This window comes from Macaca thibetana, chromosome 11 (genome assembly GCF_024542745.1).
Source record: "Macaca thibetana thibetana isolate TM-01 chromosome 11, ASM2454274v1, whole genome shotgun sequence".
Lineage (NCBI taxonomy): Eukaryota > Metazoa > Chordata > Mammalia > Primates > Cercopithecidae > Macaca > Macaca thibetana.
In genome coordinates, this window is record NC_065588.1 from 44,976,685 (window position 1) to 45,120,016 (window position 143,332).

At 44.1% G+C, this 143,332-nt stretch overlaps 4 protein-coding genes and 3 non-coding genes across 11 annotated transcripts in view; 1 reads left to right on the forward strand and 6 right to left on the reverse strand.

Annotated features, from left to right (window-relative positions):
* Positions 1-16,081: 16,081 nt before the first annotated feature.
* Positions 16,082-45,409, reverse strand: KANSL2 (KAT8 regulatory NSL complex subunit 2). Of its 3 annotated transcripts, none has more exons than XM_050746898.1 (11): positions 45,320-45,386; positions 45,023-45,198; positions 44,509-44,768; positions 42,775-42,953; positions 42,153-42,267; positions 35,137-35,304; positions 32,726-32,888; positions 31,307-31,403; positions 23,341-23,594; positions 17,622-17,741; positions 16,082-16,852 (listed from the first exon to the last, which is right to left on the reverse strand). In XM_050746898.1, the coding sequence occupies exons 2-11, from the start codon at positions 45,143-45,145 to the stop codon at positions 16,721-16,723; spliced, it is 1,611 nt and encodes a 536-aa protein (XP_050602855.1). In that variant the 5' UTR covers positions 45,146-45,198; positions 45,320-45,386; the 3' UTR covers positions 16,082-16,720. The 3 variants fall into 3 exon arrangements, with proteins under 3 accessions (XP_050602855.1, XP_050602858.1, XP_050602857.1); XM_050746900.1 differs by lacking the exon at positions 16,082-16,852 and adding an exon at positions 21,616-21,713 and having other exon boundaries at positions 17,623-17,741; positions 45,320-45,387; XM_050746901.1 differs by lacking the exon at positions 45,023-45,198 and having other exon boundaries at positions 45,320-45,409.
* On the reverse strand, positions 17,064-17,200 carry LOC126931901 (small nucleolar RNA SNORA2/SNORA34 family). The gene has a single exon (XR_007718009.1). It is a non-coding gene; the product is annotated as a small nucleolar RNA SNORA2/SNORA34 family (small nucleolar RNA).
* LOC126931900 (small nucleolar RNA SNORA2/SNORA34 family) lies at positions 19,643-19,777 on the reverse strand. The gene has a single exon (XR_007718008.1). It is a non-coding gene; the product is annotated as a small nucleolar RNA SNORA2/SNORA34 family (small nucleolar RNA).
* On the reverse strand, positions 31,073-31,209 carry LOC126931899 (small nucleolar RNA SNORA2/SNORA34 family). The gene has a single exon (XR_007718007.1). It is a non-coding gene; the product is annotated as a small nucleolar RNA SNORA2/SNORA34 family (small nucleolar RNA).
* Positions 45,410-52,383: 6,974 nt separating the features above from the next.
* CCNT1 (cyclin T1) lies at positions 52,384-86,764 on the reverse strand. 2 transcript variants are annotated; one of them, XM_050746885.1, is made up of 9 exons: positions 86,225-86,764; positions 83,080-83,161; positions 73,535-73,663; positions 65,345-65,405; positions 64,428-64,490; positions 62,442-62,487; positions 60,274-60,437; positions 60,034-60,104; positions 52,384-58,393 (listed from the first exon to the last, which is right to left on the reverse strand). In XM_050746885.1, the coding sequence occupies exons 1-9, from the start codon at positions 86,383-86,385 to the stop codon at positions 56,984-56,986; spliced, it is 2,187 nt and encodes a 728-aa protein (XP_050602842.1). In that variant the 5' UTR covers positions 86,386-86,764; the 3' UTR covers positions 52,384-56,983. The 2 variants fall into 2 exon arrangements, 1 of the variants encoding a protein (XP_050602842.1); XR_007717471.1 differs by lacking the exon at positions 60,274-60,437 and having other exon boundaries at positions 58,365-58,393.
* An 8,945-nt stretch (positions 86,765-95,709) lies between these two features.
* Positions 95,710-128,113, forward strand: TEX49 (testis expressed 49). Its single transcript, XM_050746975.1, has 4 exons — positions 95,710-95,834; positions 120,628-120,750; positions 127,035-127,179; positions 127,928-128,113. Exons 1-4 carry the CDS (start codon positions 95,756-95,758, stop codon positions 127,974-127,976), a joined length of 396 nt encoding a protein of 131 aa, XP_050602932.1. The 5' UTR covers positions 95,710-95,755; the 3' UTR covers positions 127,977-128,113.
* A 404-nt stretch (positions 128,114-128,517) lies between these two features.
* The window catches only part of ADCY6 (adenylate cyclase 6), a 23,868-nt gene continuing 9,053 nt past the window's right edge, over positions 128,518-143,332 (reverse strand). For both annotated transcript variants that reach the window (XM_050746855.1, XM_050746854.1), the window contains exons 3-22: positions 140,977-141,126; positions 140,491-140,612; positions 140,285-140,396; positions 139,979-140,106; positions 139,301-139,459; positions 139,081-139,222; positions 138,816-138,944; positions 138,526-138,551; positions 138,160-138,307; positions 137,814-137,911; positions 137,545-137,632; positions 137,254-137,370; positions 136,792-136,950; positions 136,320-136,498; positions 135,359-135,394; positions 135,146-135,275; positions 134,561-134,824; positions 133,296-133,500; positions 131,258-131,382; positions 128,518-131,038 (exon numbers count right to left, since the gene is read on the reverse strand). In XM_050746855.1, coding sequence (XP_050602812.1) covers positions 130,913-131,038; positions 131,258-131,382; positions 133,296-133,500; positions 134,561-134,824; positions 135,146-135,275; positions 135,359-135,394; positions 136,320-136,498; positions 136,792-136,950; positions 137,254-137,370; positions 137,545-137,632; positions 137,814-137,911; positions 138,160-138,307; positions 138,526-138,551; positions 138,816-138,944; positions 139,081-139,222; positions 139,301-139,459; positions 139,979-140,106; positions 140,285-140,396; positions 140,491-140,612; positions 140,977-141,126 — 2,643 coding nt within the window. In that variant the 3' untranslated portion in view covers positions 128,518-130,912. The remainder of the gene's footprint in view (positions 131,039-131,257; positions 131,383-133,295; positions 133,501-134,560; positions 134,825-135,145; positions 135,276-135,358; positions 135,395-136,319; positions 136,499-136,791; positions 136,951-137,253; positions 137,371-137,544; positions 137,633-137,813; positions 137,912-138,159; positions 138,308-138,525; positions 138,552-138,815; positions 138,945-139,080; positions 139,223-139,300; positions 139,460-139,978; positions 140,107-140,284; positions 140,397-140,490; positions 140,613-140,976; positions 141,127-143,332) is intronic.

Genomic DNA, 143,332 nt, shown 5'->3' on the forward strand with positions numbered 1-143,332 from the left:
CCCATTAGAATTGTTAAAAATTTAAAAAGGCTGACCATACATGTGTCCCTCCAAAATTCACATGTTGGGGCCGGGCGTGGTGGCTCACACCTGTAATCCCAGCACTTTGGGAGGCCAAGGTGGGCGGATCACAAGGTCAGGAGATCGAGACCATGGTGAAACCCCGTCTCTACTAAAAATAGAAAAAATTAGCCGGGCGCAGGGGCGGGCGCCTGTAGTCCCAGCTACTCGGGAGGCTGAGGCAGGAGAATGGCGTGAACCCGGGAGGCGGAGCTTGCAGTGAGCCGAGATTGCGCCACTGCACTCCAGCCTGGGCGACAGAGCAAGACTCCGTCTCAAAAAAAAAAAAAAAAAAAAAAAAAAAAAAATTCACATGTTGGAACCTAATATCTAATGTGATATTACTAAGAGGAGGGCCTTTGGGGAAGTGATTAAGTCTTGAGGGCTCCACCCTCATAAAGCACTTAGTGCCTTTATAAAAGAGGCTTGAGAGAGCTGTCTGGGCCTTCCTTCTCTTCCATGTGAGGACACAGCATTAGTCCCCTCTTGCCCTTCCACCTTCTGCTATGTGCTGATGCAACAAAAAGGCACCAACTTGGAAGCAGAGAGCAGCCCTCAACAGACATTGAACCTGCCATCATCTTGATCTTGGACTTCCCAGTCTCCAGAACTGTGACAAATAATTTCTTTTATTTATAAATTACCCTGGGTGACAGAGCGAGACTCCGTCTCAAAAAAATAAATAAATAAATAAATAAATAAATAAATTACCCTATCTGGCTGGGCACGGTGGCTCACGCCTGTAATCCCAGCACTTTGGGAGTCTGAGGTGGGCATATCACGAGATCAGGAGTTCGAGACCAGCCTGGCCAGCATGGTGAAACCTTGTCTCTATTAAAAATACAAAAAATTAGCTGGGCATGGTGGCGCATGCCTGTGGTCCCAGCTACTCAGGAGACTGAGGCAGGAGAATTGCTTGAACCCGGCAGGCGGAGGTAGCAGTGAGCCGAGATCATGACATTGCACTCCAGCCTGGGTGACAGAGTGAGACTCCATCTCAAATAAATAAATAAATAAATTACCCTAAAGGTATTTTGTTATATAGCAGCACACTAGACTGAGACAAGACCAAAAAAAAAAATACATATGATATAATTCCATTTATATAAAACTCAGAAGATGTAAACTAATCTACAGTGACAAAAAGCAGAGTAGTGATTACTTTGGGATGAGGAATAGGAATGGGAGAGAGGAACTCAAGGAAAGTTTTGGAGTGATGGATATCTTTACTATCTTTATTGTGGCGATGGTTTCATAAGTGTATATATGTGCCAAAATTTATCAAGTTGTACACTTTAAATAGGTGCAATTTACTGTTTGACAATTATGACTCAATAAAGCTGTTAAAAAATAAAATTGATAACAGTCAACCACAAATAAGACAATAAAATATAAATCTCAAAATTGCTCTATGGCTAAAAAGAGGTTTGACTAAAACTTTGAGTTATATCCAATGAATGAGGAATAAATACATTACAAGAATATGAACTCATATGGGGCACAATGTAAAAATTATCTCATCGACAAATCTATTTGGATTCTTATGCCAGCTCTTCCATTACTTACTTAGTGCTATGAGTTGAATTGTGTCCCCCAAAGAATGATATGTTGAAGTCCTAACCCCCAGTATCTCAAGAATACGACCTTCTGGAAATAGTGTCATTACAGATGTATTAGGTTGGCGCAAAAGTAATTATGGTTTTTGCCATTTTTAATTAGTTAAGATGAAGTCATACTGAAGTAGGGTGGGCCCCTAATCCAATATAACTAGTGTCCTTATAAGATGGCCACGTGAGGCCGGGCGCGGTGGCTCAAGCCTGTAATCCCAGCACTTTGGGAGGCCGAGACGGGTGGATCACGAGGTCAGGAGATCGAGATCATCCTGGCTAACACGGTGAAACCCCGTCTCTACTAAAAAAAAATACAAAAAACTAGCCGGGCGATGTGGCGGACGCCTGTAGTCCCAGCTACTCGGGAGGCTGAGGCAGGAGAATGGCATGAACCCGGGAGGCAGAGCTTGCAGTGAGCTGAGATCCGGCCACTGCACTCCAGCCTGGGCGACAGAGCGAGACTCCGTCTCAAAAAAAAAAAAAAAAAAAAAGATGGCCATGTGAAGACAGACAAACAAAGATAACTCCTTGTGACAATGAAGACAGAAATTGAAGTTATGAAGCTTCAAGCCAAGGAATATCAAAAACAGCCCACAAACCACCAGAAGCTAGGAATAGGCAAAGAAGGATTTTTTCTTTCCTACAGTTTTCAGAAAACATGGCCCTGCCAATACTTTCAGCCATCTAGTTTCCAGAACTGAGACAAATTTCTGTTGTTTTAAGCCATCCAGTTTGCTGTTTGTTATGGAAGCCTTGGGAAACTAATACACTTGGTGTTACTGGTAAGTCGTTAATATTTCTAGGCCTCAATTTCCTCACTTTTACATAAGAGGGTTGGACCAGATTATATATAAAATTCCTTGGGAAAATTCATTAGTCTCTTACGACTTGACTGCCTCATCTGTAAAATGGAGATAATTATATAATAATGCCTGGCACAGGCAAGCACTAAATGTAAGCTGATACTTACACATACCAGTAATAGCAGTAGTGACTCTTTCAGTTTTGGCAATCTATAGTCTAGAACCAATCCCAAAGGATATGAAGTTTATATGTCCAGTGAATTCTAGAAACAATAACTCAACAGGAAGAAAAATACCCTACAGTTTTTGAATGAGGGCAAAATAAGGAGTCGAACAACCAGAAAGGAGTCCTAAATAGCTGTGACAAAGGGTGAGACACAGGAAGGAAGGCATTCTCATAGCAGTCGGTCCTCCCACTTCCTCCACTGCTTTACATTTCATGGTAAGCCCATCCCAACTTTTACCTGAGTCCCTCCAGGAGTGAGAACACTCTCTCCCATACAGGTTCCTGCTGCTAAGTGGCTCACCCGGGCTGATCATGGTACCACTTTTAGTAGGTTTTTCCACTAATTATTCAATGCAAATATATATACCAGGTACTACATAGGAGAAGGGATACAGCAGGGAGTAAAACAGTAAGTCCCTTATTACAGTTCTAGAGTCTAAAAGGGGAAACAAACATTAAACAAATAATTTTACAAATACTCACATATTACAAACGTGAGGGTACTATGAAGACAAAGGACAGAGAGCACATCCATGTCAGGGGTCAGAGGACGCTTCCCTGAGAAAATGAATTTTAAGATGAAACCTGTAGGATAAGTAGAAGTTAACCAGGAATAAGTGTCAAAGATAAGTTGGAGGAAACAGGCAGAGGGAAGAAGGTATGTGCAAAAGCTCTAAAGCAAAGCTTTCCACATTTGTGGTACATAAACAAGTCATGAGAGATGAGGCTGGAGAGGTAGGCTGCAGAAAGATTGCATGGCCATCATAGCCCATAGCAAGGAGTTTGATCTTCACCCTAAGTTCAAGGGGGAGTTACTGAAGGGTTTTTAAGCAAAGGAGTAATATAAGACTTGCATTTTCCAAAGATCACTCTGGCAGCAGTGTAAAAAACAGGTAAGAGGGGTAGGTGTGGCTATAAGGATATAACGGAGTGCTACTGTAGGCTTTCAGATGAGACAATTCAATGTCATAGATTAGGATGGTTGTAGACTTGGAAAGAAATGGTTAGAGAAATGCATTGGTAAAATTTGATTGGTGTCAGGGACCTTGGGATGCTGCTTCCAGCAGCTCAAAACCCCACCACTGAAATTCTGCTGAACAGAATTAGTCTGGAGAACAAGAGCCAGACATGTTAGCCAGGAGAACCTGGAGCAGAAGGCTGCTTCACAATCTGTGTCATCTAGAGGGAACCTGAGTTTCTGTACTTCATGATGCTTTTTTGAGCAGATCTAAAGGCTACAGACACCCCTAACAATAGACGATGTGTCACTGATAAATGACTAGGGACTGGGAGCAGGGCAAGATAGAAAATAGGTTCTTCGAAAGGTATGTGATTATTCTCCAGTCTTCTTTTTGTCACTTTTCCTTCTTCAGCAGGTTATTGGGGCCCAACTGAGCTGGGTGAGGAGTAACCCCTGCCCTTTTACCGTGCCTCATCCATCACAGGTTGTTTCTCTTCCACCTTTCCACCTCTTTGCTTTCCTTCCCTCTCATCTCCCCTTTCTACTCTCACTTCACTTCCCCTGCTTCTCATCTTCCCCCCACTGTTTCCCTCAGTGTGGAGAGATTTCCTCAACCTTAGAGGTCCCCTCAATATTGACAAGATGGGCACTGTCTCCCTAGTCCCATCTTGTGGTCATAACTACTCACTGCAGCCATGGTGGCCTACGCAGACTTGGGCCAGAGGGGACAGACAGATCCTGGTCTGAAGGCAGACTTTTCCCCAGACTATAGTTAAACTGACGGTTGCACCATTCTTCAGCTTTGTGTCCAGCATTTTTTCTGCAGGTGAAAAGACAGTGACAACAAGCTAATAGTGCTAAAAATTTAACTCAACAAATATTTATGAGCATTGGCAATATATAGCTACCAGGAATTCATTATTTACTAAGGATAAGACTAATGCCATCACAGTTCTGGCACACCATAGGCAATAATACCTAGCATACTTAGAACACTACTAGCTTAATACATTCATTCATATCAGGTTCATCTATATGTCAATAAATGCTCAAATACAAGGCAAGTGAGAAGCAAGTGGTGGACTAAAGAAAGAAAAGTCATGAATAGGATATACGCTTAACAGGAATACCTTCTTAAGACATACATCATTAGGCAATTTCATCATTGTGCAAACATCATAGAGTACACCTATACAAACCTAGATGGTATAGCCTACCACCCACCTACAATCTATGGTATAGCATATTGCTCCTAATTTACAAATTTGTACAGCATGTGACTCTACTGAATACTATAGGCAACTGTAACACAATGGTAAGTATTTGTGTATGTAAACATAGCAAAACATAGAAAAGGTACAGTAAAAATACCATATTATAATCTTATGGCACCACCATCACATATGTAGTCCATCCGTGACCACAATGTTATGTGGTGCATGACTATATGCTTTAGGTAGCATGTGGAAAAGCAAAATGAGTTACTCCACACTAAGACTTGTAAAAAACACATGCAAAGTTACTTTAAAAATATAAAACAGCCCTAGGCCAAGATTTGACTGAAACATTTATTGATATTAACATTTTGTTTTGGTTTGTGTGTTTTTTTCTTTTTTAAGAGGCAGGGCCTCGCTCTGTGGCCCAGGCTGGAGTATAGTGGCATGATCATGCATGGCTCACTGCAACCTCAAAACTTCTGGGCTCAGGCAATCCTCCCACCTCGGCCTCTTGAGTAGCTAGCACTACAGGTGCACACCACCATACCAGGATAATTTTTTTTTCTTTTTTTTTGTTTTAAGAGATGGGGGTCTCTCTATGATGCCCAACCTGGTTCTGAACTCCTGGCCTCAAGTGATACTCTGGCCTCCCACAGTGCTGTGATTATAGGTGTGAGCCTCCACACCCAAAAATCCACAGCCAGTTTGTGTATTTTTGATAGCCCTAGCATAACCTTTTGGTTTCCTAGAGTAATGCAGCTAAGAGTCAGACAATTCTGGCTCACAAAATCTCAGGATAGTATATTGGTGTATAATAGCTGCTGGACACCATGAAAAATAGGACACGGTCCAAAGTGCCCCCTACTGCCGCCCTTTTTTTTTTTTTTTTTTTTTTTTTTTTTTGAGATGGAGTCTGGCTCTGTCACCCAGGCTGGATTGCAGTGGCATGAGCTTGGCTCACTGCAACCTCTGACTCCCAGGTTTAAGCAATTATCATGCCTAAGCCTCCCAAGTAGCTGAGATTACAGGTGCACACCACCACACCCAGCTAATTTTTGTATTATTAGTAGAGACAAGGTTTCACCATGTTAGCCAGGCTGGTCTCGAACTCTTGACCTCAAGTGATCTGCCTGCCTTGGCATTCCAAAGTGCTGGGATTACAAGTGTGAGCCACCACACCTGGCCCCAAAGGATCCATTTTTTAAGACACTGGTTGCATAAAACAACATTCCCATTACATCATTTCCACCCTTTTGCTATTACCATGACATTCAAGGGTAATAAGGGAAGAAGCCTGACACTGCAACCTTATACCTCATTCAGAGACTCTTGCCAAAGTCACTTCCCTACCTGTTTCTTGTCACCTGGGCATCCTAAGACATTTTGCTCCACAAGTTCGCATGTGGGAATTCCCTCCATGCCTGTCATCAACAAATCAAAAGAATATCATAGAGATGACCTATCAACAAGTGAAAGGTAAGGGGATGAGCATTCTAAAACAAAGGAGTACAAACTGTTACTAGGTAAAATGTTTGAGATAATGAAAATCTATAGGCTTATATTTTTGTAAATAGAAGAATAAATCATAAAATTTATATAAATGGCTACCTACAAGGTAAGGGAGAGAACAGACTATAAACACAAGGGATAGAAGTTATTCTTTAAAACAAATGAGTACTGAGGTTATATTTTAATTCCATCATCCTACTGTTCTTGAGAATGGAGATGGTCAGCATGAAAAAAATGATGTAAAGATATAAGACAGAAGAGGTTATGTTAAGGTCCCTACTTCTGAATGTGAAGTGTCATTATGAAATTATGAGGCATTATATCTATCTCTGTTCACTGAAAAAGTGTAGAAACAATGACGATTATATCTGCAATGGACATCCCTAGCACTGAGATTGTAAACCATCATTTCCTATTAAAAAGAAACCAGAGCTCTTGGCTGGGCATGGTGGCTCACGCCTGTAATTCCAGCCCTTTGGGAGGCTGAGGCAGGTGGATCACAAGGTCAGGAGATTGAGACTATCCTGGCTAACACAGTGAAACTCAGTCTCTACTAAAAATACAAAAAATTTGCCAGGTGGGGTGGCGGGCGCCTGTAGTCGCAGCAACTTGGGAGGCTGAGGCAGGAGAATGGCATGAACCCAGGAGGCAGAGCTTGCAGTGAGCCAAGAGCACACCACCGCACTCCCAGCTACTCGGGAGGCTGAGGCAGGAGAAGAAAGCGAGACTCCATCTCAAATCAAAAAAAAAAAAAAAAAAAAAAGGAAACCACAACTCCTTGTAGAAATGGGTGATTCTGGCTTTGGAGTAGGAAATGAACAAGCCTAAAACATATTGACATATAAATAGCAAAGCCTACTGAGGCCACATCAAAAGGACTCAGAAGCCAACTGAAGAACATCTCCTTGGGCAAAAATAGGACAACGTAGGTACCCGTAAGTTTTTTGGTTTTTTGGTTTTTTGTTTTGAGATGGAGTTTCGCTCTTGTCACCCAGGCTGGAGTGCAATGGTGCAATCTCGGCTCACTGTAACTTCCGCCTCCTGGGTTCAAGCGATTCTCCTGCCTCAGCTTCCCAAGTAACTGGGACTACAGGCGCGTGCCAGCACATCCAGCTAATTTTTGTATTTTTAGTAGAGACGGGGTTTCACCACGTTGGCCAGGCTAGTCTCAAACTCCTGACCTCAGGTGATCCACCCGCCTCAGCCTCCCGAAGTGCTAGGATTATAGGCGTGAGCCACCATGCCCAGCCAGGATTTTTTAACTGTAAGAGACTAAAAATCAAATATGCTTAAATCCCTAAGTTCCTCATTATAATTTTTTTTTTTTTGAGACTAAGTCTTGCTGCAGCTAAGTCTTGCTGCGACACCCAGGTTGGAGTGTAATGGCATGATCTCAGTTCACTGCAACCTCCGCTTCCCAGGTTCAAGCGATTCTCCTGCTTCAGACTCCCAAGTAGCTAGGATTACAGGCATACACCACCATGCCCAGCTAATTTTTGTATTTTTAGTAGAGATGGGGTTTCACCATATTGGCCAGGCTGGTCTCGAACTCCTAACCTCAGGTAATCTGCCCACCTCAGCCTCCCAAAGTGCTGGGATTACAGGCGTGAGCCATCGCGCCTGGCCTTTCATTATAATTTTTAAAACTCTGATTAGCCGGGCGCGGTGGCAGGCGCCTGTAGTCCCAACTACTCGGGAGGCTGAGGCAGGAGAATGGCGTGAACCCGGGAGGCAGAGCTTGCAGTGAGCTGAGATCCGGCCACTGCACTCCAGCCTGGGCGGCAGAGCGAGACTCCGTCTCAAAAAAAAAAAAAAAAAAAAAAAAAACTCTGATTACTTTTGAAGGTTGCTAATGACCCAATTCATTATTTTGAAAAATAGTAAATAAAGAAAAAGAGTTAAGTATTATTATGGTTTGAATGTTTGTGACCCCAGAAATTCCTTAATCTTTTTAAAAATTAATTTGTTTGCTAATGTTCTCTTTATCATTCCAATTTCAGTACATGTGCTGCCAAAGCAAGCACCCAAAATTCTTATGTTGAAATCCTAACCCACAAGGCGACAGTACTAAGAGGTGGGGCGTTTGAGGTGATTAGTCATGAAGGCTTTGCCCTCATGAATGGGATTAGTTGCCATTATAGAGACCCCAGAGAGCTAGCTAACTAGCCTCTTCCACCATGTGAGGACAGAGTAAGAAGATGCTGCTGGCGAGGCTCGGTGGCTCAAGCCTATAATCCCAGCACTGTGGAAGGCTGAGGCAGGTGGATCATGAGGTCAGGAGTTCAAGACTGGCCTGGTCAACATAGTGAAACCCCGTCTCTACTAAAAATTAGCCAGACATGGTGGCGGGTGCCTGTAATCCCAGCTACTTGGGACGCTGAGGCAGGAGAATCGTTGAACCCAGGAGGCGGAGGTTGCAGTGAGCAGAGATCGTACCACTACACTCCAGCCTGGGCAACGGTGCAAGACACTGTTACAAAAAAAAAAAAAAGAAGATGCTGCCTTAAGAAAGTAGACCCCCTTGCCAGACACCAAATCTGCTAACGCCTTGATCTTGGATTTCCCAGTCTTAAGAACTGTGAGAAATAAACTTCTGCTGTTTGTAAACCACCTAGTTTATATCATTTTGTTACAGCAGCCTGAACAGAGTAAGACAAGTATTTATCCTGCTTTTCCTATGCAAACTATACCACTGGGTGTCCAAATAATAGATAAAGAGAAACTTCTTCAGTTTTCCAAATAATAGATGAAAAAGAAAGAAATTCACAATATCACCATTTTACAACACCTAATTAATCAATAGATCTCAGCAATGAGCATCAAAAGGTTGCTACCAGCAAAAAAAGAGACAACCAGACATTACATGCCTCCTGATACAAGACACCACCACCTATGAAGACCACACCTCTCGACCCAACTGCCAACTTGCAGGAAACACCAACAGAATAACATGTTAAACTACAGTACGGAGATGCAATCTGCTAAATCCAGACTATGAAAACTACACAGGAACAACCACCCATTTTCTCCAAAACAAAATTAGGAGAAAGAGAGTAACCTATAGATTAAAAGAAACTTATAAGACATTATCATCAAGTCACCATACTGTGTGAACTTCATTTGAATTATAACTTAAATCATCAACCTACATACATACTTACATATATACACACAAAAATATGACAACTAGAAATTGGAAAACTGACTCAATACTTGATATTAAAGAACTATTGCTAATTTTTAAAAGTATGATATTTGTGTATCTTTTAAAGATACATAACAAAATATTTACAGATTAAATGATACATCTGAGATTTGCTTCAAAATTATACATACAGGAAGAAAATGGATGGCCATGAGTTGATGTCAGAAGAAACCATCCAAGAAGGCAATTTTTTATCTTTTTGATGAAAACTTTCAATGCAAGAGGTATAGAGTGAGAAGATTTTTAGCACAGATTTAATCGGAATCTCAGAGGGAGACAGAAGATTCTGGCTTGGACCTCCAGAACAATACTAAATAGAAATGTAATAGTGGGCAAACTTCTCTTAATCCTAATTTCGAAGAGAATGTCAAAAAAACTTGCTGGAGTATTTTTTGTAAATACTATCAAGCTAACAAACCTTTTCTACTCCTAGCTTCTCTAAGTTAAAAAAAAAATCACATATGGTTATTAAATATTATTTTTAAAACCCTGCATCTATTATTTTTCTTCTTTAATCGCTAATGTGTTGAAACACAGCTATATAAAATGTTTATTTAATATAAAGAATTGCTATACTGTATTAGAGATCTGAAAAATTACAAAAGGAACACTGCAGTATCACAGATTAACTAAAGGAAGCAGCTACCACCCTAGGGCAGGGGAAACAAAAGGAAAAGTTTGAAAGAAAGGGCCCTGCAGACCTGAGACTCAAATTTTGAGAAACGGTTGCTGCTCCGCTGCTAAAGGTACCTCAGGATCTCAGAAGAGGAGCTGGAAGGAGAGACCCCACACATGTGGGACTCTGACCTGAGAAGGGAATGCTGGTTGGCCAGTACTGTACATCTGAAGAGGCACAATGAGGGTGGTTATGGGAGTGCAGAAAAAAACTGCAAACTGGAACCAAGTGATATTGTCAGAATGAGGAGTTGTTACTGAGAGAATGTTGACAGAGACAGAAAGCAAAGAGAAGAAAAGTGTCCCAGGCCAGGTGCAGTGGCTCACGCCTGTAATCCCAGCACTTTGGGAGGTCAAGGCGGGTGGATCACTTGAGGCCAGGAATTCAAGACCAGCCTAGCCAACATGGTGAAACCCATTCTCTACTAAAATGACAAAAATTAGCTGGTGTGATGGCAGACACCGTAATCCCAGCTACTCGGGAGGCTGAGGCAGGACAGTTGCTTGAACCTGGGAGGCAGAGGTTGTAGTGATGCCGAGATGACACCACTGCACTCCAGCCTGGGCAACAAAGTGGGACCCATCTTGAAGAGAAAAAAAAGAAAAAGGAAAATGTCTCTTCTAGCCCTAGAACCTGCCTTTAGTAGTCCCTACAGGCCAGCCAGCTGGCAAAGGAGAAATGTGATTTGCAGAGTTCTAGCCCCAGCAAACAGTGTAAAAACCAGCACAACATTCCTCTAAAAGAACCACGTAGGATAATCTGCTATACCAGACAGAAATCATTACTTATTATAAAACAAAAGTAATTCTAACAGTGTAATGTTAACAGAGATACAAAAACAGACCAATGGAACCCAACAGAGCCCAAAATCAGACCATTTGACAAAACTGGCACGGCATGGGAGCAGAGAAAACCCACATGACAGTCACATGGAAAAAAAAGAATTGAATCGCTACCTCCCTTATACACAAAAACAAACTCCAACTGGGCATCAAGGCACACAAGAAGCTGTATTCCCAGCTTCTTGGGAGGTTGAGGCAGAAGGATCACTTGCGCCCAGGAGTTCCAGGTCAGCCTAGAAGCAAGATTCCCCACCTCAAAAAATAAAATAAATTGGTTAAACCACTATGGAGAACTAGCTTTACATTATCTAGTAAAGCCATAAATACGTCTACTCTATGACCCAAATTACACTGCTGGGCATACCACAGAGATATGTAGGCACATGTGCAACAGCTATATACATGTTCGGTTTTTTTTTAAGAGACAGGGTGTTGCTATCACCCAAGCTGGAGTGTAAGATCACAGCTCATTGTAACCTCAAACTCCTGGGCTCAAGAGATCCCCTCATCTCCTAAGTAGCTGGGACTACAGGCACACACCACCATGTCCAGCTTATTTCTTATTTTTATAGAGACAGGGTCTCACTATGTTGCCTGAGCTAATCTGGAACTCCTGGACTCAAGCAATCTTCCCACCTCAGCTTCTCAAAGCACTGGGATTATAGGTGTAAGCCACTGTGCCCGGCCCTTAATATACAAAAATATTAATGACTAATTTTTGAAATATCCAAAACTGGAAACAATTATCTCTCAACATTACAGTGAATAGTGATGGAGTCATGTAGTAAAATTCTATCCATAGTAGAATAATAATAGTGTAGTAAATCCCAGCTACTCGGGAGGCTGAGGCAGGGGAATCACTTGAACCCAGGAGGCGGACGTTGCAGTGAGCCAAGATTGCACCATTGCACTCCAGCCTGGCGACACAGCGAGACTCTGTCTCAATTAAAAAAAAAAAAAAAAAGTAGGAAATTTCTATATATAGTAATGAAAATAAATGAAAACATCTTGATGTAGACAAACAGGATGAATCTTACAACTTCGCTGAGAGGGGAGCAAGGCAAAATAATACAAGCAGTATAAGCACTGCTACTTGTAAGTCAGATTAAATATTTAACTGTAAACATGAAGACTGAGTTACTATCTTGAATACAGATTTGTACTTTTCCCTTACAAATGAATGAACCTATAGACATGGCTGGATTTGCTATTTTGCTTGTATTTATTCAATGTCAGCATTAACTAATCATTGAAAAACTTGGATGAAGTGATGCCTGAGCTGAAGAGAACTTACACTTTTAAAATAATAAGTTACCATTTTCTGAGGGTTTACATGTTTCTGAGAGCTTCTAATTCTGTGTTTTCCACTTTATCTCACAACACTTCTAGGTCAGTGTCACCCTATTTACACAGTCGAGAAAACTGAAGTTCAGAGAGATAGTGATTATCTTAAAGTCACAAAGTTCTCAAAGTGGCAAAACCAGGATTCAATCCAGGTCCTTCTGAATTCAAATCCCATGTACTTGGCTACATTTCAATGTTTCCTTTTCAAATAAATCCAAGAATGGCTGGAGAATAGCCTGTAAGAGAAAGAACATTTCAAGATGACTGTCTATAGATAAATAAGATCAGATTATGAAGTCTTAAATGCTATGTTAAAGCAGCTGGTTGTTTTTTTTCCTGACAACAATGAGGTGTAACTGAAGGCTAGGGGGTTGCCATAAGCAGTGAAGAGACAGGATAGGCCGGGCGCGGTGGCTCAAGCCTGTAATCCCAGCACTTTGGGAGGCCGAGACGGGTGGATCACGAGGTCAGAAGATCGAGACCATCCTGGCTAACACGGTGAAACCCCATCTCTACTAAAAAATACAAAAAACTAGCCGGGCGAGGTGGCGGGCGCCTGTAGTCCCAGCTACTCGGGAGGCTGAGGCAGGAGAATGGCGTGAACCCGGGAGGCGGGGCTTGCAGTGAGCTGAGATCCGGCCACTGCACTCCAGCCTGGGCAACAGAGCAAGACTCCATCTCAAAAAAAAAAAAAAAGAGACAGGATAAAGTTTTTAAGATCATTCTGGCTGCAGTATGGATTGAAAGATTATAAGACTTGAGGCTGAGAGACCAACTAGGAGACGACTGCCTTTCTCAAGAGAAAGGATGAGGGCCTAAACCAGGAGTCACACATGAAGCATAAAGGAGTGAAGCAGGCAGGTTTTCTAAGACAGTTCCTTGCTGGCTGTCAGTTTTGGTAGAGGGGTCATCCTTAACAACTAGAGACCTCTCCCCAGTCTTTGCACACATCCAGAACAAACAGGTCATTGAAACCTTCTCACACTATAGCTTCTCATCACAGCTGGGAAAGGTTCTCTGCTTTTAAAGATTCATGATTATATTGGGCCCACCCAGATAATCCAGGCTATTCTCCATCTCAAAACCCTTAACCTTGACCACATCTAAAGTTCTTTTTGCCATTTTACAATAGCATATTCACAGATCCCAGGGATTAGGATGTGGACATCTTTGGGATGATTATTCTGCCTATACAGTTGGTACTCCCTCACACAACTGTAACTAAATTAACACATGCAGCAACCCTGGCCTGAGAAGGGTATGATTACCAAAGGCTCAAGACTTTCCAGGAAAGAAGGTAGGTTCATACCACCAGGCAAACCAAGACCTACCATCATAATAACTGAGGGAATTTAGAATGTATAGTAGAGAGGGGAGATTACCAGTTGCAGCCCCAAGACAAACTGTAGCTATGAGGGTTCTAATTTGTACCCCTAAGTTTCTCCTTTAAAAGGCCCCCAGGAATCATGAACATGCACGGGAGAAGTGGATCTGTCTGACAAAAAGCTGTAGCCATGGAGGTATGCCGCCCAGATTTCAAGAGTGCAGTTAACTGAGAGCCTCCAGTATCCTCACCTTTGGATTGACCAAGATATCACACTTCCCTCAGGTTGCTGCTAGTGACTGAGCACAGCAAGGGTATTAAGCCATTTCTTCTAACAGACCTTTGTTTAGAGACTCCATTACCAAGGCCAAAACTTTCTCAGTAATATGTTGCAGCCTGAGGCCCCTCCTACCCCATCTTCCTGTTTTCTCTGCACCTAATGAGAGCCAGAACCTTGGAGAATGGTAGCCAAACATAGCCTTCCCAAAACTTACCACAGCTGAGTCTGCAAGCATGCGTAGCTATCAGAATTTCTGAGGTTCTAAGAGTAGATTCCCCGGCCCTCATTCCCCAGAAAGTGTTGATGGGCCTATTAATTTACTTTTTAGCAATCATGCTGGGTGATATATATGCTAGTGGTCTGTAAATTACATTTTTTTAACCAGGAGGAGGATATCTGAGCAGTCATGTTCAAGCTCATAGCCGTGTAAGTAACGTTTGTCTTAGCTAGGCATGATGGCACACAAGTCCCAGATTTAAGAGGCTGAGAGGCAGGGGAATGGCTTGAGCCCAGTTCAAGACCGTAATGAACTATAACCATGACACTGTTCTCCAGGCCAGGTGACATAGTGAGATCCCATCTCAAATATAAACAAACACATAAATAAAATGTTTGTCTTTGTGGATAAAGTATAAAATGCACTACACTAGGCTGGGCATGGTGGCTCACACCTATAATTCTAGCACTTTGGGAGGCTGAGGCAGGCAGATCACCTGAGGTGAGGAGTTCGAGACCAGCCCAGCCAACATAGCAAAACCCCATCTCTACTAAAAATACAAAATTTAACCAGGCACGGTGGCGCATGCCTGTAATCCCAGCTACTCAGGAGGCTGAGGCAGGAGGATCATTTGAATGTAGGAGATGGAGGTTGCAGTGAGCCAAGATTGAGCCACTGCACTCCCGCCTAGGCGACAGAGCCAGACTCTGTCTCAAAAAAAAAAAAAAAAATACTAAACTAGGGAATCAAAAAAGCAGTGGGAACTACAAACTTAAAAACAGTATCACTGGAAGACCTAGTAAAGGCAATCTCCCTAGGGGTTCATCTGATGGACCTTTTATGAGTTACTTCTGACCATTCTCTGAATGTAAATGATTAAAGTTAAGATGATGGTGTAACTGTAAGCCATTCTGTGCCCATTTCAGTTCTTAGAGAAAGTAATTTTTTGCCCTCTTTGTCATAATGCAGTACAGAAATAGACAATTTCTAGTGTAGGTACCTCAACCCCAACTGAACTTCTATTTTAACCCTGCTCTAAGATTCAGTGTCAAAACAATCTTGACAATACCTTACTATCTTAGTGATCCAGCATCAGGCCCAATTTCTCTTATGTTTTAAGTATATTCCTACCATTAGAGAATTTTGAGATGGCATGAGCATTATTGTTTTTTTTTTTTTTTTTTGAAATAAGTTATTTCAAAATCCCGGGTTGCCAAAATATAGACACAGGGTCTCACCGGCTAATTTTTTGTATTTTTAGTAGAGACGGGGTTTCCCCGTGGTCTCGATCTCCTGACCTTGTGATCCGCCCGCCTCGGCCTCCCAAAGCGCTGGGATTACAGGCGTGAGCCACCGCGCCCAGCCGAGCATTATTGTTTTTTTAAATAATTATTTAAAATTTGAAAATATAGACACAGGGTCTCACCATGTTGCCCAGACTGGTCTGGAAGTACTGAGCTCAAGTGATCCACCTATCTCAGCCTCCCAAAGTGCTGGGATTACAGGTGTAAGCCACCACACCTAGCAGAGATGACACTGGCATTAATCGTGAGAAATGGGAGTGGGAGTAGGGGACACAGAGTGGAAGGGTAGAAAGAAGATATTTGGAACTGATTGGCTTTAATAAGTCCTGCCCCTTTTCATTTACTTCTTCCTTAAAAGCAAAACCAAAATGAGCTACTGAAGATTTATTTTTTCCTGGGATGGAAGTATTATCTGCCCCAACTTCCCTTTCCCATCAGAGACAGGTCCCTAAAACCGCGGAAGAGAGACTATATTCTCAAACAAAACATGCATTCAATTCAGGTGACTGTTTGATATTTTCATAACATTTTCTTTAACATTTAATAGAAACTATATACAATAAATTTGTACTATATTTTACATAAGATAGCAACCACAGAAATTTACATAGGTTAAAAGCAAGATGGATAAGGAGGACCCAGTCCTGTGGGCTGTTTTAACAGAGGATAAAAGCCAGAGTTCACCACGGAAACAGGTTAAAGATTGCCCAATTAAGTAGAGGTGAAGAAAAGTTAAACTGCAGGTCTTTAGATAGAGATAACCAGATATTAGGGCCATCAGTATCTAAAAGACACTACTCACAAAGACAGCTCCCACCTAGCTACTTAAGTGGATTTCTATCCATGACTTTGGAAATCCCATCACAAAGATGTCACTTTCCTTTTAGGTATAGTACCAAATAATCCCAGAAGCTTTGATAGGGATTCTCTCTCTCCCTTGCCCTGAGTGGGAAGAAACCCACAACTTTTAAGAAGTATTGGTCCATGTCCTCAAAATTTGGCTTTACTTTTGACTATAATACTCAATCCAGAAGAAAAACAAGATAGTCTGGGTTGCCTGTGTTTTGCGAGAGATGATCAGAAATATTTCTTTGAAGAATGAGAAATTTAAATCCACCAAAGTAAAATGGTTCGCCAAACTATCAACTAATAGAAGTGGGTTCTGGCTTCCCATTTGCAGTAGCCAATCCACTCTGAGACAATGGTGCAGAGGCTTTCTCAGAATTTCGAGATCCCTGGGATCTGCACCCATCTCCAGCCATCTGCATCTGGCCCTGTTAAAAGAAATAAAGGCACTTCAGTTAGAAATTCATTCACTGTGGTCTGAAGTATGAATCTGACTTATCAGTGGCCATTTATACTAGCAATAAGAAAAATACAACAGAAATTAATTAATTCTGGACAGATGCTCCTCCCTATATTAGCTATCCCTGTCCCTTGGAAGAGCCTACTCCTGAGCCTCTTCCAATGGGTTGGAGAGCTGTAGGTTGTTTCTTCCAAATGAAACAGCCATTCCCTGCTGAGGTCCCAGAACAGCCAACAGACCATAGGAAGACAGTCCTTTAGGCCTCTGCTTGAAACCAACAGCTACAGTACAACTGCTGGTTTTCAGTCAGGGCCACTGGAATTCTACCCAAGGCTCACAGACAGAACTCAAATCACACTACTTTACTGGTCATTCTATAATGAGAACAATTTCAGTGCTGAACTCTCCCTCAGAAGGTACAGTTTACCTAGATTCCTTATCTCAAGCTTTTATTTAAATAAATTTATGTCCTACTCTGGGATATGAGGATCGGGGCCATTAGGTGTTCTAAGAGTCTATCTGGAGAACTACAGCACCAAGGGTATACAGGAGCAAAGTAGGGCATTTTTAAAAGTGCTTTGCTTATATGGTATTCAATGAGCGAGAGACATGTGGAGCATCTTTATACTAGTGATGACACCCCACTCCCCTCCAGGAGTACATGCTATCCAGCAGGGAACCCTCTGCCTGGCCAGGTCTCTACATGCGGCAAACAGGTGGGATTGTTCTTCACTTGCCAAAATATCCACTGGGTCTTCAGCAATTTCTTTGACTAAATGATCTTCAAGGGTTAGTGAAGGATCAAAAAGCAAAGGTGAAGGAGGACACTGCATACCATCACCCACAACATCCAAGTCCTAGAAAACAAGAGAGAAAAGCCCATCAGCAATACCAAGGGAAACAATAATAAAGGTGGTATGTTTTTCAGCAAACTTTAAAGCAATACTCTGCTGTATCCCTCAACCCTAGCCTACCTTTGATCAAAAAAAAATTTTACCAGAACGTCCAACAAATGAAACAAGATCCAAGAGCACTGAGAGCTTTTGCTGCCAAGTGTAAAACATAGACCAATATAGTGGATTAAAAAACACAATTCTGGCCACCACACCTGTAATCCCAGCACTTTGGGAGGCCGAGGTAGGCAGATCGCTTGAGCCCAGGAGTTCAAGACCAGCCTGGGCAACATGGTGAAATCCTGTCTCTACAAAAACTGCAAAAATCAGCCAGGCGCAGCAGCACACACCTGTAGTCCCAGCTACTCCAGAGGCTGCTGAGGTGGGAAGATCCCTTGAGCCCGGAACACAGTGGCTGCAGTGAGCCGAGATTGAGCCTCTGCACTCCAACCTGGGTGGCAGAGTCAGACCCTGTCTCGGAAAGAAAAAAAATGTCCAGGAAAATTCATAGAAACACGAAGTAGGAACGGAGAATAGTAGGGAACAGGGGAAAGGGAAAGGAGAGAGTTACTGTTTAAAAAATACAAAGTTTCTGTTTGGATTGATGAAAAAGTTCTGAAACAGAAAACATTGATAGCTGTATAACATGGTAAATGTTCGTACCACCACTGACTTGTACACTTAAAAATGGCCAGGTACAGTGGCTCATGCCTGTGATCCCAACACTTTGGGAAGCCGAAGTGGGAGGATCACTCGAGGCCAGGAATTCAAGACCAGCCTGGGTGATACAGCAAGACCCCATCTCTAGTTACCCACCTACATACACACATACATACATAGGTTAAAAGAGTAAAATTTTGTTATGTATGTTTTACTACAATTAAAAAAATATTTTTTAAAAAAGCATATTCTCTCTGAGGCTACCTGTAATCAACATGCAAGTTCACCAGTGATTAATTTAAATATGAACAATGCTATATTAAAATTAAATACTGCTGGACAATACAAGATTGCCTGATTAACATCCTAACAGCCACGAAACAAGCAAACAAGCCCCAACAGGGGAAAGGGAGAAGGTAGGAAGAAAGGAAGGATGACAGAAAACTCACAGTTCCTCTGAATGGCTAGGAAATATTATTTTGGTTAAGTCCCTATCCCCACAGAGCAACAACCTGTTTTTTTTTTCTTGTTTTTTTGTTTGTTGAGACAGAGTCTCGCTCTGTCACCCAGGCTGGAGTGCAGCAACGTGATCTCGGCTCACTGCAACCTCTGCCTCCTGGGTTCAAGCGATTCTCCTGCCTCAGCCCTCTCGAGTAGCTGGGGCTACTGGCATGTGCCACCATGCCCAGCTAATTTTTTTTTTTTTTTTTGAGACGGAGTCTCGCTCTGTCGCCCAGGCTGGAGTGCAGTGGCGCTATCTCGGCTCACTGCAAGCTCCGCCTCCCGGGTTTACGCCATTCTCCTGCCTCAGCCTCCTGAGTAGCTGGGACTACAGGCGCCCGCCACCTCGCCCTGCTAATTTTTTTTTGTATTTTTAGTAGAGACGGGGTTTCATTGTGTTAGCCAGGATGGTCTCGATCTCCTGACCTCGTGATCCGCCCGTCTCGGCCTCCCAAAGTGCTGGGATTACAGGCTTGAGCCACCGCGCCCGGCCGCCCAGCTAATTTTTTGTATTTTTAGTAGAGACGGGGTTTCACCATGTTAGCCAGGATGGCCTTCAATCTCCTGATCCAGTGATCCACCCGCCTCAGCCTCCCAAAGTGCTGGGATTACAGGCATGAGCCACCACGTCCAGCCAACTCCCTGGTTCTTAAGGCTAACACAGTTTTGCTTTGTTAAAAAAAAAAATGACATTACATTCTAGACTATGTTTCTTCCAACTGAATTGGCACTTCGCACTGGAATACTGAATAGCCAACAGACCACAAGGAAAACATCACTCTTAGCTCCTGTTTGAAACCAACAGCTACAGCAAACCATTGGTCTTGATTCAGGGCCTAAGGCATTACAAAGGCTCAAACAATATATCAAACTAACTTTCATGCCACTGCTTTTCAAGAGTCTGGTGCTAAACTCCTCTTTCCTAAGAGTTAAAAATATCCAGGAGGTTTGTACCCCTCTATACCTAATCCAGTTTATAGACGCTCTACGTTTCTATTCATCTAGCTTCACGAGAAGCTTAGTTCTACGCTTTTAAATAAATCTAAGAATTTGCAATCCTTTCTCATTTTTTGGTGTGCTAATCACCAAAAATGAGAATCACAACATCTTCACATTAAAGAATTTATGTAATTTAAAAATCTACTTAAAAGTTGCTCAGGCCGGGCACAGTGGCTCAGGCCTGTAATCCCAACACTTTGGGAGGCCGAGGCGGGAGGATCACGAGGTCAAGAAACCATCCTGGCTAATATGGTGAAACCCCGTCTCCAATAAAATACAAAAAATTACCAGCCTGGCCAACATGGTGAAACCCCATCTCTACTAAAAATACAAAAATTAGCCAGGCGTCGTGGCACGCACCTGTAGTCCTAGCTACTCAGCAGGCTGAGGCAGGAGAATTGCTTAAACCCAGGAGGCAGAGGTTGCAGTGAGCCGAGACTGCGCCGCTGCACTCCAGCCTGGGTGACAGAGCAAGACTGTCTCAAAAAAAACAATAAAATAAAGCTGCTCAATTTAAGCAGAAACATAGGGTATAGGATACACTAACCTACCATCCATTTCAGGTGAGTTGGAAACTTCTGTAGTACCCACAGAAACCAGTGTTCTCACACCATGAAGACTATAAATCTGTTTTCTCCCATTCTTTTACCATGTGCAATTTTTGTGTGTATATGTGTGTGGTGAGACAGAGTTTCGCTCTTGTTACCCAGGCTGGAGTGCAATGGCAAGATCTTGGCTCACTGCAACCTCCATCTCCCGGGTTCAAGCAATTCTCCTGCCTCAGCCTCCCCAGTAGCTGGGATTACAGGTGTGTGCCACCACATCCAGCTAATTTTTGTATTTTTTGTAGAGGGAGTTTCACCATGTTTGCCAGGCTAGTCTCAAACTCCTGACCTCAGGTGATCCACCTGCCTCGGACTCCCAAAGTGCTGGTATTACAAGCGTGAGTCACCACGCCTGGCCCACGTGCAATTCTTATATAAATAATTAGCTTGGAATGGGTGTGGTGGCTCATGCCTATAATCCTAGCACTTTAGGAGGCCAAGGTGGGAGAATCACTTGAGGCCCGGAGTTTGAGACCAGCCTGGCCAACATGGCAAAACCCTGTCTCTACTAAAAATACAAAAATTAGCCAGGCATGGTGGTGCGCGCCTGTAATCCCAACTACTTGGAAGGCTTAGACCGGATCACTTGAACCCAGGAGGCAGAGGTTGCAGTGAGCCAAGATCACGCCACTGCACTCCAGCCTGGGTAGCAGAGACAGACTCTGTCAAAAAAAAAAAAAATAATTAGCTTGGAATTATTTAAATACTGAAGCAAAAGACATCCAAGTCTCAAGATAATAATGGAATGGATAAGTTTTCAGAAAAAGCTTTTCTCATATATACAAAGTGTTGTCTTTTATAAGATTATAAATTGGGAAAAGGAACCTAAAATAAGAAAATCAGCAAAAATGCCTATTAAAACAGGAGTGTTTTAAAAACTGAAGTATCAGGATATAAAGAGAATCCATGTTTTCGGCCGGGCACGGCGTCTCATGTCTGTAATCCCAGCACTTTGGGGAGGCTGAGGCGAGTGGATCACCTGAGGTCAGGAGATCGAGACCAGCCTGGCCAACATGGCAAAATCCCATCTCTACTGAAAAATAAAAAAATAAGGCAGACATGGTGGCACACACCTGTAATCCCAGCTACTAGGGAGGCAGGAACAGGAGAATTGCTTGAACCCAGGAGGTGAAGGTTGCAGTGAGCCAAGATCGTGCCACTGCACTCCAGTCTAGGCGACAGACCAAGATTCCATCTCAAAAAACACATAAATCAATAATGATAAAATAAGAGAATCCACATTTTGTTACTATCTCCAAAACCACCAATAGACAATGAGAGAGAAGGAACTCAAAAGTAGTAAGATTAAGGTGTTAAGTTACTACTTGCCAACCACCCTTGCATCAAAGCACAGAAAGCAAGCAAATATCCAGAATGAACAGCTGTGTTTTTACTCATATTAATATCTGATGCCTGGTCTTCCCACAAGTAAAATCACCAAAGTTATCATTAACAGTTATAGGCCAGGAATGGTGAATCATGCCTATAATCCCAGCACTTTGGGAGGCCAAGGTGGGCGGATCACTTGAGGCCAGGAGTTAAGAGACCAGCCTGGCCAACATGGCGAAACCCTGTCTCTACAAAAAATACAAAAATTAGCAAGTCCTGCTGGCACACACCCATAGTCCCAGCTACTCGAGAGGGTGAAGCACAAGAATCACTTGAATCTTGGCGGCAGAGGTTGCAGTGAGCTGAGATCACACCACTGCACTCCAGCTTGAACAACAGAACAAGATTCAGTCTTTAAAAAAAAAAAGCCAAGTTATAGTGGCCGGGCACAGTGATTCACGCTTGTAATCCCAGCACTTTGGGAGGCCAAGGTAAGAGGATCACTTGAGCCCAGGAGTTGAAAACCAGTCTAGGCAACATAGGGAGACCTCATCTATGCAAAAAATAAAAAACTGGCTGGGCATGGTGGCATAAACCTATAGTCCCAGCTACTTGGGAGGCTGAGGCAGGAGGATCACTTAAGCCCAGGAGTTCGAGGCTGCAGTGAGCCATGATCATGCCACTGCACTCCAGCCTGAGCAACAGAGCAAGACCCCAATTTAAAAAAAAAAAAAAAATTACAAAAATGATACCTAAGCTGGGCGTGGTGGTTCATGCCGACAGAAACCCTATCTCAAAAGTTCTTAACAGTATATTCCATAACAGCCAGAAAGTAGAAACAGCACAAATATATCCATCAACTGATAGATTTTCAAAGGATGGTATTTCCAAACAATGGAATATTAATTCAGTCACAAAAAGGAATGAAGTATTGATACATACCATAGTATGGGTAAACCTTGAAAACATTAGAAAACATTATGCTAAGTGAAACAAGCCAGACACAAAAGGATACATATACTATTACATTGATATGAAATGTCCCAAATAAGCAAATTTAGAGACAAAAAGTAGATTCGTGGTGGCCAGGGGCTGGGGGGAGAAAAAAATGAAGAGTGTCATAATAGGTACTGAGTTTCTTTTGGAGACAGTGAAAACCTTCTGAAATTAGATAGTGGTGATAATTGCATTAACTTTGTGAATATGCTAAAAATCACTCAATTATACACTTTCAAAGAGTGCAATTTATAGCATGTAAATTGTATCCCTAAAAAGGTATGGGAAAAGAGTCTGGAAAAAAAATTAGGTAGGGTAGATTTCTCCAAATGAATACACTAACATACAAACACAACCATACATATATATCACTTTGTCGATCTTCCTAACCACAAAGACTAACCTATTCTCACCATTAATAAATAAGGCTTTGTCTCAAGGGCCTGACCCAGAGCAGAGCTTCTCTAACTTACATCACTGAACTCCAGAGGTAAACTCTCAGTGGGCTGAAGCTCAGCAGCACTCAAGTACAGATCCATGGGGCCGGCTTCCAGATCGTCTGGCACAGACAGTACCTGCTCGGGCTTATACATCTGAGGAGGCAACTGGAAATGCAGTGGGCAGCAGGGATCCTCAGAGAGGCTTACAGGAACAGGTTTGTTGCAGGGTACCTCTTCAGATCCCTGGCAGCACTTGAAGAGAACCTGATTCGTATCCTGACAAATATCTGTAGAAAAATGGTCAAGGGAAATAAAACACAATCTATCGAAAGCATAAAATACAAATAACATTGTCTGCCACATAAAACTCAAGGTCTGGACTATACAAGATAAATTACAATTACATTTGATACAGAATATCAAATGCAGTTAGCAATTTTTAAAGTTACTTCTCAAAATAAATGTCATTTACTAGCATCAAATTCTAGCTCTACCAGTAATTTAAAACTTGTCCCCAACCTCCTTTTCAGGATCCTGGTCATTTAAACTAGACACTAATCCCATTCTCCCTTAAGTAAGTAGCAGTAACACTCCCAGGAACACATACCTATTCAGAAGAAATATGTAGTGGCAAATGCAAATAGCCTTGAAAATGCCCCTAAACAGCCCTTCCAGGAGATACAATGTGTCTGCTCCCTTAGCAGACTGGCAAAGTTTGCAACAATTTCTTGGACCTTGTTTCCAAAGATGATTACATGATAAATTCATTTAAAGCACCACTGGAATAGGGGGAAACAGAGCTCTAGTAAAAGTCACTAGGAATCATATTCTGACAAGAAATTAAATATTCACGCTTTTTTTTTTTTTTTAGGGGAGTGTGGTAGTACAGAAGAATCCTTTTATGATCCTAAAGAAGAAAATGTTGCTTATGAAGGCCCATTGAAAAAAACAAAAAAAAAGTATTCCAGAAACACTCCAAGGACTCTATTAACAACTTTTGTTAAAGGTAGAAGGGCTATATTTCCAAGTTAGCAAAGAAGCACTGTAGAATGAATCAAAATCGAGATGATTAGATACAATAAAATTCAAGTTACTCTACAAAACACATTTTATGCAAGTGCTACCATTTCTTGAAATCTTAACTACCTGGTTATTTTCCTAGATTAATAAATGTTATTTTAAAATTTGACTTATTTTTAACCAGAAAACACAATTTTTCTATAAACTGATAGTACCTGAATTATGGAATTATAATTTTCAACTCAAAACTTTCATGGTAATTTTTTAAATTAAAAAAAAAATCTAACATACTTTGTAATTTTTTAAACCATATAAACTTCCTTGAATAAAGCTATTTCTAGGCCGGGCGCGGTGGCTCAAGCCTGTAATCCCAGCACTTTGGGAGGCCAAGACGGGCGGATCACGAGGTCAGGAGATCGAGACCATCCCAACATGGGCTAACATGGTGAAACCCCATCTCCACTAAAAAATACAAAAAACTAGCCGGGCGAGGTGGCGGGCGCCTGTAGTCCCAGCTACTCGGGAGGCTGAGGCAGGAGAATGGCGTGAACCCGGGAGGCGGAGCTTGCAGTGAGCTGAGATCCGGCCACTGCACTCCAGCCTGGGCGACAGAGCGAGACTCCGTCTCAAAAAAAAAAAAAAAAAAAAAAAAAAAAAAAAAAGAATAAAGCTATTTCTTTCAATGCATACTTGGAAATAACTAAACTCTCAAGCAGGGTGTGACAACTGTGGCACTACCAACATTGTAGGCCAGGTACATCTTTGTTGGACGAGGATGTATAGCAGCATTCCTGGCCTCTAACCACTAGCTGTCAGCAGCACCTCCATCTCTGAATTATAACAACCAAAAATTTCTCCACACATTGCCAACTGGAAAACAAAATGGCCCCCAGCTGAAAACCACTACTCTAAAGAAACAGAAGATAGTACAAGGCAAACGAGTATTTATTGAATGATCAAATGAATAAACACATGAATCTAATGGGAATCATCAGATCTGCACTATGCGCTTAAGAAAATCTAAGCAATATCTAATGTGCTTAAGAAGCCCACTCTTATTTAAATTATTAATATTTAAAATGTTACCATTAAATATTTCAACCAAACTTTTTTTAGAAGTCTCGCTCTGTCACCCAGGCTAGAATGCAGTGGCGCGATCTTGGCTCACTGCAACCTCTGCCTCCTGGGTTCGAGATTTTCCTGCCGCAGACTCCCAAGTAGCTGGGATTACAGGCACCCAGCTAATTTTTATACTTCTAGTAGAGACAGGGTTTTGCCATGTTGGCCAGGCTCGTCTTGAACTCCTGACCTCAGGTGATCCGCCTGCCTCAGCCTCCCAAAGTGCTAGTATTACAGGCGTAAGCTACCATGACCAGCCAAGAACTTTTTTTCATTTGAATTCAAAGGACTTTCACAAGTCTCTTATGTATTTAATACCACAATATCCTTAAAAAGGACTCCCCCCGTCATCTTCCACCCGCTTTCCTTTCACATGGGGCAAAAGAGGTAAAAAGAAGGGAATGGTTAACCTACAACTAGAGTCTGGGTCCTTCACTTTCAGTCGAGTGCTGTCTCCATTAGACCACAGTAAAGAGTTAACAGGTCACCAATGGCAGTCGCATCTTTCTCTGGGATAAGGACTTAAGGAAGGGTAAGTGACTTAGGCAACTATGGAGTGGAAAGGAAAGAGCATAAAAGGAAAAGAAAATACTTCCCTTCTCTTTTCAAATACATTTTCAATTTTGCTTTATATTTATATTTTAATAAGCTATTTGAGTACAGTATTATAAGAAATATCTAAAATAGTCCTTAGTATCTGTAAACTGAGTTTTTTCCCTTATAAAAGTAATTCAAGCTCGCTTTAAAAAAACAAAAAATAAAAGAACAGTGAAAAAAGGGCATTCATAACCACACCATGCACAAACCATCACATTTCTGTATTGTTCCCTCCCAGTATTTGGTTTCATGCAATTTAGACACAGTACAGAATTCCATATCCTGGAATGTCACTATCATTTTGCTGTCATTCACAAATTTTGTTAAATATATTTAATGCCTGAAAATATTCCACACTATGTTGTGCCATAATTTATCTCCCTATTCTCCGGCTCTAAAAATTTTAAGGCTGTCTCAAGTTGGAAGAATATTTCATGTAAAAATATTGGTCTGCATTTGATTATCTCCTTAAAATAAATTCCCAGAAGTAAAAATCTTCATATGAGGAAATATGAATTATTGTCAAACTGCTTTCCAAAAAGCTTATATCAATTTATATTCCCACTAGCAATATTTAGAAAGGTCCATCCATTTCACCATACTCTCACCTACTTTTGAAATTCACCGACTCATTTTTGAAAAACTGCATATTTTTAATTTTAAAACAAATATATGTACAAATAACAATTTTATAGACTTTAAATTTTCCTTGTTTTATTTCCTATTTAGAGTTAACCTTTGAACAACACAAGTTTGAATTGCACGGGTCCACTTCCACGTGCATTTTCTTCTGCCTCTGCCATCCCACAGACAATAACACCTCCCCCTCCATTTAACAAAAAGACCACAAGAATAAGGACCTCTATGATAATCCACTTCCATTTAATAAACAGTAAATGTATTTTCTCTTCCTTATGATTTTCTTAGTAACACTTTTTCCTAGATTATTTTAAGAATACAATATATAAGACATATAAAATATGTCTTAGGCAGCTATGTTGTTACGGCTTCTGATCAACAGTAAGCCATAAGGCTACCAGCAGTTAAATTTTGGAGGAATCAAAAATTATACACAAATTTTCAACTGTGTAGGGGGTCAGCACCCCAACCCTCTGAATTGTTCAAAGGCCAGCTGTATTTATAGTGAAGATACACACTTGTCAACTATTAGTGTTTTTTTTTGTTTTTGTTTTTGTTTTTTTGCGTGAGACGGAGTCTCGCTCTGTCGCCCAGGCTGGAGTGCAATGGCGCAAACTCAGCTCACCACAACTTCTGCCTCCCGGGTTCAAGGGATTCCCCTGCCTCAGCCTCCCGAGTAGCTGGAATTACAGGCGCCCATCACCACGCCTAGCTAATTTTTGTATATTTAGTAGAGACAGGGTTTCACCATATTGGCAAAGCTGGTCTCAAACCCCTGACCTCAGGTGATCCACCCACCTCAGCCTCCCAAAGTGCTGGGATTACAGGTGAGAGCCACTCTGCCCAGCCCTATTAGCCTTTTCTATCTTCTTTTAAATCTGTCCATAGCATTTGCCCAATTATGTTTTAGGCAAAATTTTTTTTTTGAAACACAGTCTCACTCTGTCGCCCAGGCTGGAGTGCAGTGGCGCAAAATCTCAGCTCACTGCAAGCTCCACCTCCCGGGTTCATGTCATTCTCCTGCCTCAGCCTCCTGAGTAGCTGGGACTACAGGCGCCCGCCACCACATCCGGCTAATTTTTGTATTCTCCGTAGAGGCGGGGTTTCACCATGTTAGCCAGGATGGTCTCGACCTCCTGACCTCATGATCTGCCCACCTCAGCCTCCCAAAGTGCTGGGATTACAGGCGTGAGCCACTGTACCCAGCCTATTTTTTTTTTTTGAGACAGAGTCTCACTCTGTCGCCCAGACGAGTGCAGTGGCGCGATCTCCACTCACTGCAACCTCCGCCTCCTGGGTTCAAGCAATTCTCTGCCTCAGCCTCCCAAGTAGCTGGGATTACAGGCACCTGTCACCATGCCTGGCTAATTTTGTTTTGTATTTTTAGTAGAGATGGGGTTTCACCATCTTGGCCAGGCTGGTCTTGAACTCCTGACATCGGTGATCCACCCGTCTCGGCCTCCCAAAGTGCTGGAATTACAGGCGTGAGTCACCTCGCCCAGCCTTTTTTTTCTTTTTTTAAGAGACAGGGTCTTGCTCTGTCACCCAGGGTAGAATGCAGTGGCATGATCCTAACTCACTGCAGCTTCAAACTCCTAGGCTCAAAAAATCCTCCCAAGTAGCCAGAACTACAGATACATGCCATCATGCCCAGATAATTTTTCTTTCTTCCTTTTTATCTTTAGAGATGAGGTCTCACTGTGTTGTCCAGGATGTAAGTATTTATCTTTAGAGTTTTTCATTACTTTGCACAAGCATTCTATATATTAAGAACAATAATATCTTATCAGACATCTGTTGTAATTAATAAATTAGTAAAATATGGCCGGGCGCGGTGGCTCAAGCCTGTAATCCCAGCACTTTGGGAGGCCGAGGCAGGTGGATCACGAGGTCAGGAGATCGAGACTATCCTGGCTAACATGGTGAAACCCCGTCTCTACTAAAAATACAAAAAACTAGCCGGGCGTGGTGGCGGGCGCCTGTAGTCTCAGCTACTTGGGAGGCTGAGGCCGGAGAATGGCGTGAACCCGGGAGGCGGAGCTTGCAGTGAGCCGAGATCAGGCCACTGTACTCCAGCCTGGGAGACACAGCGAGACTCCGTCTCAAAAAAAAAAAAAAAATAAATAAATAAATAAATAAATAAATTAGTAAAATATTTAATAAGCAAAATAAAAACTCAGCTTCCTGTCAAAAGACTAAGAGGAGGTTCTCCTTCTCCTCTTCCTATTAAAGAAAATAAGTTTTAATTTCCAAATATTTGGCATTTCTTGCCAAGCAAATGAAATCCAGCAATCCTATTTAATTAACAAGTGCTTTTACTGTGAAATTTTTCTCAATGTCAATAACAAGCATTTTCACAAATCAATCAACAACTCAAAAAGGTTTGAAGGCCCAATGCCAAATGTAGTCCTTTAACAGAATCAAGAGACATTTACGATGGTTCAAAGGCAAATTAATTGAAAAAAGAAAAAAAAGCATCTCATTTTTGGAAATAGCAAACTTCTAATTTGAAGTATGCAAGTTAGAGGCCAGGCACAGTGACTAAGTGTTATTACAAAAGAGTCAAGAGACTGGGCATGGTGGCTCACACCTGTAATCCTAGCACTTTGGGAGGCTGAGGCGGGAAGATCACATGAGCTCAGAAGTTCGAGACCCACCTGGGCAACATAGTGACACATCCCCTCTACAAAAATTAAACAAAATTAGCTGGACATAGTAGCACATGCCCATAATCCCAGCTACTCTGGTGAATGAGTTCGTGGGAAGATTGCTTAAGTCCAGCAGATCATGGCAGTGAGCCATCATCATGCCACTGCACCCCAACCAGGGAAACAGACTGAGAATCTGTCTCAAAAAAAATTTTTTTTTTAATTTTTTAAAGAGTCGGGTATTTTTTTTTAAGTTTCTAAAGGCCAGGAACAGTGGCTTATGCCTGTAAGCCCAGCATTTGGGGAGGACAAGACTGGAGGATTGCTTAAGCCCAGCCTGGGCAACATAAAATTGTCTCTACAAAAAATTTTTTTAAAAAATAGGCCAGGTGCAGTGGCTCACGCCTGTAATCCCAACACTTTGGGAGGCCAAAGAAGGCAGATCACTTGAGGTCAAGAATTTGAGATCAACCTGGCCAACATGGTGAAACCCCATCTCTACTAAAAATACAAAAATCAGCTGGGCACGGTGGCACACACCTGTAATCCCAGCTACTCAGGAGGCTGACGCACAAGAATTGCTTGAACCTGGGAGGCGGAGGCTGCAGCGAGCCGAGATCACACTACAGCCTGGGCAACAGAGTGAGACTCTGTCTCAAAAAAAAACAATTAATAATAAAATAAAATAAATAATTAGCCAGGCATGGTGGCACACATACATAGTCCTAGCTATTCAGAAGGCTGAGGTGAGAGAATTGCTTGACCTAGGAGTTCAAGGCTGCAGTGAGCTAGGACTGAGCCACTGCACTCCAATCTGGGTAAGAGTGCAAAATCCTGTCTCAAAAAAACAAAAATAAAAAGATAAAAGCTGGACACGGTGGCTCACTGCTGTAATCCCAGCATTTTGGGAAGCCAAGGCTGGTGGATTGACTGAGGTCAGGAGTTCGAAACCAGCCTGGCCAACATGGTGAAACCCCAACTCTACTAATAATACAAAAATCAGGCCGGGCGCGGTGGCTCAAGCCTGTAATCCCAGCACTTTGGGAGGCCGAGGCGGGCGGATCACAAGGTCAGGAGATCGAGACCACAGTGAAACCCCGTCTCTACTAAAAATACAAAAAATTAGCCGGGCGCGGTGGCGGGCGCCTGTAGTCCTAGCTACTCAGGAGGCTGAGGCAGGAGAATGGCGTGAACCCAGGAGGCGGAGCTTGCAGTGAGCCGAGATCGCGCCACTGCACTCCAGCCTGGGCAACAGCGTGAGACTCCGTCTCAAAAAAAAAAAAAAAAAAAAAAAAAAAAAAAATGAGCTGGTTGCAGTGGCACGTGTCTATAATCCCAGCTACTCGGGACACTGAGGCAGGAGAATCACTTGAACTTGGGAGGCAGAAGTTGCAGTGAGGCGGAGGTTGCAGTGAGCCGAGATCACGCCATTGTACTCCAGCCTGGGAGACAAGAGCAAAACTCCATCTCCAAAAAATAAAAAATAAAATAAAATATAGAAGTGAGGGCCCTAACCACACAAAAGGATAATACTAGAAGTTCACAGTGCAAAATCATCCTTTCAATTGGGGTGGAAAACCCACACAAATTTTTTAAGTTTATAATTAGATTTAACAGTATTACGATTCTAATAAGCAAGTTAAATCAGAAACCTTGAGATAATTATAAATATTTTACAGATATTTTGGAACCCAAGTATTAAGACTATAAATAAATATTAGCCCACATCTATGAAAAATGACTCATGTTTCTTTCTAATGAATTGACCATTACATTTCCGAACTTATGAAATGGCCAACAGACCACAGAAAGACAATTCTTTAGGCTCCTGCTTGAAACCAACAGCTTCAGCAAACTGCTGGCCTTGATTCAGGGCCAAAGGAAAACAAAATCCTTCAATTAAGCAAAGTAGCAGAGATTCCCACTAGTCTTCAAACTAGCAAATCACAGCCTTAACAGGCAGAGTAAAAAGATACGGGTAAGGCAGTGTCTGGTCATTGGAAGAGACTGATTGGAACAACGAACATCATCCACAAAGGCCAAGCACCTCTGACTGGAACGAGTGGTATGGGCCTAAAATGGAAAAAGACAGATAAAATACACCCACGAAAGAACATAAAACTATGATGAAAATAGTTATATAAGAAAAGCGCATCCTAAAGGCTAGAAAATTCAACATTTAACAAAAACAGATTTACCAATATTATGCAAAAGACAAAAAACTTTAAAACCTAGTGTATAAAGAAGGAGTCAACCTTAATACCAAATACACCTCTCCATATTCTAAAAGTGTGATACAGCCTAATTAAGATAAATTTTGTCTTTTACCAACAGAACTCTTTGAAATTGTAGCCTTAAGTGGAATCTCAACAAATGAAACAAATAAAATTACTCTTACCGAAACGGAGACCAAGGGTTTGAAAAACAAATTTAAGAATGATCACTTAACCCTTCTTCCTATTAACCTTACTTCCTACATTCAATTGCTCCTACTCTACCTTCCCACCTTTTAAAACAAGATTCCTAAGCAATTTAGGCTTAACCTGTGCTTATTTCTGAACTGAAGAATATCTGAACCAAAGGACTTAGAAACTCTTCCCAACTACTCAATATGCAAATGAGAATACTGAGGCCCATAAAAGTTAACTGTGCAGACAAAGAGCTGGTCAGTGGGGACTCAGACTAGAATCCATGTCTCCTGACTTCAAGCTAAGTGCTTTTACTACAACCCAAGTGCAAAAAGTCAGATTTCAGATCCAGGACTGGACATAGGGAATTCGAGACCAGCCTGACAAACATGGAGAAACCTCGTATCTACTAAAAATACAAAATTGCCAGACATGGTGGCGCCTGCCTGTAATCCCAGCTACTCGGGAAGCTGAGGCAGCAGAATCACTTGAACCCGGGAGGTGGATGCTGCGGTGAGCCAAGATCTCGCCACTGCACTCCAGCCTGGGCAACAAGAGTGAAACTCTGTCTCAAAAAAAAAAAAAAAAAACTGGACATAATGTTTTGACAATTACGCTAACTTTGTAAATAAAGCGAACGTGGCCAGGCACAGTGGCTCATGTCTGCAATTCCAACACTTTGGGAGGCCAAGGTGGGTAGATCACGAGATCAAGGATTAGGAGACCAGCCTGGCCAACATAGTGAAACCCTGTCTCTACTAAAAATACAAAAAATTAGCCAGGCGTGTGGTGGCGGGCACCTGTAATCCCAGCTGCTCGGGAGGCTGAGGCAGGAGAATCGCTTGAAACTGGGAGGTAGAGGTTGCGGTGAGCCGAGATTGCACCACTGCACTCCAGTTCAGGTGACAGTGCGAGACTCCATCTCAAAAACATAAAAACAATAAATAAAGTGAACATATATACCTTAAAGGTATACACACAAATTACCTGTTGGGCGGCACCATCTGTGGCCAGCATTCTCCGTTCCTTCAACTGCCTATGCAGTAAGGCTTCCACTCCATAGCGCTGGCGGTATCGACGCAGACATTTTAATCGCTTTAAGTTCTCTCGTTCTTTGGCCAAAAGTCCCTCTGGGCCAGTCAGGAGACTACTGCCTAGAGTTACAAGAGTCAAGATGTTATTTGCCAAGCAATCCATCAAATTTACTTCTCCAAGTAAACAAGTAAACAGGAAAATCTTTGGGCATAAGATAGGCAGTTTCAAAAGCAAATTAGCCCCCACCCCAGGTACCAAGACAGAAATAAATCTAATTATAGTCATGTACTACATAAACCACTTTTTAATCAATCATGGACTATATATACTACAGTGGTCCCATAAGATTATAACAAAACTGAAAAATTCTTATTGCCTAGTGACATCATAGTTCAACCCACACATTTGTGGCGATGCTGGTAGCCAAACCTACTGTACTGCCAGTTGTATAAAAGTCTAGCACAGTTTGGACATGGTGGCTCACACCTGTAATCCCAGGACTTTGGGAGCCCAAGGCAGGTGGATCACCAGATGAGGAGATTGAGACTATCCTGGCCAACATGGTGAAACCCCATCTCTACTAAAAACACAAAAATTAGCTGGGCGTGGTAGCATAAGCCTGTAGTCCCAGTTACTCGGAAGGCTGAGGTAGGAGAATTGCTTGAACCCAGGAGGTGGAGGTTGCAGTGAGCTGAGATCACACCACTGCACTCCAGCCCCGTGACACAGTAAGACTACATCACACACACACAAAAAAATCTAGCACATATAATTATGCACAGTACATAATACTTGATAATAAACAACTATGTTACTGGTTTATGTATTTACTGTATTTATCCTTAGAATGTACTCCACTCTATTTATTTTTTTAAAAAAAATTTAAATGTAAAACAGCCTCAGGCAGGTCTCTCAGAAAGTATTGCAGAAGACACTGTTATCATGAGATGACAGCTCGCTGCATGAGACTGTCCCTGAAGACCTTTCGCTGGGACAAGATGTGGAAGCAAAAGACAGTGACACTAGGCCCGTGTAGGCCTAGGCTAATGTACGTGTTTGCATCTTAGTTTTTAACAAAAGTTTAAAAGGTTTTTTTTTTTTTAATTAAACTAGAAAAGCTTATAGGGATATAAAAAAATATTTTCGTACAGCTATACAGTGTGTTTGTGTTTTAAGCTAAGTGTTATTACAGAGTCCAGAAGTTTTTCTAAAAAAAATTTTTAAGTTTATAAAGGCCAGGTGCAGTGGTTCATGCCTGTAATCAATCCCAGCACTTTGGAAAACCGAGGTAGGAAGATCACTTGAGCCCAGGAGTTCAAGACTAACCTGGGCAACATAGCGAGACCCTGTCTCTACAAAAATTTAAAAATTAGCTGAGTGTGCTGGTGCATCTGTAGTCCTAGCTACTCAGGAGGCTGAGGCAGGATAGCTTGAGTCCAGGAGTTGAAGGCTGCAGTGAGTAAGGACCACGCTACTGCACTCCAGCCTGAGTGACACAGCAAGATTCTGTCTCTCCAAAAAAAAAAAAAGCTTATAGGCCAGGCGCGGTGGCTCATGCCTGTAATCCTAGCACTCTGGGAGGCCAAGGTAGGCGGATCACTTGAGGTCAGGAGTTCTGAGACTAGCCTGGCCAACATGGCAAAACCCAATCTCTACTAAAAATAAAAAAATTAGCCGGGCATGGTGGAATGTGCCTGTAATCCCAGCTACTCGGGAGGCTGAGGTGGGAGAATTGCTTGAACCTAGGAGGCAGAGGTTGCAGTGAGCTGAGATCATACCACTTGCACTCCAGCCTGGGCAACAGAGTAAGACTCCGTATCTGTCTCAATTTAAAAAAAAAAAAAAAAAAAAGAGTTTATAAACTAAAAAAGTTACAATAAGCTAAGGTTAATTTATTATTGAAGAAAAAAATTTTTTTATAAATTTAGTACATCTTAAGTGTACAGGACTTACAACGTCTACAGTAGTAAATAATAATGTGCTAGGCCTTCCCGTTGACTCACGACTCACCACTCACTCGCCCAAAATAACTTCCGGTCCCACAAGCTCCATTCATGCTAAGTTCCCATTTTTAAAATCTTTTATGCCATAATTTAACTGTACCTTTTCTATGTTTAGATGTGTTTAGGTACACAAATACCACTATTACAACTGCTCACAGTATTCAGTACAGTAACATGCTTGTACAGGTTTGCAGCCTAGGTACATTGTAGGCTATACCACCTATGTTAGCGTTACTCTATGAAGTTTGAATGACAAAAATCGCCTAACAACGTATGTATCCCCGTCATTAAGCGACACATGACTGTACTACCAAATTCACAAGTTAAACCCACAACAGCTTATTGGAACTGGCATAAAACTTGCCTAGAGCTTCATGTTCCACTTTGCGATTATGTAAGTACCGGCGCTTCTTCTCCTTGAGCAGATGCTGAAGTCGTTTAAACTGATCAATATACAAAGACTGCAAACGAATTAGCTTCTCACGCATAATCAGGGCCACTTCTTCTGCCGTGTAGACACCAGCATGTCTGGAATAAAACAGAATTCAGCAAAGCATAAGAAAACAATAATAATAAAACCCAAGTTTAAAAGAGTAGTAGAGATGTCAGACTAAGTTTGTTATTTAACAAGTGGTGAGATAATCACCTTAATAGTAATGTTTTCACAAAACATCGTACCATTCAAGTTGTTCCTAAATAAAACAAGGGAGAAAATCTCCAAGAAAGAACACTAATCTGTGATTTCCCAAAATGGGGGAAGGAGAAATGTCTTATTTTTTTCCAGCTATTTGCATTACATTGAAAAGAAAGTGAACATGTGGAACACTTTAAACTTTTATTAACCTACATTCTTAATGTTTTGATATGAAATCACTTAACCAGTCAGGACAGCTTTAAAGTGTTAAATTCATTAACGTGTATCTCTCACATATACATATTCTCATATATATATATATATACACACACACACACATTTTTTTTTTTTTTTCGAGATAGGGTCTCACTCTTGTCATCCAGGATGGAGTGCAGTGGTACAATCGATCACAGCTCACTACAACCTCTGCTTGCTGGGCTCAAGCGATCCTCCCATGTCAGCCTGCCAAGTAGCTGGGATTACAGGTGTGCACCACCCCACTTGGCTAATTTTTGTATTTTCTGTAGAGATGGGATTACACCATGTCGTCCAGGCTTGAACCCCTGGGTTTAAGCGAACCTCCCACCTCAGCCTCACAAAGTGCTGGAATTAAAGGCATAAGCTACTGCATCTGGCAATATATTTTAATTAAAACACTAAAGATACCAACATCAAATAATTTTTTTTTTTTGAGACAGAGTCTTGCTGTGTCTCCCAGGCTGCAGTGCAGTGGCACAACAACCTTAGCTCACTGCAATCTCCGCTTCCCAGGTTCAAGCAATTCTCCTGTCTCAGCCTCCCAAGTAGCTGGCATTACAGGCACCTACCACCACACCCAGCTAATTTTTGTATTTTAAGTAGAGACAGGGTTTCTCCATGTTGGTCAGGCTGGTCTTAACTCCTGACCTCAGATCGATCTTCCAGCCTCAGCCTTCCAAAGCGCTGGGATTACAGGCATGAGCCACTGTGCGCGGCCAAAACTTGTGATTTTTTAAAAAATATAGTCCTATATTGGAGCTCATATGGACCCTCAAATAACTAGTCAAAATGGGCTACACACTGTCTTCAGCTAATTTTCTTGACAATATTCTCAAAATTCAGTACCCTAGGTTAACCCTTAATTGCCAAAGATCTGGCACGTATCCATGTCAACTTGATTAAGCTTTGCTGTCAATTATAAACTAAAAGAACTTTCGGATTGCGCCACTGCATTCCAGCCTGGTTGACAGTGAGACTCCATCTCAAAAAAAGGAAAAAAAAAAAAAAAAAACTTCTAAAAATTATGCTAGTGATTAATGTGTGGAACACTGTTCCCTGGCTCTGATTTATGCAACCAAAATTAAGAGATGCGGGCAGGTGTGGTAGCTCACGCCTGTAATCATAGCACTTTGGGAGGCTGAGGCAGGCAGATTGCTTGAGCCTGGGGGTTCAAGACCAGCCTGGGCTGTAATATGGTAAAACCCTGACAATACAAAAAATATAAAAGTTAGCTTGGCACCGTGGTGTATAGCTGTAATCCCAGATACTCAGGAGGCTGAGGTGAAAGGATCATTTGAGCTTGGGAGTGGGAGGCTGCAGTGAGCTGAAATCGCGCCACTGCACTCCAACCTGGGTGACAGAGCAAGACCATGTCTCAAAAAATAAATAAATAAGAGAATAACTTTGAATTTTAAAAATTTTGTTTCATTCATCTTGTCTGATCATTACATAAATACAAAGAACAAGCTACATACCTTAAGTTTCATAGAGTAAAAATTTTATTGAAAAGGCAAAACACATACACTAATTTTAAGTCTAAAATTATATTTTATTACTTTTATTTATTTTTTTTTTTTTTTTTTTTTTTTTAAGTCACCCAAAGAGTCAGTTGCTCTGTTTCCCAGGCTTCACTGAAGTGGCACAATGTTGGCTCACTGCAACCTCCACCTCCCAGGTTCAAGCTTTTTTTAAGAAAAGTCTCTCATGCTTCCTCAAGCAACCTCCACCTCCCGTTCAAGTAGCCTTCGTTGTTGGGATTGCAGGCGTGTGCTGCCACGCTCGGCTAATTTTTTTATTTTTTGTATTTTTAGTAGAGATGGGGTTTCACCATGTTGCGCAGGCTGGTCTCAAACTCCTCCTGAGTTCAGGCAATCCACCTGACAAGGCCTCCCAAAGTGCTAGGATTACAGGTGTGAGCCACTGTGACCAGCCTATGCTTTATTTTTAAAAACTAGCTTGTTAAGTCACTGAAAAACATAGAATAAACATATAAAATTAACCTTAGGACTGAAAGCAAGTAATTTCTGCCAAAATTTCTTCTAAATATAAACAAGAGCCAATATTACCTGTGTGTAAGAGGTACTTAACTATATTCTGAAGTAAAAGTGAACAGAAATTAAGAAAAATCAAAACATGGTTAATAAAACCAGCAAAGGGGCGGGAGTGGAAGCTCACGCCTGTAATCCCAGCACTTTACGAGGCCAAGGTGGGTGGATCACTTGAGGTCAGGAGTTCGAGACCAGCCTGGCCAAGAGGGCGAAACCCCCTCTCTACTAAAAATACAAAAATTAATCGGGTATGGCGGCAAGCGCCTATAATCCCAGCTACTCAGGAGGCTGAGGCATGAGAATCACTTAAACCTGGAAGGCGGAGACTACAGTGAGCCAAGATCGCTGCACTCCAGCCTGGGCGACAGAACAAGACTCTGTCTCCAAAATTAAAAAATTAAATAAATAAAATAAATAAACAAATTAAATAAATAAAAATAATACATTAAAAATTAAAAATAAAATAAAATAAAAAATAAACCAGCAAATAACAGAAATTACAAAAGCTAACAGACTATCAGAAAATGTGAAAAGGCTTTAAAAATACATAACGGTTGGCTGGGCGTGGTGGCTCAAGCCTGTAATTCTAGCACTTTGGGAGACCGAGGCGGGCATACTGCCTGAGCTCAGGAGTTTGAGACCAGCCTGGGAAACATGGTGAAATCCCGTCTCTACTAAAATACAAAAAAAAAAAAAAAAAATCAGCTGGGCGTGGCGGCATGTGCCTGTAGTTCCAGCTACTAGGGAGGCTGAGGCAGAAGAATTGCTTGAACCCAGGAGGCAGAGGTTGCAGTGAGCTGAGATCGTGCCACTGTGCTCCAGCCTGGCAACAGAGCAAGAATCCGTCTCAAGAATAAATACATAACAGTTTCACAATGTGACTAAGTTATATCTTCAGAAAAATGGGTTATGCCTGCATTAACCTGTCTCTAACCTAAAATACTGAGGCCTTAACTTAATGTAGAGTTTGTTAAAATGAAATTCACTTTTTGAATACTGAAAATGAGAAAAATAAAAATTGTTTTAAAAAATTAATTTCACTGCACCCTGTCAGAAGAGAATTTAACCAATAGCCTGCGACTGAAATGTATTAATCTGAAGTCATTACTATTAGAAATCATTTGGTGGGGGCAGTAAACAACCTACTAAATGAATGCCTGCTGGTTCATGTAACAGATGGCTCATTTACTTAAAGATGAATGCGCCAGACTTTCAGAGCTAGACATTAAAATTATGTACTAATTCCCCTTGCTCTGGTATGTGCAAATGAAAGTCAAGGTTTTATTATTAAAATTCATCTTCAAAAAACAGGGTCTCACCTTACATTCTACCAAACAGTCTCTCTTATAAAGGGCATTTTCCGAATTTCTTTATTTGGAAAACAATGATGAAGATTCAATAATGTGAAATAACCTTCAGCCAAACAAGTTTTGGATGTTTATAGAGGTCATATGATACAATTATTATTAAAAAAGGGAAATGAAGACTTAACAATTACCTTTAGGATAAAACTTCGTTAAGTATTAGATGTTGTAGATAAGCTTTTATTTATTTTTTCTGTGTGCGTGAGATAGGGTCTCCCTCTGCTGCCCAGGCTGGAATGCAGTGGCACGATCACAGAGCCTCGACCTCCCAGGCTCAAGTGATCCTCCCACCTGAGCCTCTTGAGTAGCTAAGACTACAGACCACGTGCACTACCATGTATGGCTAATTTTTAAATATTTTGTAGAGACGGGGTCTCCCTATGTTGTCGAGGCTGATCTCGAACTCCTGGGCTCAGGCAATCCTACCACCTCGACCTCCCAAAGTGGGCGGATCACCTCAGGTCAGGAGTTCAAGACCAGCCTGCCAACATGGAGAAACCCTGTCTCTACTAAAAAACACAAAAATCAGCTGGGCATAGTGGCAGGCACCTGAAATCCCAGCTACTCAGGAGGCTGAGGCAGGAAAATAATTTGAACCCGGGAGGCAGAGGTTGCAGTGAGCTGAGAACGCACCATTGCACTCCAGCCTGGGCGACAAGAGTGAAACTCTTATATCAAAAAAAAAAAAAAAAAGTGCCGGGATTACATGCGTAAGTCACTGTGCCTGGCCATAAACAAGCTTTTAAAGATTACTTTTAACAAAACAATTAAGTAAGTGGTTACTTTTGAGAGAAATCACATATATACTAACAGGAAGTTTAAAAAATCTATGCCAAGAATATTCTAGTTAGAATAAAGTCTCTAGCAACATCATAAACAATACAAAAGGTGTCTTTTCTGTAACAAGCAATTCAAGATAAATGTGGTTAAATTATTAGATGATTCAAAAAGTGATACTATGAATGACAAAGACACCGGTGCCCTAAGATGAAAATTCTTAATGAAAAGCATTTCACTCAGTGGACATACTACTAAATTACTATATTATTAAATATAACAAGATAGTAATATGTAATCATATTATAAGAAAACATTGAACATCTCTATTTACACGCCTAAAAATGCATAAATTTAGTGGGCCTAAATTATTTTTAAAAAATAATCTCATTGGGAAAATTAACAAAAGCCTTATACTTAGTTGCCTAATAGTTGGCCATATTTGGGGCTTTATTTTCTCTTCTGAACATGTTTCTTCTAGGAGAGAGTGACATCAACTGCCTAGTCCTTTCCACATTTATATCTCTCATAAAACTACCTGGTATTTTGGTTTATACAGCAGTCTCCTGCACGTTAAATCAGCATGGATGTGCCTCCTAGAGACTGATCCACTCTAGATTATTACCAACATAATCAAGTTTCTCGACCTTAAGCTGAGTGTTTACCACACCAAATGACACTCCCTTTGTAACCCTAGAGAGCATACATCTCTTCAAAGCAGCAAGTTTGATCATCTAGAACCACAATGGAAAAAAAAGGAATGAAGCTGGGCCTGATGGCTCATGCCTGTAATCCCAGCACTTTGGGAGGCTGAGGCAGGTGAATCACAAGGTCAGGGGTTCAAGACCAGCCTGGCCAACATGTGAAACCCCATCTCTACTAAAATTACAAAAAATGAGCTGAGTGTGGTGGTGGGTGCCTATAATCCCAGCTACTTGGGAGGCTGAGGCAGGAGAATCACTTGAACCTGGAAGGCAGAAGTTGTAGTGAGCTGAGATCGTGCCACTGCACTCCAGCCTGGGTGACAGTGCAAGGCTCCATCTCAAAAAAAAAAAAAAAAAAATGAATATGTTGGTTTAGGTTACTATTTGTGAGAGAATCCTGCAAGAGAACAGACATTCCCTTTCAAACTACTTAGATGGGCTTTCTAAACTAGTACTTCCTGAATAGTTGACCACAGTGAGATTACTCAATAGAAATGGATGAAATTATTCTACTCAGAAAACTTAATATATGGCCATACTATCCTGAATATGCCCAACCTCCTCTGATATCAGAAGCTAAGCAGGGTCAGGCCTGGTTAGTAGTTGGACAGGACAAAATGTAACCCTAAATGACTTCTTATAAACCAAAGAATCTAAAGTAATGAAGAAAATACTATTCCAAGAACAAAAGCCCAATAGTCAACCTAGAAATTACCCCTTCCACTATTTACAGTCCCTCTACATAAACTATCAGTACTAAGTGTTAAGACACAGAAGTCAGCAGGCAAAAATTTTAAAACACTAAACCCAGACCTTGAGACACAGAAATAAGAGACTTCAGAGTGGTAATGTTTTTATGCTTCTATAACTCCTACGGTGATGATGGGTTAAGAGAAGAGCAGAAGCTTACTAAGATATAAAACTGACTAAGACATAATCACTTTTGGGTTTCTAAATCGGTTTCTCTTTCTTAGGCACAAAACCAAACTCTTGAATACCTTTTCCTTCTTCTTTTTAAAAAAATCCACACACTAAAAACACTAAATGTTTGAGGTGATGAATATGCTAATTACCCTGATTTGATCATGACACAAGGTTTACAAGTATCCAAACATCACACTGTACCCCATAAATATGTAAAATTGTCAATTTAAAACAATATAAAACTTTTAAAAACTTGTAAATCCATAAATACGACATTTTACAGAAGTATTCAACTACAATCACATTATTTCTGAGTTTTAAGCCAAGTACCCATTCACAACCATTTTCTCTTCTCTAAACTGGTGTGACCGTTTCTCAATCCACCTCCCACACTCCCATATCTAAATTTCCTGTTTTCTCCCCTATACTTTCTCATATGTAGAATGTGGTGTTCAAACTTTTTCTAAATTACAAGACTTCTAAAAAAGAATCATCCTGCCTTGAAGCAAGATGACAACGAACCATGCCACTTTTATATACAGAATCTCTTACTGCTGACAAATGGCTGTCTTCAACCCTCCTAGGTTATTAATTTATTAACAGCATGCAGCGCCACATTCCACATACTAACTACATTTCAAATGCCTTATGTGGAGTTACAACTTACTTTAAGGGATCTTCTTGATCACTGTCTATGCTATCAGCTTCACTGTCAGGGTCACCTCTCCATGTCTGATCCACAGTAATGGGTTCCTGCTCCCCATCACTCCAGCTGTCTTCATCTGAGGCAAGGAAGGGAGAGCAGCCATTAAGACTTCCCACCTCTGTAACTCCACCACACAAAACTAGATTACTTATCAACCCAAACCTTGAAAAAAAAAAAAAAAAAAAAAAAAAAAAAAAAAAAAACTTTGTACAAAGGCACTGGGAAATAAAAACGCTTTAACAAAATACAACCCAGTATGATTACTTACAACACAAATGAGTACACCATGCCCTCTTAAACAGAAAAATCAACTTAAAATTATTGTTTCCTGAAATTACCTAACAAAGCTGCTGAGCATTAAAAAAGCAATGAAAGAAATGGTCACCAACTCAGGAGAGTAAACCTAGGCAAACACTACTTCAAATTCAAAAGAATTGGTAAACAACAAAGCAATCCCGGAATTCTCAACAAATTCCTGATGAATTAACAATATTGCCAAATAGTTCAAGGCATTGTGCTAACCCAAAACAGTTCCCCCTTAACTTTCTTCCTCCTTTTTCATTCCAGGAGAGAAGATCCTTACCTAGTATTCGGCTGGCTTCACTGCGACTACTTTCTGGAGTCTGAGACCCCAGCTCTGTCTTAGCATATGAGCTGAGCTGGCACAGGAGTGTTTCACCCATAGGCCCTGGGTTGGTCTTCTTCATTTGAGCATGAAGTGCCAGGGCATTCCTACGGACATGTTCAGCACAGAAGGACACCCTAAAGAGACAAAACATTAATATTTTATAAGTCCCTTCTTGAAAGCATTCAATAATTTTCATAGTCCCTAATCTTTAAATCATTTTCAGGGAATTAAAATGATTATTACATTCATTTCTAAAAATGCAAGTCAGAGGAATTTAACTGGCCCAAGGTCAACTCATTGACTTTTTATTAAAGGAAAGTAACAGGCCGGATGAAGCGGTTCACCCCTGTAATCCCAGCACTTTAGGAGGCTGAGGCAAGGGATTGGGTCTTGCTCTGTTGCCCAGACTAAAGTGCAGTCATGCAATCATAGCTCACTGTAGCCTTAAACTGCTTGGTTCAAGTGATCCTCCTGCCTCAGCTTCAAAATAGCTAGAACTATAGGCATGCACCACTGTACCGGCAAATTTTTTTTAGTTTTTTGTAGAAACAAAGTCTATGTTGCCAAGTCTGGTCTGGAACTCCCAGGCTCAAGTGATCCTCCCATCTCTTGATACACCCAAGAAGCTGGGACTACATGCCCAAGACATTATGCCCAGCGAATTTTTTAATCTTTTGTAGAGATGTGGTCTCACTATACTGCTCGGGTTGGTCTCCAACTCCTGGCCTCAAGTGATCCTCCTGCTGTGGCCTCCCAAAGTACTGGGACTACAGGCATGAGCCACTGCGACCAGCCAGGGACACAATTTTAAAACTACAAGATATGTACAAAATTATCTAGTCAGGTTATGTTTTTGCATAGATACCTTTGCATACATGATGAAAACTATGAACCCTCTTACAGAAGAATTCACACATATACAACTTTGCATGTTATTTAACAAAATTCATGGACAGCCAAATACACATCCCTCCATTAAGAATAATTTTAGGGGCTGGGTGCCGTGGCTCACGCCAGTAATCCCAACACTCTGGAGGGCCGAAGCGGATGGATCACCTGAGGTCAGGAGTTCAAAATCAGCCTGGCCAACATGGTGAAAACCCGTCTCTATTAAAAAGTACAAAAATTAGCCAGGCGTGGTGGCGCACGCCTTAAGTCCCAGCTACTTGGGAGGCAGGAGAATCGCTTGAACCTGGGAGGCGGAGGTTGCAGTGAGCCGAGATCACCACCGCACTCCAGCCTGGGGAATAAAGGGAGACTGTCTCAAAAAAAAAAAAAAAAAAAAAAGAAAGAAAAAAAGATTAATTTTAGGGTCGGGCACGGTGGTTCACGCCTGTAATCCCAGCACTCTGGGAGACCGAGATGGGAGGACACCTTGAGGCCAGGAGTTTGAGACCAGCCTGGTTAAAACAGCAAGACTCCATCTCTCTTAAAAAAAAAAAAAAAAAGTAATTTAGAATATGCCTTTATTTTACTACAGATAAGGGAAAAGAACCAAAGAGGTGAACTAAGTAATCCAATTCAAGGGTCCTTCCAGTCTTCACCGTTTTTTCAATTTTCCAAGGATACAACCATAACCCCAAATTTACAAGGACGTGATCTCAAACGCGGCAGCTATGCTGAAGCCCACATCATATCACACACCCCCTCGCTTTAAGACAAACGACATATATATCTATACATACATACCCATCTTTCTTCTCTGGCTTTGGGGCAGCACTGGGACATCTTTTTCCATTCTTCGTCGATATATAACTACACTGCTTGAAGGGTGCATTCTTGTCTTCAAGGATATGCTTAATGCAAAACTCCTGCCCCTCCAGACGAGGCTGAGAGCATGGACGATGAGTGAATGCACAAGACAGAGGTTCCTGCGACCTGGACACTGGAGTGATCCTCCCCCGATTGGTTGGCAGGACGTGAATCCGAATCCTGTTCATAACCAAAACCTGCGGGGTCAAAATAAAAATCAGAAAGCCTTTACCCTTCCCGAAAATTCCTGCTCCACCGTATCTGGACAGATGGCGCGGGCAGTTTCCAAAAGAGAGGCAGAAGTCGGCCCCGTAAGGTACGCTCCCTAACTGCCCGCCGCCCTCCCCAGGTCTCCACAGGCATTTGTGGCTTTCCCTCTCTTTAGCTTGTCCCTCCATGCCCGGCCCCACCCCGAACCCCACCACGCTGAATGTATCTTCAGGACTCGCACAGCTGCAGCATGAAGGGAAGCGACAACGCCAGGCCCACGCGACGGCCACGCTGCCACCCTGCACGCCGCCTTTGTCCCGGCCTGCCTCAGAGCACACGACTGGGCCCGGCCTCGGAAGTCCATGCGAGCGCCATTTTGTCCTACTCCGGTCACCAGAGATCCTGGCTCCTTGAAGCCTGTAGGAAGAAGACTGACTCCGACACTGCTTTGAGGCGAAACAGCAGCTCTGAGTTGACAAAAAGGGCGAAATAGCAGCCCAACTGCAAGAGCTTAGAGCAAGGAACGCCGCCATCTTACCTCAGGCGCTGCGCCGCGCTGCGCCGCGCTCTGCCGCGCCGCTAGCCCTACTCTGGTGGCGGCCGCGGCTCCTAGATTGGCCTCGCTCCTTTCCGGACTCCTGGCTACTGATTGGCTACCGCGCCTATGACGGGGTGTCGCCATTGGCCGAGGCCCACTACCTATCGTGTCTGGAAGGGCGGAGCGCTGAGAAAATGCGCGGTTGGGGTGGCTATGACTGTCAGCAACTCCGCCCCGAGGAGAGTGAGCTGGGGAAGGGGGCGGAGAGCGGGCTGCGGGGCGGGTTGCCAGCTAGTCATATTTTTCCAACTTGCAGCGTGGCTCGTTTTCCGGCTACTTTTGAACCCTCAGTCTGTGGTCCTAGGCTGCTGTTCCCTCACCACTGTACACAGCTAGCATAAAATCAGACAAGCCGGGCGCGGTGGCTCACGCCTGTAATCCCAGCACTTTGGGAGGCTGAGGCGGGCGGATCACCGGAGGTCGGGAGCTCGAGACCAGCCTGACCAACATGGAGAAACCCCGTCTCTACTAAAAATACGAAATTAGCAGGGCGTGGTGGTGCATGCCTGTAATCCCAGCTACTCGGGAGGCTGAGGCAGGAGAATCGCTTGAATCCGGGAGGCGGAGATTGCGGTGAGCCGAGATCGCGCCATTGCACTCCAGCGTGGGCAACAAGAGCGAAACTCCGTCTCGAAAAAAATAAAATTTTTTTTATAAATCAGACATAGACAGAGGCTGGAGGATCACTGTTTTTGTTTTTTGTTTTGTTTTTGAGATGGAGTTTCACTCTTTTTGCCCAGGCTGGAGTGCAATGGCACAATCTCGGCTCACTGCAACCTCCGCCTCCCAGGTTCAAGCGATTCTCCTGCCTCAGCCTCCCTAGTGGCTGGGATTATAGGCATGTGCCACCACGTCCGGCTAATTTTGTATTTTTTAGTAGAGACGGGGTTTCTCCATGTTGGTCAGGCTGGTCTCGAACTCCCGACCTCAGGTGATCCGCCCGCCTCGGCCTCCCAAAGTGCTGGAATTACAGGCGTGAGCCACCGCGCCCGGCCAGGATCACTGTTTGCACATAAAACGTCTTTAGTTTTCTTTTGTGAACAGTTCAATACATGTACTGAACATTTGGTGTCGAGAACCCTGAGAAACATTTTTTGGGTGTTTACTGACTCTGGGAATTACATATATAAATTCATTGAATTTTTCAAAGCAACCCTAAGAGGTAGAGGTTAGTATTATGTCAATTTTACAGATAAGAGGACTGAGGAACAGAATGGGACATAGCTAGTAAATGGGAAAAGAAGACGAATTTGAACTCAACATCCTTCATCCCTTATTGCCGCTTATATAGTAAAGAGCATTGGACTGAGAATAAGGAAATATTTGTTCTAGTTTAGGGCTGCTTCTCATAACTGTGTACCCTGTCTTTAAAATTCCATGCTAAATAATGCAGGTATCATAACGACAGACACAATACCAATCATACCATCCTTTAAGGATTTTTAGTTTCAAAGCATCTTTCTGTCATCTCTGCCACTTGTAGAAATGATTCCTCGCTTTCTTCCCATAACCCTTCTAGACATTTTTTGCCTTCCAGCATCCCTTATCTGCTGTCAGTTTAAGAAAGATGTTTTATCCATGCCTAATAAGCAAGTGAGCATAAGTCACAGTGGAAGTGAGCATAAAGATTCTACAGCCCTCAAGAAAAACACTCAGGCTGAGCGTCATGGTTCACCCCTGTAATCCCAGCACTTCGAGAAGCTGAGGTGGGAAGATCGCCTGAGCTCAGGAGTTCGATCTCAGAAGGCCTGAAATTCATTCATTCAACAAATATTTATTGAGCACCTAAGTGCCAGGAGAGAACAAGGAAGATAACCCTGCTCTCTTGGAGTGAACATTCTAGGATAGTTTGGGATTATGGATGCAATACAAACATAATATTAACAACAATGATTTATATACATAAGCAAACAGACCAACCCTCAGGAGTACAAAAAAGATGTTTTGTTACAAACACCCTATAATTAAAAAATAGCCAGAGGCAATCATGTCACAGAAAACTTGGGAATCCGAATCTGCAACCAAATGTAGTAATATCAAAAAGCAACATTAAAACTACCGTAGTGAACAATATGAAGAGACACAGGAATAGATGGGGAAGAAACAAAGACTTTCTTTTAATGAATTTACTGAAGGTCTTAGTTGAAAAAAGAATCCTTCTTGTAAGTCCAAGACAGACAAAATATTACTATTTAGAACCACTTCCTTTTTTTTTTTTTTTTTTTTTTTTTTTTTTTCTTGTGACCGAGTCTTGCTCTGTCGCCCAGGCTGGGGTGCAGTGGCATAATCTCCGCTCGCTGCAACCTCCGCCTCCCGGGTTCAAGTGATTCTTCTTCCTCAGCCTCCCCCCAGTAACTGGGACAACAGGTGTGCGCCACCGCGCTCGGCTAATTTTTTTATATTTTTAGTGGAGACGGGGTTTCACCATATTGGCCAGGCTGGTCTTGAACTCCTGACCTCGTGATCTGCCCACCTCGGGCTCCCAAAGTGCTGGGATTACAGGCGTGAGCCACCACGCCCGGCCTAGAACCACTTCTAAGTGAAAGGAGGGAGCAGATTTTTTTTTTTTTTTTTTTTTTTTTTTTTGGGGACGGAGTCTCGCTCTGTCGCCCAGGCTGGAGTGCAGTGGCCGGATCTCAGCTCACTGCAAGCTCCGCCTCCCAGGTTTATGCCATTCTCCTGCCTCAGCCTTCCGAGTAGCTGGGACTACAGGCGCCCGCCACCTCGCCCGGCTAGTTTTTTGTATTTTTTAGTAGAGATGGGGTTTCACCGTGCTAGCCAGGATGGTCTCGATCTCCTGACCTCGTGATCCGCCCGTCTCGGCCTCCCAAAGTGCTGGGATTACAGGCTTGAGCCACAGCGCCCGGCCGGGAGCAGATATTAAAAGCTCAAGATGTCAGCAAATTCTTTGTTCTGTTTAACAAAGTAGATGGCTTTTTTCTTCTTTTTGAGATGGAGTCTCCTCTGTGGCCCAGGCTGGAGGTAGATGGTTTTTTTTTTTTTTTTTTTTTTTTTTTTGAGACGGAGTCTTGCTCTGTAGCCCGGGCTGGAGTGCAGTGGCCAGATCTCAGCTCACTGCAAGCTCCGCCTCCCGGGTTTAGGCCATTCTCCTGCCTCAGCCTCCGGAGTAGCTGGGACTACAGGCGCCCGCCACCTCGCCCGGCTAGTTTTTTGTATTTTTTAGTAGAGATGGGGTTTCACCGTGCTAGCCAGGATGGTCTCGATCTCCTGACCTCGTGATCCGCCCGTCTCGGCCTCCCAAAGTGCTGGGATTACAGGCTTGAGCCACAGCGCCCGGCCTTGATGGTTATTTTTAATTCACCAAACACTTTGTAGCTATTGAAGAGGTGAAAGTAGACCAGAAGCTATTTATAAATAGGGATTAGGAAACGAGTTTGGGGGGCTAATCCTAGAGAAGAGAAAAAAAAAAAAAAAAAAAGATGAAAGCGGCTGGGCACGGTGGCTCACGCCTATAATCACAGCACTTTGAGAGTCCGAGGCAGGTGGATCACCTGAGGCCAGGAGTTCAAGACCAGCCTGGCCAACATGGTGAAACCCCATCTCTGCTAAAAGTACAAAAACTAGCCAGGTGTGGTGGCACGTGCCTTAATCCCAGCTACTTGGGAGGCTGAGCAGGAGAATCGCTTGAACCCAGGAGGCAGAGGGTGCAGTGAGCCAAGATCGTGCCACTGCACTCCAGTCTAGGTGACAGAGCAAGACTGTCCCAAAAAAAAAAGTTATCAAAGACCTTCTCCTTGCTAATTCTAATGAAGTTTTCAGGCCTCATCTTATTAGACCACTTTGCAATATTTAACACACTTGGCCACTCCTCCTCCTTAGAACCCCATACTCTTTCTAGATCTCCATACTCTTCCTAGTTTCCCATCTACATCATAGTCACCCACTCTCTGTCTCTTGTTTCTCTCTTTTCCCCAATTCTAAACACTGAACATTTCTATTTTCTACTACTACTCCTTTACTTATCTCACTCTGTTTCATCCCATTCATAAGCTGATATCTCCCAAATGTGTATATCCAGCCTGGACCCCTCCTTTGAACTTGACTCTCTAGTCATCTGTCCAGTAGGCATCTCCACTTGGATGTCTAATTGGCATTTCAAATTTAATGTTAAAGCCAACCTCCCGCTACTCCTGTAGTCATCTCTACCTCAGTATATGACAACCCCAACCATCCTTGACTTCTTTCTCTTCTAATAGCAAATCCTATTAGCTCCATCTTCAAGATATATCACTTCTCGGCCGAGCGAGGTGGCTCACACCTGTAATCCCAGTACTTTGGGAGGCTGCGGCGAGTGGATCACCTGAGGTCAGGAGCTCAGGATCAGCCTGGCCAACATGGTGAAACCCTGTGTCTACTAAAAATACAAAATTAGCTGGGTGTGGTGGTGCATGCCTGTAATCCCAGCTACTTGGGAGGCTGAGGCAGGAGAATCGCTTGAATCTGGGAGGCAGAGGTTGCAGTGAGCCGAGATCGCGCCATTCCATTCCAGCCTGGGCAACAAGAGCAAAACTCCATCTCAAAATCTCAAAGAAAAAAAAAAAAGATGTATCACTTCTCATTACCTTGGGTACTTCTAACCTGTCCAAGCCACCCTCATCTCTTAAATTGTTGTGAGAGCTCCTTGCCCTTGACTCCTATAATCTATTTTCAACACAGCAGCCCAAATGAACATTTTAAAACCTAAGTTGGATGTCACTTCCCTTCTCAAAACTTTCCAATAGTGTCTGTTCCATTCACTCAGTCTTCATACAAGGTCCTGTTGTATTTGGCTTTCTATTGCCTCTCTAACCTCATATCCTGCTACTCTCCCCTCTCCAATACCCCCTCCCTACTCATTCCTATACCAGCTACACTGGCTTCCTTGCTATTTCTCAAACATATCAGCATATTCTCACCTCAGAACCTTTGATGCCTCACATTTCCTGGAATGATCTTATCCTAGTTATTCCCATGACTTGCTGTCACCTCCTTCAGGTCTTCTCTAAAGGTCATGAGGCTTCTGGTCATGAAGCCTTCCCTAGCCACCTTTTTTCCAATTCCGACAGCCCTACTTACCTACACACACACATGCACACACACATCCCTAGGTCCTATTTTCTGCTTTAGTCCCAAAGTGCTTATTATGGCCAGGTGCAGTGGCTCACACCTAAAATCCCAACAAGAGTGAAGGAGGCCCAGGTGGGCAGATCATTTAAGCTCAGGAGTTCAAGACCAGCCTGGGCAACATTGGATGACCCCATCTCTTAAAAAAATAGCCAGATGTGGTGGTGCACACCTGTAGTCTTAGTTACTCAGGAGGCTGAGATGGGAGGATCACTTGAGCCTAGGGAGGTCAAGGATGCAGTGAGCCGTTATCTTGCCACTGCACTCTGGCCTGGGAGACAGTGAGACTGTTTCAAATAGAAAAAAAAATTTTAAGTGCTTATCACCACCTGACATACTGTTTTACTTATTTGTAAATTCTTTGACGGCAGAATGTCTGCTTACTGCCATATTCCCATTAGTAAACAGTCCACAGCAGTTAGTAGGAAGTTTTTTTTTTTTCTTTTTTTCCCGAGACTGGGTATAGATCTATAGCCCCACAGGAGTGCAATGGTGCAATCATGGCTCACTGCAGCCTTCAACTGCTGGGCTCAAACACTGCAGCCTTCAACTGCTGGGCTCAAACAATCTTCCCTCCTCAGCCTCCCTAGTAGCTGGGACTATACACTACTGTGCCTGGCTAATTTGTGTGTGCAGAGATGAGGTCTCACTTTGTTGCTCAGGTTGGTCTTGAACTCCTGGCCTCAAGCAATCCTCCCACCTCAGCCTCCAAAGTGCTGGGAAGTAGGTAGTATTTTCTACAGGAATGAATGAAAAGCAGGGGAGTGCTTCAAACCACACCAGAATTCCTAAACTGTTGGCATCTTCCTAAACTGTCAGCAAATTCTGCAAAGATTTCTGATTTCATAGTTTTTTCAGGAGAGGTATACATACTGTTTGTAAAATTAGCTACTTTATTTTAGAAAATTAGAGAAGAAATGACTCAAGTGACTTTTCAGAAGTATCATTATTTATTTTTTTCCTTTTAAAGCTTTCAAACTATATTACTAACTTTGTGTAGTAAGTATGGAGTACTTTAGCATAAAAGTTCTTTATTTTCAGTGTGTAATTTACAAGACTTACCTTGTAAATGTGGTCTTATTATGTCTCAGGATGAGTATTCACTATCAATTTTTCCAGGCACTACCAAGAATGGTTTTTTCTTCAAAGTTTATTTTCTTCCAGATACAATGCTATGTCTGTACTAACATGTCAGGCTTTTCAAAGAACCACGTATACAATTATGAATCATGTTGATAATGCTTGCAAGATAAGCAGTACATGCGTACATGCTGCCATCATCTGTTAGTGCTATAATTTTTTTGTGTACAAGTTACTCTTCCAGGTATTCGTGTAACAATATAGAGTGAGGGTTTTTTCCTTCCCTTTGACTACAACATACTTCATACTACTGGGTTTACTGATCGACAAATCTTGGGTCTTTCCAATGGACTCAATTCCCACAGGATCTTGCACAATAAGAAAACATACTAATATAAAAACTGAAACAAAATTGTAAACATATCAATAAAATTACAGTTATAAACTAAGGACTAGGCTGGGCGCAGTGGCTCACGCCTGTAATCCCAGCACTTTGGGAGGCCGAGGTGGGCAGATCACCTGAGGTCAAGAGTTCAAGACCAGCCTGGCCAACACAGTGAAACCCCGTCTCTACTAAAAATACAAAAATTAGCTGGGCGTAGTGGTAGGCGCCTGTAATTCCAGCAACTCAGGAGGCTGAGGCAGGAGAATCGCTTGAACTCGGGAAGCAGAGGTTGCAGTGAGCCGAGATCACGCCACTGTACTCTCTAGCCTGGGCGACAGAGCTAGACTCCATCTCAAAAACAAACAAACAAAAAGACTAAGGACTAATTTGAGGACAGTACACATAAACAATCAAATGAGTGTTTTACCATTAACATTTATTGAGGGGATGGATAAATACAGCTTGAGAAACATACTTGACAGCAAGATATCAAACTGATAGCCAGACTATAAAATGTATACATCCTTTTTAAATTTTTTGAATTTTTTACAAAGAGCCCTTACTATAATGGTCATTTACATCCTATCATTCACATAACAGCAGTAGATATCCCAGGGGTAGCATCCAGAGCTGAGGTGCCCCAAGGAAGACAGAGGCAATGGCAGAATAATATGCTGAGAAAGGACTCTTAAGAGCAATACAAAGAGAACAGACAAAAATCTCACCACAAAATTGTACCTGAGTGACATAGATTGGTAAAGTGTTTTATTTTTTTTTTTCTTTTTGCTCTTTGGTCTGACAAGAAAACAGTTTTAGGTGTGTGAAGTAGGGTGGGAAAAAAGGTCAGTTTCAAATTCAGAAACACATGGTAACACTAAGTTAGGCTGCTACATTCTTTTCTTTGGGTACTTAAGCCAGCCAGCACTTCCGCTTTGTAACCAATTACATTATGATCAATCAACAACTAATCAGTTAGTTCCTCAGCTTCAGCTGAAGAGTTCCTGATTACCTGATGAAGGACATACTTGCTCTGGCTTCAATTAGCATGCTGTCAAGCATCCCTCTCCATGCTTAACATGGCAACACAAAACCCGAGAGTCCTCCTCTTTTTATTAGCCATGAATACACACTCATAAAGGGGAAGAGTAGACACTGCTTTTAGTAAACGTCCTTTTTCTTTACCTCCCTTTTCCAATGCCAAGTTCATATGAAAAACTTTAGAAACATTAAAATGGAGAACTCTCCCACTCAAAAAATAAGTCTCATTCCAGACTACTCTTGATCAGGCAGGATTACTGTACTATGCTTGTTTGAAACTCACATCCACGGAGGGATAAAAAGACAAAATAAAACCTGACAGTGTGATACAATATGAAAATCTCCTAAACCATCAGGAGCAAACACTCAGTTAAAAGCTGGGTGTTAACAAGCAGCAACTCAAGAAACTTGGGGAGGTATCAAAGTCACTGAAAGCTTACTGGAACCTCGGAGGGCTATTTCTCATCATTTGATGAGTTGCATAGACTGCTTAAATTCTCCCAAGACCAAAAGAATAAAATTTGTATTCCAACTTCAAGATGTTCTAGATTCTCTCTTTTCCTAGTATTAGTATCAAAATAACTCATAAACAAAAAAAATTGTAAATATTAATCAGTTCCCAAAATAACGGAAACACAGATATGTTTAAAATCCAACCATACTGGGACAGACAGGGCCCCTCTACAATTGCCTTTACCTAGAAGCCATGTATGTGGAGGAGTATGCATTTCAATATGGAGAATTAAGTAGCAGAGGTTTAAGATAACTCAGCAGTGATGTCACCATGATTTTATTTCCATATCCTAATCCATTGCTGTTTGCAACTGGAGATTTAAAATTGTTCTGTCAACACTGGTAAAGCCAATAATACTGAACTATGTAATATACACTAAATCAAAACACTAAAATCATTTTTAAAAAGGAAGAAAAAAGAAGTTGAGGCTGTCTGATATGGACACACACTGATTCATGAATGGCAAGACTAGACTAACACCTAAGCATTTTCTAAACTCAAAAGCATAACTGATACTTCAGAAGACCAATTTAGATCGATGCTTCACTACAGTTCAGCTAACAGCAACACAGGTATCTGATTAAAAGCCTTAAGGACAATCCACAGGTATTTGTTTTTGCCAACACGAGTCTAGCAAAATTTTAGAAATGAGATTTACAGAAGCTGAGGCTCCAGGCCTACTTATCACCATCACTTATTTTTGACCGTCTAGGTTAAATGAAGAAACGAAAAGCCATGTTTACCAGACTAACTTTACCAGATGTATACATCTCATTTCTCACCCTTTGAAGGTATAAGGATAGGAAAGACACATAGAGCTCAGAAACCACACAGCCCTTAAAAAACTTAAGTTTATGGAATTTGGACAATACACATGCTAGTTGACAGGCACATCTGTTAACCCAAAAACAAAGCAGCAGCTTCATGCAGAGCCCACAAGGAGCTTCATGACATATGCATAGGTCTAAAAACAGACATTGTATGTATCTTAAGACAGTACCAGGAGGCATTAACACAGAAAGGTCTCTAAACTGACCTATGTCAGCAATGATCTACTAGTGCAAAGGCCAGACTACACAGCACAAAGCAACTCTTAGGCCCTAGTAAGCACTTTTTTCTAGTTCACTCCTGACAAAGTTCTAAGGAACTTTACTACAGTATGGCCATGGAGAACTGCTATGAGGCCAAATGAGTATGTGCCTCTGTAGTAAAGGAGTGCATGTGATTAGAAAATATGTGACATTTGATGAGAGTAACTAAAAGCTGGAAAAGACATTTTTCAAAATCAAACCAGTGATCATCAATTCCACAAAGATACAGATGCAGACTAAACGGCACATTCCCTTTTGGAAACAGACTCCACCAAACAAAATCTAAATAAATAGAAGCCCTAAATGTACTAAACCACAACTATGTATCTACCAATTATCTAACACAACACAGAAAATATCAAGGGGAAAGAGGAAAATGTCATCTATAAAGTGAAGTGACACTCCAAGTCAAGAAATATTAATGATTTACAGGTCGACAGAGAGCTCCTCATTTTATACCCAGCAATGGCAGGAACTCTAGACAGTTCAAATATGCAAGATGCAGGGCACTAACCCACCGCCAGTTAATGTTTACTCCTGCCTACAAATTCCTTTCTATATTAGGCCAGTACATCATCAATTCCAACAGCCACAATTTTCTTCCCAACCTGTTCCTGGCAAGTAGCAGCACAAGTACAACTCCTGTCTCCCTATGACTTCCAAATGAAAACTAATTCAACCTCTCCCTAAAAAATACTTGGCATGAAGGAAGCTGCAATCAAATCACAAAGACAAACTCAAATTGCACCATCCTTTCCAGAGCAAAAAAATGCAATGAAGATCAAAGAATATCTCATTAAATGATCTCTGGCTAGGTAGTTTTTAGTACTTAGACAGCTAACTTAGAATTCTTTCTAGCCAAGATTTTCTGAAAGATTTCTTTATCAAAAATGTTCACTCCTAATATCTGGGATAATCAAGCCTCCATAACAACAGGACTCTTGACCTATTTTTATAAAGGACTCAGAAATCTTAAGAACCTCTATCAAGAATCTAAAGCTACCAAAGATGAACAAACTAAATATAATAGTATCCATTGGCTAGGCTTTGCTCATTCTCATGGCACCAGTACTGTTAAATTCACAAGCTCCAAACTCAAGTCATATAGGCTGCAAAAACTTGAGGATGCAGCTGTTTCCCTTCAGATATACAGATAAAAGCATGTCTTACATTTATAATGTAATTTTTAAAACAATGTTCTAAAACTTCCAAATCACAATTTCATTGTTTTTAGTATCCTCTAGCTTCTCCCATATGGTTTAGGCTTTCACAGGCAGGATATACATAGTACATTCCCCATCTCTTACAGACCTTAAGACTGCTCTCATTTGAACACTTTCCCAAAGCCTCACTTGAAAAAAAGACACACCCAATTCTGTAGGGCAGAAGCTGGCCTTGCTCACCAACCCTCCTTCCTCAACCCCATCTCTGTTTTGCACAAAAACAAAAAAGCGGGTAAAAAGGAAGTTCTCATAATGAAGTTAAAAGTCAGGGTATTGGCTGTACTTGCCCAAACTATAAATTAGAGGGCTACTACTCAATTATAACATAAAGAAAGGGAAAAAAACCATGTCAAATACATGCCTCTTCCTTTATGTTCTCAAGGCCAACCATGTTTTTCTCTAGTAGACTGCTGGAAAATGAAAATGGTAAGGAACAGGGAGGGAAAGATAAAACATGATTTTTAAACACACACACTTAAGAACACACATATCCACACTTACATACACACTTAAAAATCTGAACACTTGGAGTGGCCTGAGCCTATTTCAGAACTCCTAGCCAAAAACCTACCCTCCCACCCACCCTCACACGTTCCCACCCTCCAATCCCACCCACCAGGAGTCACTGCTATGTATCACATACACACAGCAAAATCCCTATCCCCTTCCCGATCATATAAAAAAACTAAACAGATAACTTACTTTCTTTAAATTATTTTTTTTAAGTCTATTAAAAGATTTTGACGTTTAAATACTTCCTCTCTTCTGATATATTAAACACCAAAAGGATCCACAATTGTCTGATACAACAAACCCTCCATTTTTCCGCTCTGGCAAGAAGAGGGAAGATATCAACTCCAATCAACCTAATTAGATGGTGGAGAGGCCAAGAATTCAGAAAGTGTCCTTAATCCTTCACAGCTTCAACACCTAATACCAGTAAAAACTGTAAGAAAATAGTTAAATGCATGAGACAGCAGATATAATAGCCAACGCCTTCTACCACCCTCCTAACTATGTCTCAATATCAATTTATTCCCTAGTCCAAGAAGGATGACATATTTCATAAGTAATTTTCTTAGTTCAAAAAAAAACTAAAAAGTACGTGGTTTTTTAAAGAAGTTTTTTTCTCCTCTTCTTTTTCTTTTTTCACTTAGGAAGAGGTGGAAGTGGTGGTGGAGGTTCTGATGGCAGAGGTGGTGGTGGCCGGGGTTTGTCTGTATTGCCGGATCTTGAGGAGATTCCACCAGCCCGAGGATTCAGATATTCACTATAAGGACGAACAAATTCAAATGCAGTGGGCTGAGTGGGCTGAACACCCTGGGCACTGAGCAGGGAGTGAAGCATATTCACAGTATCTTGATAGTCTATGGTCTGGGTCGTGTTGTGACCATTGGCCCCAGTGGGCCCTTTATCCAGTTTCGAATGAGGGACTCGAGTTTTACAGCTGGGCTGTGAAAAGGAAAGCCCGCTTGTGTCTGAGCTATGCCCAGGCATCTGAGCCATTGTAGGAAGTGAAGGGAAGGAGAAATTTAGGGAAGAGGATTTAGTACTCTTGGCAATCTTGGCTGGATGATCAAACACAGCCCCTCCAGTCTCTTCAGAGGGTCCCCTTTTACGAGTAGAACTGGAAGAGGAAAAAGAACTAGACAAGCTATAGGTTTTATGTGCTAAGTTGCTTGTCTGGCTACTATGTTTTGGATCACCTGGACGTTTGTTCCCAGTACCAACTGGAAGTTGGGAATGAGAGTGCTTGTGTGAGTGATGATTATGATGATGATGATGATTAGATGGGTGAGTCTTGTGCTTTTCTTTGTACTCTCGGCTCTTTGTAACACTGTCCTCTACAGAATTGTGCTTATCAGCTGCAGCATGGACTTTTATGCGCATTTTTATCTCCTCTGGTTTTGAAGAGGCAGCTTTATCTCCACCTGCCACTGGGATTCTCATTTTGAAAGCTGTTTTGTCAGCCTTTTCCAGAAAAGGCCGCTCAGGGTTTTCTGAACCCTCTATGGGCATTTTTAGAATGACTGAAGAATGGCTATCATGATGAGAAAGGAGATTCTGGGCAGCATATGCATATTGTGACTTCACATTGGCTTCCATATTCTCCAGTTGCCTCTTCTGGGCAGCCAACTCTTCTGCATGCTTTGCACGGTATTCTTTCAGTGACACTTTAGCTGACGGCACACTCTTACTACTCTGCTTCTGGGAAATAAATGTATTTGAACCATCCTGTGGTAAGGAATGATCAACTCCTGTAAGTGCTAAATTCTCACTAGTCCGATGACCCTGAGTAGGTTCTAGTTTGAAAGAAGGTTGAGAGGACAGCCAACGCTTGCCCGGCAACATCTCCACACTGGTTAAGTTGCTGGATGACTCTTCGGAGACCGGGAGGGAAGGCACTGCATTTGTGGTAGAAGAGGTTGACATGCTCATTAAACCTGCAATGGTTGTGTCTGAAGAGCTCTGAGAAATCATATTGAGGATTGTCTGCTCTGAAGTCTTTTCATCTGTTCCTCGGTCATCTGCTTTTGTTTTCTTGGCAGCCTCGCATGCCTGGAATTAAGCAAATAGCATCTCTTTACTTAGGTAATTTACTAAATAAAAAAACATTGAGATGAGTAGATTGTACTTGCAGCAACACTGGAAGTTCTGGATAGGCCACAGGCAGGACGCTATCCTCACATGAAATCCAATAAATATTACCATCAAGAGAAGATTTTAAAACCTTCAATTAAGAATCACAGCAATCGGCCGGGCATGGTGGCTCAAGCCTGTAATCCCAGCACTTTGGGAGGCCGAGACGGGCGGATCACGAGGTCAGGAGATCGAGACCATCCTGGCTAACACGGTGAAACCCCGTCTCTACTAAAAAATACAAAAAACTAGCCGGGCGAGGCGGCGGGCGCCTGTAGTCCCAGCTACTCGGGAGGCTGAGGCAGGAGAATGGCGTGAACCCGGGAGGCGGAGCTTGCAGTGAGCTGAGATCCGGCCACTGCACTCCAGCCTGGGCGACAGAGTGAGACTCCGTCTCAAAAAAAAAAAAAAAAAAAAAAAAAAAAAAGAATCACAGCAATCTATCCAAATGTTACAAAGTAACAACAACAAAGAATCTATGCTTATCTAAAATTCATAATGAACATCCATGCCTTCTGCTTATGATTATAGTTAGTCCATAACTGAATTCTAGAAATTTTGGTGAGGTTTTATGCTAAAGTAAAAGATGAGCTATGTGTTCTCAAGCCTACTTCTTTTTTGTTGTTGCTGTTGTTTTTTGTTTGTTTGTTTGTTTGAGACAGTCTCACTCTGTCACCCAGGCTGGAGTGCAGTGGCACAATCTCGGCTCACTGCAACCTCAACATCCCGAGTTCAAGCAATTCTCCTGTCTCAGCCTCCCAAGTAGCTGGAACTACAGGCATGCATCACCATGCCTGGCTAATTTTTGTATTTTTAATAGAGACGAGGTTTCACCATGTTGGCCAGGCTGGTCTCGAACTCCTGACCTCAGTTGATCTGCCTGCCTTGGCCTACCAAAGTGCTGGGACTATAGGCATGAGCCACCATGCCCGGCCTCTCAAGCCTACTTCTAATCTCAGGCTTCTAAGAGGCAAACTCACTCTCTGCCACTCACTCAACTCAGGAGAATGAAATTAACTTTATCTGTCTGGATTTATGAGAAAATAATGGAAACATCTGAAAACAAGCTTTATATCTGAACAAAAAAAGGAATGATTCCATTATTCCTAAGACTTTGCCAAATATTTGATATACAACTTTAGACTACAACCTATATAAAAACAAAATTTCTAAAATCCATTTTATAAGTAGGTATTATGATACCAGCTCTAACCTTGTAATTCTCTATCTTGCCTCTACCAGAAGCCAATACCCAGAAAAGCCATGACTCAGAGAAGCCATGTTTTTTCCCTACCAGTTTCCACACAGAAAATACTCAACCAGTGTTACTGCCCAAATGATCATATCACAGGAGTTACACAATGAAAAGCAAATCCTGCTATCCCATAGAGACACTGACTTCTACAACAGTATCCAAGGTATGAAGTGGAAGTCATGATTACTGTGTAACTATAAAAAGGGAAATTCCAAACCTAAGGTCAATATTCAATACTGGTATATTCACTGTTGCAGTCAAAAGAAATTGATTTTGTCCACAAGCTGACAGTAATGATTCTTACCCTCCAATTCCAAATGCGTTTGAGCCTGTTGGGAGTTTTCTCCAAAATCTGTAGAAACTCATGTGTCAGTTCTACAAATAAAACAGAACATTCAAGAAAGACTGAGAGAAACAGAAGTAATGAAACAAGAATAACCTCAACTACTAACTAACTATTTTCATCTGAATCAAGTCACCTTTGGCCAGCTATGTGACAGATCAACAGCAAGTGCTTTTCAAGGTCCCTTACTCTAAAACTTACCATCTAAAAGTTCCAAGGTCACAGTGGCGTCAACATACTCCCACCAGTGCTTCCCGTCAGTTGAGACTGGGATCTCCCAATTGGACCACTTGCAAGCCAGATGAATGCAGACACAGGCCACCACAGGAGGTGTGTACTGCAGGCTAAATGTGGTCAAATGCAGGCTGACATCAGAGGGAAGAAAACAGAGAGTGTCATGAGCTCTCAATTCTCAACCCAAAGCTAAAACTCTCCATTATTTAAAAAAAAAAAAAAAAAAAAAAAAAAAAGGCTTAAAAATACACAGGAGAGTAAGAAGGGTAAGAAATCTGCAATGCTCTGATCTAGCACTCAATATAATTTCCTATTAACCCACCTGTTCAGGTAACAACATTTTTCACCTCTTGAATACACATCACTTAATCTACACATTGACCAGAGCCAAAAAAAATGAAAAAAGTAAAAAGGCTGGGAATTCAAGTTCTTTAAAACATTGACTTCTGGGCCAGTATTCAAGCCTAGAAGTCAATATTTATTACCTATTATCCTGAGACTAAGCTCAGATCCTAAGGAAAATTGTAAGCTTTTTGGTCTGTGTAATCCATAAATCAAATACTTAAGAAAATATCTTAAAAATAATTTGTTTCTCACCAATCATAGTTCTGGTCTATTTAAAATAATGAATGGACAACTACTCTCTCAAGTATAAATACGTTGGTTTATTTCAAAACTTTCTCATAACAGGCTATAAAAATGAACTTCTTAGCCCTGACAGTTATTAGGGATCTTTGGTTTCCATTAACTAACAATGTTGGGCAAGTCATTTGGTAATACAAGTTATGTACTAATCAGTTACTTTTTTTTAGACAGAGTCTCTCTCTCTCTGTCACCCAGGCTGCAGTGCAGTGGGGCAATCTCAGCTCACAGCAACCTCTGCCTCCTGGATTCAAGCAATTCTAGTGCCTCAGTCTCCCAAGTAGCTGGTACTACATGCATGTGCCACCACACCCTGCTAATTTTTGTATTTTTTAGTAAAGATGTGGTTTCACCATGTTGGCCAGGCTGGTCTCGAACTCCTAGACTCAAGTGATTCACCAGCTTTGGCCTCCCAATGTGCTGGGATTACAGGTGTGAGCCACTGCGCCCACAATCTCATTTACTTTTCTTTAAAAGGGAAGAAGGAAAAGGACTGAAACGCTTTACATCCATAAGTGCCCGTTGATTGACAGAGGGGGAAGAAAAAGGAACATTTTAAAATATAATTATTGGCCGGGTGCAGTGGCTTACCCCTGTAATCCCAGCACTCTGGAAAGTCAAGACAGGCAGGATCACTTGAGGCCAGGAGTTTGAAACCAGCCTAGCCAACATAGCCAAACCCCATCTCTACTAAAAATACAAAAAAATTAGCCAGGCATGGTGGTGCCAGCCTGTAATTCCAGCTTACTCAAGAGGCTGAGGTCGGAGAATCACTTGAACCCGGGAGACAGAGGTTGCAGTGAGCCAAGATCACACCACTGCAGTCCAGCCTGGCAGATAGAGTAAGACTCTGTCTTTAAAAGAAAAAAAAAAAAAAAATATATATATATATATATATATACACACACACACACATATATATATAGGCTGGGCGCAGTGGCTCACGCCTGTAATCCCAGCACTTTGGGAGGCTGAGGTGGGCAGATCACGAGGTCAGGAAATCGAGACCATCCTGGCTAACACAGTAAAACCCCACCTCTACTAAAAACACAAAAATTAGCCGGGCATGGTGGCGGGCGCCTGTAGTCCCAGCTACTCAGGAGACTGAGGCAGGAGAATGTCATGAACCTGGGAGGTGGAGCTTGCAGTGAGCTGAGATCCCGGCACTGCACTCCAGCCTGAGCAAGACTCCGTCTCAAAAAAAAATAAAAAAGAAATATATATATATATAAAAATTATTATTATTATTGCAGAATCCTCCAAATTAGATTTTCAGTCACTATCATGCAGAATTGAGTAGGTTATCAAAAAAATCAGTACTAAATAATTACATAACTTTAGAAAATTAAAAAGTAACATGGAAATTTAAAGTACAACATGAAAACTGTGCAGAAAAATCAATATTCACCAGAGAATTGTCTATAGCACACTGTATCAAACCCAAGTAAAGTCCTATACCAAAAATAGAAGAGAAAAAAAATTAAAATATAAACCTGTTGGTTGCCATGAAGTAAGAAGTCTGTGCTAAGTCCTTGCTTGCTAAAGAAAAAAAAAAGTCAGGGGTGGGGGAGGAAAAAACTTATTAGTTCCATTCATTCTCAACAAATATTTAGTAAGCATTTAGTATTTGCAAGGTACTGTGAATATAATGGCAAATGAGACAGCAGACATGGTCCCTGTAAACCTGATGTTTACATTCTGCCAAAGTAGACAGATCAGTGATTTTTTATTTTAACATTAATAATTATGCTGTTTCCAGATCTAGGTACTCAAGCTTTATTCTGCATACCACATACGTGAGGTACTTGTTTAAAATGCAATTCTTGGACATGCTCCCTAAAATTTCATTAAATGTTTGGAGAAGGGTGCAAGCATTTTTTTAACAAGTAACCCAGAGATTCTGATGTAAGGATTCACTGAGAAACACTAAACTACAGGATGAACTAAGATGATCTAGAAAGAAGATTAGAACCTAGAAGACTGACATATTTCAGAAAAGTGACTTTTGCTGTTAAGAACGCTTTTATTTTTTTTTTTATTTTTTATTTATTTATTATTTATTTATTATTATTATACTTTAAGTTGTAGGGTACATGTGCATAACGTGCAGGTTTGTTACATATGTATACTTGTGCCATGTTGGTGTGCTGCATCCATCAACTCATCATTTACATCAGGTATAACTCCCAATGCAATCCCTCCCCCCTCCCCCCTCCCCATGATAGGCCCCTGTGTGTGATGTTCCCCTTCCTGAGTCCAAGTGATCTCATTGTTCAGTTCCCACCTATGAGTGAGAACATGCGGTGTTTGGTTTTCTGTTCTTGTGATAGTTTGCTAAGAATGATGGTTTCCAGCTGCATCCATGTCCCTAAGGAACGCTTTTAATTAAGGCCAGGCGCGGTGGCTCACACCTGGAATCCCAGCACTTTGAGAGGCCGAGGCGGGTGGATCACCTGAGGTTGGGAGTTTACGACCAGCCTGACAAACATGGAGAAACCCCGTCTCTACTAAAAATACAAAATTAGCCGGGTGTGGTGGCACATGCCTGTAATCCCAGTTACTCGGGAGGCTGAGGCAGGAGAATCGCTTGAACCCGGGAGGCAGAGGTTGAAGTGAGCTGAGATTGTCCCACTGCACTCCAGCGTGGGCAACAAGAGCAAAACTCCCTCTCAAAAAAAAAAGTTTTTAATTAAGTAGCCTGTGATTTAATCCCCAAATCATCAAATAATGTAATATATTACAATGAAAAAATTTAACTTCTTCCAAAACAAACCGTTCTGGGTGACAAAGCAAATTTTTATCTTCTTTAGGACACAGTCTTCTCAATATTCACATACATCCATCTCTAATCTTATCCTTGTTCAATATAACATTTAAATACTTTCAAATATAAAGAACTCGGGAAAATTTGGGGATTTTCACATGAAACACATATTAGTAAAATGTAAAGTAAGACCAATTATCAGTTTGGCCTACAAAATCATAAAAGGACTTAAAGGCACAATAGTGTTCAGATATTCTTGATACTACTTAAACTAAATAAGAGAGTTTCTTTCAATTATACCTAATATTGTTAAATCAGAATTAAAAAGAAAAGTTCTCAAGGGATTGTAAATCACAGAAAGTCCAAATAAATTCTATATGATCCTCTAGGGGGCCTTTAATCAACCCCAGAATTAAAATAAGATCACCCACTCCTCATGACTTTCTTAAAATTGCTGTTAAATAACTCTTCAAAACCTGCCCAACTTTGACAAACATTCTCAAGAGGTTAGCTCTCTTTAACTAGAGACCATCTAAAAACATTACTTGTAAGAACCCAACAGAAAAACATCAAATCAGAACAACTCATTGTGATTTAAGCCAAGTAGGCCTTTAAATTTGGCCAAAGCAGAACTGTTATATATTGTCCGCCACAAACCACAACCTCTAAATGAGAAAACAATTTGAGATAGTCTTCATAAGTTGGGATTCCTTACCTCGAACAAGTTGAGTGCACTTTACTACATGAGTATGTGGGTGATCAATTGTTAGTTCAAAGCCTTAAAAGAAAAAGTAATTGGTTAAAAAACTATTAAGTAGTTTACATTTTACAAATTATGCTACAAGGATAACTGATTGTGAATTATACCTTACTGGTTTCCACATTAAAATATTAATAGAAATTTATTCCACCAGAAAAATATCATTGTCCCATGAAATATAACTTGAAGGTATTTTAAGAAAAAAGTTAACTAGAATTAACTTGAGAAATAAACTTTGAAGAACTCATCATGTATATATATGTGCAAAAAAAATTGTACCTACACCAATAACTTTGACATACAACTCATGAAACCTTACCCTACCTAAGAGAAAAATGATAGCCCAAAAGAACAAGGAAAAACAAAATCTGTATTTTCATATTTTCTAAACTTTTAAAGGCAGCCTATGTGATGAAAATAACAGATAATAACACAGTATCATCAGAGTTGCCCATGCAACCACTAAAGCTTAAGTCCCCCCACTTTCACTCTGCTGTTCTAAACACTAGTTACCATTTTAAAAACAAATGTTGTTACAGCCCATAACGATCCATGGAAGGAAAAACATCCTTTAGATAGTTTTCATAATTTTTGAGGGTAAAAGTCACCAAAACTTAAAAAGCAAATAATGAACCCTAGAATGAAAAAAATAATAACCCACTGACTGCTGTTTCAAAGGTCAGCTGTATTACCTGCATTCACCCTACGGAACAGGCCAAAGTTAAACTCAGCTCTACAACCTCTATAATCTGGAAACAGAGGGACACTACGAGAACTTTCCCAATAAATATTCTTCCTATTGAACAAATATTTAAAATCAAATCATTTTATTGCATAATTTTAAAAAATGTTTCAAAGGAAGATAAGCTTACCTAAAGTCTGCAAAATTATGCTTTCTAAAATGACCAGATCTTGAACTTGTTGCAAATAAGCCTAAAAGTGAGAAGACAGAAATTATCCCCTACAAAGGCACAATATATAAAGTATAAACAATTCTAACAATCCCTTCCAGGGAAACCAAAACAATAAAAGGCATGGGTGGAATTAGGAGGTAGAGTTAAGAACTGAAGTACAATCTTTTATTTATTTATTTATTTATTTATTGAGACAGTCTCCCTCTGTCACCCAGGCTAGAGTGCAGTGGCGTGATCTTGGCTAACTGCAACCTCCACCTCCCTGGGTCAAGCAATTCCCCTGCCTCAGCCTCCCAAGTAGCTGGGATTCCAGGAGCACACCACTACGCCCGGCTAATTTTTTTGTGAAACACAATTTTTATCCCTTATGCCCATTCAGTACAGATTTTCTTTAAAAAATAAATAAGTAAGTAGTGGCCGGGCGCGGTGGCTCAAGCCTGTAATCCCAGCACTTTGGGAGGCCGAGGCAGGCGGATCACGAGGTCAGGAGATCGAGACCATCCTGGCTAACCCAGTGAAACCCCGTCTCTACTGAAAAAATACAAAAAAAAAAAACTAGCCGGGCGAGGTGGCGGGCGCCTGTAGTCCCAGCTGCTCGGGAGGCTGAGGCAGGAGAATGGCGTGAACCCGGGAGGCGGAGCTTGCAGTGAGCTGAGATCCGGCCACTGCACTCCAGCCTGGGCGACAGAGCGAGACTCCGTCTCAAAAAAAAAAAAAAATAAAAATAAAAAATAAAATAAATAAGTAGTATGCTGAGAGATAACACTTTAGATATGGCTACAGAAAAAGCACCATATATTTGGTTTATTTTCAGGCTAATATTTAAGGTTTTATGGTTTCTGTGATTTAGACATAAGAAAATTCAAAATATGTATTTTTTTCTTTTCTTTTTTTTTTTTTTTTTTGGAGTTGTAGTTTCGCTCTTGTTGCCCAGGTTGGAGTGCAATGGGACAATATTGGAGTTGGAGTTTTGCTCTTGTTGCCCAGGCTGGAGTGCAATGGGACAATCTTGGCTCACCGCAACCTCCACCTCCCGGGTTCAAGCAATTCTCCTGCCTCAGCCTCCCGAATAGCTGGGATTACAGGCATGCACCACCACGCCTGGCTAATTTTGTATTTTTAGGAGAGACGGGGTTTCTCCATGTGGGTCAGGCTGGTCTCAAACTCCCAACCTCAGGTGATCCGCCCACCTTGGCCTCCCAAAGTGCTGGGATTACAGGCGTGAGCCACTGAACCCAGCCTTTTTTTTGAGAGGAAGTCTCGCTCTGCCGCTCAGGCTGGAGTGCAGTGGCATGACCTCGGCTCACTGCAAACTCTGCCTCCCGGGTTCAAGCAATTCTCCTGCCTCAGTCTCCCGAGTAGGTGGGATTACAGACGCCCACCACCACACCCGGCTAATTTTTGTATACTTAGTAGAGACGGGGTTTCACCATATTGGCAAAGCTGGTCTTGAACCCCTGACCTCAGGTGATCCGACCACCTCAGCCTTCCAAAGTGCTAGGATTACAGGCGTGAGCCACCGCACCTGGCCATAAAGTATATATTTTTCAACATCACCAAAATACATTTGCAGAACCTTCCTACAATACTGTAAGCATTTAATTGATATCAAACATTTGACTCCTATTAGACCTTCCCCTTTGGGTCCATGCTAGGTTTCTAAAAAGTAGCAGAAGAGTTCAAAGGAAAAGGTAATAAGAAAATTCGCTCAGATTTCTGCCAGACAAAGCTACAGCCACTAGCCCCATGTAGCCATTCATCACTTGAAATGTAGCTAGTCTAAATTGAAACGTGCTATAACCATAAAATAAAGTGGATTTTTTAGACAGTTAAAAAATAAAGAATGGGCCAGGTGCGGTGGCTCATGCCTGTAATCCCAGAACTTAGGGAGGCTGAAGCGGCTATATCATGAGGTTAGGAGTTCAAGACCAGCCTGGCCAATATGGTGAAACCCTGTCTCTACTAAAAATAAAAATAAAAAAAAAAACTAGCTGGGCGTGATGGTGGGTGTGAACCTTGGCCTGTTCCATAGAGTGAATGCAGGTAGTAATCCCAGCTATTCAGGAGGCTGAGGCAGAGAATTGCCTAAACCCGGGAGGTAGAGGTTGCAGTGAGCTGAGATCATGCCACTGCACTCCAGCCTGGGTGACAGAGCGAGACTCCATCTCAAAAAAAGAAAAAATAAAAGAAGTAGCGAGGCATGGTTGCTCACATCTGGAATTCTAACACTTAGGGAGGCCAGTGTGGGAGGATTCTTTGAACGTCAAGAGTTCAAGACCAGCCCGGGCAACATGGTAAGACCCCCATCTCTACAAAAAAATAAAAATTAGCTGGGAGTGGTCGCATGCAGCTATAGTCCTACCTGCTTGGAAGGCTGAGGTGAAATGATCACCTGAGCCCAGGTGTATGAGGCTGCAGGAGGCTATAATCTTGCCACTGCACTCTATCCTGGGCAACAAAATGAGATTCTGTCTCAAAAAAAACAGAGCTGGCTGGACGCAGTGGCTCACGCCTATAATCCCAGCACTTTGGGAGACCGAGGCCAGTGGATCACCTCAGGTCGGGAGTTCAAGACCAGCCTGACCCACATGGAGAGACCCCGTCTCAACTAAAAATACAAAAAATTAGCCAGGCATTGTGGCGCATGCCTGTAATCCCAGCTATTCGGGAGGCTGAGGCAGGCGAATCACTTGAACCTGGGAGGGGGAGGTTGTGGTAAGCCAAAATTGCGCCATTGCACTCCAGCCTAGGCAACAAGAGAGAAACTCCGTCTAAAAAATTTTAAAAAGTAGAGCTGGGCAGGGTGGCTCATGCCTATAATCCCAGCCTTTGGGAGGCCAAGGTTGGCAGATCACTTGAGTCCAGGAGATCAAGACCAGTCTGGGCAACATAGCGAGACCCCGCGGTGGCTCACACCTGTAATCCAAGCACTTTGGGAGGCCAAGGTGGGCAGATCACGAGGTCAGGAGTTCAAGACCAGCTTGACCAACATGGTGAAACCCCGTCTCTACTAAAAATACAAAAAAAATTAGCCGGGCATGGTGGTAGATGCCTGTAGTCCCAGCTACTCAGGAGACTGAGGGAGGAGAATCACTTGAACCCAGAAGGTGGAGGTTGCAGTGAGCCAAGATTGCGCCACTGCACTCCAGCCTGGGTGACAAAGCAAGACTCCATCTTAAAAAAAAAAAAAAAAATTAGCTGGGCATGGTGGTGCACACCTATAGTCCTAACTACTTTGGGAGCTGAGGCACGAGTATCACTTGAACCTGGGAGGCCGAGGTTGCCATAAGCCGAGATCACACCACTGCACTCCAGCCTGCACAACACGAGTCTCTCAAAAAAAAAAAAAAAAAAGTAAAATAACCCATTAATAACTTTTTAACATTGATTATATGCTAAAATGCCCATGTATTAGACATACTGGGTTAAATATATGTATTTATGTCAAATATCTATTGCATTATACATTTATATGTTAAACATATACTTTATATATAATCATTTTATTGTATATTATATATATAGTTTTCTTTTTTAAAAACTAGGATTTTAATGAAATTTAATGAAAAGTTAAAAATTTTAAATTAAATATGTGGCTCCCACTATATTTCTATTGGACAGTACTGGTCTAGAGCTCTAAGAAAATGAGACCTGGGTCAGTAGTTAAAAGACCTAAATTACAGTTCGCTTTCTCTTAAGGAAACAGGAACCCAGGATAGCCATGGTAACATCATTTTAAAAATCACCTTCATCTTACAACTACCAAGGCACATTCCTTGCAAGTCATGACCCATGGTCATAAGACATTTGCAGCTAAGGAAGTAGCTTAATAATGCCTGCAAGAACAAACTACAACAACAACAAAATGTCCAGATATCTTGAAAGCACAAAATATATGCTTTTTAAATATAGTTATGCTTTGATGTGCTTACACACTAAAATGCCAAAGATCGTTTTCTTTAAATCAACAAAATAATACATTTTGTCACAATGTCAACCCACTTGCATGTAGACATAGCTTAGCTTTTACACAGAGAAGATGCCTATATAAGAAATGCTTAAGAGGCTGGGCACAGTGGCTCACACCTGTAATCTCAGCACTTTGAGAGGCTGAGGCAGGCTGGTAGCTTGAACCCATGAGTAGAGACCAGTCTGGGCAACATGGCAAAATCTTGTCTCTACAAAAAAATAGAAAAATTAGCGGGGTATGGTGGTGTGTGCCTGTAGTCCCAACTATTTGGCATGCTGAAGTGTGAGGAGCAACTGAGCCCAGGCAGGTCAAGGATACACTGAGCCACCATCGTGCCACTGTACTCCAGTCTGATCAACAAGAGTAGGATTTTGTCTCAAAAACTAAAATTTAATAAAAAAAAAAAAAAAGAAATGCTTAAAACAAAGACGAAACATTCCTTCTCCTGCTTTCTGAGGACTCCCTACTCTGTAACTGCATAGCTTTCAATCGACTATCTTCTCACTGCACTCTGTGACGCAACTTGAACTCCTTCCTGCATGAAATCCAAGAACCTTCTCTTGGGGTCTAGATCAAGATCCCCCTTTTCATAACTTTATGATTTGAATATGTCAATAAGGACTTAAAACTACACTAGTTTCTCCTTTCCATATAGAGGAGAAAACATCTCCCTAACCAACTCACAAGAACTGCAGACTCAGGTGAGAAGTTACATAAATACACTTTCGAGAAGAAAAAAGTGTGGATTATTTTATTTTTGTTTAATTTTGTTAACTCAATTCTATAGACCAATGGCATTAACTAGTCTCAAACCTAAACAAAGTCCAGAGCAATCACTCTTTCCACAAGAGCTACTGGTATGGCTTAAACAGAAAAACGAATGAAGACACTGCTATGCAAACATTATTAGGAAGAACTATTACTAAAAACAAACAAAAATCTCTCCTGCCACCCAAAAAATCTTTCTACAACATGATCAGAAGAAAACACACAATTTCATTTATTTATTTCATAAAGGACAAGCCGCACATTCATTGTAAGAGACTTAAATAATGTAGTCTCACCACAAATACATTATTTTTCTCCAATCGCTTACAAGTGTCAGACCTCTCAATTTATCATCACTCCCCAATCACTGGCTTCTAAAAGCAGGAGAGAGTTTTCCTTCTATTTTATTTTATATATTTTATTTACATCTTATTTTATTTTTAGAGTTTGGCTCTGTCACCAAGGCTAGAGTGTAATGGTGCCATCTCAGCTTACTGCAACCACTGCCTCCCAGGCTCAAGCAATCCTCCCACCTCAGCCTCCCGAGTAACTGGGACCACAGTCATGCACCACCATGCCCAGCTAATTTCTGTATTTTTGGTAGAGAAGGGGTTTTACCATGTTGCCCAAGCTGGTCTTGAACTCCTGGGCTCAAGCAATCCTCCCATCTCAGCCTCCCAATGCGCTGGGATTACAGGCATGAGCCACCATGTCCAGCCTTTTCCTTCTTTAATAAAGTCAAAAAAGGATGGAAGAAAACAAAAAAAGCCCTGTGTACATGTGCAGGATAAAGATCTGAAAGAATACATATCAAACAGTAATTGGCACTATCTTCCTAGGAGAAGAGGCCAACTTTAACTTTAAATGTTTCTTAAGTGTTTGAATTCTTTTATCATAAGCATAAGTAATTTTTATAATTTTCTTTAAGTTAAAAAAATAGACCAGGAGCAGTGGCTCACACCTGTAATCCCAGCACTTTGGGAGGCTGGGGCGGGAGAATCACCTGAGGTCGGGAGTTCAAGACCAGTCTGACCAACATGGAGAAACCCCGTCTCTACTAAAAATACAAAATTAGCCAGGCGTGGTAGCACATGCCTGTAATCCCAGCTACTAGGGAGGCTGAGGCAGGAGAATCGCTTGAATCTGCGAAGAAGAGGTTGTGGTGAGCCAAGATCACGCCACTGCACTCCAGCCTGGGCAACAAGAGCGAAACTCCCAACTCGGGGGAAAAAAAAAAAAAAAAGTTAAAAAAATAACTAGTAACACTACTAATTTAAGAATCCATAACAAAAATTTATAACAATACTTTTCAGCCAGGTGCAGTGGCTCACGCCTGTAATCCCAGCACTTGGGAGGCCAAAGGGGTGGATTACTTGAGCTCAGGACGTCGAGAACAGCCTGGGCAACATGGTGAAACCCCATCTCTACAAAAACTAGCTGGGCATGGTGGCACACACCTAGTCCCAGCCACTCAGGAAGCTGAGGTCGGCGGGATCACTGAGCCCGGGAGGTCGAGGCCACAATGAGCCATGATCACACTACTGGACGCCAGCCAGGGCAACAGAGCGAGACCTTGTCTCAAAAAAAAAAAAAAAAAAGAATATTTTTCATAACATTTATAGTGATGAAAAGCTAAAATTGTCTAGACTTCTTCATGGAGAATGGTTAAAACTACATACATTCACATATATGTCATCAAATACTAGCCAGACATTTTTAAAAAGTAGAGAATCCATCAGATGGGAAAATATTTGGGATATAGGAAGCAAACAAAAACAAAACCAGAGACAAAATACATGCACACATAGCTATTTATACAAAAGAAACCACAAATAACAGTGGTTCATTAGTATACCTGTGCTTCAGTTGTCTCTCTAACAGGGGGTCCATGGCCTGTTATGAACTAAGCCGCACAGCAGGAGTTGAGCGGCAGACGAGTGAGTGAAGCTTCATCTGTATTTACAGCCGCTTCCCATCATTCACATTGCCCAACCTGAGCTCCGCCTCTTGTCTGATCAGCCATGGCATTAGATTCTTATAGGAGTGCTTGAACCCTGTGGTGAACTGCCCACGCAAGGGATCTAATTTGCTGCTTTTTATGAGAATCTAATGCCTGATGATCTGTCACTGTCTCCCATCACCCCCAGGCGGGACCATCTAGTTGCAGGAAAGGAAGCTCAGGGTGGCCGGGGGCAGTGGCTCACGCCTGTAATTCCAGCACTTTGGGAGGCTGAGGCAGGCAGATCACAAGGTCAAGAGATCAAGACCATCCTGCCAACATGGTGAAACCCTGTCTCTACTAAAAATACAAAAATAAGCTAGGTGTGGTGGCGTGCACCTGTAGTCCCACCTACTCGGGAGGCTGAGGCAGCAGAATCACCTAAACCCGGGAGGCGGAGGTTGCAGTGAGCCGAGATCGCGCCACTGCACTCCAGCCTGGTGACAAAAGCGAGACTCCGTCTCAAAAAAAAAAAAGAGAGAGAGACGCTCAGGGCTCCCACTGATTCTACATTATGGTGAGTTATATAATTATTTCATTATGTATAACAATATAATAATAACAAATAAAATGAACAATAAATGTAATGTGCTTGAATCATCCCAAAACCATCTCCAATCCCACCCTCTCTCTGTCCATGTAAAAACTGTCTCCCATGAAACCAGTCCCGGGTGCCAAAAAACGTCTGGGACCATTGGTCTAGAATTTATCTGAGAAATACTTTCTTCTTCATTTTTCTGTATTTTCAAATTTTACTGCAACAAATACACAACTTTTGCCATAAAATTTATGTTTCGTTTTGTTTTTCAGACAGGGTCCTGGCACTGTTGCCTGCAGTGGTATGATCATGGCTCACTGCAGCCTCAACATCCCATGCTCAAGCAACCCTCCCACCTCAGTCTCCCAAGTAGCTGGGACTAAAGATGTGAGCCAGCATGTCCAGGTTTTTTTTTTTTTCTTTTTTTGTAAAAAGGATGTTTCACTTTGTTGCCAGAGCTGGTCTTGAACTGGACTCAAGCAATTGTCCTGCCTCAGCCTCCCAAAGTGTTGGGATTACAGGCATGAGCCACTACATCTGGCTTTTTTTTTTTTTTTTTCCATAGAGACAGGGTCTTGCTATGTTGTCCAGGCTGGTCTTGAACTTCTGGCCTAAAGTGATTCTCCCACCTTACCCTCCCAAAGTGCTAGGATTACAGGTGTGAGCCACCACCATACCCAGCCTGAATTTTTATTGTTAAGGAAAACACAAACACTAAAAGGTTCTTTTAATAACCCCAATCCAAACTTCAACAAATCAAAGTTATAAAATTAAGTTGCATCGAAATATATAAAGATCCTGGCATGCTTGGGAGTACGGTAAAAAAAAGAAAGAAAAAGATTAAGAAAAACAGATGGGTAATTAATCTCCTACCTCACTTCTAGTATCAGGAAGGGATTCCTGAGGATGGAGACAAGTATGTGCTACTTTGATGACATGTTCCAATTTTTTGGGCTGCTCCTCCACTTTAGCTGCTAGAAACAAGGCTGCTGGAGCCACAGACTGAATGAAGAGAAAATAAATCATATTTATTACCAATGTATTCATTTATAGATCAAGATAGATCCAAAGAGGAGCTAAGTCTCAAATCAAGTTATTTACTTGCCTCGACTTTGTCACCTCTTTACCCTTTCCCCCCAGCTTCTAGCATCTTCCCCTCTCCTACCCATTAATCCATGTCACTTCTAAACACCAATTATTTGACAAACTCTCATTAAAAGCTATCTATGGGAGAAGCTACTAGATGTAAACAGACAGTTTTCTATTTAAAATGAGATTCTTTATTAAGTTTGTATCAAATCACTCAATACGTCTTTTAAGGAGTAAACTGAAACGTCCAGAATACACAAATCCATATAGAGAAAAAGTTTAGTGGTTGCCAGGAGCTGGGGAGAGGGGAGTATAGGAATAACTGCTAATAGGTGAGGGCTGATGTAAATGTTCTGGAATTAGATTGTGTTGATAGTTGCACAATTTTGTGCATATACTAAAAACCAGTGAACTATATAATTTAAACAAATGAATTTAATTGTATGTGAATTGCATCTCAATTACTTATACATATCAAATCTTTCAAAAATACAAAGCATGGCATTATATGCAAGGCATTATTTATAAAAAGCATTAAGAGGGAAAAATTGAAGTCAATACACAAGTAGATAACAAACTTTATAAAAGATTAGAGCAATATGACATAAATGTAGCCTGGTGATCTTGGAAACTTCAGGAAGTAGAACTTTTCTTGAATATGAAGAATATTTCAATGAATCAAAGATGGTAATGTTAAGAGCTATAATTCACCAGGAGTCAAAGAAATACATAAATAATTTTACAGAATTTAAACATATATTTCATTTTACTGACTACAACTGATATTCTAATACTTATTTGTAACTCTGTCATCTATGCCATACTTTTCTAGAATAAGTTTTTCTCCACAAATTCAACTCATAGTAATCATTTCAGACAAGACCATAGGAGACAAAAATAATTTAAAACAAAATTTTTTTAGGCCAGGTACAGTGGTTCAAAGTTTATAATCTCAGCACTTTGGGAAGCAGAGGCGGGAGATCACTTGAGCCCAGAAGTCCGAGACCAGCCTGGGCAACACAGTGAGAGACTCCATCTCCAGACACACATTAAAAAGAATTGTTTTAAGTAAACATAGTGATTCATTTCCTTCACATTTGTTTCTGATGAATATGAAGCATACTACATATATATTCCTCAGACTTTAGGATAAACAAAACAGGATCAGAGAAAAATGGGTATGAACAAAGGTATTTTGATCGGGGAATAAAGCACATTTTCAACACTAAACTGAGTAGTTAAATAAATTAGATAATCGGATGTGGAACACAAATTTTTTTTTTTTTTTTTTTTTTTTTTGAGACAGCATCTCACTCTGTCACCCAACTGCAGTGCAGTGGTGTCATAATCACAGTTTCACTCAACCTGTGGAAGGCTGATATATTCCCATCTCAGCCTTTGAAGTAGCTGGGATCACAGGCACACGCTACCACACCCAGTTAATTTATTTTTATTTTTAATAGAGATGGGGTCGCCCTACATTGTCCAGGCTGCTCAAACTCCTGGGCTCAAGTGATTCTCCTGTCTCTGCCTCCCAAACTCCTAGGATTACAGGTGTGAGTCACCTCACCCAGCCAAGATTCTTAACAAGAGTGACACTAAAGATTTTGAAAAACAGTTTAAAAAATGTTTATGACAAATGTATGTAACTATTATGTACATATGATAATTAATAAAAATAAATTTTTAAAACAAAGTAATATTTAGAAGGAGTAATCTGGTGGTAGGTAGAACTAGGAGAAAAGGATGGGATACATTAAAAGTTAATTCAGGCTGCGTGTCGTGGCTCACGCCTGTAATCCCAGCATTTTGGGAGGCTGAGGCGGCGGATCACTTGAAGTCAGGAATTCAAGACCAGCCTGGCCAACATGGTGAAACCCCATCTCTACTAAAAACAAAAAATTAGCCAGGCATGGTGACACACACCACCACTAGGGAGTCTTCTAGTAGGGTAGTCCCACTTACTCAAGAATAACTGCCCGAACCCAGGAGGCAGGGGTTCAAGTGAGCCAATATCATGCCATTGTACACCAGCCTGGGCAACAGAGCAATACTGTCTCAAAAAATAAAATGAAAGTTAACTTAAATAATAATTTAGGCATTAGGACATAACGTTTAGAGTACTTTGGGAGGCCAAAGCAGGAGAATCACTTGAGCTCAAAGTTCGAGATCAGCCTGGGTAACACAGTGAGACCCTGTCTCTGTTTTTTAAAAATTATTTTAAAATATAGAAAAAATGATTCTAAAAAGTTTAGAGTAGGCCGGGCATGGCGGCTGATGCCTGTAATCCCAGCACTTTGGGAGGCCGAGGTGGGCAGATCACCTGAGGTCAGGAGTTCAAGAACAGGCTGGCCAACATGGTAAAAGCCCATCTCTACTAAAATTACAAAAATTAGCCAGGAGCGGTGGTGCACGCCTGTGGTCCCAGCTACTTGGGAGGCTGAGGCAGGAGAATAGCTTGAACCCAGGAGGCAGAGGTTGCAATGAGCCAAGATCATGCCATTGCACTCCAACCTGGGCCACACAGCAAGACTCTATCTCAAAAAAAAAAAAAAGTTTAGAGTAGACACTAGCAGTAGAAACAAAGGAAAAAAGAAACACAGGCATCACTTTGTAAAGCTAATAGAGCTGCACTAAATATATGTACATGTATTTGCACACAAAGAAAAAAATTCTAATGGGATATATTCTAAAATGTTAACAGGATTATCTCTTTATTTCCTGTCCTCTTCCAGTTTTATGATAATTTAAAAAGTATATATTTAGGCTGGGCTCAGTGGCTCACACCTGTAATCCCAGCACTTTAGGAGGCCAAGGCAGGCAGATCACGAGGTCAGGAGATCGAGACCATCCTTGCTAACATGGTGAAACCCTGTCTCTACTAAAAATACAAAAAATTAGCCGGGCGTGGTGGCGGGTGCCTGTAGTCCCAGCTAGTTGGGAGGCTGAGGCAGGAGAATGGCACGAACCCGGGAAGCAGAGCTTGCAGTGAGCCAAGGTCACACCACTACACTCCAGCCTGGGTGACAGAGCGAGACTCCATCTCAAAAAAAACAAAACAAAACAAAAGTATATATTTATAAGGAGAGGAAAAAAATGGTAACATTATAAAATTAGCAAGACTTTATAGGCTGGGAGCAGACTCTTGCCTGTAATCCTAGCACTTTGGGAGGCCGAGACAGGAGGATCCCTTGAGCTCAAGCCTAAGCAACATAGCAAGACCTCATCTCTACAAAAAATCAACAGGAAAATTCACTGGGCCTGGTGGCACTATAGTCCTGGTAAGGCAGGAGGATCACTTGAGCCCAGCAGATGGAGGCTGCAGTGAGATATGATTGCACCACTGCACTCCAGCCTGGCCTAGGTGACAGAGTAAAACCCTATCTTGGGGAGGGGGGACTATAACTAACTGAACAAAGGGGAAAAGGACAAGTCAAAGACTATACTAAGGTTTTAAGTCTACTAGGAACTAAAAGTTCCTAGTAGGCATAAACTAATAAAACCAAAATAAAACTAAACTCAATTATGGCACCACTGCACTCCTGGGCAACAGAGGAGACTCTGTCTCAAAAAAAAAAAGAAAAAGAAAAAAAAAAGAATTCAATAAATGTTTCTTAAAGTAATGAATATGTGTTGTTTGTTAGGGTGGAAAGAAAAGGACCCTCACCTATAGTGCTGGAAACAACGTATAATGTATAATCTTTCATAGGGCAAACTGACACTACAAAAATTTTTATATATACTTGGGGCACAGCAATTCCACCTATAGGAACTTATATTAAAATGCTTATATAAGTGCACTATATATATACACACAAGACTATCCCATGAAACATAACATACAATATAATAAACTAGAACAACCCAAATAGCTATCAACAAAGAGCTGCTTAAATAACCTACAGTAACTACACAGATACCATCTGGCAATTTAAAATAGTAAGAAATCCAAAAAATAATAATAATGAGAAATATGGAAAGATGTCCGATACACACTGTTACATGATAAAGGCAAGCTGTGCAACAGTAGCATAGCAAGATGTGATTTTTTAATAGAAATACATAAATGCTAGTTTATGTGCACAGAAAAATATCTGGGCCACTATATACAAAACCTTTATCAATGGTTATCTCTGGGTGGGATTACAGAGTAGTTTTCACTTTCCACATATATTTCTGTACTGTCTTAATTTTTACCATGGGAATTTATTATAATACTTTTGGGGTTTTTTTTTTTTTTTTTTTTTGAGATGGAGTCTCACTGTGTCGCCCAAGCTGGAGTGCAATGATGTGATCTCAGCTCACTGCAACCTTCACCACCCGGGTTCAAGCGATTCTCCTGCCTCAGCCTTCCGAGTGAGTAGCTGGGACTACAGGTGTATGCCACCATGCCCAGCTGATTTTTGCGTTTTTAATAGAGACAGGGTTTCACCATGTTGGCCAGGATGGTCTTGACTCCTGACCTCAAATGATCCACCCAACTCGGCCTCCCAAAGTGCTAGGATTACAGGCCTGAGTCACCGCACCCAGCCTATACCTTTGTAACAAGAAACACACACACACATATACACACACACACACACAAATGCCTGACAACTTGACAGGATATATAACATATCAATGCCACATTTATTATTAGACCACACTTAATGTATTAAGTCCTCTCACATTTAAATTTGGATTCATCACAGCTAAATTTAGAATTAACATGTTAAAAGATGATATTAAATCTAGAATCTGTTGATTCCAAAATGTGCCTAAAATCAATCCTCTAAAAAGGATCCACAACTTCATATTAATCAATGGATTCTGAAAAAGGTCATGACATTCAAAAGAATATCCCTATACTAGCCAGGTGCAGTGGCCCATGCCTGCAATCCTAGCACTTTGGGAGACTGAGGTGGGAGGACAGCTTGAGGCCAGGAATTTGAGACCAGACTGGGCAACAGAGCGAGATCTCCTGTCTCTAAAAAATAAATATATATAAAATGTTTGAGGCTGGGGGCAGTGGCTCAGGCCTATAATCCCAGCACTTTGGGAGGCCGAGACGGGAGGATCATGAGGTCAGGAGATCGAGACCATCCTGGCTAATATGGTGAAACCCTGTCTTTACTAAAAATACAAAAAATGAGTCAGGTGCAGTGGCAGGCGCCTGTAGTCCCAGCCACTCAGGAGGCTGAGGCAGGAGAATGGCGTGAACCCAGGGGGCAGAGCTTGCAGTGAGCCGAGATTGCGCCACTGCACTCCAGCCTGGGCAACAGAGTGAGACTCCGTCTCAAAAAAAAAAAAAAAAAATGTTTTAAAGAATCTCTCTATATTGGATAATTACCAGATCATCCATTCATTCAATAAGTTTACTGAAGTTGCTTTAGAGAATATACAAAAAAGGGAATTTCTGTCCTTGTTAAGCTTAACACATGTAATCCTAGCACTTTGGGAGGCTGAGGCAGGAGGATCACAAGGTCAGGATATCAAGACCATCCTGGCTAACATGGTGAAACCCCATCTCTACTAAAAATACAAAAAAAATTAGCCAGGCATGGTAGCAGGCGCCTGTAGTCCCAGCTATTCGGGAGGCTAAGGCAGGAGAATGACGTGAACCCGGGAGGTGGAGCTTGCAGTGAGCTGAGATCGGGCCACTGCACTCCAGCCTGGGGACAGAGCTAGACCCCGTCTCAAAAAAAAAAAAAAAAAAAAAAGAAATAAAAAGATACGGCCTGGCACAGTGGCTCATGGCTATAATTCCAGCACTTGGTAGCCGAGGCGGGTGGATTATGAGGTCAGGAATTCAAGACCACGCTGGCCAAGATGGTGAAACCCCGTCTCTACTAAAAATACAAAAATTAGCCGGGTGTGGGGGCGGGCGCCTGTAATCCCAGCTACTTGGGAGGCTGAGGCAGGAGAATTGCTTGAACCCAGGAGTCAGAAGTTGCAGTGAGCTGAGATCATGCCACTGCAATCCAGCCTGGGGGAAAGAGCAAGACTCCGGGTCTCAAAAAAAAAAAGATATAATTTAAAATACAAGGCTAGGCACAGTGGCTCACATCTGTAATCCCAGCACTCTGGGAGGATGAGGCGGGCGGATTACAAGGTCAGCAGTTTGAGACAAGCCTGGCCAACATAGCGAAACCCTGTCTACTAAAAATACAAAAATTAGCCAGGTGTGGTGGCGGGTATCTGTAGTCCTAGTTACTTAGGAGGTTGAGACAGGAGAATCGCTTGAACCTGGCAGGTGGAGGTTGCAGTGAGCTGAGATAACGCCACTGCACTCCAGCCTGGGTGACAGAGCAAGACTCTGTCTCAAAAATAAATAAATAAATAAATAAATAAATAAAAGATAAAAGCAGGGGAAAATATATATTAACCTATACATGAAGAGTGGACAAAATGATTTGAGATTTTCTTTTTTTGATTTGATATTTACTTCACCCCAGATTTCAAGTCTTTATCATAATAAAAGGGAAGTATAGAAAACTTTCAGAACTGGCAAAACAGCTAGGAATTTCCTCTTCAAATTTCACTTTGTAACTACTCACTACCTTCTACTCTGGTGTTATCAGATAGCCTCGTTAAATGCTAACAGGCTTCTCTCTCTCTTAATAAGAAGGGTATACTCCCTGCAATCAAAGCCAGAGCACGGCTCCAGGGCATAACTAGAGGTACAGGGGCTAAGGGCAGAAGAAGGCCAGCCAGGGTGGATCATTAGCAAAAATCTTAGTTCACAAATCCAAAAAGTTTCCTGTGCAGTTACTCCCAATACTTTTTCTGCCAGTTTCTTACATTTCAGGAGCTATGTCCAGCTTCATAGACTCTCTTTCTACAGCATTAAAAAAATTACAAAAAATCTGAAAACCCACCATTCTAAGGATATGAAATAAGCATCCTCAAAGGCATAACCTTTTTCTTTTTGAGACAGAGGTTTGCTCTTGTCGCCTAGGCTGGAGTGCAATAGCAATCTCGGCTCACCACAACCTCGGCCTCCCCAGTTCAAGTGATTGCCTCAGCCTCCTGAGTAGCTGGGATTACAGGCATGAGACACCATGTCTGGCTAATTTTTGTTTTAGCAGAGATGGGGTTTCTCCATGTTGCTCAGGCTGGTCTCAAACTCCCGACCTCAGGTGATCCGCCCGCCTCGGCCTCCCAAAGTTCTGGGATTATAGGTGTAAGCCACCGCACCCAGCAGGATAACTTTGTCTTAAAAAAAAAAGCGGCCGGGCGCGGTGGCTCATGCCTGTAATCCCAGCACTTTGGGAGGCCGAGACGGGCGGATCACGAGGTCAGGAGATCGAGACCATCCTGGCGAACACGGTGAAACCCTGTCTCTACTAAAAATACAAAAAAATTAGCTGGGCGTAATGGCGGGCGCCTGTAGTCCCAGCTACTTAGGAGGCTGAGGCAGGAGAATGGCGTGAACCCGGGAGGCGGGGCTTGCAGTGAGATGAGATCGCACCACTGCACTCCAGCCTGGGTGACTGAGCAAGACTCTGTCTCAAAAAAAAAAAAAAGGAGTGAAATATTTGACTCACAAATCCATATAAACTATATAGCCGGTACGGTGGCTCACACCTGGAATCCCAACACTTTGGGAGGCCGAGGCAGGCAGATCACCTGAGGTCAGGAGTTGAAAACCAGCCTGACCAACATGGTGAAACCTTGTCTCTATTAAAAATACAAAAATTAGCCAGGTGTGGTGGCACATGCCTGTAATCCCAGCTACTTGGGAGGCTGAGGAAAGAGGACTGCTTGAATCTGCAAGGCGGATGTTACAATGAGCTGAGATCATGCCATTGCACTCCATCCTGGTCAACAAGAGCGAAACTCCATCTCAAAAAAAAAAAAAAATCAATGCATATGAAGTACTCAAGTTTATCCCTATTACCCTAGCATTCTATTAAGTAAATATAGTCGTTCCTAAAACTGGGATATCACTATGCATTCACTTCCAAGTCATTTATAATAATGTTAAATAGGACCATTTCAAATAGCAACAATGAAAAGATCACTATTTATAATTCCGTACAAAAAAATACAATTTCTTTATTAGTATTATTTTATTCTTCATGTTTTTTTAAAAATTTTTTTTTCCTTTTTCTTTTTTTTGTAAAAACGGGGTCTTACCATGTTGCCCAGGCTGGTCTCAAACTCCTGGGCTCAATCAATCCTCCCACTTGGACCTCCCAAAGTGCTGTGATTATACATAAGAATGAGACACCACGCATAACCTATTTTTCATGTTCTTAAAAGTCATTTTCCCAGTTATTATTACATAATGTACCTTCCCCTCCAACTGCTGACTGGAATTTTATCAAAGGCTTTTGGAAAATCTAAGTAACTTACATTTACTTCTTTTGCTGTGACCATATTTTATAAACTACTTCAAAATTAACACCACAAATGGCGGCTTATGCCTGTAATCCCAACATTTTAGAAGGTGGAGGCGGAAGGATCCCTTGAGCCCTGGAGTTTGAGACCAGGCTGGGCAACATAGGGAGACCCTATCTCCACAAAAAAATTTTTTTAATTGCCAGGGATGGTGGCAGGCCTGTGGTCCCAGTCACTTGGGAGGCTAAGGCAGGAGGACTGCTTGAGACCAGAAGGTTAAGGCTGCAATGAACTATAATCAAACCACTGCACTCCACCATGGACAACAGGGCAAGACCCTGCCTGTCTCCCTGCCCCAGCAAGAAAAATAAAGCTATACCTAAATTACACATGATTTCCCCTTTAATGTTACTCCTCCAATCTCAAAATGTTGACTTTAGATGTCTGATAATCTGTTTTTGGGAGTTTTTTTGGGGACAGGGTCTCACTCTGATGCCCAGGCTGGAGTGCAGTGACTCGATCTTGGCTCACTGCATCCTCAACTCCCTGAGTTCAAGCAATCCTCTTGCCAGCCTCTGGAGTAGCTGAGACCACAGATGCATACCACCACACCCAGCTACTTGGTTTTTGTTTTTGTTTTGATATTTTGTAGAAATTAGGTCTCATTATGTTGCCCAGGCTGGTTTTGAACTCCTGGGCTCAAGTGATCCTCCCATCTCCGTCTCTCAAAGTGTGGGATTACAGTTGTGAGCCACTGCACCCGGCCTAATCTACTTTAGAGAATTGACATGGATGTACTATAAATCCACTAGACAAGCAGACACTTAACAGGAAAAATGAAAAGCTGGATTCAGAACAGCAACACAGCGCATAATGAAACTGATCAACCCTAAATTCTAAAGTTCAAGTCACAGTTCAGTAGCAAAGACCAACCACAAATGGAATAGGTAGTTGGAATCAATCACAAAAGGATTACACCATAAAAAAAAAAAAAAAATTATACTTACATTTCCAGGAAACTGTGTAAAGGACTGAATCATGTAGAATCGATGCATGTATACTATAGCAGTGTTGATAGTCAATTGAGAGCTGAAGAGTTCAAGTTAAGATCCAAAAACAGGCAGGTATAATTCTGGAAAAGATAACCTCTATCTCCCTCCCAAAAGGATGAAATGGCCAAGCAAGTAGATGCTACTAAATGAAAATCATACTTATCTCTCCAAATCAAAGAATATGTCTGTTTTCTTTCACCAAATTACTAATCACCAACTGACACTTATTACAATGGCTTACACATAACAAATATTTAATATAAATGTACTGAATGAATAAACAAACATATCAGGATGCATGGATCTAGACAGAGTTTTAAAAAAACTATATAAGGCTGCCGGGTGCGGTGGCTCACTCCTGTAATCTCAACACTTTGGGAAGCCGAAGGGGGTGCAGATCACCTGAGGTCAGGAGTTCGAGACCAGCCTGACCAAAACGGAGAAACCCCGTCTCTACTAAAACTAGAAAATTAGCTGGGCATGGTGGGGCATGCCTGTAATCCCAGCTACTCGGGAAGTTGAGGCAGGAGAATCGCTTGAAACGGGAGGCGGAGGTTGCGGAGAGCCAAGATCACGCCATTGCACTCCAGCCTGGGCAACAAGAACAAAACTCCATCTCCAAAAAAAAAAAAAAACCAATTTATAAGGCCTGGCTGGGCACGGTGGTTCACACCTGTAATCCCAGGACTTTGGGTAGAGGCAGAGGCAGGTGGATCACCTGAGGTCAGGAGTTTGAGACCAGTTTGGGCAACATGGCGAAACCCCTCCTTGACTAAAAACACAAAAATTAGCCAGGCATGGTGGCAGATATCTATAATCTAATATGATTTACAGCGCCCACCCTGATCTGGCCCATAGGTATGTCTCCACTACCTCTCTCACCTGCTAAACTCCATCAACTAAATTACTTTCTTTTTTTTTTTTTCAGACAGAGTCTCGTTCTGTCACCCAGGCTGAGTGCAGTGGCACAACCTCAGCTCGCTGAAACCTTCACCTCCTGGGATCAAGCAATTCTCCTGCCTCAGCCTCCCAAGTAGCTGGGACTACCGGCTGGGCCACCACGCCTGGCTAATTTTTGTATTTTTAGTAGAGATGGGGTTTCACCTTGTTGGCCAGGCTGGTGTCGAACTCCTGACCTCAAGTGATCCGCCCGCCTCAGTCTCCCAAAGTGCTGGGATTACAGGCATGAGCCACCACACCCGGCCTAAATTATTTTCAGTTCCACTTCTCTCTGGCAACCAAGCCTTCTCATGTGGTGATCCACGGGACAGGAAACATCTGAAATGATCTGATAATTCATTAACTGAAGAAGAAGAAAAAACTTGTAAATGCCTTACTTCTAAAAACTTCAGCAGACAATATGGGGTAGAGAGATGATGCAGTCCCAAATTACAACAGCCTTTTTTTGAGGGGGCAGAGTCTCGCTCTGTCGCCCAGGCTGGAGTGCACTGGTACCATCTTGGCTCACTGAAACCTCTGCCTCCCAAATTCGAGCGATTCTCCTGCCTCAGCTTCCCCAGTAGCTGAGATTATAGGCACTCGCCACCAAACATGGCTAATTTTTGTATTTTTAGTAGGGACGGGGTTTCACCATTTTGGCCAGGCTGGTCTTGAACTCCTGGCCTCAAGTGATCGACCTGCCTGGGCCTCCCAAAGTGCTGGTATTACAGGTGAGAGCCACCGCGCCTGGCTGACAACCTTAATGACAACACACATACAAAAAGGAAAGCGTTTTAAGGATACACTGAAATAGAATTTCGAACAAAAAGATTTACTCCGTACTGATAGGATGCTTAGGAAACACATCTGGACATCAGCAGGAAACAAACTGGCGATAAAAAAGACACCCATTTTGAGATGCACACACCCTTAAGATACAAACATTACTGTCAGCCACACATTTAAATAGAAGCTGCACCCAAGAAAATTTTCACACACAGAGTGTAAAGAACTTTAAAACTATACAAGTTTTCTCCACCACAAAATAAGTGTATTTCCTGACAAACAAAAATATGTGGGAGAGGATACCTCATTTTTTTTTTAATTTTTTTTTCTGAGACGGAGTTTCACTATTGTTGCCCAAGCTGGAGTGTAGTGGCGCGATCTCGGCTCACTGCAACCTCCGCCTCCTGGGTTCAAGCGATTCTCCTGCCTCAGCCTCCTGACTAGCTGGGATTACAGCTGCCTGCCACTAAGCCGGGGTAATTTTTTGTATTTTTAGTAGACAGGGGTTTAATTATGTTGGCCAGGCTGGTCTCGAACTCCTGACCTCAGGTGATCCACCCGCCTCGGCCTCCCAGAAGTGCAGAGATTACAGGTGTGAGCCACCGCACCCGGCCGTTACCTCATTTTTGAAATAGAAAGAAAATGAAATACACACCACCACTCTAAGTAACTTAAGGACCCAGTATTTTGTAAACGATTTAAAACATTAGATTCGTGGGTAACCCCTACAAACGTAAACTAACATCTTTCCTCTGAAATTCTATAAAACAGCAGCTACTAATTGAGCATCTTAATGCAAAGCATTGTGATGGACACAGAATCAAACACAAGAGGTATCATCCCATTTTATAGACAAGACGACCAAGAATTTGACAGGTCACTTAAACAGCTAGCAGATGAGGAATGGATTTTGGACCAAGGCTGAGGCATTAATTCTAGACCACCCTTTATAAGACTTTCAGGTACTGAATTTCTCGAAATTTACACACTAGGTTTCGGAAGCAGCCCTCAACAGAGAAACCTCTGCCAGACCCAAACCCCTAGGGCACAGCGGAAAATGAGAAACTTAACGTCACCAGAGCCGATCAGAACACAATGAAGAGAGAGTTGGAAGGGCTGGTTAAAACACGAAGCCGGGAAGGATACGAATGCCCAGCAAGGTTGGTGGCACGGGTGAGCGAGCGGGAAATCAACTCCGCCTCGCTTCCCTAGCGCGAACTGAGTTTCAGCCCGCCCCATCGTGGGCTCTCCCAACTAGACATCCAGCTTCTGCCCACCTTCTTCCCCACTTTCGTCCCCCACCAGAGCCTGAGACCTAGACGCCAGAGCATGGCGGGACCAACTCAAAGGCCGAAGGCCTAGGCCGCAAGGATACACGTTAAGACGCTGCCCCATGTCCTGGAGCAGATTGGCCGCCTGCTGGCGATAAGAAAGTTCTTTATCTGGGTCCACACCAAATCGACGGGATGGGCTATTTTCCAGCTGTTCTCGAGTGAAATACCACCGTTTGTTGTTGTTCTTCCTGTCTCCCTCCATAATGCTTCAACCAGAAGGCAGCGGCGGAGGCTGCAAACACTTCCCAGCGTCACCTAAGAGGCGACCCACATCCGCTGTGCGGGGGCAACTGCGACTTGACGAACTTCCGCTAAGCGTCGACCGCCGGGTTGTGACTCTCTTCCGTAAAGAAAGCAAAAGTCAAAGGACCTACTTCCGGAATGCACCTCGCGACACCCCGTAGCCGAGTTAACAGCCAATATGCGACGAGAAAAAAACCTTGAGGCGAGGACGCAGGCGCGTCACGTGACCCTTGGGAGGTGGCGTGGGCTTAGAAGTTCTCGCTTAAAAACCATGAATCTTCCCGCGAGAACCGGATTGAGCGTTGGCGCCCGGGGTTAGGTTGTGAGGTCGCAATTGTAGTGGTATGAGGCGCCCGCCCACGCGCCGCTTGGTGGTTCTTAGGAGAACTTAGTTTGTGACTGCAGTGGTGATATAAAATGGGGCAGATGGACCGCGCGCGGTGGTTCACGTCGGTAATCTCAGCACTTTGGGAGCCGGAAGCAGGCGGATCACGAGGTCAGGAGTTCGAGACCAGCCTGGTCAATATGGCGAAACCCCGGTCTCTACTAAAAATACAAAATTAGCCGGTCGTGGTGGCGTGCGCCTGTAGTCCCAGCTACTCGGGAAGCTGAGGCAGGAGAATCGCTTGAACCCGGGAGACGGAGGTCGCAGTGAGCCGAGATCGCGCCACTGCACCCCAGCCTCCAGCCTGGGTGACAAAGCGAGACTCCGTCTAAAAAATAAATAAAATAAAAATGGGGCAGATGAACTTGAAAGAGAAAGTAGGTGAGGCTGTCAGAAACTGAAAAACAGAATCAAATGGTGGGGCTCTTTCGTATATGGGAACATAAAGCAACTAGAAGGCTGTTACATTGTTGGTAGCAATGTAAAATACGACAACCCATTTGGAGAGGTCGCTTTAATGTGTAGCCAAATTCATGAAAACATTCTCACGTTTCGCCGCAGTGATCCAACTTAAAGGAATAAAATGAAATTAATAACATTAAGAGCTTACATGTCCCATGCACAATACTGACTTAAATATACTGTTTCATTTATTCAGCGGAACTCTCAAGAGGTAATTTTTAAGTACGTTTGCTAATGGGTGAACTAATACTGCCCCTTGAGTGTGAAAAGCCTCCACCACTACCCCTCACTTGCAGAGATTAGCAAATTCCTGCCCTCTGTCAAGATATTTCCCAGCTCCTTTGCCGGCGCGGTGGCTCACGCCTGTAATCCCAGCAGTTTGGGAGGCCAAGGTGGGCGGATCACCTGAAGTCCGGAGTTGGAGACCAGCCTGGCCAACATGGTGAAACCTCGTCTCTACTGAAAATACAAAAATTAGCCAAGTGTGGTGGCGCACGCCTGTAATCCCAGCTACTCGGGAGGCTGAGGCAGGAGAATGATTTGAACCCGGGAGGCGAAGGTTGCAGTGAGCCTAAATCTCACCACTGCACTCCAGCCTAGGCGACAGTGCAAGACTCCTGAAAAAAAAAAAAAAAAAAAAAAAAAAAAAAACCAGATATATCCCAGCTCCAGCGTCTGATAACTGTTTGGTGCTGGCAAGATAGTTAACCTCTCTATGCCTCTTTTCTGTGATAATACCTATGTTTTAGATTGTGAAAGGGAGTAAAGATTTAATGAGTAAAAAGTATTTATAATAGTACCCAATACTTAGAAAATATTCAGTAGCCCTTAATGTTATAATATTTGTTACATTGTATTGAAATTGAAGGCAAGAGCAATGCCTTCATTTTTGTATGGCACCTACCTAGTAAAGTCCTGGCCGTAGTAAATAGTCCCTAAATCTTTGTCAGATAAATGTGCAAAACACCCACAACACAGAAACTGAGGCTCTGGGAGTTTGCCCTCACTACACCACTAATAAGCGTAGATCTTAAATCTAATTCCGTTGGTCTTCCCATTCACGCAATTCCCATTCACTTCCTGCTTTTCTGGAACCACGTTCAGTTTACCTTGATTAAATTTGGGTAATTTTAGATAGATTTGGATAATATTAGAATCCTGTGTCTTGCTTTGATAATATTTTGGGTTTTGTCATTTCTAGGCATAGGTGATCCTACTATGTTTGATTGTCATTCATTTTCAGAAGTGTTTCCATTTCAGGTCACCTCTGCCATATACTGCCTGTAGTTAGTACTAACTCCATTTTACCCTGGAGAAATTGAGGTTCAGGAAGATTTAAATGACTTACTTCTGGTTATAAGGGAAAATAACTTAGGATTTCAAACTTCTTCCCTCACAGACTCTTTACTATTAACAGAATAAGCACTTATAAAATAGATTTTTTAGTAGAATAAGCACTTTTTCAGTTATGTAGTCATGTATGTTTTCTTTTAAACAGCTGTGTTAGTCCATTTTCATGCTGCTGATAAAGACATACCCGAGACTGGGCAATTTACAAAGGAAAGATGTTTAATGGAGATCTCACAGTTCCATGTGGCTGGGGAAGCCTCACAATCATGGCAAAAGGCAAGGAGCAAGTCACATCTTACCTGGATGACGGCAGGCAAAGAGAGAGCTTGTGCAGGCAAATTCCCATTTTTTAAAAAACCATCAGATCTCAGGAGACTCATTCACTATCGTGATAACAGTGCAGGAAAGACCTGCCCCATAATTCAATCACCTCCCACCGGGTTCCTCCTACCATATGTGGAAATTGTGGGAGTTACAATTCAAGATGAGATTTGGGTAGCGACACAGTGCCAAACCATATCATTCTGCCCCGGCGCCTCCCAAATCTCATGTCCTCACATTTCAAAATACAGTCATGCCTTCTCCACAGTCCCCCAAAGCCTCAACTCATTTCAGCATTAACTCAGAAGTCCACAGTCCAAAGTCTCATCTGAGACAAGCAAGTCCCTTCTACTATTAGCCTGTAAAATCAAAAGCAAGTTAGTTACTTCCTAGATACAATGGCGGTACAGGCATTGGGTAAATATAGCCATTCCAAATGGGAGAAATTGGCCAAAACGAAGGGGCTACAGGCCCCATGCAAGTCCAAAATCCAGCAGGGCAGTCAAATCTTAAAGCTCCAAGATGATCTCCTTTGACTCCATGTCTCACATCCAGGTCACACTGATCCAAGAGGTGGGTTCTCATGGTCTTGGGCATCTCCACCCCTGTGGCTTTGCAGGGTACAGCCTCCCTCCCATCTCCCTTTCCAGGCTGGTATTGACTGTCTGTGGCTTTTCCAGGTAAATGGTGCAAGCTGTTAATGGAGCTACCATGCTGGGGTCTGGAGGACCATGGCCCTCTTCTCACAGTTCCATGAGGCAGTGGCCCAGTAGGGATTCTGTGTGGGGGCTCCAACCCTACATTTCCCTTCCACACTGCCCTAGCAGAGGTTCTCCATGAGTGCCCTGCACCTGCAGCAAACTTCTGCCTGGACATCCAGGTGTTTCCATACATCCTCTGAAATCTAGGCAGAGGTTCCCAAACACCAGTTCTTGACTTCTGTGCACTCACAGGCTCAACAACATGTGGAAGCTGCCAAGGCTTGGGGCTTGCATCTCTGAAATCACAGCCCAAGCTCTGTGTTGGCCCCTTTCAGCCATGGCTGGAATGGCTGGGATGCAGGGCACCAACTCCCTAGGCTGCATGCAGCACACACGGGGACCCTGGGCCTGGCCCACAAAACCATTTTCTCCTAGACCTCTGGGCCTGTGATGGGAGGGGCTGCCATGAAGTCCTCTGACATGCCCTGGAGACATTTTCCCCATTGTCTTGGGTATTAACATTCAGCTCCTCTTTAGTTATGCAGATTTCCTCAGAAAATGGGTTTTTCTTTTCTATCACATCAGGCTGCAAATTTTTCAAACATTTATGTTCTGCTTCCCTTATAAAACTGAATGCCTTTAACAGCACCCAAGTCACCTCTTGAATGCTTTGCTGGTTAGACATTTCTTCTGCCAGATACCCTAAATCAGCTCTCTAAAGTTCAAAATTCCACAAATCTCTAGGATGGGCAAAATGCTGCCAGTCTGCTTGCTAAAATATAACAAGAGTCACCTTTGCTCCAGTTCCCAGCAAGTTCCCCATATCCATCTGATACCACCTCAGCCTGGACCTTATTGTCTATATCACTATCAGGCTTTTGGTCAAAGCCTTTCAGCAATTCTCTAGGAAGTTTGAAAGTTTCCCACATTTTCCTGTCTTCTTCTGAGCCCTCTAAACTGTTCCAACTTCTGCCTGTTACCCAGTTCCAAAGTTGCTTCCACATTTTGTGGTATCTTTTCAGCAACACCCCACTCCTGGTACCAATTGACTGTATTAGTCCATTATCACACTGCTGATAAGACACACCCGAGGCTGGGCAATTTACAAAGGGAAGAAGTTTAATGGAGAACTCACAATTCCATATGACTGGGAAGCCTCACAACCGTGGCAGAAGGCAAGGAGGAGCAAGTCACATCTTAAGTGGATGGTGGCAGGCAAAGAGAGAGCTTGTGCAGGCAAACTCCCATTTTTTTAAAACCATCAGATCTCATGAGATTCATTAACTATCATGATAGCAGTGCAGGAAAGACCTGCCCCATAATTCAATCCCCTTCCACCAGATTCCTCCCATGACACGTGGGAATTGTGGGAGTTACAATTCAAGATGAGATTTGGGTGGGGACACAGAACCAAACCATATCAACAACCAAGATCATTTCTTACAGATTCCTCTTGTCTAATTTTCTGACCTGTGCTTGGTTCTCCACTTAATCTGTTGGATTAATGACTCCATATTGAGTTTGCTATCTTGGTTAAGTATGCCACTCTTTAGGGCATACATTACCCTTAAAGAACAATTGACAAAATCTTAAACTAGAGGAATTTTCCTTTTTTACAAAATGTAAATATTACTCCATTTCTTATAAGCCATACCTATAGGGCTACTCCTATTTACTAGAGACTAGTCTTGTTCTGGGTATAGGATTCTACCATATTTCATGGCGTTTTGGGTTTGTTTGTTTGTTTGTTTTGTTGTTGTTGGACAGAGTTTTGCTCTTGTTGCCCAGGCTGGAGTGCAATGGTGCCATCTTGGCTCACTGCAACCTCCGCCTCCCGGGTTCAAGTGATTATCCTGCCTCAGACTCCTGAGTAGCTGGGATTACAGGCATGTGCAACCATGCTCAGCTAATTTTGTATTTTTAGTAGAGACAGGGTTTATCCATGTTGGTCAGGCTGGTCTCAAACTCCCCACCTTAGGTGATCCACCCGCCTCAGCCTCCCAAAGTGCTGGGATTACAGGTGTGAGCCACCACGCCTGGCCAGGGTTTTGTTTTTATTATTTTTAAATTTTTATTTTTTCTGTGAAACAGCTTCAGAAGGTCCTAAGAATTTGTGCCCCTCTTTTTGTTTTTAGAGATGGGAGCTTGCTATGTTGCCCAGGCTGGATTCAAACTCCTAGGGCTCAAGTGGTCCTCCAACCTCAGCCTCCCAAATATCTAGGACAACAGGCACATGCCACCACACCCAACTAGATAATAACTTTTAAATAGTGGAACAATATGTCAAATTTTTGTGCTAGCAACAATGTAACAATGTAATGGCTTTAGACATGATATACTTTTTTTTTTTTTTTTTTCCTGAGACAGACTCTTGCTCTGTCACCCAGGCTGCAGTGTAGTGGCACAATCTCGGTTCCCTGCAACCTCACTTCCTAGACTCAAGCGATTCTCCTGCCTCAGCCTTCTGAGTAGCTGGGATTACAGGCCTATACCAACACACCCGGCCAATTTTTGTGTTTTTAGTAGAGATGGGGTTTCACCATGTTGCCCAGGGTGGTCTTGAATTCCTAGCCTCAGGTAATCCAACCACCTTGGCCTCCCAAAATGCAGGGATTACAGGCGTAAGCAGCCATGCCCAGCCAGACATGATACAGGCTTTAAAACTTAATCTGAATTATTAACATTTTCTCTATCACTTTCTTAACTTCAGACAATCAACTAAATGAATAAATCAAGCTTTGTTTGTACCATTTGCCAATTTTTGTGATATAAATCCTCCCACCATGCTTGATTTCAATATGCCCATATGACATCACTGATCATAAAATTGGGAAAAGAGGCACATACCATCACATAGTATTTTCTCCAGACAGATAAAATAGATAGGGCGTTCCAGTTTTCAGTCTGACAGGTAAAGAGCTTGGAAGTCATCACTCCCATTTTCACAAGAAGGAAAAAGCCAAACAAACTGAAACTTAACAACCCTTCTTAGACCCTTCAGAGAATCGAGGTCCCAGGGCAAACCATCACCCCAAAATCTGGAGAGACATTTGGACTTAAAATAGGTGGAATAGAGAATCATGACTTACTTGGAGGAAAAACTACTACTGGAACCAGCAACTGGTAGAAATACTTATAGGGCAAGTGATTAATTGCTGGAGACTGAACATGGACTAGCTTGAGTTTTTTTTTAAACTCCTAGGGACCCAGTGTTAAGGAGTCCCCCACATTTTTGTGAGTTTTGCTTCCAACAGGGAGAGAGAGAAGTTAGCCATTTTGAAATACACCCAGAACATTCTATGCTCCTTAACAAAGGCCTGCCTTCAAGGGAAACTGTTGAACAGAGCCTAACCAATGTGGGAGAAGGGATATATACCCAACAGAAGCCTCCTCTAAAAATGAGACAGTTGTGAAGGTCACACGTGCAATAAAAGACAGACCTAATAATAGAATTACGGAATGCTTTCCCCCATCCACTTTAATAGAGTTCCTGTTTAATAATGGGATTACAATGGAAAAAACTGCAAGGCCCAGAGCCTATTTCAGGAAGAGTCTCTAAGGAAAGTTGAAGAGCAAGGGAGGCAAAAACAAGGACACCAGAGGAAATTTTAGCATCTAACACCTACAGCCATAGCAAACAGTAAACACAACCTAATTCCTAGCCATATAAACACAAAACCTTACCCTTACCCAATACATAATGTCCAACTTAAAACAATTATATGGCATGCTAAAATGTAAACAAAATATATATATACACACACACATTTATATACCCACATATACATATATATACACACACGTGTGTGTGTGTGTGTGTGTGTATATATATATATATATGTAATCTAGAAAGACAAAGCAAGCCAGGAGCAATGGCTTACGCCTATAATCCCAGTATTTTGGGAGGCTGAGGTGGGCGGATCACCTGAGGTCAGGAGTTTGAGACCAGCCTGGCCAACATGGCAAAACCCCGTCTCTACTAAAAATACTAAAATTAGCTAGGCAAGGTGGTGGGCACCTGTAATCCCAGCTACTCAGGGGGCTGAGGCAAAAGAATTGCTTGAACCCAGGAGGCGGAGGTTGCAGTGAGCTGAGATCGTGCCCCTACACTCCAGCGTGGGTGACAGAGTGAGACTCCATCTCAAAAAAGACAAATCAAGCATCAGAACCAGACTCACATATGGCAGAAATTTTGGAATTATCAGACTGAGATTTTTAAATAACTATTAATATGTTAAGGACACTAATGGAAAAAGAGGACAACATTCAAGAACAAAGGGTAATGTAAGCAAAGAGAGGAAAATTCTAAAGAATCAAAAGGAAATGCTAGAAATAAAAAAATACTGTAACAGAAATGAAGAATGCCTTTGGTGGGCTCATCAGTAGACTGAACCTGACAAAGGAAGAAAATCAGTGAGCTTGAAAATATGTCAATAGGAAACTTCCCAAACTGAAAAGCAAAGAGAAAAATGAATGAAAAAAGAGTGGAATATCCAGACGCAGTGGAAGTAAATTCAAGAGCACAGATAAGAGTAAAATAATCAGGAAGAGATGAGTTGTTAATATTTACTACTTTTATTTTATTTTATTTTATGACAAGATCTGGCTCTATCGCCAGTCTGGAGTGCAATGGCACAATCTCAGCTCACTGCAACCTCCACCACACAGGCTCAAGCCATCCTCCCACCTCAGCCTCCCAAGTAGCTGGGACTACATTCACGTACCACACCCGACTAATTTCTGTAGGTTTTATTTTTTTGTAGAGACGGGGTTTGCCCAGCCTGATTTCAAACTTGTGAGCTCAAAAGATCCATCTGTCTCGGCCTTCCAAAGTGGTGGGATTACAGGTGTGAGACACCACGCCTGGTGTACTACCTTTATTTTTAATATAACTTATTCAATTGTAAGTTTAGTTAATGTAACTTTTAATAATGCCTTGTTCAATAATCACTTCACAAAATTAATGAAAATTTAACAAGCTTTCAAAATTCACTATGGATTGGCACACCACTGCTGAAACAAAGACTCATTGAAAGTATCCTATTCAGATTTCTTTTTTTTCCTGAATATAAGACTGGATAACTATTAACATTTAAATACTGGCAGGGCGTGGTGACTCACACCTGTAGTCACAGCACTTTGGGAGGCCAAGGAGGGCAGATCACTTGAGGTCAGCAATCCGAGACCAGACTGGTCAACTCTGTCTCTACTAAAAATATAAAAATTAGCCAGGTGTGGTGGCATGCCCCTGTAATCCCAGCTACTTGGAAGGCTGAGGCATGAGAATCTCTTGAAACCCGGGAGGCAGAGGTTGCAGTGAGCCGAGACAACGCCATTGCACTCCAGCCTGGGCAATGAGGGAGACTCTTAAAAAAAAAAAAAAAAAAAAAAGATTTAAGTTTCCATTATGTGCTGAACACTGTTCTAAGGAAATATGCATGTATTATCTCATTTGATTCTCATAAAAATGGAGGCTTAGTTAATCTATTCAAAGTCAGACACCTAGAATATGGCATAACTAAGATATGAGCCCAGGTCAGTGCCCTTTCTACTCACTGCCTTCTGAAGCTTACAGTGGAAGACTAGGTCAAGAAAAGGTATACTGACAGGCCAGGCACGGTGGCTCACTCCTGTAATCCCAGCACTTTGGGAGGCTGAGGTGGGTGGATCACGAGGTCAGGAGACCGAGACCATCCTGGCTAACACGGTAAAACCCAGTGTCTACTAAAAATACAAAAAATTAGCAGGGCATGGTGGCAGGCGCCTGTAGTCCCAGCTACTCAGGAGGCTAAGGCAGGAGAATGGCATGAACCTGGGAGGCAGAGCTTGCAGTGAGCCAAGACTGTGCCACTGTACTCCAGCCTGGGCAACAGAGTGAGACTCTGTCTCAAAAAAAAAAAAAAAAGGTATACTGACAATTGATTCCTCCATTTTCCTGAAGTTATTTAGCCCACTCCCACTCCAGCTCCACTGTGAACCTATAAATCCTGTGCCTCATTAGACAAAGGGAGTGTCAGTTGTGGTAATTCTTAGGACATTACCATGGTTACCAGACACAGAGTCCAGTGCCCCAACCTGGACATTCCAGAAGAGGACAGGGAGGATCTGAGATGGCCTTCTTCAACTTGTATCTATTGGGATATCAAAATTCCTTTCGGAGCAAGAAAAGGAATGCAACTGAAGAAACAAGTAAGGGGAATATAGGGTAGAGGGTTAGAAGGGCCACTTCTTTTCCTAGACGCTTCATGGCCACTTCCTAGCTATTTATTTTCCTACCTGGGGTTAGAGATTTATCCTCCAAGACCAACAGTTACACTAGTTAAAATTGTGGAATAGGGCCGGGCGTGGTGGCTCACACCTGTAATCCCAGCACTTTGGGAGGCCGAGGTGGGTGGATCACCTGAGGTCAGGAGTTCAAGACCAGCCTGGCCAACATGGTGAAAGTCCATCTCTACTAAAAATACAAAAATTAGCTGGGCATGGTGGCGCGTGCCTGTAATCCCAGCTACTCAGGAGGCTGAGGCAGGAGAACCGCTTGAACCCAGGAGGTGGAGGTTGCAGTGAGCTGAGGTCGTGCCATTGCCCTCCAACCTGGGTGACAGAGCGAGACTCTGTCTCAAAAAAAAAAAAAAATTGTGGAATAGGGACAATGTCCTTTCAGATTTGCTCTCCTGTCATTTAATATCCTTATTAAGACACACAATTTGGGCCAGGTGTGGTGGCTCACATGCAATCCCAGCACTTTGGCAGGCTAAGGCAGGAGGATTGCTTGAGTCCAGGAGTTCGAGACCAGCTTGGGCAACATAGTGAGACCATATCTCTATGAAAAGTTACACAAATTAGCTGGGTGTGGTAGTGCATGCCTGTGGTCCTAGCTACTTGGGAGGCTGAAGTAGGAGAATCACTTGAGCCCAGGAGGTCTAGGATGAAGTGAGCCATGATCACACCACTGTACTCCAGCCTGGGCAACAGAGCGAAACCATCTCAAAAAAAAAAAGACACACAACTTGTTCAACCAAATAAGTATATTCTTAGTCATTCATTTGCTCATTTAACCAACATTTGTTAAGCACCAGGCTTTATGTTCCAGGGATTATGTTGGTGACTAAGGTTAAGACCTCTGCTGTAAAGTGACTATCTGATGAGAAAGATAAGTATGCAAACAAAAATTGCAATATGTTGTATGATTACATTAAATATGGAATGTTCTAGAGCCACTAAGAAGGAAGTACCTGATACTATTGGATCTGGAATAAGAACAGGGGGTGGAGGATGGGGGAATCCTTCAGAGAAGACTTCACACAGGAAATGCTTCCAGAACCCGGTGTTAAAGGAAGATTGGAGTTCACTACAAAGAAGGGGATATAGCACAGACGAAGAAGCAGAGACCTAAGAGAGAACCATATTAAGTGAATTCCAAGTTCATGGGTAGAGATAAAGGGTAAAATGGAGAGGTGCTGGGAGGCAGTCATTGAAAACTAGGAAGGGGCCAGATAATTGAAGATGCTGTTAGCCATGCTAAGCATTTTAACTTTATAGAGAGTCATTGAATTTTTAGTAGGCAGTGAGCAGATCTATATTAGATTCAAAATGCCTAGCCAAGCCTCACACATAATAGAGGTTTCATAAATACTTGTAGGGTGAATGGATGAATAAGTAAATTTGAATAACTATAAAACAGGAAGCTAGGGGAGGCTTTACAGGAGATATAACAATTGATTTCATCTCAAAAGATGAATTGTTGCCAGGCGCAGCGGCTCACGCCTGTAATCCCAGCACTTTGAGAGGCTGAAGCGGGCAAATCATGAAGTCAAGAGATCGCGACCATCCTGGCCAACATGATGAAACCCCGTTTCTACTAAAAATACAAAAAAAAATTAGCTGGGCATGGTGGCACACGCCTGTAATCCCAGCTACCTGGGAGGCTGAGGCAGGAGAATCGCTTGAACCCGGGAGGCAGAGGTTGCAGTGAGCCGAAATTGCACCACTGCACTTCAGCCTGGCAACAGAGCGAGACTCCATCTCAAAAAAAAAAAAAAAAAAAAAAAAAAAGATGAATTGTTTAAAAGCACAGATATGAAGGAGAAGGGTATTCCAGGTAGAATGGGGGACACATGTGAAGGAAATTAAGTTTAGGTGAGTGCTGAAGCAAAAGTTGTATTGGGGTGGGGGAAAAGGGACTGGGAAAGTATAAAAGCACAAAGTTAAGATTGTGGGCTGGGCATGGTGGCTGACGCCTGTAATCCCAGCACTTTGAGAGGCCGAGGCGGGCAGATCATGAGATCAGGAGTTCAAGAGCAGCCTAACCAACATAGTGAAACCCCGTCTCTACTAAAAATACAAAAATTAGCTGGGCGTAGTGGCATGTGCCTGTAATCCCAGCTACTCGGGAGGCTGAGGCAGGAGAATCACTGGAACCAGGGAGGCAGAGGTTGCTGTGAGCCGAGATCGCGTCATTGCACTCCAGCCTGGCTGACAGAGCAAGACTCTGTATGAAAAAAAAAAAAAAGATTGTAGGCCTCCATTGGTCACTGTCTGTCCTCTGCAATTCTATCAAAGAAGTTCTGTTTTACTATCCAGCTTCCAGGTAAGATTTGTACAAAGGGTACCCCTGATGGACCTTAGAGACTCCTTAATATCCTTATACCAGTTCTTCCCCTTCCTACCCCAACTGGGTCCCAGCATTATGCCATGGGACTGTTTTTATCTCCAAATAAAGAGGAGCTCTTCTCTACCCTCTTTCAGAAAAACAAACTCTTTGGGAAACCTACAAATTTCCCCTTTTCCAGACCAAGACTAAGCCTCTCCTGGCTGCTCCAATCCTACCTACTCCTGCTAGATAGAATTCCCTCACCATGAAAAAACTGAGTATACAGCCGACCAGTTGTCCTACCCAGTTAGCTACTTAAGCACTGTTGAACAAGACTTAATACTGATCCAAAGAGGCCTGGGCATCATTTCTTTATAGGCTAGACAAAGTGGAAGATTTTACTTTATAAAAACCAGAGCCCTCTGTGGGATGATAGAGAAGTATCCTGATATCATCTGCTATCTAAGTTTTCTCATTCTGGTGGCAGAAAATCAAAGGCAGGAGGCTTGGCCAAACCCGTGGAATGTAAGGTTAGAGGGAAGATTGAACATCAAATATGCCATCTCTACTCCCTGCTCACTTCCCCTCCACCCCAATTTTACACCCTCCAGTTACTCTCTCAAAATACGGACTTCAACTTGCCAGTTTCTAATTAATCCATGCTATTGTTGGCTCCGGCACTTTATAATAAACAACTACTTATTATGCAGTATAGCAGGCACTGTACTAAGCATGCTACATGCTTAATTTCATTTAATATTCTAACATTCCTGTGAGGTAGGTATTACTGTTCCCTTTTTATCAGTAAGAAAACTGAGGCTCAGGCCGGGCACCGTGGCTCACGCCTGTAATCCCAGCACTTTGGGAGGCCAAGGCAGGTGGATTACCTGAGGTTAGGAGTTCGAGACTAGTTCAAAACACAGCAATCTGTCAGTTCCATTTTTTCCCAAACTGCCTATCCTACTGTAGTCTAGACTGTTCATTCTCAAAGCCTGTTGCATAACTATTGTCCTGGGACTTGCTTTTGCCTCTCTCCAAGGTAGTATTCACTGTTTCCTGGATCCCATGTTTTTTTTCTTGGCTTACTCCCTCCCTTTCCTGCAATATGCCAAGAATTTTTATAAGAATGCATAGGAGGTATATTTATGAGTCCAGAATGGCTTTATTCTATACCCTCACACTTGATTGATAGTTTTTCAAGATAGGAAATTCTAGGTTGAAAATCATTTTCTGAAAATTTTGAAGCTGTTTTTATTGTCCTCTAGCTTCCAGTTACATTCCTTTGTATGTAACTAATTTCTTTCTTTCTGGAAGTTTTTTTTTTTTTTTTTCCTGAGATAGGGTCACCCATGCTGAAGTGCAGTGGCACAATTTTGGCTCACTGTGCTCAATCTCTGCTTCCTGTGCTCAAGCGATCCTCCCACCTCAGCCTCCTTAGTACCTGGAACTACAGGCACACACCACCATGCCTGGCTAATTTTTTATATTTTTTGTAGAGATGGGGTCTTGCCATGTTGCCCATGCTGGTCTCAAACTCCTGCAATCAAGCAATCCGCTTGCCTCAGCCTCCCGAAGTGCTAGGATTACAGGCGTGAGCCACTTCGCCCGGCCTCTGGAAACTTTTGATTTTCTTTTTGTTCTGTAGTATTCTGATATTTCAAAATGATGGAATTTATTGTAAGTCTTTTCTCATTCATTGTTTTGAACACTCCATGAGCTCTTTCATTCTGGAAATTTATGCTTTCCATTTCTGAGAAATTTTATTTTAATTTTTAATTTATTGTTTTCTTTCTTCTTTTTCAAACTACCATTTGTCAGTTATAAAGTCTCCCAAATTGCTCTTCTAACATTAATCTTGATATTATTATTATTATTAATTACTATTTTTGAGACAGGGTCTTGCTCTGTCACCCAGGCTGGAGTGCAGTAGAACAGTCATGGCTTACTGCAGCCTCAACCTCCCAGGCTCAAGCGATGCTCCCAGCTCAGCCTCCCTGAGTAGCTGGGACTACAGGTGCAGGCTACCATGCCTGGCTAATTTTTGTATTTTTTAGTAGAAATGGAGTCTCCCTGTGTTGCCCAGGATGATCTGGAACTCGTAAGCTCAAGCAATCTGCCCACTTTGGCCTCCCAAAGTGCTGGGATTACAGGTGTGAGCCACCATGTCTGGCTTAATTTTCTTTATCATCATCATTATTATTACTATTTATTCTTTGGAAGGCTTCCTTAATTTTATCTTGCAACCTCGTGTTAATTAGCTATTGCTGTATAACATATTACCCTAAAATATGCAGGCTTATAACAGCAAATATTATTTTACAGTTTCTGTTAATCCAGAAGCAACTTATCTAGATAATTCTGGCTCAGGATCTCTCACATGGTTGCAGACAGGATGTCAGCAGGGGCTGTAGCCATATAATAGTTGGAGATTGGGTGGGAGCTGAAGGAGCCATTTCCAGGATATCTGGTGACCTCAGTTTCTCTGTGGGTATTGACAAGACACCCCAGTTTCTCGCCATATGGGCCTCTCCATAAGTGGTTTGAATATTCTTGTATAGCACTTAACTTTCTTCAGAGCAAGTGATCAGAAAGAAGGAAGGGAGCCAAAATGCATTTTTATGACTTAGTCTCAGAAGTGACTGTCACTTTACCTTTTCTATTTGTTAGAAGAGAATTACTAAATCCAGCCCATACCCAAGGGAAGCGGAAGCTCTACTTCTTGAGGGGAGGTTTATCAAAGGATTTGTGGAAATATGTGAAAACCAGCACACCCTCATATCAGAACTTTTTTTTTTCTGCTTTTGTTTTCTTCATGCAGTAGATAAGAACATTTTATCTTGGTTATCATATTGTATTTTAATTTCCAAGGACCATTTTTGGTCCTCTGATTTTCCTTTTTTATATTTTCTCTTTTGTCCATGAATATATACTTTTATTTGAAGTTCTCTTCCTTGCATCGACTCTTTTTCCCTCTGAGCCCTTTTTCCTATGAGTTTATTTTGGTATCTTGTTTTTCTCAGTGATTACTCTCCTCAGATAACTAGTGATCCTTGGCTTTCCATTCTGATTTAAGAGTAAGAAACAAACAAAAAAAGCTAACTAGAAACTGATGGAGGGAGTTGTCCATTATGGGCTTCATTCCAGAGCTTTCCTCTGGCTCTCTATAATTTCTCTGGGGAAGAATCTTATTATTCCTTCTCTGGGTATTGGTTATATGCTTATCTATTAGCATGCTGGGGCTAGGACAGAAGAAGGTATTGAGGGTCTTGATTTTGAGGATCCTGACTTTTTTAACTTAATCACCAGATTTTCTGTCCTACACCTGTGCCAGCTATATTAGTCGGTTCTCACATTGCTTTAAAGAATTACCTGAGACTGAGTAATTATAAAAAAAAGAGAGAGATTTAATTGTCTCCGTTCTACAAGCTGTACAAGAAGCATGGCAGGGGAAGCCTCAGGAAACTTACAATCATGGTGGAAGGCGAAGGGGAAGCAGGCATGTTCTACGTGGCTGGAGTAGGAGAAAAAGAGAAGAGAGAAGGGGTGGGTGGTTGGTGCTATACACTTTCAAACAACTAGATCTTGTGAGAACTCACTCACTATCACGAGAACAGCAAGGGGGAAATCCGACCCCATGATCTAATCACCTTCCACCAGGTCCCTCCTCCAACACTGGAGATTACAATTCGATAGGAGGTTTGGGTAGGGACATAAATCCAAACTATATTACCAGTCTTCACAGTGAATCCTGTCCAGGGGTGCAGGGCCTCCTAGATTCAGGTCCTCTAGAGAAATCTTACATTCCGTTTTCAGGGCAGGGTAGTTTGCCTGGTTTAGCCAGATGCTCTGACAGTTTCAGTGACTCCCTTCCTGTTCTCAAGCCTATTCCCTACTCCTACCATCTGTGGTACCCATTACATTCTAAGTTTTGGGCCTTTCAGATGAATTAGCTCAATTCTAGATGTATTCTCCGTTACAGAAACTTAGGTAACAACATTATTTACTGTGTTAGGTTAATTGCCACTCTTCTGTCCACTTTGCATTTTCCAAAAGGTATTTCTCCTGAAATATCTCATATGCTCTTATATCCTTGCCCACTGTTTTTGCCCTTGAAGATTAATATTATTGTGATTATGATGATGACAATGTCATTTTAGCAAATTTGGGAGGAAAAGGAAATAAAGCCAATAAGGTCAATCTACCATTTTTAAAAACTTTTCTTGCTAATGTAACTTCAAAATTATAGAAAATGTGTAAGACTTGTAGAAAGAATTTCTCTACACCCTTTACCCAAGTTAACTCATTGTTAATTTTGCCACTCTGTTTTTTGCTTTGTCTCTACTATAATATCTACTTTATCTCAGATAGTTGAGAATAAGTTGCTCATATTATATCTCTTCCCGTCTAAATAAATAAGCTTATATCTCCCAACAACAACTCACCGTATAGGTATCAAATTCAGCAAATCTTAACACTGATACAATGCTGTTACATAATTACCTACAGTGCATTTTTCAGTTTTGCCAATTGTTTCATAAATGTCTTTTTTTTTTTGAGATGGTGTCTCACTGTTGCCGAGGCTGGAGTGCAGTGGCGTGATCTTAGCTCACCGCAAGTTCTGCCTCCCGGGTTCAGGCCATTCTCCTGCCTCAGCCTCCGGAGTAGCTGGGACTACAGGGGCCCGCCAGCACGCCCAGCTAATTTTTTTGTATTTTTAGTACAGACGGAGTTTCACTGTTTTAGCCAGGATGGTCTCTATCTCCTGACCTCGTGATCTGCACACCTTGGCCTCCCAAAGTGCTGCAATTACAGGCGTGAGCCACTGCGCCCTGCCTTTTTTTTTTTTTTTTTAGACAGGATCTTACTCCGTCTCCCAGGCTTCAGTGCAGTGAGGTGATCACGGTTTACTGCAGCCTTGAGCTCCTGGGCTCAAGTGATTCTCCCACCTCAGACTCCCAAAGTGCTGGAATTATAGGCATGAGCCATCACACCTGGGCAACTTTTTTTTTTTTTTTTTTTTTTTTTAAGAGAGGAGGTCCCAGCCTGGCCAACATGGTGAAACCTAGTCTCTGCTAAAAATACAAAAATTAGTCAGGCATGGTGGCAGGTGCCTCTAATGCTAGCTACTCAGGAGAATGAGGTGGGAGGATTGCTTGAACCTGGGAGATGGAGGTTGCCATGAGCCAAGATCACGCCATTGCACTCCAGCCTGGGTGACAGAGACTCCATCTTAAAAATTAAAAATAAAAGAGATGAGGTCTCGCTATGTTGCCCAGACTGTCCATTAATGTCTTTTGGAGCAAAATTTTTCCTTCCAGGGTCCAGTTAAGGATCAACCATTGCATTTAGTGAGCATGTCTCTTTAGTCTCCTTTAATCTGGAATAGTTCCTTCACCTTCGTTTCATGATACTGCCTTTTTTTTTTGAGACGGAGTTTTGCTCTTGTTGCCCAGGCTGGAGTGCAGAGGCTCACCGCAATCTCCGCCGTCCAGGTTCAAGCGATTCTCCTGCCTTAGCCTCCCAAGTAGCTGGAATTACAGGCATGCGCCACCTGGCCCAACTAATTTTGCATTTTTAGTAGAGATGGGGTTTCTCCATGTTGCTCAGGCTGGTCTCGAACTCCCAACCTCAGGTGATCCACCCACCTCTGCTTCCCAAAGTGCTGGGATTAGAGGCATGAGTCACCACGCCTGGCTAGTATTGACATTTTTGTAATAGTATAGGCAAGACATTGTGTAGAATATTTCATAATTTGGATTTTTCTGATGTTTCTCATGATTAGATTGAGTTTAAACATCTTTGGCAGGAATAAGTGACATTATATCCTCAGTACATCATATCGGGAGGCTCATGATGTCATTTTGTCCTATTACTGGTAATGTGAACTTTGACCACTTAAGGTGTAATTGTTGGTTTTCTTCACTGTCAAGTTACCATTCTTCTTTTTTTTTTTTTTTTTTTTTTTTTTTTGAGACGGAGTCTTGCTCTGCCGCCCAGGCTGGAGTGCAGTGGCTGGATCTCAGCTCACTGCAAGCTCCGCCTCCCAGGTTCACGCCATTCTCCTGCCTCAGCCTCCCGAGTAGTTGGGACTACAGGCGCCCGCCACCGCGCCCGGCTAGTTTTTTGTATTTTTTTTTTTAGTAGAGACGGGGTTTCACCGTGTTAGCCAGGATGGTCTCGATCTCCTGACCTCGTGATCCGCCCGTCTCGGCCTCCCAAAGTGCTGGGATTACAGGCTTGAGCCACCGCGCCCGGCCAAGTTACCATTCTTCTTTTGTAACCAATAATTTCTGGTAAGATTCTTTGGAAAAATGTAAGTATCCTATTCTTTATTATTATATATATTTTTTTTGACAAGGTGTCACTCTGTTGCTTAGGCTTGAGTGCAGTGGCACAATCACAGCTCACCACAGCCTTGACCTCCCAGACAAGCAATTCTCCAACCTCAGCCTCCCAAGTAGCTGGGACTACAGATGCCCACCACCACACACAGCCAATTGTTTTTATTTCTAGTAGAAGGTCTACTAGACCTGGGCTATGTTGCCCAGGCTATTCTCAAATTTCTGAGCTCAAGCGATTCTCCCGCCCCAACCTCCCTAAGTGGTGGAATTACAGGCATGAGCCATTGCACCTAGTCAACTATCCTATTCTTCATCAAATTTTCACCCACTAATTTTAGTATCGATTGATGGTTTTGTGTGAATCTGTTATTTCTGTAATAATTGCAAAATTGTGATTTTCTAACTCCAATCCATTTTAACTCAAAGTTTACTACAATTAAAAAAAAATTTTTTTTGTAGACACAGGGTCTCACTTGTTGCCCAGGTTGGTCTTGAGCCCCTGGCCTCAAGCAATCCTTCTGCCTGGGCCCCCCGAAGCACATATTACAGGCATGAGCCACCTCACCTAGCCCCCAGCTTTTAAATGACCCACCTTTTTTGAGTTTTTCCAAAACATTCAGCTTCATTTTCCTTTCTTTTTCTTTTTTTTCTGTTTTTTGTTTGTTTGTTTGTTTTGTTTTTTGAGACAGAGTCTCGCTCTGTTGCCGAGGCTGGAGTGCAATGGCACAATCTCGGCTCACTGCAACCTCTGCCTCCCGGGTTCAAGCGATTCTCCTGCCTCAGCCTCCCGAGTAGCTGGGATAACAGGCACCTGCCACCTGTTATCCAAATATTTGAACTGATGGACAATATGTGTGGAGAAAAAGGGCTGTGGCTTTTATTTATTTTATTTTTGTTTTTATTTTTTTTTTAGATGGAGTTTCGCTCTTGTTGCCCAGGCTGGAGTGCAGTGGCACGATCTCCGCTCAACGCAACCTCCACCTCCCAGGTTCAGGTGATCCTCCTGCCTCAGCCTCCCGAGTAGCTGGGATTACAGACTTGTGCCGCCATGCCTGGCCCCATCTTTTTATTCTTAATTTACAAAGGATTATAAGCTCTGCCTCCAGGGCTCAAGCAATTCTTGTGCCTTAGCCTCCCGAGCAGCTAGGATTACAGGCCTGTGCCTCCACACCAGGCTAATTTTTGTATTTTTAGTAGAGGTGGGGTTTCTCCATGTTAGTCAGACTGGTCTTGAACTCCTGACCTTGTGATCTGCCCGACTTGGCCTCCCAAGGTGCTGGGATTACAGGCGTTAGCCACCATGCCCGGCCTCAGCTTCATTTTTATAAAAGCCACTGCCGGCCGGGAGCGGTGGCTCAAGCCTGTAATCCCAGCACTTTGGGAGGCCAAGATGGGCGGATCACGAGGTCAGGAAATCGAGACCACCCTGGCTAACACGGTGAAACCCCGTCTCTACTAAAAAAAAAATACAAAAAACTAGCCGGGCGAGGTGGCGGGCGCCTGTAGTCCCAGCTACTCGGGAGGCTGAGGCAGGAGAATGGCGTAAACCCGGGAGGTGGAGCTTGCAGTGAGCTGAGATCGGGCCACTGCACTCCAACCTGGGCGACAGAGCGAGACTCCGTCTCAAAAAAAAAAAAAAAAAAAAAGCCACTGCTACGCCGGGCGTGGCATTTTGAGAGGCCAAGACTGGTGGATTGCTTGAGCCCAGGAATTTGAGGCCAGCCTGGGCAACATGGTGAACCTCACCTCTACAAAAAATACAAAATTTAACCTGGTGTGGGGCACAGGCCTGTAATCCTAGCTACTCAGGAGGCTAAGGCACAAGAATTGCTTGAGCCCTGGAGGCAGAGGTTGTAATCCTTTGTAAATTAAGAATAAAAAGGTGGGGCCAGGCCTGGTGGCTCACACCTGTAATCCCAGCACTTTGGGAGGCCAAGGCGGGCGGAGCGCGAGGTCAGGAGATCGATACCATCCTGGCTAACACGGTGAAACCCCATCTCTACTAAAAATACAAAAAAATTAGCTGGGCGTGGTGGCAGGCGCCCGTAGTCCCAGCTACTGGCGGTGGGGGGTGGAGCGGTGCTGAGGCAGGAGAATGGCTTGAACCCGGGAGGCGGAGCTTGCAGTGAGATCACACCACTGCTGCACTGCAGCCTGGGGGACGGTGCGAGACTCCATCTCAAAAAAAAAAAAAAAAAAAGAAAGAATAAAAAGATGTTTCTCAGCATAATACACACCTCCCGCCTCACATCATACACAAAAATAAATTCCCGAGGCTGAGGCAGGCGGATCATTTGACAAGGTCAGGAGTTCGAGACCAGCCTGACCAACATGGTGAAACCCCGTCTCTACTAAAAATACAAAAAAATTAGCTGGGCTTCGTGGTGCTTGCCTATAGCCCAGCTACTTGGGAGGCTGAGGCCAGAGAATCACTTGAACCCAGGAGGCGGATATTGCAGTGAGCCAAGATTGCACCTCCCAGCCTGGGTGGCAGAGCGAGACTTTATCTCAATCAATCAATCAATTTCAGATGAATTAGAGAGTTCAATAAATAAAACTACGGAAATATTATAAGAAAACATAGAATATTTGTATATTCTTAGCAGGATTTTGCACATCTTTCTTTATTAGACATTAAGCCCAGAAGCCTAAAAGAAAATATTGACAATTTTTACTAAAAAATAATTTAATTGTGTATCAAAAGACATCATAAACTTAAAATCAAGAGAGAGACTGAGTGAAAATATTTGTCGTATATAGATGGGTGTATATCTACATGCACATATACACACATATATAAACGCACACATACTTACATGTTCATATGTATAAATCATGTATGCAGTAATATTGAGAATATATAAAAAGCTTCTAAGTAAAGCACCAAGCCAGACTCCCCCTCTAATCCAACATCAAATATTTATTTATTGGGAATTGATTGTGCCAGCCACTGTGTAAGACACTAGAAATATAACAGTGATTAACACAGACAATAAAACTAGTAAATAAATAAACAAGATACAAATTGTGCCGAGTGCTGGGGAGAAAATAAAGGGGCAATGCAATAGAACAGAAGTCCTAAAGTGCTGGCCTGGATGCCAGATGTAGCCTGATGCCATGCTCAGTTTGCAGAGTGCTTTGTAAAAAAAAAATGTAGACCAACATCTACAAATCCAGAGATTTCATGTAAAACCAACATTTCTGACTTCTCTTTAAAAATTAGATTTGGGGGCCGGGCACAATGGCTTACACCTGTAATCCAAGCACTTTGGGAGGCCAAGGCGGGTGGATCATCTGAGGTCAGGAGTATAAGACCAGCCTGGCCAACATGGCGAAACCTGTCTCTACTAAAAACACAAAAATTAGCTGGGCATGGTGGTGCATGCCTGTAATCCCAGCTACTCGGGAGACTGAGGCAGGAGAATCACTTGAACCTGGGAGGCAGAGGTTGCAGTGAGCCGACATTGTGCCCCTGCACTTTAGCCTGGGCGACAAAGTGAGACTCCATCTCAAAAAAAAAAAAAAAAAAAAAAAAATTAGATTTGGCCACACTGGCCCTAAACTGTGGCTATAAATGACAACAAACAGGTAGAATAAAGTAGCAGCTTCCCCTTCAGATGGTACAGGTTTCTTACCCAGCTTGCTTGACTCATAAGCATTATCTGCCTGGCCCTTATGGACAACTGAGTTTGAAGATGCCATAATGAAGAGTAACTTGGAGAGGCAGCTTTATTTTATTTTGTTTTTTTAACTTTTACTTTATTTCATTTTTTTTGAGAGGCAGCGTCTCCTTTTGTTGCCCAGGCTGGTCTTAAACTGGGCTCAAGTGATCCTCCTGCCTCAGCCTCCTGAAATGCTGAGATTACAGGTATGAGCCACCATGCCTAACAAGAGGCCCTCTTTAGACAGATAATTCAATGAAGTAATGTTTGAGCTACAGCCTGAAGAATGAGAAGCTTGTCATGTATAGAGCTAAGCCTAGGGCTTCATCTTCATAAGAACAGATTCAAAATCGAGAAAAAATTCAAAGCCAAAACTGTAGCAGGGTACCTTCACCTCCCACTTTGATCAGATTGCTTTCATTGCATCCCAGCCCTGAAATTCATCTGCCAGTTCTGACACCCTTTTTAATAGTGCAAACCCTAACATAGCTATGCACTGTGCCCATCATCCATGACCTTATAACAAAAGGAACCATAGAATAGTATTTCTGATGCCACAATCCCTTTTCACAAAGACATTCAGGCAACTTGGCTACCCTCCGCCAAGTTTGGCTTCAACCATATCATTCAATCTTCCACCTGAAAATTGCATTCAATAGTAATTTTCTTCTATTCTTAGTACTTTCTTGAAGCCACTTGAATTGCCCCAGAGTTGAAGTCTGTGTCCACATGGCCAAGCTGTGAGACACACAGGGTGACCTCTAGGAGTTCATTATAAGGCCATGAAAAGTGTGCTCCAGAGAAACCTGTCGAGACAAAGGTGACTTTATTTACCTTTTATCTAGGATGTTTAGTCTTCCTAGAGTGACGAGTACCATAACCACAGATGTCAAGTGGGAACTCAGGGCAGCCTGACAATCCTATCATGTTCCCCTAGTCACTCTCCCAATACTCAAGTCAACTATTTCACATCCCCTCCTTGGAGATCTAAAGCCCCTCTCCCATCCTCACTCTGAGCTAACTTCCTTGCTCCTTATTTCACTAAGAAAATTAGAAGGAATCAAAGACTTTCCATCATCACATCTAACATTCCACTCCATTCCCTCTGGTTCAATGAATGAACTGATTCCATTTGTGTACTGGAGCCCATCCCTTCTCATCTACTCTAGGATTTTGCTCCTAAAACTATCACCTTCTCCCTCAGGATTCTCCTTCTTCCCAGATCATTTCCGTCAGTATACAAATATGCTATAATCTCTTCCATCTGGCAGGGGAAGGGAAGAAACCTCCCTTGGCCACATGGTCCCCTCAAGCTATTGCCCTCATTTCTTTTTCCACCCTACTCTCCCCACTACCATCCGGATTATATCAAAATTCCTGGAAAGAGAAGTTTACACTCGCAGTCTAGGGAAAAAAAAAAAAAAGGCATGCCAATTGCCCTTGCTTTAAATCCATGATCACCAAACTTAGTGGGTCTTGTTGTGGTGATTATCGCTGCCCAGAAGTCAAACTACATTTCCTTGTTCCATTCACTCTCCTCATCTCCTGGAGGCCTTTTCCTACCTTCTCCTGTTTCTTCAAACCTCCAACACCTCCTCCCCCCATCCTCATTCTCATATAATGAGTTGCCTTCCATTTCAAAGAGAAAACAGAAGCAATTGGTAGATAATTGCCATAAGCTATCACAAACCACATCTATCCATCTACCTGCATCTGTGCCCATATATCTCCTATTATCATGAATGAATGGCCCACGCACCTATTAAGAAAAACCCCCTCCACTTTTGACCAGATCCCATTTCTTTTTGCCTTCTCCAAAACACCACTCCAATAATTCTTCTCACTCTTGTATTAATTTGTCCATCTATAATTTCCTCTTCTGGCTGAGCCCAGTGGCTCACACCTGTAATCCCAGAACTTTGGGAGGCCGAGGCAGGTGGATCACTTGAGGCCAGGAGTTCCAGACCAACCTGACCAACATGGTGAAAACCCATTCTACTAAAAATACAAAAATTAGCCAGGCGTGGTGGTGCACACCTGTAGTGCCAGCTACTTGGCAGTCTGAGGCAGGAGAATCACTTGAACCTGGGAGGCGGAGGCTGCAGTGGACCAAGATCGTGCCACTGCACTGCAGTCTGGGCGACAGAGCAAGACCCAGTTCCCTCCCCACAAAAAAATATATTTCTTCTTCCATCTTAAAACCCCACATTTCCTATTTCCCTGCTCCCGTAGAGCAAAATTCCTCATAAGAGTTATCTGTTTGGGCCAGGCACGGTGGCTCATGCCTGTAACCCCAACACTTTGGGAGGCCAAGGCGGGCAGATCACCTGAGGTTGGAAGTTCAAGACCAACCTGACCAAAATGGGGAAACTCTGCTCTACTAAAAATACAAAATTAGCCAGGCATGGTGGCACATGCCTGTAATCCCAGCTACTCAGGGGGCTGAGGCAGGAGAATCGCTTGAACCCGGGAGGCAGAGGTTTTGGTGAGCCAAGATCGTGCCATTGCACGGCAGCCTGGGCAACAGGAGCGAAACTCGGTCTCAAAAAAAAAAAAAAAAAAGAGTTGTCTGTTTTTTCTGTCGCTGGTTCTTCTTAATTTTTTTTTTTTTTCTTAATTTTTGCAACGGAGTCTTGCTCTGTTGCCCAGCCTGGAGTGCAGTGGCGTGATCTTGGCTCACTGCAAGCTCCGCCTCCCGGGTTCACGCATTCTCCTGCCTCAGCCTCCCGAGTAGCTGGGACTACAGGCGCCCGCCACCATGCCTGGCTAACTTTTTGTATTTTTAGTAAAGAAGGGGTTTCACCATGTTAGCCAAGATGGTCTCGATCTCCTGACCTCGTGATCCGCCCGCCTTGGCCTCCCAAAGTGCTGGGATTACAGGCGTGAGCCATTGTACCCAGCCTGTCTCTGGTTCTTCTGCCATTCTCTCTTGAGCCCACACCAACCCAGGCTCTTGCCATCACCACACCATTAAAACTGCTTCAGGCTGAGTGCAGTGGCCCAGGCCTGTAATCCCAGTATTTTGGGAGGCCGAGGCAGGAGAATCACTTGAGTTAGGAGTTTTAGACCAGCCTGGGTAACAGAGTGAGACCTCATCTCTACTAAAAATCAAAAAAATTAGCTGGGGATGGTGGCATGCACCTTTAGTCCCAGTTATTAGGGATGCTGAGGAGATAAGATTGCTTGAACCCAGGAGATTGAGGATGCATTGAGCTATAATCACGCCACTGCACTCCAACCTGAGCAACAGAATGAGACTCCCTCTCTCTCTAAAAAACAAAACAAAACAAAACCCTGCTGTATCCATTTACCAATGACTCACATATTGCTAAGTTAAATGGTAAACTCTTAGTTCTCACGTTATTTAACATATGGGCAGAAAAGTGCAACAGAGCTCAGATGGGTCTGAATCCTGGTGCTGCTGAGGTTGCTTGAAATACGTGGTTAGCTGGGAAGGGTTTGAGCTTATGGGCCACCATGGGGAACATGCCTCATATTTTCTATTACCTCAGATCTGGTTTGGGAAATTCACGTGGGGCAGGGAGATTATGGGTAAAATACAGCATTCTCTTCGTCTCCTAGCAAGCCCACATCTACCTTGCTTACCCTGGTCTTTCTCATCCCAAATTCTATGTCCATCAATTCAGGGAACCCACAGTTCCTGAATCTCTACTCACCCTTTTCCACAAGCTAAACAGTCTTGAAAGACTCTCATTTGTCTCCAGAATGGTTCCTGGTCCCAGTTTCTTTCTGGTTGATTTCACCTTGTTAATACATTCACTCAAACTGCTTGACACCTTTCTGTCCATCTGGTTTTAGCACTTCAACCACTCTGTGGTTCAAATCAGCCACATTCCTTGCCTGGTCCCTTAGCTAGGCCTTTAACAGAAACTATAAAAATGAACCTATTAATATTCACACTTTTCTTTTTTTTTTTTTTTTTTGAGACGGAGTCTCGCTCTGTCGCCCAGGCTGGAGTGCAGTGGCCGGATCTCAGCTCACTGCAAGCTCCGCCTCCCGGGTTCACGCCATTCTCCTGCCTCAGCCTCCCGAGTAGCTGGGACTACAGGCGCCTGCCACCTCGCCCGGCTAGTTTTTTGTATTTCTTAGTAGAGACGGGGTTTCACCGTGTTAGCCAGGATGGTCTCGATCTCCTGACCTCGTGATCCGCCCGTCTCGGCCTCCCAAAGTGCTGGGATTACAGGCTTGAGCCACCGCGCCCGGCCCACACTTTTCATTCTTAACACTCTTACTATCATGATATTTTTAAGTCATTCACAATTCTTCCTTGAATAACGATAGGCTTTTTTTTTCCCCTCCTAGTAGGTGTGAGTGTATTAACATTCAACTCAAAAGGGCCCACTCAAGCTTTCCTTATTATAGTCATAATGAAAACTCACAGAGGTGAGTCAACACGTGTAATCAAACATTCTGCTAGTTCCTGCCTCCTTCCTACCTTTTCCTCCTGATAAAGAATCAAAATAGAAAAACCAAAGAGGAAAATGGGTGTGGGGAACATACTTTGGTCTATCCTTGACTTCAGAAACTCAGTTTAAGCCAGGTGCAGTGGCTCATACCTGTAATCCCAGCACTTTGGGAGGCTGAGGCAAAAGGATCGCTTGAGCCCAGGGGTTTGAGACCAGCCTGGGCAACACACTGGGACCTTGTCTCTACAAAAAATTAGCCAGGTGTGTTGGCACATGCCTGTAGTCCCAGGTACTTGGGAGGCTGAGGTGGGAGGATCACTTGAACCCAGGAGGTTGACACTGCAGTGAGCCATGATTGCACCAGTGCATTCCAGCCTAGTGACTGAGTGAGGCTGACTCAAAAACAAAAAGAAACTCAGTTTATCAAGGATCCAAAGATGTTCAAATTCAGGAAACTAACTCACACTAAGCAAATTCATAGTGCCTCAGTTTCCTTACCTATAAATGGAGACGATAATGTCTGCCTTATAGACTTAGTGTGGAGGGGCCGGGTGCAGTGACTCATACCTGTAATCCTAACACTTTGGGAGGCCGAGACAGCCAGATCACCTGGGGTCAGGAGTTCAAGACCAGCCTGGCCAACATGGTGAAACCTCATTCCTACTAAAAATACAAAAATTAGCTGCATGTGTTAGTGGGTGCCTGTAATCTCAGCTACTTGGGAGGCCGAGGCATGAGAATCTCTTGAACCTGGGAGGCGGAGGTTGCAGTGAGCTGCACTCCAGCCTGAGGCAACAGACTCTGCCTCAAAAAAAAAAAAAGATTTATTATGGACATTAAATAAAATAATGTATCTAATATACCTAAGAACTAGCACATAAAACTTTACAATAGATGATGGAGGAAAAGTTATAAATCATACGTAAGTTTACTGTTTACATATAGAACACACACCTTTCCTGTGACTAGAATATCTTTATCCACTACTCAAGACATACTTGCCAGGATAGGATACCTGGAAAACAATATTTTTAACCATAAGATTCCTTGAGGTACAAAAGACGCTGGCTGGCTTCAAAGGATATTTCATCTAGGCCCTGGAAGAGGCTGGTCAACTCACTGCCCATAGAACAGCACCCCTGACTAGTGATCAGAACTCTTATGTCTACCAGTTGGGAGATTCCTGTCCCTCCCAGGCTCACTCTTCCTCTTTCTAATACTGGTTGATCCTGCAGATTCAGCTCAGCTTCCAGGGTTCGTTCACCTTTTACTCTGGGCTCTTGGGTGCTCAAGCTTTCCCTTCCATCCTGTCCAGGGAAGCACAATCCTGTATCAGTCCTTTCCTTTGCTGAATCTCTCTCAACACCAGCTTTGAACCCTGCTCTCCTATTTATTCTTTTTTTTTTTTTTTTTTTTTTTGGACAGAGTTTTGCTATTGTTGCCCAGACTGGAGTGCAGTGGGGAGATCTCAGCTCACTGCAACCTCTGCCTCCCGGGTTCAAGCGATTCTCCTGCCTTAGCCTCCTGACTAGCTGGGATTACAGGCACATGTGACCACACCCAGCTAATTTTTTGTATTTTAGTAGAGACAGGGTTTCATCATGTTGGCCAGGCTAGTCTCGAACTACCAACCTCAGGTGATCCCCCTGCCTTGGCCTCTCAAAGTGCAGGGATTACAGGCGTGAGCCGCTGTGCCCAGCCATCCTATTTATTCTTAGCTTCATACCTGACCCTCCTCTTAGTCCAGGAGGGCCTTGTTCTTTATTCTAGAAAAATTCCCTCTAATCTGGCCCTTCTTTGAGACAACTCCCTTGCCTTATTATATGAAAATCTTGTGTCAGCCTAGCTCTCACCATAACACAAGTCCAGGCACCCAGAACACTGTTCATTGACCGGAGTCGCAGAGAAAATCTCTGCGAGATTTGGGTAGTAGGGAAAGATTATGCCTGTTCTTGTCTTGAGACAATTGAGACAAATGACCTCTCCTTGCCAGACTCTCCAGTGACTGCCCTCTAGCCACAGACACACTGACCTTCAAGCTGTGCACATCCAAAGGGCCTCACTCCAGCTTGCTCCCCTGCTGCCCTTATCATTCCCCTTCCCTGAGAAATTCACTAATGAGTCCTCAGAGTTGCTTTCATTTCCAATTCCAAATGAATTTCTTTAAAGAAAGGCTCAACCTCGAGTCTTTGGTAAAAGCTGAACTCGTCTTACTTACATTCTCATTTCCTGGATTCTGTTAGAGGAAGCCTGGCTGGAATGTCCTCTGCTCAATCTCCTAGTCTCCTTGCCTCACTGAGCTGCCTCTTTGGTGAACCACCTGTTAGGAGACAGCTGGAGATCCCATTCTTAGACTCCACAGCAGAGGGCACTGTTGTTCTGGCTTTTTTTTTTCTTCTCTCTTTTTTTTTTTTTGAGACAGTCTCACTCTGTGACCCAGGGTGGAGTGCAGTGGCTCAATCTCAGCTCACTGCAACCTCTGCCCCCCAGGTTCAAGCAACTCTCCTGCCTCAGCCTCCAGAGTAGCTGGAACTACAGGCATGTGCTACAACGCCCGGCTAATTTTTGTATTTTTAGTAGAGACAGAGTTTTGCCATGTTGGCCAGACTGGTCTCGAACTCCTGACCTCAAGTCATCCACCCGCCTCAGCCTCCCGAAGTGCTGGGATTAGAGGCATGAGCCACTGTCCCCGGCCCATTCTGGCTTTTCAAACAGGAGTATAAGTGGCACAGTTCAGCCAAGAATGAATTGGCCAGAGCCTCTGAGCCCCTCTGCCTTTCCAAATGGATAAACCTTCTGAAGTTAGAGAAATGTACCTTGGGGCACAATGTGATGGCTCATGTCTGTAATCTAAGCAATTTGTGAGGCCGAGGCGGGAAGATTATTTGAGCCCAGGAGTTCTAGACTAGCTTGGGCAACATAGTAAGACCCCTTCTTTACAAAAAAAAAAAAAAAATTTCTTTTTAATTAGCCAGGCGTGGTGGCACATGCCTGTAGTCTCAACTACTCGGGAGGCTGAGGCAGGAGGATCACCTGAGCCCAGGAGTTCCAGGCTGTAGTGAGCTATGATTGTGTCACTGCACTCTAGCCTGGGCAACAGAGCGAGATCCTGTCTCAATAAAAACACAACTCCATCCCCTATCCACATGAAACTAGAAAGGGAAGGTACTCGTATTCATAGCTACACTCTAAGCTTAAGGAGTGGGCCCACCGCTAAGCTGGGTGAGTGTGTCTGTATCGCAGCAGACAGGCCACTTTTTCCACAAGGGTTTAGCCTTTCTGCACTGGTCTTCCCCACTGGGACTGATCTAATCCACTGGCAGTCACCCACCAAGTTCCAGGCCTCTGCTCCCCCATTCTGGCCATAGGAAATGATATTACACATTTTAGTAGAGCTGAGGGAGGCAGGGTTCTGCCTGTGGATCAAGGCAATGATACCATGTCACCCACCTAACTCAAGGCTGCTCCAGGTGAGCAGACACCCTTGACAGGACCCCCACTGAGCTGTACACAGGGGAGCCTATCAAAGGCTGGTTTGAACAGTCTATGTTTCCCCTTAGTCCTTTGTCTTTCCTGGGAAGCCTGATGATGTTACAATGGTGGTTAAGAACATGGGCTCTGGAGTCAAACTACTTGGGTTAAACTCATGTCCCTACCATATGCTAGTTATGTAACTTGGGAAAATTACTAAACTTTTCTGCCCTTGTTTCCTCTTTGGGAAATAATAATGGCACCTACATTATAGAGTTGTGCCAAGCACATTCACTAGCTATTTTTATTGTTATTATCTCTAGAAAATTCCGTGTACTCCACTTTACATCAGCAATCTGCAACCAGCGCTAAGTCCTGCTGTTGTCTCATGCCCCATCTACTTCTCATGTTCAGAATTCTGAACAAGTGCACCACTTCAAGGAAGATATTTTTGGACATAGAGCCAAAGGAACTGCTTCCATATGGAAAACATGCCTTGAGGATTGGTCTGCTTTCCTGGGCTCATGCTTCTGTCCACTTCCTCCCAAAGCACTGACAATTTATTTGTATCAGGGAAGATGATAAGTGCAAATTAGCCTTCCAAACACACTTCAGCCCATTTCAGTACATCTTAATGTTCCATCCACCTTTAAGAGACTAATGCCTAACATTTGATTTGACCTCCTAGACAGGAGTCATGAGTCATTTTTTCTGTTTGTTTTTTTTGTTTTGTTTTTTGTTTTTTGAGACATGGTCTTGCTCTGTCACCCAGGCTGGGGTGCAGTGGCACAATTATAGCCCACTGCACCCTCAACCTCCTGAACTTCAGCGATCTTCCCACCTCAGCCTCCTGAGTAGCTAGGACCACAGGCTCATCCCACCACACCTCAGTCTCCCAAAGTGCTGGGATTATAGGCATTAGCCACCATGCCTGGCTGCAAATACCCTAATCTAGAAGGTAGATTTCTGGGAGGCACAAAAGTAGACTCATTCTAAAAATTGTTCAATCTGAAAACATTGTGGCCAATCAGCCCCAATTGCAACAAACAGAGGCAATGGGCAAAGTAGTGAATAACTAAGATTGTGTGACCACCCCGAGTCACAGGGAAGCTTGTAATACTGAGAAATCTGCACCATTAATTTGGAGGGATGGAAGATCCACTTAAGTACTTTTATATCACCCTAGATGCCCTTCATAGTCTATTCAAAGCATTAAAGGTGGTTTTATGGCAACCCCCAATTTGTGGCCCAGTTCTAGAAGCTATTTAGGGTACTTCATATCTACTTACCAGCAAAGACCATGCAGAGCATGGCGTTAACTGGATGGATGAAGGACCTCTGTTGTATCACCCACCGACAGAATAATTGATTCATCTACCTTACCACATTGGAGTTTGGTTATAAAGAGCTCATTGCATCCCTCTACCCAGAACATGCCCTTTCCCAGTAGCTGTGGCATGATTCTTTCCAAGCCCTGCCCCCTTCACCCCAGGTACCTTCCAAACCTTGGCAGCTTGGGGAAGTTATGGATTACCAAGAATATCTCCCAGCTTGCCAAAAATGGATGCAAGGTATATGCCAATTGGTGCTTGATTCCAAAGGAAGGTATCCGGGTGAGTGATACTGTCCAGCACACCTCCAAGCACACACTGACCATTCATATGGGAAGCCGAGACCCTGCTGCTTGGACACGTTGAGATGATAGAGAACATCATCTGCCTGTACCCTTGGCAATCAGCCTGAGGCCTCAGGAACGGACAGAGTTCCTAACTGTCACCTGAGCTCAGACCAATAATTATTCTCAGTCTAGCTCCCACTGGCCACTAGGAATATGCTTGTTCTTTCTCCTCAGTCTATTTCTATTTGTCCAAGGACATCCTGCCACCCCTACCTTGCCCAAATTCAAATACCAAGCTCAATAATACTGCTTCCAGGAAATGGCCTCATTGCTATAACCTGTAATGAAGTACAAATCAGCCCTGTGGTGCAGTGCAGGCTTCCAGAACTCTATATGCTAACCAAGGCTTCAGTGCTGTTGCTTCTCCAAGTCCTCAACCGTACAGGGAGGGGATTCAAGCTGTTCCCCACTCTAGTGGTACCATTATTTCAGATAGCGAATGTTAAAGGAGATTTAATTGGAGGGCAAACGAGAGAGACGAGGGACAGAGATGATGAATGAGTGAGGCCGAGGCAGGAAGAAAAGAAAAAAGCAGGAGCTGGGGAGGAACTCCAGAACAGAAGGGGCATTGCCACCCTCCACCAGAGATTAGTCAGCAATTCTCGACAATTTCCAAAGAGAATGGTAAACTGATCCAGTTCCTGACAGGCATCCATAATCACAAAACATAAAAATTTGAGGAATGGGATGACTTCTGCTCCAGGAATACAGAATGGAGTCACTGAAAATGTCAGATGCAGAGGTGGATTTTTTTTCTTTTCCTTTTTTTTGGAGACGGAGTTTCACTCTTGTCTCCCAGGCTGGAGTGTAGTGGCATCATCTTGGCTCACTGGAACCTCCACCTCCTGGATTCAAGCGATTCTCTTCCCTTAGCCACCGGGGTAGCTGGGACTACAGGCGTGCACCACTACTCCCAGCTAATTTTTGTATTTTTCATAGAGGCGGGGTTTCACCATGTTGCCCAGGCTGGTCTCAAACTCCTGATCTCAGGTGATCCACCCACTTTGGCCTCCCAAAGTGCTGGGATTACAGGCATGAGCCACTGTGCCCAGCCAAGAGCTGGATTTTACTCTGCATTTGAGACTGGCTGGAGGAGATAGGGAAAAGGGCCTAGCGCCTTTTTGGCTTGCGTGACAGAATGGTTGGAACAGCCAAGAGACAGAAATCTTGAAGCTACCCTAAACAGCTCTCCTTTTCTCACTCCCTCACCAAGTCTTGCTCTTCTGCATCTTAAATTTTTCTCAAACTCATCCTCCCTTGTTCAGGAGTCTGAGATGCAAGCCAAATCTAGCCTATTTAAGCAGAATATGAATGGATTTTTTAAAATTTTGGCTGGGTACAGTGGTTCACACCTGTAATCCCAGTACTTTGGGAGGTGGAGGCAGATGGATCATGAGGTCAGGAGTTCGAGACCAGCCTGGCCAATATGGTGAAATCCCGTCTCTACTAAAAATACAAAAATTAGCCAGGTGTGGTGGCACACGCCTGTAGTCCCAGTTACTTGGGAGGCTGAGGCAGGAGAATTGCTTGAACCCAGGAGGCAGAGGTTGCAGTGAGCCAAGATCGGGCCACTGCACTCCAGCCTGGGTGACAGAGTGAGACTCCGTCTAAAAGAAAGAAAAACTATATGTATGTGGAGCTGGATGCAGTGGCTCATATCTGTAGTCCCAGAACTTTGGGACGCTAAGGAGGGAAGATCGCTTGAGCCCAGGAGTTCAAGGCTTCAGTGAGCTACGATTACACCACTGTACTCCAGCCTGCACGGCAGAGGGAGACCCTCTTAAAATACATAAATAAATAAAAAGAGAAAGAAAATAAGAAAATATTGGGAAGCATATAAAAGCTGCAGTAGGAATGGAAAACTACACATGATGGACAGTAATCAGAAACAATGCTCAGAATCATGCCATAGACCTGATCTGGCACAGACACTACTGCATTCAATGCTGTAGTGGGCACTACTGGCACCAAGGATGCTGGGTCCTGAATACTGCTGCTGGAAACAGGATGCAGCTTCATTGCTGTCACCTCCTGTCACTAGCAGATAACTTTATACGGCCACTGCTTCCTTGCAACCTTTGATTCAAAATCTGAAGCAGATGTGTTTGATTGGCCTAGCCAAATTTCTTTGTCCATATCCTTGCTGAAAGAGAGGTTGAGTAAGGAAGAACTCATCTATTCAGCCTCTATTGTGAGATACAGGTTTTGCTTCATAGGGAGTGATTCCCAAACATAACGAAAGCTAGATAGCCACTACACTGCACTACCTTACCAGCCCCATCTCCTGTCCTTCTCCTCTTCACCCAGCACTCCAGGCTCCAAACCAAATAGCCCTCTGATGCCTCTCTAATGCTTCTAAACACTTGCCATTCTGCTGTCTGAAATGCTCTTCCTGATTCTACTGTAACCCACCTCCTTCTTTTCCTCCAAGACTCAGCTCAAACATAACTTCCGCTATTAGACCATTTGAAGTTCTGCAAATATGCCAATCCCAGGAAAGGAATGTCTACCCAGATAAGGGCCTTTTTCACTTGCACTAACCCTAAGTACGTGTCCAATATCCTGATTCCAGAAGTTGGCCGCTTAAAACCCAGGAGTCAGGCGGGAGCAAGAGAGTGGTAAGGGAGGTCTTGTGATCACTGCGTTCTCCCTCCCTCCCCTCTGTCACAGCCATGGTGATTGGATTCCTGAGAACTGGATGTGAATGGCTAGGAGAGATGCCTGCCATGCACCTGGTTAGCATGGAGACCAGGGAATCAGAGAATCAAACAGTCATTTGCCAAGTACTCAGAACAAGTCTACTCTCATTTCAGACCAGAAGGAATCAGAGCCTACTAGGCTTCCCCCCATTATCTCAAAAGATGGGAATTATTCCGTGCACCAGAATAGCCACACAAGATACCACGAAGCTGTCCGGAAGGTGTTGTTGAAGACATGTAAGTACCTTGGGGTGGGCATCATGCTAGGAGAAAAAAAGATATGTCTGAGTTCCTAAAGAATGGCTGGGATGAGGCCGGGTTTGATGGCTCATGTCGGTAATCCTAGCACTTTGGGAGGCCAAGGCGGGCAGATCACAAGGTCAGGAGTTCAAGACCAGCCTGGCCAACATAGTGAAACCCCATCTCTACTAAAAATACAAAAATTAGCCAGGCATGGTAGTGCGTGCCTGCAGTCTCAGGTACTCAAGAGGCTGAGGCAGGAGAATCACTTGAAGCCAGGAGTTGGAGGTTGCAGTGAGCCGAGATCGTGCCACTGCACTCTAGCTTGGGCAACAGAGTGGTGAGACTTCGTCTCAAAAAAAAAAAAAATAAAAAAGAATGGCTAGGATGTGGTTGGGTATGGTTATCTGGCAGGAAGAAAAAAAAAAAAAGAGCCAAGAGGAGAGAGACTGAGAGGAAGAGGGAGAAAGTAGACTTGGTGGGATAAGCATGATAAAATAAATTTTTTTTTTTTTTTTTTTTTTGAGGCAGAGTCTTGCTCTGTCACCCAGGCTGGAGTGCAGTGGCGCCATCTCAGCTCACTGCAACCTCTGTCTCCCAGGTTCAAGTGATTCTCTTGCCTCAGCCTCCCGAGTAGCTGAGATTACAGGTGTCTGCCACCATACCCAGCTAATTTTTGTATTTTTAGTAGTGACGGGGTTTCACCATGTTGTCCAGGTTGGTCTCAAACGCCTGACCTCAGATGATCCACCCATTTGGGACTCCCAAAGTGCCGGGATTACAGGCGTGAGCCACCATGCCCATCAATAAAATGAAATTTGAATTAGACTTAGAAGCAGAAGATCCAGCCGGGCGCAGTGGCTCAAGTCTGTAATCCCAGTACTTTGGGAGGCCGAGACGGGCGGATCACGAGGTCAGGAGATCAAGACCATCCTGGCTAACACGGTGAAACCCCGTCTCTACTAAAAAAATACAAAAAACTAGCCGGGCAAGATGGTGGGTGCCTGTAGTCCCAGCTACTCGGGAAGCTGAGGCAGGAGAATGGCGTAAACCCGGGAGGCGGAGCTTGCAGTGAGCTGAGATCCAGCCACTGCACTCCAGCCTGGGCAACAGAGCGAGACTCCATCTCAAAAAAAAAAAAAAAGAAGCAGAAGATCCATGTTTGAGTCCTAGTTCTGCCTCTTTTTTGATGTCTCACCTTTTCTTTTCTTGGAAACAGGATCTCATTCTGTCACCCAGGCTGGAGTGCAGTGGCACAATCATAGCTCACTGCAGCCTCGAACTCCTAGGCTCAAGTGATCTTCTTGCCTCAGCCTGCTGAGTAGCTGGGACTACAGGCATGCACCACCAAGCTTGGCTAATTTTTTAAAACCATTTTTGTAGAGAGGGAGTCATGCTATGTTGTCCAGGCTGGCATCAAACTCCCAGGCTCAAGTGATCCTCCTACCTTGGCCTCCCACAGTGCTGGGATTACAGGTGTGAGCCACCACACCCAGCCCATTTACCCTTTATTGACCTACTCCTTCATTGGTTTTGCTGTTGTTGTTGTTTTGAGGCAGATTCTCACTCTATCGTCCAGGCTGTAGTGCAGTGGTGCAATCTTGGCTCACTGCAAACTCCACCTCCCTTGTTCAAGTTATTCTTGTGCCTTAGCCTCCCGAGTAGCTGGGACTACAGGAGTGCGCCACCACGCCTGGCTAATTTTTGCATTTTTAGTAGAGATGGGTTTTCACCATGTTGGCCAGGCTGGTCTCAAACTCCTGATCTCAGGTGATCCATCTCCCTCGGCCTCCCAAAGTACTGGGATTACAGGCGTGAGCCACCACTTCGGGCCCCTCATTGGTTTAAAGGCAGGATGTTGAGGAGAGAAAATGCCTGATCTATTGTTTTACTAATCTTTCAAAATTGTTGGGAGAAAAAAAGTAAAAATGAAACCATTGTATATTATCATGCATTATCCCTTTGAGGAATAGTAAGCACCAGCTTTGGCATTTTATTGAACCGGGTTTAAACTGCAAACGAATTCTGTGACTTTAGGCAAGTTCCTTTAACCACAATCTCTCTGAACCATCTGGAAATCGGAATAATACTTTTTAGCACTATTGTGAAGACAGAACATGTACATTTTAAAAAGCATGTAGCCAGCCTGGGCAACATGGTGAAATCCCATCTATAAAACATACAGCCAGGCACGGTGGCTCATGCCTGTAATCCCAGCACTTTAGGAAGACGAAGCGGGCGGATCACTTGAGGTCAGAAGTTCGAGACCAGTCTGTCCAACGTGGCGAAACCCCGTCTCAACTAAAAATACAAAAAAAATGTTAGCTGGGCATAGTGGCAGGCACTGTAATCCCAGATACTTGGTAGGCTGAGGCAGGAGAATCACTTGAACCCAAGAGGCAGAGGTTGCAGTGAGCCAAGATGGTGCCATTGCCCTCCAACCTGGATGACACAGTGAGACTCCGTCTCAAAAAAAAAAAAAAAAAAATTCGCGGGGCGTGGTGGTGCTCGCCTGTAGTCCCAGCTATTCAGGAGGCTGAGGTGGGAGAATCACTTAAGCCTGGCAGGTCAAGGCTGCCATGAGTTGTGATAGCGCTACTGCACTGCAGCCTGGGTGACAGAGCAAGACCCTGTCTCAAAAAAAAAAAAAAACCAAAAACTAGAAAGCATGTAGGACATCAAAACATGATGTAGGCTGATAAAAAATAAAAATAAAAATAAACATCACATAGTGTATGATGCCATTTATATAAATTCTTTTTTTTTTTTTTTTTTTTTTTTTTTTTTTTTTTTTGAGACGGAGTCTCGCTCTGCCGCCCAGGCTGGAGTGCAGTGGCCGGATCTCAGCTCACTGCAAGCTCCGCCTCCCGGGTTCACGCCATTCTCCTGCCTCAGCCTCCCCAGTAGCTGGGACTACAGGCGCCCGCCACCTCGCCCGGCTAGTTTTTTGTATTTCTTAGTAGAGATGGGGTTTCACCGTGTCAGCCAGGATGGTCTCGATCTCCTGACCTCGTGATCCGCCCGCCTCGGCCTCCCAAAGTGCTGGGATTACAGGCTTGAGCCACCGCGCCCGGCCTTTTTTTTTTTTTTTTAAAGACAGGGTCTCACTCTGTTGCCCAGGCTGAGTACAATGGGGCAATTATAGCTCACTACAGTCTCAAACTCCTGGGCTCAAGTGATCCTCCCACCTCAGCTTCCCGAGTAGCTGAGACTACAGGCATGTGCCACTATGCCAGCTTTCTTCTTTTTCTTTTTTTTTTTTTAGACACAAGGTCTGGCTATTTTGCCCAGGCTGGTCTTGAACTCCCGGGCACTCCCAGGCACAGCAGTCCTCCCGCCTCAGCCCCACAAAGTGCTGGAATTATAGGTGTGAGCCACCACGCCAGGCCTTACAACATTCTTATATGACATTCTTATATAACATTCTTATATAACACTCTTATAACATTCTTTTTTTTTTGAGACGGAATCTTGCTCTGTCACCCAGGCTGGAGTGCAATGGCACGATCTCGGGTCACTGCAACCTCTGCCCTCTTGGTTCAAGCGATTCTCCTGTCTCAGTATTCTGAGTAGCTGGAATTACAGGCACCCGCCACCAAGCCCGGGTAATTTTTGTATTTTTAGTAGAGACGGGGTTTCACAATATTGGTCAGGCTGGTCTTGAACTCCTGACCTCAGGTGATCCACCTGCCTCGGCCTCCCAAAGTGCTGGGATTACAGGCGTGAGCCACCGCATCTGGCTCTTATAACATTCTTAAAATGACAAGATTACAGAAATGAAGAAGAGATCACTGATTTCCAAAGCGGGACAGTGGGAGAGGGTGGTTATAAAATGCCAGCTCCAGGATGGGTGGTGATGGAACTATTCTGTATCAATGTATTCAATATATTAATATCATGTTGTGGTAGTGTACTATAGTTTTGTAAGCTGTAACCATTGTGGGGAAGAGTAAAGGGTACACATGATTTCCCTGTTTTTGTTTTTTTTTTTAAATAGAGACAGGGTCTTGCTATGTTGCCCAGGCTGATCTTGAACTCCTGGGCTCAAGTGATTCTCCCAAAGTGCTGGGATTACAGGCATGAGCCATTGCACCTGGTTTCCCCGTACTATTCGTTACAACTGTATGTGAACCTATAATTATAACAAAATTAAAGTTTAAAACCTAAAATACTTTCAGAAATCAAAACAGGCACATGTGGAAAGAGGGGTAATAAGTTATTTCCAACAGCAAAACTTTAATATTTTTCCATTTTAATTTTTTTGAGACAGAATCTTGCTCTGTTGCCCAGGCTGGAATGCAGTGGCACAATCACGGCTCACTGCAGCCTCAACAACCTCCCAGGCTCAAACGAACCTTCCCACCTCAGCCTCCTGAGTAGCTGGTTTTACAGGCATGCACCATCCCACTGGACTAATTTTTGTATTTTTTGTAGAAATGGGGTTTCAACACGTTGCCTGGTCTGGTCTGGAAATCCTGGGCTCGAGTGATCCATCTGCCTCTTAAAGTGCTGGGATGGCCAGGCGCGGTGGCTCACGGCGGTGGCTCACGCCTATAATCCCAGCACTTTGGGAGGCTGAGGGGGGCGGATCACGAGGTCAGGAGATGGAGACTATCCTGGTGAACACGGTGAAACCCTGTCTCTACTGAAAATACAAAAAAATTAGCCAGGTGTGGTAGCAGGCCCTGTAGTCCCAGCTACTCGGGAGGCCGAGGCAGGAGAATGGCGTTAACCCGGGAGGCGGCGGAGCTTGCAGTGAGCGGAGATCGCGCCACTGAGCTCCAGCCTGGGCGACAGAGCAAGACTCCGTCTCAAAAAAAATAAAAAAATAAAAAATAAATAGTGTTGGGATTACAGGTGAGCCACTGCACGTGGCCTCTAATAGCAAAACTTAATAGCTTACTATTAATTAATAGGAAAATAAGCCAAAAAATGTAACATCTACTCAATGAATTATTAGAGATTTAAAAAAAATTATTATAAACACTGTATAGCAATCCAGAATATTAGGCTATAATTCTAAGTTTTAAAAATAAACAAATTTTATACTGGTAGAATTAGACTTATCCAAATAAATAGTAAAAGTACTTTTTTTTCTCTTTCTTTTTCTTTTTTTTTTTGAGACAGAGTCTCGCTCTGTCACCCTGGCTGGAGTGCAGTGGCACGATCTCAGCTCATTGCAACCTCCGTCTCTCAGGTGTAAGCAATTCTCCTGCCTCAGCCTGCCAAGTAGCTGGGATTACAGGCACCCACCACAATGCCCTGCTAATTTTTGTATTTTTGGTAGAGATGGGGTTTCACCACGTTGGCCAGGCTGGTCTCACTCCTGACCTCAAGTGATCCACCTGCCACGGCCTCCAAAAGTGCTGGGATTACAGGCATGAGCCACCTCACCCAGCCAAAAGTACTTTTTTTTTTTTTTTTTTTTTTTTTTGAGACAGAGTTTTGCTCTTATTGCCCCAGTTGGAGTGCAATGGCGCAATCTTGGCTCACCGCAACCTCTGCCTCCTAGGTTCAAGTGATTCTCCTGCCTCAGCCTCCCGAGTAGCTGGGATTACAGGCATGTACCACCACGCACGACTAATTTTTTTTTTTTTTTAAGTAGAGACGGGGTTTCTCCATGTTGGTCAGGTTGGTCTCGAACTCCCGACCTCAGGTGATCTGCCTGCCTCGGCCTCCCAAAGTGCTCAGATTACAGGTGTGAGCCACCATGCCCAGCCCAAAGTACTTTTTCAGACAGCATCAGAGTCTGATATTATTACAAAAATTTAAGAATATTTAATACTACATCTAGAACATAATAGACACTAGATAAATGACATCTATTAACAGCATCTAAACATGAGGTAGTATTAGTTAGGTTTCAGAGAATTACTTGGAGTGAGCAAAGGAAGCCATTTTTTCCAAGAGGAGGGAAGAGAATGAGGATGATTAAGCCAAGAAAAAAGAAAAATAATAGATCAGTGGACCCCATCTTACACATTTCCCTCGTGGGTTGACCACCTGTTTTTCTACCATCTTAGCACTTGGGGAAAACTCTCTTGGAGATGGGCTTACTAGCAGCAGGAAGAAGCAAGACTGATTCATTTGACCATGAAGGATGTGAGATGCTGGAATCCGGAAGTGAAGCAGGGTGTGGTAACCACACTCTCAGGACCTCTCAGCACCTGGTCAGGCCGAGCAGTTGCTGGGCTGGGCTGGGCTATTGCTGCCCTGAGGCAGAAAAGTGAGCCGAGAACTTGAAGGAATTAGATAACCTGCCCTTCCCCTCACCCATTCAGTTCCCAATCAGGTCTTCAGAATCCCCTTGACTGATGCTCAGAACTTCAGCTTCTGGCAGTCCCATGATCCAGGAGTGCGTCCAGAGGAAACCATGCCATGGATCCGGAGCCCACGCCACTGTCTCATAAAAAGCGCGATGACCAGGTTAGGCTGGGAGGGGCATAAGGGTGGGGAGGTCAAAGACAGTACTCCTTCCCTTTACTTCGGTCTTAGAGACTATTTCATCTCTGGTCAGTTAGGGAATTAGGAGAGATTTGAGTCTTACCAGAGAAAACTGGCCCCAGAATTTGGGCCATGATGGCATTAAAAGGAGTTAAAGATTTGTCTGTGTCTTTGTGTTCCTCTTTGTGGGTGTGACTTCTGAGCTGGTGCAAAACAAGTGTCCATAGTATTCCTGTGGCAGTCCAATGCTGCTTTCATCGCTACCTCTCCACCTCTCAAATCACCATCCATTGGCAGTAGCCCCACTTTTTCATCACTACCCCTACTCATTCTGCCCTGAGACGGTTTGGGGAGCTATTTATTTATTTATTTATTTATTTACTGATAGAGACGGAGTCTAGCTCTCACCCAGGCTGGAGTGCAGTGGCGCGATCTCGGCTCACTGCATCCTCTGCCGCCCAGGTTCAAGCAATTCTCCTGAATCAGCTCCTGAGTAGCTGGGATTATAGGCACCCACCACCGCGACCGGCTAATTTTTGTATTTTTAGTAGAGACGAGGTTTCACCATCTCGGCCAGGCTGGTCTTGAACTCCTAACCTTGTGATCCACCTGCCAGGGCCTCCCAAAGTGGTGTGAGCCACTGCGCCCAGCCTCTTAGGAGCTATTTTTAAGGATCTCCTGCTTTCCAGCCTGGCCTGGCTGAATCTCTCTCTGAATCTCTTCTTTCCAGGTTCATGGATCACTCTATTCTCAATGACAGAACCTTCAGTCTGTATTAAGAAGATATGGCTGCAGAAAGACAAGAGGAATTGTGGCAAGAGTGCAAAGGGGGGGAAAGAAGGAGGTTTCCCAGTTCCGATGGCTAACTAATGGGAGGAGGATATGGAGAAAGCAGAGTAAACAGATTGGACTAAAAGTTGCTTGTGTGCACGGCGGGAGCTGTGGGGTCAGGGTGGGAGTGATTCCAGTGTCCAGGTTGTTGTGAGAGCTGGTGTGTGGGAGATTCCTGAATGAGCCAGACCTTAGAGTGAGAAGTCTGTGAGGGGCCAAGGCACTGGAAAGCACCACAGGCCTCATGCGTGGCAGGGGTCACACACAAATCTGGGAAGGCATATACTGGAGCTCATGATGCTGAAAGGCCTTGAGTAGTCACACTCTCTGAAGTTACTACAGCTTCTCCTTAGCAGGGAAAAGCCACAGGAAGTCCTCTGACCACAGATGAGAGGCCCACAGAGCCCTGGGGCAGGAGGTCGCCCCCTACACCAGGCTCTGTCACTTCTGACCCACCCAGGGCCCAGAACAGCTACAGAGAACAGGGAATTTTACAAAGAGTTTGATTTTATTGATATTTAAATATATTAAATATTTCACTGAAATACATGGTACACCATCCTCCCTCACCCCCACAGTGGTTACATTACAAAACCAAAGCCCATGGCCTCCCATCTCCTGACTCCTCCACCAACTGGGTGAGGAAAGGGGCAATGGTTGCCCAGGGGAAGGGCATGGCTGGCACTGTGGTACGGGGAGCCAGGGTGTGGACAGGCCCTCCCACCTGGCAAAAAGCAGAGACAAGCCACCCAAGGCTGAGGTCTTCCCACTCTGATCTACTTATACCCTCACCCCTACCCCATGGCACCAAGTAGTCTCTTCCTATCCCTTCCTATCCAGGGCTATGGCTGGGGGCAGGGGAGTAGACTTTCTGTCTGGAAAAACAAGTCTTTTCCCCTCCTTCTGCCATGACTAATGAAGTACCTGATGGCCCATTTGGTTGATGCATGAAGATGCCCAAGGGAGGCAGTACCCAGAAACCAGGCCTCCACAGGGAGCTGGTGTCAGAGGGGCATGAGGAGGGGCAAGTGCACTGCCTGCCCCTTCCACAACCAAACCCAGTAACTCTGGAAACCCTTCTCCTCTGCCTCTCTAGTCATTTCCAAGACAAAGTGATCTTCAAGCAAAATTCAGGCTAGTGCCTTTGGCTTAAATAGGTACAGACAGAGAAACTGAGGGACCAACAAATTCAGGCCACAGTCAAAGAGGTTGCAGGGAAAGGGGTAAAAGGAAGGCAAAGATAGGAAGGGAATCTAGAGTTCAACCTCCTAACCCTTCTGCCAGCCCCCAAGGTTTCACAAGGGGCTGGGGAGCCAGAAACATGCTAGACTCAGGCTGAAGGCTGGAGAAAGCCAAGTTTAAGGTTCCTCTTCCCCACCCAATAGTACCAGTATCCGGGTCCTCAGAGGGATTCCATGCTACCCCAGCCCCAAAGCATACCATGTCCCAGGACACTATCTGGGGAAGCCAGGAAATTCCTGAGCCTCTGTCCATCAAACCCCAGACAGTTCAAGTGCTAGCATGGAGCACTGGGGCTCAAGCAAGCGCTTGGGTCCCTGCCACAGACAGGGAGAGTCATGCTGCACACATGGCCCCCAAACGGCACTTAGGGATTTGGCACAAAAAGGACTCCTCTCCCTCCTTTTGCTACCACACCCCATCCCACTCCTGTGTAATCTGGGCGTCTCTCTACATCCCCTGAAATAGGAAACCCTGCTTTATTCCCAGAAGACAGAGGCCCACAGGAGAGACGCAACCTGGGGTGGAGAGCTGAGGAGCAGGAGCACAAGGACTCACAGACCTGGAAAACAGATATGCACACAAAGACCAACATGCACACACAGTTACACAAACACACAGGCCCTCCCCAACGCCAGAGACTTGGGAGGGCAGGTTTGGGATCAGGGTCATCTTTCTCCATGCCCTGACCCTTTTCTATTTGGCAACAGAAGAGGGAGAGATGCTCCATGCCCCCTTGCCAGTAGACAGCAAGAGAGCACTGGGGCAGAGTGACCTGATCTGGACCCCATCGGGGTCCTCAGATCAGAGTCTGGCACCGCCCCAGCCCTGGCCTGCCTGCTCTTTGGCACCTGCAGGTGAACTTCCAGCTCCTGACCTGATATCCCCACACACAGGCTTGCTCTCTGAGCATTTTCACAGTACCAGTGAGGCCAGACGCCCCGTTCCCTGGAGCGTGCAGGAACTGGGGCTAAATCTAAGCTGTCAGAGGTCCCTTTGTTCCCCTTTGGGGACAGATTGTGGGACTAGAATTTGGCACATGGAAACATTCTCCTGAAATATGGCCAAAGCTGGCTCCCCAGAGCATCTCCCTCCTCTGCTCTGTGCCTAGGAGGGACACCTGGCTGCGGTGGGGAAGTGCCCAGGACCAGTGCTGGGGACGCAGGTATTGCAAAGGCAAGCATGGAATAGGCACTCCTCATGCCTGTCTTTGTACAAAATATTGTACAAAATATTCCCAGGAAAAAAGAGGGAAAAGAAGGGCCCAGCCCTGAATCTGCTGCCCAGACAGACAGGGAAGGGTAGGCATGGCAAGCTGCCATTTTAATCCCTCAGGCAAGAGGCCTCCCTCTGCTTCTGCTACTGACCCCTCCCCTGCTCCCAAAAGCTGGAAGATTGGAGAGGGAACAGCCCTACCCCAAGTAAGAAAGAAAGTCACTTGCATAATCCTCTTGGTAGGTAGCCCCTTGTTTTCCAGCTTGAGGGTAGACAATCATGATCCAAGCACAGCCTGCTGGGATGTTCCCTTTTGTGGTTAGCAGGGTCTGGAGGCTCAGTGCCCCCTGCCACAGCTCCACCCAGCGAGCACAGAGTCCACTCAATGCCCACCTTGATCCCTTCAGCTGAATTTGTGGCTGGGGTCCTGCTAACTGCTGGGGCCCCCATTGAGGAAGTAGGTGGTCATCTCCCCCTTGCCCTTCACCTTGACCACCCCTCGACACTCCAGCTGGTAGCCCTTGGCAGCTAGAACCTGGTACAGGTCCGTGGTCACCTGGGGGAGTGGGAGGGGAGCCCGCTTAGCCTGGAATCCTTCCTGCTGCATTTGCAGGGGCCCAGGGGTTCTCTAGTCAGGCTAGCTCCCTTCCCCCAACCCCCACCCCACCATACACAGAACACTAGCCACCCTACCCCTGTCCTAGCAGACTGCAGAGACACCATGGAAGCCCTCTGGGCCCACCTTCCTCCCAGCCCCTGCTCATATTCCCCTCACCTGGATTCGGTCGGGGACCCCCGTGCTGTCCATACGACTAGAGACATTCACTGTGTTCCCCCAGATGTCATACTGCGGCTTCCGAGCCCCGATGACACCTGCCACGACTGGGCCCATGTTCAGCCCTGAGGTGGGGAGAACAGCAAGAGACTAGTGCATGCTCCAGGCTAAACCCAGGGAGTCATCCCACCTCCTGGAACAGGTAGAAGGACCCAGAGAAAAAAATGGAAAAAGGACAAGTCTCCTGGTTGTAAAGAACGATCTAGTTCAAGACCAGCCTGGCCAACATGGTGAAACCCCATCTCTACAAAAAAACACAAAAATTAGCTGTGCATGGTGGTACACGCCTGTAGTCCCAGCTACTGAGGAGGCTGAGGTGGGAGAACAGATTGATTGATTGAGCCTGGGAGTTGATGCTGCAGGGAGCTGTGATTGTGCCACAGCACTCTAGCCTGGTGACAGAGCAAATCCCCATCTCAAAAAAAAACCCAAAACAACAAACAAAAACACCCGAAGACCTGAGCACCTCAGTTTAGGAGCTCCCCTGAGTCAAGGCAGCCATGCTATAACAGTAATCTCCTGAATGCCTGTTCCATGTCAACCACTCTAGTAAGCATTTTACATGGTTTTATCCTTTCTTTTTTTTCTTTTTGAGATGGAGTCTTGCTCTGTTGCCCAGGATGGAGTACAGTGGCACAATCTCGGCTCACCGCAACCTCTGCCTCCCAGAATCAAGAGATTCTCCTGCCTCAGCCTCCTGAGTAGCTGGGATTACAGACACGTACCACCACACCCAGCTAATTTGTTTGTTTGTTTGTTTTTTGAGATGGAGTCTCGCTCTGTCGCCCAGGCTAGAGTACAATGCCGCGATCTCGGCTCACTGCAAGCTCTGCCTCCAGGTTCACGCCATTCTTCTGTCTCAGCCTCCCAAGTAGCTGGGACTGCAGGCGCCCGCCACCATGCCCGGATAATTTTTTGTATTTTTAGTAGAGATGGGGGTTTCACCATGTTAGCCAGGATGGTCTTGATCTCCTGACATTATGATCCGCCCACCTTGGTCTTCCAAAGTGCTGGGATTACAGGTGTGAGCCACCGCGCCTGGCCATATTTTTTTTTTTTAGTAGAGACAGGGTTTCACTATGTTGGCCAAGCTAGTCTTGAACTCCTGACCTCATGAAGCCTGCCTGGCTTCATCCTTTTATTTTTATTTTTATTTTTATTTTTTTTGAGATGGAGTCTGGCTCTGTCTCCCAGGCTGGAGTGCAGTGGCCGGATCTCAGCTCACTGCAAGCTCCGCCTCCTGGGTTTACGCCATTCTCCTGCCTCAGCCTCCTGAGTAGCTGGGACTACAGGCACCCGCCATCTCGCCCGGCTAGTTTTCTGTATTTTTTTAGTAGAGACGGGGTTTCACCGTGTTAGCCAGGATGGTCTCGATCTCCTGACCTAGTGATCCGCCCGTCTCGGCCTCCCAAAGTGCTGGGATTACAGGCTTGAGCCACCGCGCCCGGCCCATCCTTTTAATACCTCTAAAAGGTAGGTATTTTTATCCCCATTTTATAGATAAGGTAACTGAAGCTTAGAGAAGTTAGAAGACTTCTCAAATAAGCCAGTAAATGGAGCAGCCAGAATTCAAACCAGATAGTCTGACTCCCATCCACCAGTTCATTTGAGAGGAAGTACCTCTTATCGGACTGGTCACATATAAGGACAGAAGTATTCAAGTTTAGATAAACGTGATTTTTAATCCCAGCTCTGCCACTTACTAGTTATTTGACCTTGGGCAAGTTATTTAATCTGAGAGTCAGTCTCTATCCAATGAAAGGGGATAATAATATCAGTATTAAAGTATGCTCAAAAATTTCTAGGACAGTGCCTAATGATCTCTGTTCTTAATATCAGACTTGATATAGGAGGTCAGAGGGAAGAAAACCCCACAGGAGCCCTGATGGGAAATCTGTGATCCCATCCCCAGCCTATAATCCCAGCTTCAACCAGAAACAGTCCTGGGAAAACCTGCCAAGCAACCAAGCCCTCTTACCAATCTTCATCTGGAAATTGTTGAAGGAGTGCTCATTGATGTGCTTCATCTGCTCCATGAGCCGCATGGCATAGTCAGCCAGGGCAGTGATGTGGGAGCGGCCCACCTGATCGTAGGTGCTGGCGTTCAGCCCTGAGGCAGCCATGTAGGTGCTACCAATTGTCTTGATCTTTTCCAGCTGCCGGAACCGCTCCTCGCTGATGATCTGAACAACACAAGGGGACCTGGCTGTCAAGGCAAATACCCCAAACCCAGCCCTGCCCCAACACTCATTTCTTGCCACGCCTTGCCTCCCTTGCCCACTTTCCTGTCTCAAGAGCCCCCTTCCAGCTGCTGCTACCAGTGTAAGACTGACAAGCTGGGAAAACAAGCCCCCTAGGACTCCAGGCAGGACTTGGGCATACAGCTTAAGAAGGTCTCTCCCGTAGCTCACTCACAGAACACAGACACACAGGTGGGATATTAAGCAATTTCTCCAATCCCCACCTTCTGGGATACTGAGTCCCAGGGTGAGCAAGTGACCTCCCTCCAGAACAGTGAACAGCCCATTCCTGACCTGGATGTTCAGGACACTATCTCACATTTTGCTTCAATTTTCTCTATTCAGAGGACCATCTTGCTTGGTTGGTCTCATGAGGTTCTGTCCACAGACCATTGCCTTCTTCTTCAGTGACATCCACCTGGTACCTATCTTATCCCCCTACAGATCAAGTCCTCCCCTGCTCCCCAACAATGATGACCCTGCCCCACTAGGGCTGACCCCCTTGATGCCTTTGACACCTTCATGGGTTCTTTTTTTTTTTTTTTTTTTTTTGAGACGGAGTCTCACTCTGTTGCCCAGGCTGGAGTGCAGTGGTGCGATCTTGACTCACTGCAAGCTCCACCTCCCAGGTTCATGCCATTCTCCTGCCTCAGCCTCCCGAGTAGCTGGGACTACAGGTGCCCGCACCACGCCCGGCTAATTTTTTGTATTTTTAGTAGAGCTGGGGTTTCACCGTGTTAGCCAAGATGGTCTCGATCTCCTGACCTCATAATCTGCCCACCTCGGCCTCCTAAAGTGCCAGGATTACAGGCGTGAGCCACCGCGCCTGGCCCCTTCATGGGTTCTTACCTCTACCTCCACTATGCCTGCCCTTACCCCTACCCCTGATGCCTCTGAGTCCCATCAAATCTCTCTTTCTCTTCCCAGTGCCACTCGTCCCTTCCAATCCCTGGTCTCCAAGTCCCCCCAATTCTCTGCCAGCACCAGTCAACTGGACAAGTACCTCATCAAAGTCAGCGATGATCTCGTTGAGCAGCCGCAGGCACTCGACACCCTCATTGTTTGCCTCCAGCTCCACATAGAACTCAGAGAAGTTGGCAATGGAGGCAAACATAACAGCCACACACTCACACGACTGATAGTAGAGTTCATCATTGCGGCGCTCCCGGGCCAGGAAGTGGGCGGCCACGTCCTTGGGCAGAATGTTATGCAGCAGCCTCCGGTTGTATGCCTGTAGCTCCTCCATCTCCTCCTTCTCCCCTGTTGCCTGTGGACACCACACCCATCACCCATTGCCTGACATTCACAAGGGGTGGGTGTGGTGGCCAAGGCTTGGAAGTGGGAGTCAGAGGGAATCACACAGAGGCAGAAAGGCATGGACAGATGAGGCCTAAAGAACAGGCAAAGGGGTAAAGGGGGCAGGTACAGGATGGGGCAAGGAGTAAGGGATGGGCACAGAGAAGGCATGGAACCAGGGTGGGCCTAGGGGCGGCCTGAGGCTTAGCCAGCTAGCAGGAGATACGTTTCTGGCCTGGCCCAGGCTCCACCCTTAGGTTCCTCCTCTTCCCCCAAAGGCCCACCCGGTCACCTGTAGTTTCCAGAGGAAGTCTAGGCGGGCAGTCGACTCCACCTGCTGAGCATGCAGATACAGCGCCAGCGCAAACACCAGCAGAATCACAGGGGTCATATATTTGAGGGCCACCCTCCCTGCAGCTGGACTAAGGATAAGCAGAGACATGCTTGGTGTCTGAAGGAGGCATCTAATGGCCCTACCCTTTGCTGCCTCGGAGCCCTCACTTACCAGTCCAGCCCATCAAAGGTCTCATTGGAAGAAGCCCTGGCAAGAGGAGAGAAGAGACAAAGTCATCAGTGCTTCCTGGGTTGCTGGGTGGGCACATGGAAGGGGAGATACAGACTGCATTTACTAAGCACATACTAGAAATCAGGCATTGGGCCAGGGCTTTTACTTACATTAATTAACTCATTAAAAGTAGAGGTTAAGAAAACCTCTACTCTTACAGACTCCTCTACTTACCAGCTATGTGACCTGAGACAAGTCGCTTAACTCTCTACGCCTCCTTCCCCATCAGTACAGCAGGGATCAGATTTAAATAATGTATGTAAAAGGCTTAGCACAGTTCCTGCCATATAGTAAGCCTTCCATAAATGTCAGTTACTATAATCTTTACAACGACTCTGTGATTTAGGTGACAGTGTCATTTTACAGATGAGGAAATTGAGGCTCAGAGAAGCTAACTCACCTGTCTAAGGTCACACAGCTAATGAGCAGCAGAGCAGGGATTCAAACCCAGAAGACACCAGAGGCTTTTTCTACTACAACAAGCCACGGCCACATATCAAAGGAATGGGGTTTTGCAGAGGAAAAGCCAGTATGATGTCCCAGGCAAAGCCCCCAAGCAGGAGTCAGAAGCTTTGGTTCCTAGCCAGAGCCCTGCCACCAAGCAGCTGTATGTCCTATGGGTGGTTAAGATGGTGGATGTGAAAGCACCATGCAAATACAAGAGGGAATTTTTTTTTTTTAATGTCTAGCCTAAAGACACAAGGATTTCCCAGGACTGGGGTTTCCTTGGGGTAACTATTTGGGGTCACATGTTGGGAACTCCTCCATCTCCTCCCTTTCCCCCACAGGGGAGTTGTGGCATTCCAAGAGCACAAGGGGCCTGGGCACCAGAGAGGCTCACAGTGACCCAGCAAGGTCAGGGAAGCTCCTGGGGTATTAAAGGACCTGAGAATAAACTCACAAGCCATGGACGCCAAGCAGTAGGTCATAGTTGTCAAAGATGGTGGCTGGGGGACCCAGCAGAAGCAGCACCAAATAGATGAGCCCCAAGACAAAGACCATGGCCAACTTCCCGATGCTGCTGATGTGCAGGAAGACAGAGCTGGCCAAGAGACTCAGCAGCACGCTCCCGATGAAGTACTGCGGGGGGCAGAGGCAGCACTGGGTGAAGGCAGAGGCCACAGCACCCTTGGGCAGGGAGAGCCCTGCACTCTCCTGCCTGACCTAACCTTTCTGCCATACCCCTCAAACCCCCATATCCTCCACCTTCCATGTCCAGCCCCTACACCACACCAGGGCCCCTGGTTGCTCCTAGTGTGGGAGACTCTGGTGAGTTCCTGGGTCCCCAGCGCCCATCACTAGGTCTGGCACAGAAGGGCCGATGTCTGTGCCAGGACAGCCCCCCCACCACCGCCTGAGCACTGCTTGAACACCTCAGGGAAGCTGCAGGTGGGCGTGGTGCCCTCACACAGGGGAGCATCCAGGCCCAGAGAGTAATTGAGCTGCTGCAGGTGGCAGGCAGTGATGTCAGCAGGTGTTAAATTCAGCATCCGGGCTGCACAGGTCCGTATGGGGGTGTGATTACAGGTGAACTGCAAAAGTAGAGGGGTGTATCAGGATAGCCAAGGAGGGGAAGGGTTTCTAGGTACCTGGTGAAGCCATGTACCCTGCCCTGGGCTATGCCCAGGTACCTTATACCCCATGGGCCTTAGTACTCACTCAGGGATGACAAGAGGTTGGGAGAACAAGGAGGGAGAACTGGAGTTAACCTTGCCCTATTCTGGGAGGGGGCTCCCTGAGGGCAGAAAATATGTCCTATTCCCCTCTGTACCCCCAGTGTCCAGGACAGTGCTTGGCACAGAGTGGAGGTGGGAGAATTCCCACTGGACCCTTACCATGTTGGCAATGGCAGAAGTAAAGACAAGCAGGACGGAAAAGATGCCAACTGCGGTGCTATGTGCCCGTGAGCGAACGATGCTGCGGGACAGACGTTGCAGGGCCTTAGGGAACAGCTAGAGGAATCAAGAGACGAAGAGTTGAAGGTTGTATCAGCCAAGGAGGAAGGCCAACCAGGGATGGGGCCCAGTGGAACAGGCATGGCCTTCTCCTCCCTCTCCCCATGTGACCTCCTCCCTGTCTGGAGTCCAGCCTGCCCTCCCAACAGCCTCAGAAGTCCCCCTACGTACAGAACCACAGGAGTACACGGCACAGATCAGCACGGTGACCAGCAGCAGCAGGAAGATGCTGGCATAGATCCCAAGCATCAGGATGGAGCTGGGGCAGAACAGGGCCAGAAAAATCATTTAATTCTGGAAGATCTGGGCATTCTTGTCCCACCCTCTGGAACAAGCAGGGATGCAGGCTCCAGGAATTGTGGGCCCGTGTGGGTATGTAGGAAGCTTCTGGGAAGCGGTGGAGAAGAGAGAAGCTAAGAGAGGAAGGGCAGGACTCTCACTGTGGGAAGATGAGAAGCTGGATGAAGCAGATGAAGCAGAAGACCAACAGGGCACAGGCAACGTAGGCTCCGAAGCGGGGATCCACCTTCCGGGAGTACTGAAGGAGAGGAGGCTGAGCTGGGTGCTGGGCCCTCCCTAAGGCAGGCAGGGACAGCAAGGACAGGGCACTACTAGGCGTCTCAACAGGGAGGAGATGCAGTTGGCCCAACTGACGAAATCCCCACCCTGCTCTGTGGTCCCTTCTCCATCCCCCAGAAACACCTGTGCCCTCACCTGTGCTCAGCCTTCCCTGCCGCGACCTGCCCCTCCCCCAGCCCTTGTCCTTCTGCCCTGTATCCCTGAAACCTTCTTCTCAAGATCCTCTCTCTGGAAGGTGAGCAGAAACCGGCGCACATGGTCCTTCCGCAGCTGATCAATGCTGCGGGCATCGATGGCACGGCTCAGGAACTCATCCACCTCATCCTCAGGGTTCAGGGCATCTTGGGTGCCCCGGCTGAGGGCAGGAGACATGGCTTCACCAGATGCATGGGCATGGCCACGTGAGAAACAATGAAAGGAAAGGTATGGGCAGCACCCAAGGGAGGGAGGGAGAGCTGGGGTGTGGCTCCTGCTCACATACGACACACCTAAAGTCAGGGAAAAGGAGGATTTTGGCTCCCCCCAGCCCCATCCCAGGGTGCAAGTACCTTCTCCCTCAATAACCTGACTTACTTGTCTTTGCTGGAATCATCAATGCCCTGGAGAAAGGGACAGAGTGTGGAGTGAGGTGAAAGGCCAACAACCTTCATCTCTGCAGCCCCTTCTCCCACCCCAACACTGTGCTGAGGGTGTCCCCACCATATCTTCTGGGGGCACTGGGACCCCTGAGATGAAATCTTCCCACTGCCCCAATACCAGAAAGCATACATGGAAATGACAGTCACAAGAAGAAAGGACAGGGTCAGGGACACTGAGGGAGCCAAGAAAAAGAGGCCCTAGGTCTGGTGCTGAGGGCCCCTCACCATCTGGCGGAAGGCCTTGGAGTCCTTGGTCCGGGAGAAGGCACGATCAGGCACCCAGCGCGGCATCAGCCCTTCCATGGAGTTGGCCCGAGTCCGCTGCAGCTTGGCCAGCATGGCCTTCTCCTCTTTCTGTGTGGGCAGCATGGGTACAGGCTCAGAAGAGGGGTACAGGCTCAGAAGAGGGGCCCAGAGGAGGCCTTGGCCTGCTCCTCCCCATTTGTCCCTCTTCCTGCTCCCCTGCCCCCAGCCCTGCCCCGGCCCTGACCCGTTTCTGGCTGGCGCCCAGGATGAGGAAAGTCTCAATGTGCTGCTCCTTGAGGTATGCGTTGCGCTCGCCACCACGGCCCGGCTCCACCTCGTAGTCCCCATTCAGGTACTGCAGTGTTGCCCGAGTGATGTGGATGCGGCTGTACATGGCCAAGAGGGTGAGACCCTGGCTCTCCCACCTTGCTCCCATCCCCCACCACCTGGGCCCCCCTACTCACCCAGCCCGGCCTCCTGCCTCCATGTGGTTGGCCAGGGTCACATCATTGGACCACACATCGAACTGCCATTTCCGCAAGCCAAGGACGCCGCAGTGCACACGCCCGCTGTGAATGCCCACGCGCATGTTCACATTCACACCTGTCACCTCACGTACCAGCCTGGGAGGATGCAGCCCCAGATCAGCTCCTGGCAGTCTTCTCCTCCCCCAGCCCACAGCCCAGGCCCTTCACTCCCCTCGGGGCCCAGTGGGCAAGGACAGACCCAGATGCAGGGGACAGGAGCACAGCCTTGGTTGGACATGAGCAGAAGGCTGCATGGGGCTCAAGGACAAATGTTAGGGCTGTGTTCACCAGCAGGGGCCCAGCAGCATCTTGTGGAACTGAGCTAGGAGAAGAGGAATCACTGTTATCCCCTCTGGCCTGCACAGATGGCATTCCCTCTAGCCCAACTCCCCTACTGCACAGGCTGTCCCCGCCCCATCTCAGCTGGCTGGGAGTCTAAGGGTCCGCATGGGTCTTTGCACAGGTTGGAGAAAGATTCCCCTTCCCAGTGACAGACAGACTTCAAAGACAGAGAAACAGCCAAAACTGAGGAAATCTCCTGAGGTCTCATCAAAAAGTAGGAGCAGTCTGGGGAACCCGTAATTCCAGGAAGCCTGGGAATGGGGCACTGCTTACGAGATGGCCTCAATCATGTCTACCCCCATCTCCACACAGCAGTGGGCATGGTCGGCCCGGGCCTCCGGCAGCCCTGACACACAGTAGTAACAGTCCCCCAAGATCTTGATCCTCAGGCAGTGATTCTCCTGAATGGGAAAGAGTTGGAGAGAAGGGTAACCTTTACTCTCTTGCCCACCCAGCCTGCATGGCCCACCACCCTCAACGCACACTCTATCTACTCCCAAATCCCCAGCTGCTGCCAGCAAAGCTATGCTCTCACCACGGTCAACACCCAGGCCCAATCCCAAGGCCCAGCACCCTCACCGCAGCCAGCTTGTCAAACCGGGCAAAGAGCTCATTCAGGGTCATGACCAGCTCCTGTGCAGTGCACTGGGATGCCAGGCTGGTGAAGCCCTCAATGTCTGCAAACAGGATGCTGTAGATGACAGCAGAGAATGAACAGACCACATAGCCCTCAAAGACTTCCAGACCCCCCCGCCCTGCTTGGCACCCTCCTGCCCTCACCTTACCTGACATTGTCATGCTTCTGTATGTAGATTTTGTGGAACATCATGTCTTCTTTTTTTGTGTTGATGTCTTCTTTCATCTCCATGGCAACATGCTGGGGCAACACCGACAGCAGCAGCCGCTCCTAGCCCAGTGGTTCCAATAGGCATCACTATACTCTTGGCCTCACATTTCAATCCCTCCTGGTCTCTCCACATCACCAGAGTCCTCCCAGACTTCTCTGAAGACCTTCCCTTCTGGACTGTGGCCTGACCTTCCCCTGTCAGAGCCCCCTCTGACCACCCTCCATTAAGCCCCCAGATGTGCTCCTGTCCATGCCCTCCTTCCCTTGGACAGGACAAAACCCCAGTATCATAGGGCCTCTGTGACACACAACCCAGGGGAACCATCACACTGTGCTCCACGGAACCGGACAAGGCAGCAAATCCAATCTGCAAGTTATGTGGGGGTGAGGTGGGGGCAGGCCCTGGCCAGGGGAGCAGTCCCACCTGCTGCCGATTCTCATGCTGCAGATGGAGCCGGGCCTGGATGTAACCGCGGGTCTCCTGAAAGGCCTGGCGCTGAGATACCTCTGCTGGATAGTGTGTGCAGATGCCAATGACGTTGGTGCAGAGGAACAGCAGCACATTGGCACCGAGCTGCAGGAGGTGGTAGAGGCAGATAGTGACCATCTCCTCTGCCTACCCCCCCAAATACACACACACACATTCACACAACTTGCTAGGTTCTCTGAGTAAGGAAGCCAGGGTCCTGCACCCTCTCTGTCCCCAAGCTACTGCCACCCCTGCAATAGCTCTCTCGCATGACCCACAGGACCCCAGATCCCAGCCAACTGCCTGAATCCTCCATGACTAGAAATGAGATCTTCTCACAGCTTCTGGAAGCAGAAGACCAACCAGGGCCAGGTAAGTCATGGGGCCCAGCTCCAGCACCCTGTATCTCCTGCTCCTCAAACACCCCACACGAAAGACAAATGCTGCTCCTTTTGCAGGTGCTCCTCCTTAAGGACAGCACCCAGGAGACCTGAGCTCTACATCCTCCTGTGAGTGACCCAGGACGAGTCACCTCCTCTCTCTTGGGTTTGTTCATCTATAACCCAAAGAGGAAGAAGAAGATCTCTAAAGCCTCTCCCTGACTTGACATAACTTAGTAACAATAATCACCATTGTCATTATTATTATGGTAGCTAGTTCACTGGCTGCCTACCATGTGCCAGGATTCTGTAGGTGCCTTCTATATACTGACTAACATTTCTTTTTTTTTTTTTTTTTTTTGACAGAGCCTTGCTCTGTCACCCAGACTGGAGTGCAGTGGCCTGATCTCGGCTCACTGCAACCTCCGCCTCCCAGTTCAAGCGATTCTCCTGCCTCAGGAATAGCTGGGATTACAGCCAACTGCCACCATGACCGGCTAATTTTTGTATATTTTTTTAGTAGAGAAGGGGTTTCACCATGTTGGTCAGGCTGGTCTTGAACTCCTGACCTCAAGTGATCCACCCGCCTCGGCCTCCCAAAGTGCTTATGGGTGTGGATTACAGGCGTGATCGACCGCGCCTGGCCCCTAACACATTTCTTAAAACTCTATGAAATAGGTAACAATATCCCATTTTAAAGGTAAGGGACTCAGGCACAGAGAAGCCAAGTAACTTCCCCAAGATCACACAGCTGTTAGTGGCTAGTGTGAGACTTGAACCCAGGACAATCAGACTCCAAATTCTGTGTCCTAATCCTACTATCTATCTAGTGCATTCCACACTGTGTAGTGCATTCCAGGTTTCCAAGATTCCTACTCACTCTACTGAGTCAAGCTCTCAAGCCCAACCTCAGAGCCCTGGCTTGAGAGTCATCAATTCTACTGATACAAAGGATGTCCTCTAACTGGAGACGGGGTCCACCATGACTGGCCACCCCTCAAGGTATAACTCCCTCTGATACTCGGCCCTGCCAGGCCCTAGGCCTAGGGCCTCCACCCTAGGAATGTTCAGTCCCCAATCATCATCAGTGGCATTGGCTACAAAGCAAGTCTAAGGGAAGCTGGCCTCAGTGTTTCTGGAAACTCAGGAATTAACCTGGAGCTTGTGGCTCCACCCCAGAGTTGGATGGGGCCGGGCTCTGGTTTAAGGAGAAGGGAGGGAAACAGCAGAAGCACCTCCTGGAAGCCAGAGGTTCTGGGCTCTGCCTTGAACTAGAACTAGTCCTGCAAAATTGGGCAGGTCACTTAATCTTTAGGACCTCAGTTTCCTCTTGGGTAAAACCGAGGGGGAGGCCTGGCTCACCCCTAGCCATTTCCAGCGCCAGCCTCTGGGATGGGCCTCCTAGCTTCCCTTCCCAGTCCAGCTCACAGGCCCAGGATCAACTAGGCTGAGCTCCCCCTCCCAGCAGCAGGGGTGAAGAGAGGGGCACACTATCTCCCTTGGGGGTTTCTAAGAATAGCCCCCAGTGGGGGAGAAGGGAAGGGGGGCAAACCAGGCAACTTCCCTTCCTGGCCCCAGGAGTCCAAGAGGAAAATGTGAGTCACGGTGGAGGGAAGGGGAAGGGGGACGAGACTGAAATAACTCTGTACACACACGTCCCTATCTGACTGTGAGAAAAAATGGATGCCAGGGGACCGGAGGAGACTCCACGCTGGGCCTGGGTCACTGGGCGACACTGTTTGATGTGTCTAAGTGAGTGGGTTGGTGGGGACACAGCCTCCTTCCTGTGACTGTGAGCAGGGTGGATCTGGGAAGGGGCTGCCCAAGTAGACGAGGAAGGAGGCCACAAACCCCACCCATCTAGAAACCCTCAGACCCAAACGGGCACAGGGAATGTTTCTCGGCCCAGAGGAAGTTGTAAGGGCAGCCCT

Excerpts from the sequence above, each read along its gene's own strand:
- TEX49 (XM_050746975.1), top strand. The coding sequence starts at position 95,756 with ATGGCCTTCTTCAACTTGTATCTATTGGGATATCAAAATTCCTTTCGG. Across the intron at positions 120,751-127,034 it reads GAAGGTGTTGTTGAAGACAT|TTCCCAATCAGGTCTTCAGA; the intron begins GTAAGTACCTTG and ends TCACCCATTCAG. Across the intron at positions 127,180-127,927 it reads ATAAAAAGCGCGATGACCAG|GTTCATGGATCACTCTATTC; the intron begins GTTAGGCTGGGA and ends TCTTCTTTCCAG.
- KANSL2 (XM_050746898.1), bottom strand. The coding sequence starts at position 45,145 with ATGGACTTCCGAGGCCGGGCCCAGTCGTGTGCTCTGAGGCAGGCCGGG. Across the intron at positions 42,268-42,774 it reads TGAAGCCAGCCGAATACTAG|ATGAAGACAGCTGGAGTGAT; the intron begins GTAAGGATCTTC and ends TCCTTGCCTCAG. Across the intron at positions 16,853-17,621 it reads AAGACCCAGTGGATATTTTG|GGCCAGATGCAGATGGCTGG; the intron begins GCAAGTGAAGAA and ends TTCTTTTAACAG.
- CCNT1 (XM_050746885.1), bottom strand. The coding sequence starts at position 86,385 with ATGGAGGGAGACAGGAAGAACAACAACAAACGGTGGTATTTCACTCGA. Across the intron at positions 62,488-64,427 it reads GTGCACTCAACTTGTTCGAG|CAAGCAAGGACTTAGCACAG; the intron begins GTAAGGAATCCC and ends TTTTTTCTTTAG. Across the intron at positions 60,438-62,441 it reads TACTTCATGGCAACCAACAG|CCTGCATTTGACCACATTTA; the intron begins GTTTATATTTTA and ends CTCTGATGTCAG.